Here is a 144,179-nt window from a genome sequence, read left to right as displayed (position 1 = left end):
CTGTGGATCCCAACTGCAACTAAACACACTGTCTCTGGGAAAGCAACTCCAAGAGAACACCAGGAAGAAGGTTCTGAGCAGTCAGGAGGAACTGTATCAGTGTCTGTTTTGCCTATGACTATTTTAAAAATTGAAAAAACAAAACCAAAAACTGGGTTAAGAGAATGGGTGAGAAGAAGGATAATTAACTTCCTATGTTCATCTCAGAAAACATGCAGGCTAGTCAACCATTCTAGACCGAGTGCAGTCAGACAGACATATAGCAAGAGGCAGCAACTTTTTCAAGTAATACTGCCCCCACCTGAACACAGTACAGGTCTGAAAACTGTAATTTCCAGTTTCAGTACAGCACACAACAGACAGTGCCTGGAGCTACAGCAGCCGAGCAGAGTAATTAATTTGCTTTCGTGACGGCAGATTAATTGGGTTTGTCTTTCTGTACGATGCCCAGTTCTCGTGGATGACCTAGCGCAGCAGGAGAGCCAGGGCACATCCACATATCTATTGGCACTCTCGAGGCAAGGTAGATGAATATATCATCAGTCTGGGATGACAAAGACCAGTGGGGAAGAACTGTAAATGAACAAGAGATTCTTCAGCCTCTGCTGTGAACCAGAACCTCTCCCTTTGCTACTTCTGTGAATAGAGGTTTCCACAACACTACCAGCCGTGACTCCATCCTTCAATCCTTCCAATGTTTAAGTAGTCCTAGATCGCACATTTCCCTTACAAAACAACAACAACAACAAAACCCAAACTAAAACCAACACAAACAACTCCCCTAAAAAAACCTCCCCCTGGCCTAAAAAAAAAAACCCACAACACAAAAAGCACCCCCAAAAGTATCACACAACAACAAACCAAACCCAGAAAACAACAAACCACACTGCAAGTACCAGGTACTTTTTGTGGTTCTAGCTCAGAGAGAAGAGAATTAGCTACAGTCTGTGAGAGGAAGGCCAGCTCTCCAGATAGGAGAACAACGACCACTCTGTCCAATGAGTCTCTGCAGTTGGTTTGGGAAACTTTATTTCTCCTTCAAGGATCTATATTCTTCCCACAAATACAGAGAAAGAAATAAGCAATATGTTCTCTAAGTATTTCCAAGATCAGAAAAGAATGCCTGCATCATTGCCAGAAGAACCCACCAAAGTGTAGAAAAACAGCAGAAGAAAAGACCACACGTTCAGCCTCAGCCATGAAGCCAACCTTGGTTATCCTGCAGATATCTGGAAGGGGCATAGTCAGGAGAGAATGAAGTAAAAAATGCATTAAACAATTCAGAAGCTGCTATGCACTGCTGTTCCCTTTTCCTCCACACATGACAAGGTCTCACTAGAAGCACTGTCCTTCCCAGAGTACCTCTGCCATACCTCATCCCCCTGTCTTCTGTTATTGCTTCCAGACCAGATCTGATAGAGCCATCGTCCTGCAGCCAGCCCTGCAGGGAATTGCACAGCTGCCACATTGCCCTCAAACTCATTCCAGCTATTAGGCACGCTTCCCGTTCTATACCTACTCCATTAACAATATAGTAGGTTTTTAAATGGTTATTTTTACCCAGAACCCCTTCATAGACTGCAATTATGACTTGATTATTCATTGCTTTACATGGCTCCTCAGTTTACTGGTTAAAATTGTTAATTCAGCACTTGAGTAAGTTTTATTAAAGGTCTTGGGTGGTTGCTCTTACTGGGATATTTTCTTACACTTTTGCTCACTGGTTCTTTCAGTTGTATTTTGTTACCACTAACTCATTTAAATTGTTTCTTTTGATGTAATTCTCAGGCTTTTTTCCAACCTTGATCTTCTCGATTTTTTTAAACTGTTTTTTTCCTTCGTTCTTTTAGAATAAATGTGGGAGATGGGGAGCAGCAGAGGTTGCAGCAGATTCCTGACTCAGTACAGAAAGCACAGCCCTACGGTCAAGAGAAGATCAGTGGAGTGAAGATGCACCTTACAGAATGGGAGTGATCAGCAATATACAAAAAAAGTGTTGTTAGCCCACCCACCCAGGTACCCACCAGAAAGAGAAAGGAAGAGAAATGAAATGGCAATATTTGTAGATTCCAGTCACATTATAACCATCTGGCCATAAAATGAGCCAGTGCACAAGCCTCTTGTAAGCAGCTGAACCAGAGGAAGCAGGTTCTAGTTTCAGATCCACACGAGAGTGGGAAGGTGGCATGTTCTTACTATTACTCCCTCTTGCTTTTACAGAGGATATGACAGATGACCAGAAATCAATTTGTCTGCTGTATGAACTGAAGGTCAGCCATGAGTCTTCCCTGCTGAACCTCCCTCTTGCCTTCAGATGCCCTAACGCAACTGCAACATCACACAACAGCTGCTCAGGCAGCAGTTGCTGGCAACTGCTCACCTTACCCGTAAACAGGTTCTTTAGCTACAGCATCAGAGGTTGCACAACCAAGCACAACTTCCCAAAGAAAATCCACATTGCTGCAAGGCTTAAAGTAAACGGCAGCCAACAGCTGCTATAGCTATTTCCTGGGAAAGGAGATGAACCAGAAGCAGGAGCATTGTGGATGTGCCCCCAAAACCCTACAGCGCAACAGAGCTGGCATCCAGCAATCCATGTGGAAGGCTGGCAGAGGGCAGCAAAGCAAACTGTGACAAGAAGCAGCATGCCAATGCATCGTGCCAAGGAAAAACCCTCAGTATGTGAACCAGGCTTTCTGGCAGAGAATGTCTATGTACTCATGCCCAAGAACAGCTCTGACAACACACTGGTTGATCCAGTTGTGCAAATATCTGGCATGAAACTACACCCTGTGTTCCTATCGAGCTTAAAAAAAAAAAGGCTGTTCTTGCAACTCTCATTTCCTGACACAGCGGCAAATCTTCACTTTTCTTAAACCATAGATTATAAATCTGTTTAAACTGTGAGTATTAATTTAATGTAGAAAAATAGATCTTGAATAAAAGCAGCAGCTCTTCAAACCGAGATACGTTTAAGCAAAATATCATTAGAACGGTAAAGGAATTCCATCTTCATAAAATAGTAACATAATAAAATGCAACTTATTTAATTTAGAAAAAGCAAACTAATGACCACAATTCAATGCAATGTGTGTCTTTTTTTACCTGCACTATCAGAAATCGTTCTATTTTTGTTTCTTTCCCTTTCAATGTATTGGAAAAAAACTCAGAGCAGATATTCTAAACCAGCATACAAAGGATGCTATTGTATTAACATAAAACTGTTTTTGTGCTTTAAGGCTAATACAGTGTTTTTATTTACTTAGAACAAATGTTTCCAACCCCAATTTCACAACACTGAAATGTCACTGTCAGTTCTTACCAACAGTTCTGTTGCAAAGATAGTGTCGAACACTGATATTTCCCAGTTGATTTGGTATCACTCGGTTGACCTGGAGGCATATTTCCATGTCTTCACCTCGGATGTCAATTTCACCATTAACACCAAATATTTGGAAAACCACAACAGACATCTGTCAACAACATCAAAATAAAACAATATGAGATTATAAATTACATTTAAAGTGGTTATTGTTTTTTTAAGTTCTGTATAAACCTTTTCCCCCACTGAAAGAAAAGAACCTTTGTCTCTTTGTCACTCCGGTCTTCAAAAAGGGCAAGAAGCAGGACCCAGGTAACTATAGACCGGTCAGCCTCACCTCCATCCCTGGGAAAGTGATGGAACACCTTATCCTTGATGCCATCTTAAGACATATCAAGGATAAGAGGGTCATCAGGGGCAGTCAACATGGCTTCACCATGCTTGACCAACCTCATGGCCTTTTATGAAGACATAACGAGGTGGATAGATGATGGCAGAGCAGTGGAAGTGGTCTATCTTGACTTCAGTAAAGCATTTGACACCGTCTCCCACAGCATTCTCACGGCTAAACTGAAGAATTGTGGCCTGGACAATCAGGTAGTGAGGTGGACCGCAAACTGGCTGAAGGAAAGAAGCCAGAGAGTCGTGGTCAATGGGGCAGAGTCTGGTTGGAGACCTGTATCTAGTGGAGTGCCTCAAGGGTCGGTACTGGGACCAGTATTATTCAATATATTCATCACTGACTTGGATCAGGGAATTGAGTGCACTATCAGCAAGTTTGCTGATGACACCAAGCTGGGAGGAGTGGCTGACACACCAGAAGGCTGTGCTGCCATCCAGTGAGACCTGGACAGGCTAGAGAGTTGAGCGGGGAAAAATTTAATGAAATACAACAAGGGAAAATGTAGAGTCTTGCATCTGGGCAGGAACAACCCCAGGTTCCAGTATAGGTTGGGGAATGACCTATTAGAGAGCAGTGTAGGGGAAAGGGACCTGGGGGTCCTGGTGGACAGCAGGATGACCATGAGCCAGCACTGTGCCCTTGTGGCCAAGAAGGCCAATGGCATCCTGGGTGTATTAGAAAGGGGGTGGTTAGTAGGTTGAGAGAGGTTCTCCTTCCTCTCTACTCTGCCCTGGTGAGACCTCATCTGGAATATTGTGTCCAGTTCTGGGCCCCTCAGTTCAAGAAGGACAGGGAACTGCTGGAGAGAGTCCAGTGCAGGGCCACAAAGATGATTAAGGGAGTGGAGCATCTCCCTTATGAGGAAAGACTGAGGGAGCTGCGTCTCTTTAGCTCAGAGAAGAGGAGACTGAGGGGTGACCTCATTCATGTTTATAAATATGTAAAGGGTGAGTGTCACGAGGATGGAGCCAGGCTCTTCTCAGTGACAACCAATGATAGGACAAGGGGTAATGGGTTCAAGCTGGAACACAAGAGGTTCCACTTAAATATGAGAAGAAACTTCTTCTCAAGTCAAGGTGACAGAGCCCTGGAACAGGCTGCCCAGGGAGGTTGTGGAGTCTCCTTCTCTGGAGACATTCAAAACCCACCTGGACGCCTTCCTGTGTAACCTCATCTGGGTGTTCCTGCTCCGGCAGGGGGATTGGACTAGATGATCTTTTGAGGTCCCTTCCAATCCCTAACATTCTTTGATTCTGTGAGACATAACCCTTGCTCACAGAAAAACACAAAGCTTTCTCATTTCTTCTTCTTCTTTTCTTTTTGTAGCCATTGGCTTGACAATGGGTTGCTTAACTGTCCAAAGACAGACACTTGTATTTATAACCCACTAACACCAATTCAGAATTGGCCAGAAAAGTCATGAAAGGAAGGCAAAGAAGCGTGTGACCTACGTGACACCCAAAATCTTCTAAGGCTGCATTTGACTTCATGCATCTCGTAAGCACAACCAAGCCTGTGCGGTCTTGACCCAGACCAGGTTAAAGAACCAGGACAAGCTACTACACTTAGGTTATCTGCACAGCAGTCAGCCATTTTTCTTTAGTTACTGGATTGTAGTATCTTTCAAAAAAAAGTAGCAGCCAGTTTCAAAAGTCAGCTTTGGTATGAGAAGATATATGTCCATCATCATTGCTACTATTCTGGGCTCATTTTTCTAATGACTTTTTAGTTATATTCTCCAAGTAGAAAAAATATGCTAGCATGCATTTGCACAAAAAATCTGAATGAATTCTGTTTTGCCCATATTACCTACATGCACAGATGACTGGAAATGTATTTTAAAAGAACAAATCATTTAAGTGAGATGCTTTTTAATTTTTTTGTTTGTTTTTTAATGAAGGTGATCCACCAATATTTTAAAGCAAAGGTTGTATTACATGACTAGCATTACTAAAAAGGAAAATACATCAGCAAGCACACAACAGATTTCAGTAAATTCACTCTTTGGGCCCATATACTCTTAGGTTTCCAGTTCATTACCTTAACTGATACAAGAATATAATTTAAAAAGCACTGATTAGGGCAAGAGTCAGCAAGGAATAAGTGGATAGGCATGTGGAACACATTGGACCCTGCATGGTGTCTTGGGGAGGGAACCTCTCTCTATATGCACTATTCTTAGAAACTTTTCTAAATACTGGGCATTCTCCTGACATAATTGTGGACAAGAGGCAGAACATCATAGAATAGTTTGGGTTGGAAGGGACCTTCAAAGTTCATCTAGTCTAACCTCCTGCAATGAGCAGGGACATCTTCAACTAGATCAGGTTGCTCAGAGCCCCGTCCAGCCTGGCCTGGAATGTTTCCAGGGATGAGGCATCTACCACCTCTCTGGGCAACCTGGGCCAGTGTTTCACCACTCTCATTGTAAAAATTTTCCTCATGTCTGGCCTGAATCTCTTCTCTTTTAGTTTAAAACCACCACCTCTTGTTCTATTGCAACAGGCCCCACTCTGATCTGACCGAGTAGGGCAGTTGTTATGTCCCTATTTGAAAACACTACAGAATGTGCCCAGTGCTAAGGAAACATCTCCATATAAGAGATGTCAATTACAGTGTTTTCTTTTATCTATATTTGATGATGTTAAAAAGCTCATTTTAAATATCATATTCAACAGAGCATAAAAGAACATGATGAAATTACAAAATATTGCTATGTACTAAAGTAGAAATATTTTCTGACATTAAGACACTACTGTTATTTATCAACAGTGGCTGTGGAGGAGATAAAGACAGAGAATACTCAGTGTAACTTGGATTATAATTTGCATTTGTACTTAATCCAAGTGCACTAGATCTATAGGCTCACATAACGCACTGATGAAAGCTCCCAAAACTATTTCAAAAAACACCTCTAAAAGCATTCATTTTAGCTCCATTTTAAGGTTTAATTTACTGAAATGTGTATTCTAATGGAATTTGATAATATTACCATTTCTTCACTAGTCTCATGGGCATTCTCTGAAGCAGCGCTCATGGCATCTGGAGATGACCCATCACCATTTTCAGTCACTGTGCCTCCTTCACGGGCATTTTCTGATGGGCTTTGATAGTTTGTGGCTGTAATACCTTCCACACATACATCAGAAAAAACTCAAAGTTAGCAGAGCACAACCTGAATCACCCCTGCATTAAAAATGAAGCCAGTGCCTGTTACTGTATGCGTACATGAATGCATTTTTTAAAATTAGTTGAACAGCCTATTAAACGAACATTTATGACTCAACTGGCAAATCCAGAGAGTTCCAAGTTCTAGATGCTATGCAAGTGAGGCAGGATATACTGACAACACCAAAAAAAGCACTCTACACACATTGTTTAAAAACTTGTGCAGGGCCTTTTTTAGCCTTCCAAATCAAATATAAAACTGATCCAGCAGAAAAAAAAGGTTAAAGATTCCAATCCATGTATCTAAAATACTGCAAGTGCCTTTAGAGCAAATGCTAGCAGGTTTATGTTTAGAGAAATAAGCTATATATATATTTTCATTAGACTGATCATGGCAGCATTTCCTTGACAACTAGAGAGCATGCAGACTTAACCTGCAGTTAAACGTTGTTTAACAAGCTAAAAAGACACATAAAGGTTATTTAAAATGGAAAATGTATTTTATGGCATACTCCCACATAACCACATGCAAGAATACTCCTACAATCCAAATATATAACAGGTCTGCAAGTGAAGCATTCTCCTCAGTATTGCTCTAGCGTGAAAAGAAATCCCACAGGAAAAAAACACTGCCATTCTTTATTCGAAGTAGAATTTATCACAAAAGAGGCACCAATAAAGTTTTCTTATTTCCTGACATTAGAAAATTATTTAATTGGTTTTGCTGGAGCGCTACTAGAACATTACAATTGCATAAGTCCACAATACTGCAGACCATATAGTTATCATATGCCTGAATTCCTCCCTCAGATCGGGAGCAAACGCTCACGCATAGATTACAAAAAACTGTACAAACACCTGCTGTTAGTCAATAGCTGAGAACTGCTGCATCAGGAAAGGAGACTACCGAAGTTATCTGCCTAGTAATTCACATGGTGAGTATACGTGAAAATCCATTTCTTTTTCATCTACTCTTAAAATTAAAGCTCCTTTACCACTCCAAGCACGACAGTGATTCAGAGTACAAACACTGCCAAAGCAACGGCTCTTAAGCAAAGCAGAGAGCAGTTCTCCTTAATTCAGGGCTGCGACATAGCACTGCAATGCTTTTATTCTCCTCAAGAGGGGAAAATTAAGTGGTGTCTAATTAAGTAGCACTACTTAAGTAGCACACCATATTGCTTTCCCTTTAAATGATGTGCTGTGAATAGACTTGATATTACTGACTGGAGAAGCTAACAAAAATAGTGCCATAAAGTATCAAGGATTTGCTGCACTACAATCCTTTTTGAGTATTACTTTAGTAAAAATAAACATTTTCATGTATTGCTTAAAAATATTTTCTTAAACCTACATACCTTTCTCCAGAAAGCTTTGGCTGTCACTTCCATCACTCTCTATCAAATGATCCTCTAGCATCATACTGTCAATAGAGATGGTATCCAGAGAGACTTGTGATGGACTTCTCTTCATGTTCTTGTAAGAAACAGAGAATGCAGGGAGGTTGGACGGGCAGCGTTCCTTAGGCTTTGCACTTTTTGAATATAAAGACATCAGGAAATTATTCTTTAAAATTAAACGAATTACATAGATGTTACTTTAAAAAAAGATATAAAAGAACAAAATCTCGTTATTCAATAATCCTTTGGCAAGAAAGGGAGATAAGCATAGAAGAAATATGCATTCCTGTTGATACGTGTCAATATTTTTCTCAATACACATTTCATAACATTTAAACTGAAAGTAAACAGTTTAAAATAACTAACAGTTCATTTTAGCTTTCACTGAATGCAACATACTGCATAACTTATATCTTCATATGATTTTCAAATTTTTTCCACCTAGATGTTCACTTCTGTTGACCATTACTAAAATATGTGGCCAACAAGACTGATTAATATTTTCAAACGGTAGGAAAATTGATTTAGTATTAGATCTTCTATACCTTGATGAAGACTGGGATGCAAACATCCTAACTGAAGTCACCTTCTCTTTGTTGATTTCAAGCTCTTCAGATTCTAAGGCAGTTTCTGTTTCCAAGTCAGTGACTTGGTTAGGACAACCTTCAGTTGTACCTTCCTGTTCATTTAACTTATTTGAGAATACGTTTTTGTCATCCTCTTTATCAATGAAAAATTCAGTAGAATCTTCTCTCTTATTTAAAATGGATGCTGAATCCCTAGGATGAAAACTACTTTTCTCACTTAGAGGTCCACAAACCTCCTCTGAATCACTTCTACTAAAAAGTCCACTGCTTGCTCCTTCACTTGTATCTCCCAAACCTTTATCCGATGCATCATCTGAAAATGACGTCCCTTTCTGAAAATCCACATTACTGTCTGATTTAAACAAAAGAGGATCTATCAAAATTCCTTTAACAACTTCAGCATTCAGAGGCTTGCACTCATTTACACAACCAAAATCAGTGATACCAGCTTGCTCTATCTTATTGCCAACTAATTTACTCTCAGAAGTAAGAGCTTCCCCGTTTCCCAAAGGGGAGAGCTCTGGTGCCGTGGGACTTTCTTCTTCCACAAGTGGAGACTTACAAGGGTTTCCCTGAGTCACTGGATGGAGCAGTAAGGCCAGTTCTGCACTTTTCAGCAGGATCCCAATGCAGACATCTGTTTGCTGTGCAGGTTTTCCTGTCACTGCTTCCACATCGTTCCTTAAGTTTTCCAGGAGCAATACAAGGGATTCATGGAGAAGCAGCAAAAAAAGATACTGGTAATGATTGATCTGCATGCTGACATGTCTTTGAACGTGGACTAGAACATGTACATCTGCGTCGGAGGAAGAGCTTTCAGAAAGCACCCCTGAAGTGTCTGAGATTGGAACACCGTTGGTTAAAGGCTCCGTTTCAGTGCTGTAATATTCCTTCAGAAGTTTTTTACGTTGTAGTCTATTAGCAAGATCACTAGATTCACTTTTTGGAATGTTCCAAGGTGTCTGATCATGTGATAAAAGCTCTTTTTGTGACTTTGCAAATCTCACTGGCTGGCAAATCCAAAGTGAAAGAGGGAATGAGTCCACAAAGCTTATTGGTCGGCCTTTCCCACTTTTCGTTCCTTCATAATCTATCCAAAACTGGGAAAAATGCAAGGCCCAAACATCCGTAGCTGCGGATGTCTTTAATGCATATTTATTCAATTTTGGGGTGATATAGCCTTTATAAACATCATGCATTTTAGTATCTTGTTCATGAGCATGTCTCTGGAAGATTGGATGCAAAAGATTAAAATTCTTCTGCGACTTAGGAAATGTGGTGAAAGTTCTACTGAAAAATTCACAGTCTTTGAAGTCCTGAAACAAAGCTTCCAGATCAGAGTGCCTGCAGTTTGGTGAGTATCTTGTATTCGTAGCAATCATCTCTGAACTTTGAACGGAAAGTGCACGAGGTTGATCTTTATGAATTTCAGGTTTGTTTTCAGATGGGATGATGAACTGCAAGAGAGAAATATATTTCATCTAGTTATAAATATGTAGGTTAAGAGGGTATATAATAAATAAACAAAATAATATTCATGACAGCTAAAATAAAGGAATATAATTATAATTTTGTGAGAACTCAAGTGTAATAACACAGAATAGGGATAAATCAGGCTCATGGATTATCATTTTTGTTCCCTCTCATTTTTAAGAAGGATGCTGGCACATCTAAAACTCAGTGTTTGCATGAAAACGTTAAGGGTCTCAGGCTTTTCTCATCTGAAGGGTTTAGATTTAGGTCAGCTATATTAGGCTGAGGAGTCTCAGTAACAGCCTGGCAGACAGTTTCTTCAAGTGTTTCAGGTATTTACAACTTTGAACTCAAAATATTAATTCTCTGATTTTCAATCTAATTTGTCAAATAGGGTTTTTCACCACAATAAGTAGTAGTGATTTATTCCTAAGGTAAGATAAAAGGAAACAATTAAATGTGCTAACACAGCATCATAATAAGTTTTTTTCATCATAAAAATATACTCTGACTCCTAAAACACAAAACAGTTCAGTGTACTGGATTTAACTTGCATATCTTCAGGGCAACTTTTAAAGGCAATACATACTTTATGCCAAATCCTCTATCTGATGTTGCTAACATGGGCCTTGGCCACACTAGTTTTGCTATTATCAGTGATACTACCTTCTGTCAGAATATCGCCATGTGAATCCAGAAAGATCAGAGTAAACCAGTCATCCTAAAGACACTTAGAAGATGAGAGTGATGAAGCTTCTTCATATAAGTAAAAACACTCAGAAAAAAATAACCAAATAGGTAACTGTATAATTATTAACTATAAGATATGTAAGCATCAGGCACATCAATAATAAAAAATTAATTTGCTAGAATAAAAATAACACCATTAAGACAGGGATTAAATAATAATATGTATCAAAGTTTGAGGGATTTCAGAGTACTTCTATCTCATTGTAGCTTAATGGGCTATTCAGATACAGCAATTCATATTAGATCTGTCTGTATTTGTAGCTGCCTGGTTGTTAGTTCTCACTAGTTGTTTTCATTCCGTACAAACCATATCCTTTCGAAGTTCCATTAAATATGCACCAAGAGCCTTACAAAGATAACCATCTCTCCATATGCTGACTTTTTAGAACATTGAAACCTCTTCTGTGGGCACCATCGAAAAGACTCATTTTGTTCACCTCTGAACCTTGGAAACCAATGGCCAATGCAAATCCAAGGGAGGAAAAAAAACTGTCTGCTCAATAATCCTTCTCCTCCAAAGAAGACGCCGAGGGAATCAGAAGTCCTGTGTTCAGCTGCATTAATGAGCACCACTCCTCTGAGATAAACATATAGAGAACTTGTGTACCTGAACTACAGACAAGGGCCAGTGTGAAACAGAAAACGGTGAGAATTTGTTTTGGAGAAGGAAATAAGCCTTCAGATGAACTACTTTATTTACTCCAGGTATTCATTAACAAGAGTTTTGATATACCACAATCAGAGGAACGAGGGAGGGCCCTTGCATTAATACAGAGTGCAAATATTAATTTCGTGCTCTTTATTTTTAATTCGGTGCCCAATTTTTTTTTTTTTTCTTCTGCTATGTCAGCTTCATTGAATACAGTGAAATAATTTGTTAATACTCCCAGTCAGGTCTTGAATACAAAGCCAAAATACTCCAAGGACATAGATGAAATAGTACAGAAGGCAGATGTCTGTCTTCAAACCATCATATTCTGCACAGTTTTCCAGAGCAGCGTTGCTTATTGAGTGGGCTGTTTGTTCATTTATTCCTTAAATTGCTTGGTTAACAGCTTTTCAGAATAAGCGAAAAAGTATTTTCCTCCAAAAAACCACAAAACCCCTCCTCAGTGACAGTGTACCTTTAACATTAGTCCATCAACTCTAACATCAACGTGTTCATCTGATTTTGAATTGTCATTTAACTTGTACATAGCCATGAACTGAATAAGACTTTGTTTCAAATCCAACACAAACTGATTTAGCCAAAGAATACTCCTCTCATCCAGGGTGAACTGTAAAGCATTCAGCTGGCCATACAAATTTGGACATGGAACTAAAAGAGAAAACAAAACAAAATTATGAGAACAAGTAAAATATTTAGAGGCTTTCATTCTGGTTTTTGTTTGTTTTTTAAATGAGTGCAGGCTTATATTTCACCAATATTTTACATCAGAGAAAGAATGGAAACACACCCCTTTGGTCCCAAGGAAGAATAAATTGTTAGAGGATACCTAAAGTGATGCTTCTTTCTCTCACTCCAAGGAAGTAACTGAATTTTTGAATGTAAAAGCTAATACAAGAATTGAATGAAGTCAGAGGAGATGAGAAGAATTTCCTCATTACAGAAGAAGGGCAGGACCAAGGAGATTTGCTGTCCTCAAGTCCCATCCCCAAGAAATCCACTAACACTTCTTTATATGAAACAGGGCCAGCCCCATAACACATTAAAATAAAATAACTCCAGCAGATCTTCATTACATCTTAGATACTACTGCAATAGTTTGAGTTCTTTCATGTAGCCACTAGGTTCTTTTATGCAGCCAGACAGTGTAACTGCAGAAATAATACATGTATGTTGAAGAATGAAGAATTTAGGTCTCGACAAAAATGCTGTGTTTTCAGACTTAAAGACCACGTTTATAAAAAAACATGTTTATAGGAGTTTGCCAGAAGCAAGCACCGTAGAAATGGAGCGGTCTTGTGTTCTTTCTGTTTGAGGAAGCCATTACCTATTTCCACTTGTCAACCTGGAATTAGTATAAGTTTCATAAAGGTGAAGATAACACACAAAATTGATGGTTCAGTACAGAAAAAAAAAAAGTCTTACTAGGAAAGTCCTTTCCATCTGGGTAGTAATATTCAGTGAATTCAATATGAATAGCTGGCATTTCTGGCGGAAGATAAAGTGACTTTTTATTACAAGAGATCAGAGCTTTAGGGGAAGAACGACACTGGTCCGCTGTTGAAACCTGTAAAAGATAAATATTAACTTCATTAATACATTACATTTTTATGAATCATTAACATTTGCAGTTGCAAGCCACTGCCCCTAGCAGGGTAACATTCCACTGCTCTCAGATGTAGATCCCCAGCTACACAAAGTGCAGACAATGAGAAACACCCAGTTGCCTTGTAGTAGAAGCGATCTGCACAGAACAGTCTCACAAATAGAGTATTAACAGTACCAGATCCTCGTCCTTCGCGTGAGGCAGGAGGCAGCACAGCACTTTCAAAGGCATTCAGTAGAAGCCCAGAATGATCCAATACCTTTACAGCAAACTACAGCTCCTGTGTAAGAAATTATGCTAGGACAAGGTATATTTGCATACCGTCTGTCCAAATGGATCCCATACCAAGGTGATAAGGGATAAATAAGCTAGAAAAGTTTATTACACAAGTGTTAGGAAGTCCTGGTACTGTCATCAGGACGGATTCCAGTACATGGGCCAACTCTTGGCTGTTTACTCTAAGCAAGGTGTTTAGCGTGCACCTGGCAGAGACACGTACACTTGGCAATGCCCGAAGGTCAACTGCACAGGACAACCAAGATGCTATAGAACAGTAATGCTCCACTTCCAACGTAAATTATGAAACAAGAAAGACGTCACCTTTTGAAATATATTTGACCTTAAATTTCTTGGAATGTACCCTAGTTTAAAAAGTATGTTGTCAAAACAAAGTTCTTTTCATCCAACACTTACTAGGTCAGACTTCCAGTTCGAAATCAGCCAACTTATTAATATTAAATTTACGATGATGTCTATTTGTATTAGTTTCACTGGAAATAATGAATATATAACCTTTCTAAGCCTGATTCACCCTGTGTAGCTGTTTTCGAGCTGAAAACATCTCTGTATTAACACACACAAAAGTTCAAGTAGTAACAGATCTATTTAGAAAAATAATATTTTGTAAATGGCATATAAATAATAACAATTTAAAAAACTGAAAATGTATTTGCGTAGAGGAGGAGGAGACAAGCATCTGACGAGCAGAAGGCAAATAAAAACACCAACAGTACAAAATTATACAAAATCACTCAGACCCAGATGAAGGCTCCTGGCAGCAAGCTGCAACCTCCCACTCTACCAGAAGCGATATGGCAAAAAAAACCATTGAAAACTGGAACAAGAGCAAGTAGAAGTCACAATGACTTATGGCACACACTAACCATTTTTCTGAGGACCTTAAATTTAGAGTAGATCCTCCTAAATCGCTGTCATTCTGCCTTAGAGATATAATCCTTCTCTATTCCAGTTGACTCCTATCTACACGAAAGAGTGAATCTGGACTGAAGCACAGGCTTTCCATCTGAATTTGAGGAGAAATTTGTTTACTTTGAGGGTGCCAGAGCACTGGAACAGGCTGCCCAGAGACGCTGTGGAGTCTCCTTCTCTGGAGACATTCAAAACGGCCTGGACGACTTCCTGTGTGATCTGCTCTGCACGAACCTGCTCTGGCAGGTGGGTTGGACTGAATGATCTCCAGAGGTCCCTTCCAACACCAACTGTTCTGTGATTCTGGACCACAGCCAGTGACTGAAACTACATACTCACTGAAACAAATGAGGGGGAAGGAAAAAAAAAAAAAGAAAATAATGGTTGAAGTGCCTACTCAAAATACCACTGAGAGAGGAAAGGGATGAAGAAAAATTTAACACCCCCTTAATTTCACATTAAAAAAACCCCACAGATAAACAAAACACACGTACTTTGAAAAAGATGACAATAAGAAAAGCATGAAATACAAAACCACATATCAAAATACGAGGTACCTAACATAGTACTACAAGAACATGAAATTCCAAATGTCAGGACTTGGGAAACAGTAGAACTTGGAACCAAAACATAATTGTGATAGGGTATCATCTAATATAAAAATCAATAAGAAAATACCCACCAATTTTAACAAAGCAGAAGCATGCCCATAAAGGTGTAACTCAATAATGAATGAAAAGACTTCTGTTATTTTCAATGGGCTTCAGAACTGTCCCTTAAAAATCATAATTATGTAACAGTCAAGGGCAAAGTAGCCCCAGTTTTACTAACTTGAAGAAATGTACCTGATATATATTGAAATCTGCAAGTCTAACCACAATAGGACTAGACATCAGTTTGCCCTTTGGTTGTTGGGAAGATACAGAGGAAGCCCTAGATGTTCCTTTCGGTATCTGTTCCTTGCCTGTAGGAAAGAACAGTGATGGAATCATTGACAAGAACACTCTTTTTTAGCATAGTTTTTACTTTTCATGGAATTAGATCATTAGTGATGTAAAGAAAGTACCTGTTTGTAGGTTTGGAGGAGATACAGCAGGTGGTGATTTGGGAGGAGAATCTATGACCTGATCCTTCACAGCCTGCTTAAGCAATTCAACATTGCTTTTGAATTCATTTAATAATTCTTTGGCCCATCCACTTCTGGTTTTAGTGGCATCACTATAATGCATCCAGTGATCGCAGCTGTCTCCTGCAAGTAAGAGGAATGGGAGAAATATTAACTCATTTGAAAGCTTGCTTCTAACTGGATAACAAGTTTCCGCTATTTCACAATTCTTCAAAATATAATCTTATTGCATGCTGTATTTATAGAACAACAGAAGTTATAACAGACATTGAAACAGAAGTTATATAGTACATAAAAACAAGCCTCACTTCTTCACACATTCACTCAGAAAACAACATAATATTGCCACCTGCCTTTTAACAACACTAACTAATGCTCAAAACACCATTAGATATTTCCATTTCAGAGAAATCTGATGACACATTAACTTCCTATGTGAGAACATGCAAAAAAATGTTTCACTGAAAAAAATTGTGAGAGCAAGTAACAGAACAACATTCTCACGCTTATTTTTCCCAAATGCATCCTTCCTGCCAGACCTGTGTCTTAAGAAGTTCCTGGTCTCTTTTCAGAAAAGCATACTTTTTGTCTTGGCTCTATAGCACCTTTATAGCACACAAACAAGAAAGTAGCACACAGCCTTAAAAATCAAGCCCAGTAGAAATTCTTTTATTCCTAACGTGTTTCTGTTGGTCAAGTATTTAAACCTCTGAAAGATGTTGTGATCTCTTCAGTCCTCGTAAAGAGAGTCTAACCTGTTCAATAATACGGATGCAATTCCACTAACATCTATCAAGCCGTACATCACTCTTTAAATACCAGCATGTGAAAACTTACTTTATTTGTAACTTAATGAGGTTTTGGATACTTACAGTGGGTATGAGTAGATATGATTGCTATTAAAATAGGAAAATACTTGGGGAAAAATATGCGGTGTCAAGTCTAAATGCAAAGACTTCAGCATGGAAGAAACTTTAAGGGAGGAGCCTATCACAAGAGATGACATTTTTCCCCACCCTCATGGGCCTCACAGTCTTTTGATGGTTACTCACATCTTTCTAGATAAGGAAGAAGAGAAAGGAACGGGGAGGAAAACAGAAAGAGAGCAAGAGGGAAAAGATACATTAAATTCAAGTCCATGAAGCTGGGATTCTCCAAAAAAAGGCTGAAGCGGGGTCACCCCAAGCACTACACACATAAACTCTGAAGTACCTACAGGACAGCAGCGTTAGAGGGAAAGCTCTCAGGCTCCTTTCTGGGAGGTCAGTATGGGCAGGTCCCTCCCTGAAGCACTTGCACACTAACACACGCAGCAGGAGGAAGGAACGCATGGGAGAAACATTTAAACAGATCAGACATGCATCAGGCCATGGGATCCTGATGAGATGCATGCAAGTGCTGAGAGAGCTGGTCAGTGTCATAGGGAGGACACACTGAATTATCTTTGAGAGGCATCACTGAACGGTGATCAGGAGAGGTTCCTCAGGACTGAAAAAAAGCAAATGTCATTCCTGTCTTTAAGAAGGACGATAAGAGGAACAACAGGCTGGTCAGCCTCATCTCAAAGAAGGCAACGGAGAAAGGTAACAGATCAAATAATCCTGGAAAACATTCCAAAACACATTAAGGATGGGAAAGTAATTGGGAGTAGACACGCATGGATTTATGAAGTTCATGCCTGATGAACTTTACAGCCTTCTCCTATGAGATGAGGCTTGATGGATGAGGAAAGAGCAGTGGATCTTGTTTACCTTAACTTTAGCAAGGCTTTCAACACTGTCTGTAACATGTTCAGTGACAAAATGATGAAATACTGACTAGGTAAGTACATGGTGAGTTGAACTGGAAACTGGCTAAACTGTTGGTCTTAAAGGGCTGTGATCAGCAGCAGGAAGTCCAGCTGGAGGTAGTCACCTGTGGTGTATCCTCAGGTCAATATATTTTCATTAATAACCTGGAAGATGGGACAGACCACACCCTCAACAGCTTTTCAGATGGTACAAAAGTAGAAGGAACAGTTGATACACCAGGTGGTTGCACTGCCATTCAGACAGGCCTTAAAAGGCTAGAAAAGTGACCCAACAATAATCTCATGAACTTCAAAGGGATACTCAAGTCCAACAGCTGAGTACAGGCTAAAGGCTGACCAGCTGGGAAGCAGCTTTGCAGCAAAAAAACATGAGACAATGAGTTGAACATGAACCAGCAATGTGTCCTTGATGCAACGGAAGCAAACAGCACTTTGGGCTGCTTAGGAAAAGCAGGTCAAGGGAGGTGAACCCTGCCCTTTACTCAACCCTGGTGAGACCACATCTGGAGTACTGGGTCCAACTCTGGGTTCCCCAGTACAAGAAGGCCATGGGCTTACTGGTGTGATTCCAGGCAAGGGCCACAGAGATATTTAAGAGACTGCAACACGAGTCGTACAAAGAAAGGCTGGGGTTGTTTAGCCTCGAGAAGAGAATGCTCAGAGGGATCTTAGCAACGTGTACAAATGCCTGATGGGGGGAATAAAGATGAGGGAGTCAGATTCTTCTCAGTGGTGCCTGGTGACAGGACAAAAAGCAATAAGCACAAACTGAAATAGAAGAGATTCCACTTAAACATTAAAAAAAGCTTTTCTACTGTGAGGGTAATTAAACAATGGACTAGGTCGCCTAGGGACACTGTTTGGAGTCTCCACCCTTGGAGGTATTCAGAGCCTCACTGGACACAATCCTGGAAAGCTTACTTTAATTGACACCACTTTAATGACAGGGATTGGACTACAGTCTCCAGAAGTGCTTTCCATCCTCAGCGATTCTACTGTTCTATATATGGAGATATAATTGCCATATTTATCTGTGAAACTGAAAAAGACAGGCCAGACTGTAACAAGAAAACAACATTTCGGTGGAGCTGGCAGTGATTTTGCTACCACCTGAATTTACTGCTGGTTGCCCAGGAAGAAAATTCTTTCCAGTTTCTCATATTGTCTTAATACATCAGCTGGATCAAGAATTTCCTGTGCTACAAAGTGTCCTGCATGATGGCAAAGCAGCAGCTTTCTCTGATCACCATCCAGCAACACATCAGCTGCACAGATAATGGATCTGGATAAAAACTTCTGTGAGAGCAGGTCTGGGAGGACTAGTAAAGTGATAGATTGCTGAACAGACAGGTTTACAATATCCAGTAACAGTCTAGCTTATGTTAGGGTTATCGCAGTCAATGGACACACAATCTACTCCATTTTTCTTAAGCATGATGAAAAGCTATTGTTGGAAGGCCTGATGCTCAGTGGGTTTGAATTTTACCCTACGGCAATTATGCCTCAGACTCCCTCCGAGTCTTTCTGAGTGGGGTCTATTACGAAAACAAATAAACAACAAAAACTCACAAGAACCCAATTTGCAAAGATAATTAATTGTTGAGGGCTTTTTCCTGAAGGATTCTGGAAGGATTAATCACAGTTTGCAAGAAGGCTATACCAAAAGAACTACTTCTAAATATTCTAAGTATTTCTAAATATTCCATAGGCCAGAGAGGTACAAAATCAAGCAATGTGCACTTGCAGCCCAGAATGCCAAGAGTATCCCGGGCAGCATCAAGAGATGTGTGAGCAGCAGGTCAACAGAGGCGATCATCCTCCTCTACTCTGCTCTCGTGAGACCCCCCCTGCAGTACTGTGTTCAGCTCTGGGGTCCCCAACATAAGAAGGACATGGACCTGTTGGAGTGAGTCCAGAGGAGGCCACGAAGATGATCAGAGGGCTGGAGCACCTCTCCTGTGAAGACAGACTAAGAGAGTTGGGGTTGTTCAGCCTGAAGAAGAGAAGGCTCTGCGGAGACCATGTAGCAGGCTTGCAGTACCTACGGAGGACCTACAAGAAAGCTGGAGAAGGACTTTTACAAGGCCATGTAGTGACAGGACAAGGAGTAAGGGCTTTAAACTCAAAGAGGGTAGATTTAGATTAGATATAAGGAAGAAATTCTTCACCATGAGGGTGGTGAGGCACTGGAACAGGCTGCCCAGAGAAGTTCTGGATGCCTTGTCCCTGGAAGTGTTCAAGGCCAGGCTGGATGGGGCTTTGAGCAACGTGGTCCAGTGGAAAGTGTCCCTGCCCATGCCAGGGGGCGTTGAACTAGGCTATCTTTAAGGTCCCTTCCAATTCAAACCATTCCATGAAAACCAAAAACCAGTCTGGTAACAGTCATAGAAGTATACAGCTGTTTCCTCCTTGCCCACTGTTCTAGAGTATTAATATGGTGTCGTCCTTAAGTGCACAATATCGCAGAGCCTCGACATCAGGGTAGGAATGCTTTGCATACCAGGCTGACAGCCTGATACAGCAGCATAAAGAGGCACGACAGCTACACAGCTAGAGAACTCCCTTTGAACTTTCAAGATTAATATGCGCTCCTTTTATGTTGAGTAAAGGGACTCCCACCCCTGTGACGATACTTTGCCCCTGGAATTGCCACACTCTAAAAGGTGAGAAGATACTGACCTCAAAGTAGAAAAAGATACTTTCTGGAGTGTTGCCTTCCCCTCCACAGACACACCCTATTGGATCAACCACTATCACCTTTGGCAGGTTTTTTTGTCATAGCTTATTAGATACCCTCAGATTTCTGTTACTTAAACATGCTTGCACAGAACACCATTTAAGACTGCAGGAGAACGCTACCCTTAGAGGAACCACCTTTGTTCTGCAGATGATCTTTTCTATCTCTGGTTTCATGTAGTAGGAGCTACCCTGTTTCCCCAAAAATAAGGCCTACTCTGGAAATAAGCCCTAGCATGCTTTTTCAGCATCTTTGAGGATGCTCGACATACAAGCACTACTCCAAGAATAAGCCCTAGTTACGCTTCATTTAAAAAGTCAATTTAAATAGTGTCGAGGCAGCTATACATGTAAAAAAGCAAGCATCTTTTGGAGCAAAATTTAATATAAGACCCTGTCTTATTTTTGGGGAAACAGGGTATATCCCATGCAGCCATTACCTAAAAGCATTCTCAGTGAGCTTCTAACATGCCCATCCAAGAGCTTGCATGGTTAAATCTGGCTAAGAATCTTTTCAAAAGAAACAATGTATTTATTTCCGGGTTCTCTGTATTTTCTCTGAGGCGAATTCACAAAAATCACAGATCAGAGCCTCACCTAAACATAGTAGGAATCAGGAATGACAGTAAATGGAAAACACAGGTGGGTCACAACACAAGCACATGTTAAACTCCTGTAACTTAAGGTCCTGCTAACATCTGTTTAATAACAATTCCTTAACAAAAGGCTACACAGTTGCACTTCTACACAGTGGGATTATTGTTTAACAAAATAAAATAAAAAAACCCAAAATATTTATTGGAAATGGACATTAAATGATAGACTTCTTTATGGAAAAAATCTAGCAGATTCGACTCTTGCAAGTATCCAATTAGTGAATCTGCTGCACTGCCCTCCCCTGTCAACACATAATTCTTTTCATGTCAGAAATGTGTGAACACCGTTTCGTTGACCAAACAAAACAGTGAAAAGTATTTGGCTCATTCACAGAAATTAAATTGGTTCCCAGGTTGTTGCCTTTGTTGTTTCTTTTTGTATACAGAAGGAAATAAAAAGGCATGTATTTCAAATGCTTTGGAATTATTATCCAAGCCCTCTACATACACACAAACCAACAAATACTTAGCATTGAAGCAAGATAGCTACATTCACAGATAATTCACAAAATGCTCACATTCATACCTGCTTTGTGAAACGGATAGTAGTCCACTGTTAAATAGCTGAAGGAAAGCTGCATTGCCCCTCCTGTAACACGTCTATTTGAGTCTGTAAAATAAACCAATGCTCAGCTCTGCAGACATTGTATTTAGCATGTTAATTCTCATGTTGGCACATTCCTTTAAACACCTAACAGCTAATTCTTCCTCCCTTTTACTGGCTCTCCTTACAACCTCATCATCTTCCCTCAACATTTTCATTCAGGTGGTCTTCACCGGTTTCTACAAATGAGCTTGTAGGACTCTGTGTTCTGTACTCAGTCACTACTAACAAATTGCATATTGTTTTAAATGCCATTAAAACCAACTCTTTGCACATGCATTATTGCAGTTTTTCTGAAAAAAAAAAAACAAAACAACTTCTCACACTGAATATGTGATTATGATCAGTCACTTAAAGTCAACATGTACTTTCAAGAATATTGTAAAAATATTTTCTTATTTTATTTTACAAATATTATTGCAGTGAAGAGGTCTTTGGAGACTCCTCTGTTCTGATTTCTCCAGTGCTAAATTTAAACTCCATGGCCAAAAATAAAAGACCAATAAAGAGATCTTGCTAAGAATGATAAATCCCAACTGCAGTAGATATATTGCACATAAGGAAATACATCTTTAGCCAACCAACCCTATGTTCTACTGCTCTGCAAGTATCTTCCCCAATCAGAGAAATACATTCACTAAACCCCAGGTTTTTCACACTCTTTGCTTCAGCAGACTTTGTATGCCTCCAGAAATTACATATATATATATATATATACACACACACTGCTATGTCATTCTCTTCTGATCACTTTTAAAAGGCATGCAAGTAATGTCATTTGTCTTCTTTTTTTAATTATAAATATGGCACACTGCCAGTCTTTCATTTTAAAAAAAGGTACAAATATTACACACAAAATTATAAGACCTCAAAGCACTCGTTTCATTCTTTCAATTTGCTGCAGAGCATACCAAATTCTCTACATTAGTAACACAAAGAGGACTGCTCTTTTATTGGTCTGTATTTTATAAGGAGTATTACAGAAGCAGATTATACGGCAACCCTTTCAAGCCACAGTAATGTTGCCACGGCATTCTTGATAAGCCAGTTAACTTGTAATATAAAAGAAAAAAACAGCAGTAACAATCAGACTGGACAGAATCCATTTCTAGAGGACAGGAAAAGCACTGAAGCTACTAGCACTATTATCAGTTTTAATTGCATTTACACTAAAATAATTATATCTAAAATCAAAATGTTGTCCTGATAGACACATCTAGCTAATGATAAATGTGTCTGCAGACACTGGAAGACAATTTTGAATATTCCTCTAAAATAAAGACAGAATCTTGATTTCCGGTGTGATCTGCTCTAAGTGAACCTACTTTAGCAGTTGGGTTGCACTAGATGATCTCCAGAGGTCCCTTCCAACCCCAACCATCCTGTGATTAACATTATCGTATTCCTCAAAATGTCTTCTGAAGATTATTACGGTTCATATGCATGCTATTCAAAAAAAATAAAAGTTACCTTTTTCTTTAGAATGGATATCATCACATATATGTAGGTCCAAATGGGAAATTACTAAGTGATGAGAAGTTTCCTTAACATCAAAATCATTAAACAATTTTACTATCGCATCATTTTGATCAGGTGCTGTTGTTGTCTGGTGTGCTTTCACCTGCTGGGAGCTGGGTGCAGGGGCAGAGCTCTGAAAAAATAGTCACATAGGTTTATAAAGTTTATCCTTCTTTTCAGGCATAAGTATCCTTTTACTTACTCAAATCAGGCCTTTCAAATAAAGAAAAAAATCTGCACCACACACATTCACCTTGGATTGTTACTGAGATTTAAGCGTGCTATTTTAGAATAAAGCTAAGTTAAGCTAATGGCCAGGTGTCACAGAGAGGCAATGCTGGTTCATCCCCCATTCTCTGCTTCTCCCACACTTCGTTACACCCGTCACTTGCAGAACTGGTATTTTTCTAACTTTTGTTCCAAGCTGTTCAGGGAACTAAACAGCAGAAAATCAGTCATTTTTGTTGGGCTTGTTTCTGCTAGTTTTGTTCCTTAAATTGTGTCACAATAGTGTCAAATGTGAGCCAGTGCCAGTACCAGGGAACTAGTGAGATGCAAGCACAGGGAACTGAAGAACCACGGACTGATGATCATTAGATTGCTGTAGCTAAACCATCAAATCACCTTGTAAGTCATCAGGACCACCACAAGAACTAAACTCTCCATTACAGCACACTAGCTGTATTGTAAGAGATTCTATGCAAGTGATTTTACTCAATCAGGCTTAGCAATAAATTATGTTTTAGTTTTATAGGACTATCTTTTATCAGTGTATTTGTGCTGCTTCTTCACAGACAAGAAGATGTCCCTCCCCACAACACTCACAAAGCCCAGTTTGTCTAGTCTGCTCTATGTGCTGAAAGAAGACCAAGATTTACGTAAGACTATCTTACATGCAGTGTCAACACCACATCTATTCCAGCAAAAATATGTTAAAAGTGGAATTATTTTTCACTATATACTCCAGCAAGAGAGCTGCGTGAAGGAAAGCTCTTACTAAAAGCTAACTTTTCAGTGCCATGAAAACAAAGTGGACAAGCACTTTAAATCATTATAGTAAGCATATCTATCCACACAAAGTCAACTTAGTGTGTCTTAATTATTTAATCCATAAAGAGAAAATATTTTGAAAGCAAATTTACTAAACAGCTAATCAACTGTTAAGTAAATACAGAAGTCCAAATACTCAGTATGTGGATAAAGTAATGCAACTTTTTTCTTTAACATCAATACACATTATCTTGTAAAATAAACTCTTTTATACCACTGTGATTCACTCCCAATGTAAGTTAAGATGTATGGCTGAATGAAAATGAGTAACTGAATATTCTCTAAAATAAATTAACACAACTAACCACACTGTGTTGTATATTAGAACAGCAACACTTGCTAATGATATAGTGAGACAATCGATTACCGTACCTGTGCTGTCTCAGAAGCCAAGCTCTTTCTCTGTTCTGTTGATTTCTCTATGGCTTCACTAAGAGATTTGGCATACTGCACCATGGCTTTCAGCTGGGAATCAGTCAAAACCCACAGCAAATCATCCAGAATCAGAACCAGTTTCGATGCCACTACATTACAATCCTTTAACTGTAGAATAAAAATTTAAACAAGCCAAATGGGTCCATTAAGTACTTATATTTTTTATATGAAATACAAGGAAAAAAAAAAACCAAACAAACACACACAGGTGAATGCAAAACCACACTTCCCAAAAAGCAAATTTACTCCGCATAAAGAGAATCATAGAATCATTTAGGTTGAAAGATCTTTAAGATCACAGAGTCCAACCATAATAAGAAACATTTATTTTATTTTATTCCTCTCATTAACTAAAAAGTGCTTAAAATACAGTATATTTGTGTGTTACTTTTTACTAGTTTGGCATGCACTGGATATTAAACTGATGCATTTCTCTAAATGTAAGTAATGTAATATTTCCTGAATCTAGAGAGGTAAGACACCACGCATCATTATAAATAAAGATCTGCAGGTCAAATGTTTTCACTAGCAGGACCTGTGCAAGGTCTCCATCTTCAAATTCTGCACTCTTGTAAACTCTACAGTCTTACGGATTATATGTTGCTAAAAATTTAATTTAAGGAATTCTACATTTTACATGGACTAAATTTAAAACCTTTACAATGTGCATGTATGCATTAAGAGCATGAGTTAAAAATGAATTCATAAAATAACAAAATATTTCAAACTTTTCAGGTTTACCCTTCTTTTAAGCGTGACCCTAATTTTGGATTGGTTAGTAATCAGTCGAACTGGAGCACTCATGATTTCATGCTTGGAACTCTGGATTGCATCTGCTTCTATTCTGATCATCTGCCAGTTGATTTCTTTAAAAGTCAAAACCTTTAAAGAGAGAGAAAGAGAGAAAAACACCCTCAGGTAACATGACAGTTTACTCGTGCCTAAGCATGTGCAGGTGTGCGTGTGTGTATGTATATATCTGTACATATATACACACACTCACATGTGTCCTTCATGCAGAGCCACATGAACAGAACAAATACACATCACTTGTTATTCCACTTACAGGTGTCGGGAATTAAAGCCCTGATCCTTCTCTCTATCTCCAGAACATCACAGAAATGTTAAGTTGGTTCAAAGCAGGCAGAGGTAATAAGCAGCATTTAAAATATTCAGAAGAAAATAAAGGTCATGGCTATTGCATACTAGGTTGCTTGTGGTGGAGGGAAAAAAAAAAAAAAGATTGTGTAGTTTAGTTTCAAACTGCTAAATCCTAGTATACACGAAAAGAGCAGGGAGGGAAGCAAAGCTACAGGATGAGAGAGGCCTGTCGAGTGTTTTATTTCAGTTAAAAGAGAAAGTTAAACATCGAGCACATACACACCCCACAAGCTTTGAATCCATTACATGGACTTCTAGAAGACACAGCAATCAAATATTAGTATGATACAAGAGCAGCAGGTACAGCTGCATATGGAAAAATCAAATATGGGAAAATGAGTGAGCAGCAAAACCACAGAGAACATCGAATGAACAGTACATCAAGAGGAAAAAATCATTAATTCTTGTTTCCCTAAAACACCTTCCTACATTACTCTCTGAAGAAAAAGAGGTCAGCTGTGGGGAAAGTGGAAGAGGGAAGAGTTTGTTTGGTATGTGTCTTATTTTTCAGCTGTCATTCTCCTCTTGTCAATTTGAAAACTGCACAGACTACATCCTGAGAATATAAGCAGAGACTTAAGTAAAACATAACCAATGTGTTTGGGAAGCAGGCACACACAATGAAGTGAATAAGATGGAACGGCGCAGTGCAAAGTAGCCCCAAAAATACTATTTGCAGGAAAGCAGAGTACCTACCTACCATCCTCATCCAGGAGATGCCACATGAATGGAAGCTTCTAAAAAAATTCTAAGGAGATTCCTATTACATCAAGAGTGTAGCTATAGTGCAAACCTAAAAGCTGACTCCTTTAAAATGTAGTTTAGTACTAGCTATCTTTATAGTACAGTGTTGGTTTTGTTCTTTCACCTTTCAACACAATTTACTGCTAACAAATCATTCGCTACAGTTCCTATAAATGTGTATTTCCAGAATTCATTGCACTAAAAAGGAACACTCCTCAAGGAAAGTTCTGTTGTGTATGGGCAAATTGTTCAGAATGAGATTCTTCTTAGAAAGCACAAAATCAAAAAATATGGCAACACAAAATTCCATCTACTCAAACTTTACATTTTCCTCTTTAGACTTCATTAACACATAAGCATTAGCCTACAGATAAGCTGCAGGAACGACAAACTGTCAGAAAAATAGCTTTGAACTTCATATTTTTCTTTGAGTTTCTTTCCCTACATAAAAAGCAACTACAAGACCCCTTTAACTCTGAGTAAACTCTGTCTGCCCCATAATAATCAGCTCTAAATAAGTAAACATGGGCAAAATTTGAAACACATATCCAAGGCCAGATGCATGCCAAAATAAGTCGTCCTCAATAAAACATACAATATTTAGAATCAACCCTACAGTCAGTATAGATTTTACTTTGGTTACAGGGGAGAAATCAAAAGAATATAGTGTACACCAAACTAGAACTTCTACCTTAGTTTTCCCAGACAGCAAGGTATGTACTTTACTGCTATTACCTTTTTGTGACTTAATTATTCCAAGAAAAAAATGTTTAATTCTTGCATAGGAACTTGATTAAAACTCAGAAATGCTTAAAGAAATCCTTATTAGGTAAACTCTCACAAGCAAATAAATAACCATTTAAAGCTTTAAAAATAATAAAAAACCCCAGCACAACATCCTATCCTTCCACATTTAATAGACAATTTTTTTTTCCAGTACTCTCAGAAGCCTGGTCTAGTTTGCAGTTTAAAGTGCTTGGATAATGTTGGAGGGGAACACTACATGTGCTTGCCCTGGTCTTTGCTCTTCCCGCTTGGGCCACTGCTAGAGCCGTAACACTTGATCAGACTCTCATCCACCGTTTTCACATCCTTGTGTTCCTAGAGTACAGCTGAAATTACCAAGCACAGAATGTCTCCATTTCCAATAACAGCACGTTTCCTACACTGTACAAGGTTGCAATTCAACTTCCTCCTCCTTTACACAAAAAACAAGGAAAAAAGTTAGCAGATGAGAGTATTTACCTCTCCACGTTGAGCTTCTTGTATTCTTGTAAATCTGAGGTCGGCATGTTCCCAGTTTGCATTTACACTATATATTCTCAGCTGGGAAAGTTCAAATGAAGCATTAAAGGCTTTTGCGCCAATCCTTATTATAATGGAGTTCACAGAAACTGAAATTCCTTCTACCACTTTTTCAGCAAAGCCATATTCACTAAAAAGTGAAATGCCAACATATTAGATATACACCTAATGAAAGGGTGCAAAATTAAACAGCTGAAACACAACATGAAATAAACCGTAAAATAAGTTCCTAATGTATTCTCCATTTATGATTTTTCGTTAAATATAAACAATCTAGTTTACAGCAGTTTCTGCTCTGCCCTATGACCCTAATCTCAAAATAATCATTCAAGAAAATACTTTGGATCAAGATCAATCTCCATGAAGTATAACAATTGACGCAGTTTTCCATGACACATATTTTACACACATATAAAGACAGACAAATGTACCCCCCCAAAAAAAAATACATATTATACATACATAAAAATAGCAGTCTACAACATTTTGTAGAAATCCTACTCTTCTTTATGTGTACATAAGGACTAATTTATGTCAAATGAATTATTTGACAATTCCAATCTGGTTAGTATTTATCTCTATAAGCTAAGTTATTCCATCCATTAAAACTAATTTCTTCCATATATGCAAAATAGCATGAAGTATCTGCTTTTTTTCATTCTGTAAAAGAAAGGCATCCTAAATGGATGTTACATTTCTATACCAAATCAACAGGCATTCCAGTATTAAAAAAGATAAAGCAGTTGCAATTTTTCAAATAAAAATGTTATGCGTTCTGAACGTTTTAGATTAATGAACGGAAAATTGTATTTTAAGTATTCCTTTAACATCTAAAATTTTTGCCTTTGGGTTGTTTTTAATGCTTATTTTAAAAGTACAGTTTATGTGGTTTGTCATTCCTTTTCCTTTTTACAACTTTCGTCCTACAGAGAATCTCTATGGCAATGATTTTTCAAGCTGTACCCTCGAAGAAAGAGAGGCCCACGGACTATTTCTACAAATTATACAGAAGCTAAAATAAGAAAAGCAATCATATTATCAAATTCATTCCTCTATGGGTCCCTATGCCCACTGAAAAATGTTTTGAGTCCATAAAAATAAAATTGCTAGGGGGGGCAGTGAGGAGAATCATTGATGTAGTGCTACATTGTCTCCCCAAATTACTTAACTTTTGAGCTATATACTATGCATGAAATCTTTCAGTAAGATTTGCCTGACACAAGGAAAGAGAACTTTAAAACACCACACTAATAAATAGCCCTTAATACTGGTTTTTTTAGACCAAACAAACTTAAGAAAACCCACCCTAACGTTATATATATTTTCCAAATAGGTTGAAGGCAAGCTATCTGTAATTTTCAAAAAAAACTTAATATCAATTAAACTTGGTATATTCTTGACGTAGTAGTTGCACCCATATGAAACACACTTAGAAAGTTCCATACATAGTTCAGATGTTCTTTCCAGGCTGGGGTCTGGAGAGTTTCATTATCACTATACACATGTAACCCCATCCAGAACTATAAAAAAAAAAATTTTAGAGAGATGGAAATGGCGAGCTACATCCCTATATATTTCTGGAAGTTTCCAGGGGATCTAACTGTTTTATAGTAATTCAAAGCAAGTAATTTAAACTTTTTTGGATCAATTACTTGGAAGTATCATCACTGACCTCTGCCCAGACGCAGTTGCTATAGGAGAGGGTCCATTAGGGGCACGTGGTTCTTCACAAGTGCTCATTTCCATTACAACTTTATCCAAGGACTTGAAAAACAAAACAAAAAATTGGAGACTTAAGAGGTAACAAAGTTAATATACAGAAAATACTTCTTAACATGACAATTTTCCCATAAACTTTCGTAACATATGAGAATTACCTTTTTTCTGAAATTTGTTCATATAAATTTTCAAATTTTGTGCATTCTAATAGACCTCCCAGTCAAACATTGGATTACAGAATTCTTGATCCCTGACTATCCACCACACATATGTTCAAACATGGCATTTTGAAAAGGGCACAATTTAACCTGCACTCATTTGGGTTTTCTTCCTATATGGTTGTTCTTTCCATGAAATATTTAATACCTCCTGAGTTTTCCAAATGATTCAATAAATTCAGAAAATTTTAATGGAAAATATTTGAAACTAGTCCACTAAAACTCATGATAGGAGATGAAGTTTTGTGCTACATCTTAAAAACAAAACCTGAATATACATATATATATATATATATATAATATACACACACGTGTATATGCTCTGTGCGTTTATACAAATCTTCAGGAGATCTAGTAGAAGTAATTTCTAAAAAGATACATTCTAGTATAATTTGCGACACATCATATTATAGTAAAATTGTATGCAATTATTGTATTCTTTGTACTTGAGGTAGGGCACTTACAAAAGAAGGTGGGCATTAAGGGAATGAGACACCTAAATCCTATTTTAAATGAGGGTTGTATTTAAATAGAACTATAACACACATTATAGATAATGCAAACTATCGGGGGTGAAGAGAATGGGAAAAAATCAAATGCAAAATCTCATTCCCAGCAATGGAATAAATCCAAGATTTCCTAACTTACTTACAATGTCTGTGACCTAAATTTATCATGCTGGAAAGGCTATTAATTTAAAGCATATAGCTTGTCCTGTTGGAAGCTCATTCAAAACAGCTGATATTACTTCCTCACCTAGCTCTGTCTGTATACCACCCCTTCTGAATTCCTACATTTACCCCCTCCTAGGTCAGACAAATCACACTAAAAAGCTTTGTCCTCGATTTTAGATTTTTCACGATCTTTATTATCCCACTGTGTTAATTGTGCCTGTCTTCATAATCCACTTGCTCCATAAACATCTTTGTTTGCTCTTCTTGTCCATGAAATGCCCTGGCTACCATCTAGAAATTAATAATCTCTCTACTCTGGATTTATTTATACTTCACTGTATTGTGGTACTTCAACTGAAACATTAGCTGTTAACAGTAAATCTGGACATTTAAAAATTATTTTCTCAGCTGCCTCAATGAATAACTTGCTTTGCAAAACAATAACAGCAGAAAAAACGACCAGAAGAAAAAAAAAAAAAAAACAAAACGAAACACAACAATTCCTTAGTTTTGATGGTGGGGGAAAGCCAAGATTTCTCCAGTTATGCTACCATTTTTGGATGTTTGACCACTCTCTTAGGGTTTCTTCATTTAAGATCTTTGGAACAATTTCCTTCACTACATGACTAGTGCAAAGAACAGTAGGGCAGTGATTCAAGGTGTTTGTGTAACAGAAACATGAATTTACAAAGAAGCCCTGGATGTAGATACCTATCTATTCTTTTTTCCCTGGCAACTACTGTACTTTGATAGAGCAAAAACTGCTGCATAGCACCCTTGGGTCCCCAAAGCACTCCTAAAAATTATATTGTTTATCATGTAGAAACAGAAATTGATTACAAGCAAAGATAACTTAGTATTCCCCACTACATTAACAGGTGTATTTTCACAAAGGACAACTCAGCTCAATTAAACTACCTTTGGCAAGCCAAGTGGGTTTTAGTTATCTCCTAGGCTATGCAAACAGAAGATGTTGTTCCAATTTAATCAAATTCTCTATAGCAAAAATATCCCCATGAAAACTGTGGAAGTTCAGTGATGTATTATAATAAAGGGCTGAAGTTGGACATGTAGGCCACCAAGTTCACCTTCCTTTAGAAGTCAAAAAGGCTGTTGCACGGTCTGACATTGAAGAGTGAACTTTTGTTATCAATCTCCATTTAATGCATGTTTTCAAGGAAACCTTATTGTAAAAAAGGTGACCTTGAAAATTATCTTGGCATCAAAGATTGCTAATGTAAATTCAATACAAGCAAATCAAACAATCAGGCCTTGCTACTACAGGTCAAAGCACGTAATCTTTAAGAATAGCACGGCTTAAACTGATTTCCTAGTTTGGCAGCTGCATCTTAGAGTCAAGACATTGAATCATCCCAGCTCAGCATTACCACACTTCAAGCTCTGTGTGTCAGCAAGAAGCTGCACAGACATCAGTGCATTACAACTGGGTCACTAGCAAATGCATCAAGTATTTAAAACAACGTGTCTTTTCCAATTCCTAAAGAATTACAGGGACATTCAGGAATTCACTGCAAGACTGGGAGGCACGACAGTTAAAGCAATATTCATTCTTAAGTAAACACTATTAAGAAAGTTTAGCCATCCTCAAGCAAGTCACTTCTGGTGCTACCACACTTCTTAGTATACTTAAAAAAAAAGAACAAAATTAAACAAATGCAAGAATTAGCATTACTTCTAATTGTTCGTGAGTCCTATTTACACATTTCATCCAGGTTGTATCATAAGCTGTGACAGTAACTCTGTAAATGTTACGTTATCAAAGCTGCTGTAACTAAGATCATTGGGTAGAGTACAGATGTAGAACAGAAAAGTCCTTAGAAAAGACAGTTCCAGAAGAGCAGCAGGAACTTGTAAATGGGTTTGTTGGATAAAGAACAACCCTTCAAGTAAACCCAAATTAAGATATAATGACTGAAGAACTTAACCAAAATTAGCTGACAGTCAAACATTTTATTGCTGATGCCCAAACCCATAGATTAAAAAAAAAAAAAACAAACCAAACAAACCTACAAATAAAAAACATTAAGGCATTTTGTCTTGATCTGTCACTACCCAGAAGAAAGGAAAGGTCAGTTAATGTTTCAGTTATTTCTAGAGTCAAGTCACAAGAGCTATATAAATATTTCAGACAGATTCTGCTACACAGAGTATATTTAGGAGTTGATCTCAGAACTCACCAAAGAGATGGGATGTGTTTTCAATTTTGTCCATGGTATCTGCAAGAGAAAACAGAGAAAAGAGAAAGCAAAGTAAATATTAAATATACAGTAAAATGAAGTATTTGTTTAGAATGTGTTTTACATATACAAATTATACTTGTAATTCCTGAGCTCAGAATAATATTACTTTCAAAATATCAAGTTTATCTGAAAATATCATATAGTAAAGTTACACATACCTATAAATTTATTTCAGGTGTTACAAACAGAACTCCAAAATCTACTTATCACTGAGCAGAAAACAGAGGAACAAAACATAATCTGTCTCTTTAATACTGAGCTGTCAAGCATCAGAAAAAGCAACACTGTCTTCCACATTCTTTCCTTTAAAAGGAAAGAAAATCCACATTTGCTCTGTTGGCCTACAAGTAATTGGATGCCTACAACAAAGCATCAACTTCACTGCATTCATAGTAATCAGGACAATCTCTCATTAGGGAAAAAAAAAAGAAAAAAAACCCAAACCAACAACAAACAAAAAAAAACCCACGACAGACTGAAGAGCTGCCAAAGTTTGACCAGATCGTAAATTCTATCAAAAATAAACCACAGCTTCATTACTTATTCTCATGTTAGCATAATCTAGGAGAGATGATACACATTGTTTCAATTCTTATCAGCCACAAGGATCAAAAAAGCAACCTCTACTAGATTTAGAATGTTTCCACATTTCCCACAGAGACGAGAATCCCTCAGAAAGATATTTTTTGAAATAGGAAAGGAACAAGAGGGAAAGCAATAGCAAGGGAGGGGTAAAGAGAAGAAATAACACATAAGAGAATAACACATAATTATAGAAGACTAGTCACCATGGGCAAATACAAGCTTTTATCTCCACCCCTATTTCAGGAATAAATTCTACTCAGAGAGGAAAAAAAAAAATTAAAAAAAAAAAAATCACTGCTTACTTTCATCGTTTCCATACATATTTGATGTCATCACAAGAGGAAAAAAGGATAAGAAGTTATTGCTGGTAACATGTTTGTTTTTCTCCAAAATTTTATCAAGCACTCATCAAAATTTTCTATTAATACAAGGGTGCTTCAAAGCTTACAGAGATAGAAGGGACAAAAGAAACATTTGGCTAATTAGCATTCTGGCACAATAAAATACTCACCCTAATGGATGCTTTATTGCAAAAGACCTTGTTTATAGCAAGCCATGTTGGGAGATCCAGCATGTTCTGAAGCACCTCTTGATCCAGCTCTAAATTGGTCAGTTGACCTTCCCCCTTCAATGTGCTCAGGTTGATCTTGTCAGGTGACAGATTTTTGGTGAACCTAAAACCAAACATGCACCTTAAGTAAATGCATATAAAGCAATTGGAGCTGTCCCACATATAGCTGACAATTTAACTTAAAGCAATGGTCTAGAGGTGAGGAAATCATCTTAGGTTCTTAGGTACAATTTCCCCCTGAAAAGAAATGGTACCGTGAAATTGCTTTGTCCCTCTAAATTTTTGCATCTTGTTAACTCCATTTACAAATACATAAACAAAATTAAATATATTATGAGGTATCTTCTGACTTGTCCATCACCTAGAATAACAAATCCTTCAAAGTATTTAACTATTTATTTTAAACTATATAAGGTAGAAATAAATCTATTTCATTTTTCTTCAGAAGGAGGAAAAAAAAAATCCCAAACCTCTACAATTTATACTGTCATTCTTAGAGAAAGCAGGAGTGGCTTCGAATTCACCCAGGAGGAATAACAAAAAGCTACTCCTTATAAATAGTAACTTTCTATGTACATTTACAGTTAAAAATCTTGAAATGAAAACATTTACAATATTTATTAGGTTTAATCATGAAACTGAATAACAAGTTAGAAATATACATACACAGAAATTTACACACATACAGCACCATGGTGTACATAAATATTGGATGAAAATTTGAAAGGTCAATCTGATATACAAGGGCTAAACCCTGTAACTACTTAAAAGAGTACATCTGCAATAAATGTCATTATACTTCAAAGGTGCTATGATTTGCTGATACAACAGAACAATCTACGTGACTGTGTCAAATGGTTCACATGCTTGTGAGATAACATGGCAAAAATCACAGGTACTCTACTCCCAAATCAACAGCTGTAGCATTTTATCTACCACAAGCTGAAGAATAGGCTGTACTTAACCACACTTGCATTGTCGTGGAAAATTATTTCTGCTTATGAGCTGGGTCTAATTTTACAAGATTAGGTAGTAGAAGATACTACTGTTTGCAATACACTTTGTGACTTTTCCCACCAAAATCTCCCCATGCTGGTATTCTGCAGGCAGAGAGCAAAGGAGTTTGTCTGTCCACAGTGATGGAACATCGCCCTGAAGCACCAACCCAGGAGAGACAACTGCGACATTTCCTTTCCATTCCCAACTGACCTACAAGGTCCTTGTTAAGTCAGATTCTCAGGGGGAGATGGTGAAAGAACGTTGGAAAGCCTTTCCTCTTAACAGTTTCCAAGTGTGGCTCAAAACACAGCAGGCATTTTTCTCAGTCCAACTGCTTTGCTGCATTCTTGCGATGATTGACTTTGGAAATGCATTTACCCAGCCTGATAAAATGCAAACTTCCATTTTACCACCCCTATGAAACATTCAGCCAGAAATCATAAACAAACAGTTTCATCACCTGTCAGTTTTCTCACAAAAAAGGAACGCTCAAAGATCAAGATATCTGGGGGTGGAGTTGCACCAGGGAAGAAACTTGTTCAGAATTAAAAGTTCCATTTATTTATTTTTTTAAACTATACCAAGTCTGAACTTATTCAGGATGTATTTGCAAATAATATTAGACAAGCTTCTATGAGAGAAGTGTTGCAGGTGTTTCTGTATTGCTTACACAGCATAAATTATCCAGAAGGAACGAGCTTTGATGCATGAATAATATTTTAACAATTTCAGCAATAAAAAGATATTAAGGCTATTGACAAATACGTTTTTCTTGACAACTAATGTACTTCTAAAAGCTCTATTAAAAAAACATGACGGGGAAAAAAAAACAGTTAAACTATATACTTTTCTGGTTACCCTTCTTTGCTCCTTTTAACAGGAATGGGTAATGAGAACAGCCTTGCCTCAGGAAAACATCCCGTCAGTAACCACAGAACATAAAGCCTTCTAGCTCAGAAATCATTGACAAGTCTCATCCGACTTGGCCAATTCAAATTCCTAGAAGAATAAAAAAAAGCAGCTATTGAATGTTTTCATTCACATCATAGTATCTCTCTCAACTTTCTAGATGACGGTTAACATAAGAATCACAAATTGGTGTTATTTTAAAGTCACATTTACACAGAGAATGCCGATACACACACACAGACATACACAGAGCCTCACAAGACTTAGCTCTGTGCAAGGCCCCCTCAGGGTTCCCTGTCGCTGTGCCACACAACTTGGAAGCAGATCTAAACATCACCTTGGTCTCAACTGCAGACACATCACAGTGGAACCCAGAGGATCTAGAGGAGTGGGTTTCCAAACTTTACAGCAAGAAAGACACCAAAACACCAGTAAGGAGGAACATGGAGACAGCAAAGCCAATCTTCAGTTACTTCTGACATCCTTCAAACAGACAAAACAGAAGCGAGTCCCTCCCAACAAGGAGAAGGACAGCAAAAATCATCTTAACAAGGAGCATCACTTTTCCCTTAATTTCTACCATTTTAATTCTTCTGAGAGTGTTGCTTTGAATTTGTTACCTCTCCAGCGAAAGGAAAAATGCTCAGAGCACTGCCTCATTCAGCACAGACCGATGCGAGAGGATTTCCACCTCTATGACGACACCCTTCATTTCCAGAGTCACAGAAAGAAACTCAACAGGTGAGCTGTGAGCAGGTATTTCAGGTGTAGGCACCTCTAGCAGTAGATCTCTTCATTCCATTTCCACAGCTGGAATGTGACTGATGAGCAGATGCTGAGGAGACTCTGGTGCATCCTCAAAACCCATAGTAACTTCATAATACACAACAGCCACAGCTGCTTTGTCCAGAGCCAATTTTCCGCTGTGGATGCCAACACTTTCTGTTTCTGTGCCAGTTCCCTGCTCCCTCTAAACTCAGTTCTTCCATAGAATACACTTTTGTTTGTCTGTTGGCTATATTCAGCACTTCGGAACCATTTCATACTACTTGATATAACAGGAAAACCTTTTTTTAACAAAAACATTTTTATACAGCTTTTTATAAAACAGTTTTTTACAGTGGCCTCTAACTTAAAAAATAAAAAGGTAGAAGTTGGCCTATTGGGCAGCTAGCCCTGCAAAATACAATGTGATCATACCCATTAATTAGAATTTACAAGAATTCAGATCTTCATGCATAAAACTAAAAGAGCCAAACGACAAAAAGAACAGCATTTTCAGTTAAAAAAAAAAAAAAAGCCTCAGGGTAACCACATCTGTCCAAACTGTATTACTCTTGAATTTGATGGCACATTAAACCAGGACATGCCCCACTGAGCCAAACTGCTTTGACTTTTTCTTACCAGTGTGCTTCGCATTTAGTCAACAGAGACTCAGGGAGAACGTGTGAGACAGACACACCGATGTGTGTCTAGTGCACCTTCTAGTGACCTTGCCAGGAGCTGGCATAATCACCACTGACAAAGTTGTTACTCGGATAAAAACGGCGATTTAATATTTTAATACTATTAACTTTCAATGTTAGGATTAAATTAGATGTGAATACTATTCTAAATATTATGGTGTTGGAGACATCTTCTAATATTTATTGCCAGGCAAAATTTAAGGAGGAGTTTTGGAGGTTGGCAAGTTATCTCTGTATCTAAAGAACTACCGTGCCTCTGTCAGTACTGTAACCTAGAATGCTTAATTGCTTGAACTCTAGGAACTTATTAGGCTATCATATTTATGACATAAATTGTTATGTAGAGAGGTACTTCCCATAAAGTTAGGGCAGAATCTTGTTATTATGAATATGTAGTAATTAGAAATCTTTGATCATGTCATGATGTTTCACAATTAGAAATTTTTGATCCAGGAAACCCGTTTAAGAATTCTGAGAGCTTTTCACATAACTAACTACTCAGTTAACAATGTCACCAATTTCACGATAAGCACACATTCTTCCCTCTGACTTTGCACAAGCAAATAGTTCCCTCCAGCTTGTCATTTGTTTTTCACTTTGGTGTTCATTCCTTAGAAAGAGTTAATTAATCCTTAAAAACTGGGTCAAAGTGGGAGCAGAGGCCTTGACAGCAGGGCCATTCCACCGCACAACATCCCATGAACTCCCGACTGATGTTCCTCGTCTAGGGAACAGACTGAGTGTTAATACCCACTACTCAGGACAAGAAGCAAAGCTGAACAGAAAACAGTAAAAGGGAAGGGCAAGAAGAATAGAAATAAAGGACATGGCTGAGTTCACCAAAGCTTTCTGTCACATTGTTTTACTGTAGCACTAAAACACCACTGTTACTGAGGCAATACATCCCTGGTTTGCTAATGCCACGGGATATTCTCAGGAAAAATGTTTTCATGGATTTAGATTCAATTTCACAAACTGCCCTTCCTTTCTCAAAGCACAGGATTTGAGATCTGATAGCATCAATTTCAATTCAGTTTAATACTTAATTCTACAAGGTAGATTAATGCTATAAAATATTTGACACTTTAAAGGCAAGAATCCAGAAATATGAAGTTATCAATATCACAAGCAACCTGACACAGCTCTCTTGGGCTCATACACACACACACAATCTAAATATTACTATGAAGTTAGATAAATGATACAACTTCAATTTACAAAGTACAGCCTAAGAGTTTAGAGCAAAGAATACAAGACTACACAATAACAACACAGTAGTAAGAATCACATGTAGAATAATAAGTTACAATCATTGTATTTTCTCAGGGCCATAACAATTCTTTTAGTTCTTTTCTCTCTAAAACAACTAAAAACCTACACAGAAGACACACCTTTTTTTCCTTGCCCCAAGTATTCATTTTCTAAAGTTTTGTTTGTGACAACACATGCTTGGAGCTCTGAATGGAGCACTCCAGCATTCTTGCAGAGAAGATGACCAAGAAGTGAAACCAGAAACAGAAAAACAACCAAAAAAACCAGTAGCAAAGACAATGGAAAACACTTCTCTGAAAGAAAAAGCTTGTGGTTTGTGTAATGAAAGCAACAGACCACATGAAGCTCAGAGCAGCGCTCCACAAAGGTTTGCAGAGAAAACCAGGTGCCTTGTCAAGTTTGTCAACAGAGGCCCCAGCCTCTGGATTTAACAGCGAAATAACAGAAGTCTGGATCACATTTTGCTTATCTCCTTGGTATGAACTAGAACTCCTTAAAGAGATGTATGGTTCAAAACAACAGGCTCTGAAAAGGGACAACACAGCCTAACAAGGACTGCCAACTCTATCAGTAATAAAGCAGCAGAAATGGAACAGAAAGATAAATGGGGTTTTTTCCCATTTCACCTGTCTGAACCATGTTATTAGATCACTAAGGATCTCTGTATAATTTCTGAAGCAAGAAAAGAATCTTTTTTCAATTGTGTTTCTGAGGAAGATATTGGCTTCCCATGACTCTAGCTAAGAGGGAGGAGGAGGCCTGCTATAATATTGCTCACTGTACCATTTCAAATCTTAAGACTTCGCATTTAAACAGAAGAGGAACACAACTAACCCTTTGTCAAATTTGTCACAGGAAAAAAGCACTGGGATCATCAGAGTGTTTTCTGTTATGAGCGAGTTCCTCTCACCTAGTGGAACATCACAAATCCAAGCTGATTTTCAAAAACTGGTTTGATCTGAAAAAAAAAAAAAAACCACCCTCTAAATCCTTCCCACTTTAAAATAAGGAAAAACAAAAAATAAAGGCCCATCAAACAGGATGCTTCAGGCAATGTAACAACTTCCTCTCATATTTTCTTTCCTGTAGCCAGAAGCAACATCAAAGTGTCTCAGAAATAAAACATCACTTGCAAATATTGAGTTCAGGCACATTGCTTTATTTTCCCCCATGGCAGCACACTGGTAGTTAAGTCCAAAGTACCAAGATGCTTAGATCTATTTAGGTGACAGCAAGTCCTAGACAAGAAAAAGACAGGCTCCCTAGATTAAAAAAAAACCCAAAACCTTCTACATACCAGTAACATCAATCACAATGACATTCAGATGAGTTCTTAGTAGCATTCCCTTCTTGATCCAGTTATGACAGGAGAGAAAAGAGGTGAGACAGACTATGGTAACACAGCATTAAAGGTTCAGTTGCCATTAAGTAAATGGCAGACAGGCTAAAGACAGACTTTATAGATTCAACAAGTGATTGACCTGCATTGAAACAGTAAGGCACTAATGGAAATTTTGCATGGATCTGATATGTTGGGGAAAAAAAAATTTATACAAAAACCCCAAACTTCTGTAAAAGACGTCTATTTTAATCCTTCAGACCTGTGAAACAAGATTAGAATCAAGCAACTGATATCCTCTCTTGGTACTTTAAAAAACTTCTAACCAAAAAGTACCACAAGAGCTGCTACAAAAATTAACTATACAGTAAGGGCTTAAGGTTAGTAGAAGCTGGAGAGGAGACTGCAAGAGAAGCAATATCTAATACGTCCAAGGGATACACAGAAATCCAGAGGCACTTGAAAATATTTAGTAATGCCTCAGAAAAAGTTGGTGAACTGTGAAGTAGCAGAAACCTTTGAATAAATCCTGGCTGTCTTAGGGATGTTCTAATTTTAGTGCAGTGTATTAAGTAGTATTTCACCCAGCAAGAAACCATTAACTATGGTTTATGTAAGATTTGTAGTAAATGACTTTTAGCTCCACAGGCTGAGTTAAATATGTGTAAAACTTGACAGTAACATTGAAGTCACATTATCAAGTCCACAGAAAACTGACCTCCTGAGGAACACACGAAGGATCTCCATGATTTGCTGCACAGCATCTTACGAAGGTGATCACAGGTCAACCCTCTGGAGCAGGACAGGGCATCCCCCTGATTGCACACCCAGCCTGGACTTGCTGCTCTCAGCTGGCCATAAGTCACAGCACACTAGGTAAGTCCAAAACACAATCTGCAAGCCTAGAGCTTCAGGTGGGACTTTTCAGGCTTTACAGGACCTGAACCACCTAACACTCATCAGGCCTTCGGAGTTAAAGACAGATCCTTGTTCCCAGGCAAATCACTAACTAGGACCCTGATTCAACAACCAGCCCATACTTGTGTAACACATTTGGTGCAGCATCACACCACCCTCCTTATCTCTCCCATCCTAGGAGGTGGGGTGATGAACAGGGCATCTGACATGCTGATGCTTTCCAAATAATCACTTCCATTTCATCATTACGCAGAAGGGCTTCAGCATGGACTCCTACTCCAGCTGACTTCCCAAAGACAGCTTAGTACACCCAGCCATTCACCCTAACACCCATCCCATACATTCTCAAATACTAACATTCCTACCAGCTGTCTAAAATTGACAGTATATAAAGCTTCCCCTAGCTAATTTTGTAATAATATATACAGGAAATTATTTTCTGTCTATTTGGAAAAACTGTATTGGTTGCTCTTTGGGTACAGGCAGAACTGAAACAGCTGCTGTCATCAATGGCTATTATCTAATTATGTGTCATACAGCAGATCTGCTCAGATATAGCCAAGCACTGCACATAAATGAAGAGCTTACGTTGCATGAATGATAATCATCTTGTAAGTAAAATATTGCTCAAGTAATTCCTGTTTCATTTATGATAAACCTCAACACAGAACAACATTAGCTTTTCTATTCCATGAGTCTTTTCACGTATCATTTACATAAGCACAGAAATGGTCAGTATTATTAAACCCTAAAAAATTGTTTCAAACATGACAATCCTCTACATGACAGACCTTAATGCATACATTGAGTACAAGATAACATAAAATCCTTAATATCCTAAAAACATGTGGTAAGCTATGTGCAACTTCCATATTGCAGGCAGCAAAAATAACATATCACATTTTGAGAATTTGCTTATACCTGGTAACTATTACACTCCAGTAAAAACACAACATTCTGTAAATAATGCAAAGAAAAGCCACTTGATGCAAAATAATTTTATAAATATAAAATCAAGAAACAACGGTGCAATGTAAAAGCATGACAACATTTGCCTTTTGGAAACTGCATCATTCATTTAGGTGACATTGGCAAGTATCTTTTTAATGCTAACTGGTCAAATCTCACAACAAAATGAGATTTTTCACTAAAACATTAACTATAAGGACTATTTTAATTTTTTAAAAATAATCAGCTATTCTTTACCTATTCTTAGGTAAAAAGCTGGCCAATCCTTCAAATATCTATCAACACAGAGTTAATAAACATCAAGTTACACAAAGGAATGAAGTAGGTGAAAATTATAAACAGCAACATCAAACTGTCTGAAGGTATTGAGAAACACCTACAAGACTACAGTCAGAAACTACACACAGCGGTATGTTTATAATGCGATTGCTGGTTTAATTCAAAAACCAGTTTTGCAAATGCTTAGGACTTCAAAAAAAAAAATCAAACACGCAGCTGTATAGCAAACGATTATTTTTTGCAGCATTGTAAGTTACAAAGACAAACAGAGAGAAAACCCAATTAACATTTTATAGAGCTCATTTCACTCGCAAACTTGTATAAATTATAAATGCATACCACCTCTTACATTTACTCTACGAAAGTGGGAGAGGGGAAGTTACCTGAGGGCAAGGTATTCAGACAAAAGGCCCCTACTCCTGGTGAAAGCAAGTGGGCAGTTGCCACGGCTTCCGAGAAGCTCCTGGTACTCACTTGGGTAGAAAGGATATTCACAGCAAACCAATGTCCACCAGAGCCCGCTGGGATCGCTGCAGGGAACGGGACACAGGGGACACACAAGGGATCAAGTTCAAAGGGGAAAAAGGAGTGATACAATAATGTAAGAGAGTTTCAGCTAAAGGTAACTGCAGTTACAACAGTTTGTTACACATCATGACATTATAGAACTGAAAAGGAAACAGGCCTGTGTAAAATGCTAGATTTCTATTACAATATCCTTTGCTGTCTGGTACTACAATACTGCAGACATGTTTGAATGAACAGCTTACAGAGAAAATTTCAATCATGCAGAAAAGGTCTATATGTTATAGCCAACCGAATTCAGAAACAGTAAGTGTATTCGGAATGCAAGGAACATAGCCCAGAGAGGCAGCATAAGAGGCTTTTATTTTATTTTGAAGTGAGAGACAGCTTTTCAATTTTATTTTGCCTAGTCTGAGATTTCTCAGCCCACATTATTCATTCCCATTCACGGTGTCTCAACTTCACCTGTTCACAAGCCGTACTAAAGAAAGATGATTCCACAAAGGTAAGAGGATGGGACTTCCTAGATTTGCTTCTGTGTTTGGAGCAGTGCTACAAAGACCTGCGCACTTTTGACATTCTGATTTTGCAGGCTATGAAGTTTTAGTACCTTAAGCTTCTCAAAAATTAAAAAATAATATATTTAGTGTGGCAAACCATAAGGCAATTTAAAAAAGGGGTTTTTAAATGTCTTCACTTTGAAAAGATGCCTCAGCCTAAATGTAATTAATTCCTACACTTTTACCCTTTTGGGTACAATAAAATGCAAGCATTTGGGTAGTGTCCTTAGTAGGCAGTTTGTTGCAATATTGGAAAAACATTTAAGAGCTTTATCATCACTCACGTGAATTACCGAGACCCAGTTACAAATGTTTATTTTTCTAAGGTCTCCAGATCCCCAGCAATGGGAGCAACCACAGCATGAAAAGGGTTCCAGAAGTAGGCAACCACGTAACTTCAGATAGCTGGATCCCAAGGTTGCATCCTTGGGGAGCCAGATAAGAGAAGCGGCCAACTTCTCTGAGAAAATAAACACTCTGGTATTCTCAAGCTATATGGCAAACTGTACGGCAGAGCTGCCCCAAAACCTGTGCTGGGTTGTGCTTCCCACAGCAAAGCTGCTACATCAACACAGAGGAGCTGGTAAGTACTAAAAGCCAGAGCCTGAGCTGGAGCTCTTTTCTTACTCTCCTCTCCTGTTTCTTCTCATGAAAAGAGGAGAGAATGAAGAGATCTGAAGCCTGGTCAGCACCAGCTCCACAGAGCTGCACAGAATTCCTGCTGGAGCTGCTGGATTGAGGAACCTGGGCTCCACCGTGAGCAGCCAAAAACTAGGTATATGGTATTCTCATGATTTGCAAAAAAAAACCCAAAAAAACAACTGTGAAACAGAACTTCATGTAAGCCTTTCTGATTCCATTAATGTTTCATCAGAAATTGTCTAATCTCTTTTGCCCAATCTGCTTGTAGATGAAAACAGAAAATAAAACAAAATACACTTTAACAAGCACCTCTCACTCTGAAAGCTATTTGGGACATACTTTTATACCTCTTTAACACAAAAAAAACCCCAAAACAAACAAACAAAAAAAAACCCACAAAAAAAACCAACCCACCAAGGCTTCGGCAGGAGGAATACCAAATTTTAAAAAATGTAACCGTGGGTTTTGTTTTGATTCTTACATACTCCATAATCATTTGAGCAAAAGACACAATTTTATTCCTCACAGGCTTTATATAAACACCCTTTTTCCAGAGAATGCTTCATACTAGCATGTCAGCTACTTGAACACAAAGTAATCTTCAATATCATTTTGATTCTGAAACTTGCTTTTCAGTAATACCATTGTGAGAATAATTTAAAGACAATTATGGCATACTATAGAATTAAAATGCTACCAATTAATTCCTGTTGATTCTGCAAATGCAGAAATTTTTATTATGTATACATAAGAGTTGTCTGACTTCAACAAAGCTGTGGCAGAAAGAACTCTAATTGTACAAATAAGATGTCTGCAGAATCAGCATCCAGATTTATAATACATTTGGAAAAATAACGTAAAACAAGCTGAAAACCAGAAGTCAAAGTCTGTGAGTTTGTTTTATTAACCCAAATGCTACTGAAAGCTTAAGAGATCTTCCTGAGATGACACACAAGATTTAATAGATTTAAATCATAATAAATGTAATGATTAAGAATTTATTATTATTATTATTATTAAGAAATATATTATTGCTCTTTACCTCCGAAACACCTTTATAATTTCACAAAGCACCACAGCAATTTCAGTTTGGCCTTTTGGAAGATATTCTGTTACAAAAGCTTAAAATGCAATACAACACACGAAGCTACTAATAAATAGAGAAGTAAATGGTTTTTTTTGTTTTGTTGAAAAAAGCATTTATTGATTCCTTTATGCTCATCAGAACACTACTAACACATTCACACAGACAAAGCAGTTGCCAGGAAGTCTCCACTTAAATTCAAAAAGTACTGAATTTCAAACATAAGAGAAATTAAGAAATACAGGATTATAATGAAACTTTAAATTGCTCTTTCTCCTCATTCTTTTCTGCTGTCTCAAGCAGTTTTTTACTACCTGTCCTTTTTCAGACTGTTTGTTCACATTACGCCAACACTTTCCATAGATTCATTCAGAACAACATAGATTGTTATGTCTACATTGTGGTTTGCAACTTTCCCACATACTACACAAGCCAATAAAGTCGGTCAGGTAAAACAGACCCTGTAAAATCCTCAGTACAAGCAGAGAAAGAAGCTGGTTTACACTTCTAGGAATAGTACACACTTCATGTTCTTTGGCTGGCTAAAAGAATTGGACAACTTTCAGAAAACTAAAGTGACACAGAAGTGGAATACATGAAACTGAAAATAAGCAGAAGTCCTACTTTAGAAGTTTCAAAGTTCATACAAACAATTTTAGTCATTCAGTTACAGGAAGGAACAAGCCCATTCTGGCCAAATAAAGGTGTTAGACTCATAGCTTCTAAAAGGAGTGACCTCAGATCTCTTGAGGTGGCAACATCCCCCAGCGAACAGGCACGTCTTACTGGTACAAAAGCAGGGTAAGATGCGGGTCAAATATTTAGGTAGGACACACATCAGTGAAACTGCACCAGATGATGCAGGATATCACTGTTTATAGCAGGATCAGCTGATTCCTGATATCCATATGATTAGCACGCTATTCTTTGTAAAACTAATCTTTGCATGCATTTTTGAATGATTTCTCATCTATGAGGTGAAAAAAAAATGGTCACAAAATTTACTGCAATTTTCTTCTATTGAAATCTTAGTATTTTTACATCTATTGCTTCAGGTGAACAAAAGCAAAGGTCTAAGTTCACATGGAACATTAACTAACGACACAAACTGAAAACAATTTGAGTTTCTGCCATATCAAACACTTTCAAGCCTCTTCCTGTTTTCTTTGTGAAAATAGCAAGTAAGAGTCAAATAATGTAATTTTTTAAGTTGAAGTATGTGTTATTATTGCTAAAGCTAAGTTAACATCTAATTGAGACGAAGGATGTCATACTCAGTGGGGCAACTTAACTCAAGGTTGAGGCAAAGTTTGTAAGCTTTCCTTCATGCTTCTTAGACCTGTCTTGATAAACAACACACTTTCTCACAGAAAGGCATGGATAGTGCAGATACTCACACAAAGACTTTGTTAGACCACTCATTAGCTAGAAAGGGAATTTCAGTCAATTATACTAAAAGCCAAAATCAAAAAATACCTGAAAAAGCCCTTATACAAGTCTGTGTCAGTAATACCCAATCTCTGGAGATATCTTGGATCCATATGGTTGGGATGATCCCTTTATAACCACTGACAGTATAACAGGAACACTATTGTGAACTTGCATAGTGCAATCTAGCATCCTACTGGACATCTTTAAGAGCATTGTTTTATGCACTTCTCTATAAAATCTAACTGAGGAAAAAGAAGTAACGCTGAAAGGTCGTTGTTATCAGAGCAGTGCACGGAAAATCTTGCAAGAATAGGTGCTGTTCAACAAGAAATCTCTCACAGATGAAAACTTGTAAAAACACACCTGAAGATTCTACACAAGTTTCAGTTCACAGGGGAAGATCTCGACAACAGAAGTGATCCCAACACCCTGCAGAAGACTCCTCGGCACAGTGTCTCATTCCTGCCTTTGTAAAGCATAATGACATTATCCAGATACACTCATTTCATTTCAGGGCATGTATATTATGAATTAAAGACACTCTACCATCCACATTCACATAAAACCCCACACCTAATACAATCTGGAGCTGACAAAAATTCAAGGCCCCAAATGACAAACTCTTCGCCTTAGCAGATTGCATTTATCCCACCATAATCTGAAGAATATAATAAAAATATTTTGTTCCCTCCCCTTCTCATTTTCTTCCATAGCCTTGAAGAATAGCAACACATGTTGAAGAGAGGGCAGAGCTTATATTTTAAAAGTTTTTAAAAGACTATGAGAAAACTGAAAATTCATCACCAGATCCTAACATATGATACAGGCTTGTTACAAGCTGAGTAAATAAGCTCTGCTACCCTTATTGCTCTTAAGCTGTAACACAGCAATTAGAAAAGCCTTTTACAAAGGTAAAAAGTCATTTAGCTACCAACACTGTTCCAAAATGCAGTTTGGGTCTTCCTCGTCTTCTTGTTCTAAGACCTTAAAGACTCATACCAGAGTAATCATTTTCCTTAGCTAACAAATGTAGAATGATAAGGCTCCTTCACAACACCAGCGTCCATATTAGTTCATCTAAAAGCACTGTAAACCACTAAGTGGAAATTACACTGCTGAATGACACACCACTTTTGAATTTGCATATATGTAATTAGATAGTAAGAGAGCTGAAAATTGCTAACACAGGAGTAACAGATATTGCAGCAATCTTCATAGCAAGTAATGCTAAATCCATGATGATTTGGGGGAGCTGGACAAGATGACCTCCAGGGACCCCTTCCAAACTCAACCGTTCTGTGATTCTGTGATTTGTGGTAAAAAAGGAAAGCATTTCTCTGTAACTGAAGATACAAGTTCCTATCTTCCATTTGTTCTTTGAGGTACGTATTTGATTTGGCTCTGTTCAAACATAGAGAGAAATAAAATTATAAAAAGTGAAAGTAAATTGAGATAACAGGATAATTCTTGCCATATCTGCTTTGTTGAATATGGCAAAGAGCCATCAAGTTTTGAGGACCCATAAAAATTGCAGAACAGGAACCAATCTAGTAATAGAGTACAGAGTGAAAGTGTCATTTAGTAACCTCTGTACGACAGGAAATTCCTCATGTATTTGGCTCCAGACTGAAATAAAACAGTGTGTGAAGCATACTAAAACCATGTTCTTATAAACTATATTGAAGAAAACCCTGAAATACAGAACAACACTACCCTGAAATTTAAAAAGCCACCAGATTTATAGGTGCTCCTGTCACCTGAAATCTGTTTTCTTCTGTAACCAAATTCTGCTACCAGTGAAGCACCAGTTCTGCAGGAAGAAGAGATATTATCTGATCATGTGGTTAACAACACCCATAGTAATGGGCTTAATAATAATACTGTCTATATTTTAGGTGGCAAACATACTCTTTTAATGTCAACATAGTGTGGAAATGAGCCTCAATTTCCACTCAGAAACCTTGTGACAAAACTTGTCACAATCAATTGACCTTGTCGTGTTGAATGAGTGTTATCACACCACGTAAGAAAGCAAAGAAGAGATTTATCAACATTAAAAGGTACTTAATTCTAATCTATGCAGCTGTTTATTTGAAAAACTAGGCAAAAAACAGCTGTTACTCATGCCCAGTTCCTCGACACATTTTGGTCTTTAACCTGCAGCACAGAGACAAGAGTTCACTTCTGTTTCCATACAGCTTGCTAAATAGCACTATGGGAAGTGAGCTGAATCAGCCAATTAAGTCCGGTGACTCCATACACGTTTCTGATTAGAAAACTGACTCAAGGCTGATGACATCTTCATATTGCATTTCCATTCGCACAGTGCTCGGTTATTTTCATATGAAGACAAGATTTCTTTACCAGCATTCCCAGCTACAAAACTCATAAGTGGAAGAGAAAAATTACTCTACTACTGCTTCATACATCATATTCAGTGGATAGATATCAGAGGATTTGGAATTAAAATGGTGTTTTCCCTGTGCATCATCAACAGATTAGTAAAATGACTGTCATTTCATTTTGTTTGATTTTCTCTATTTATTAGCGCTGATGAATATAAACATGTTTCAGAAAGAAAAAAAAAGACACGCACACACAAAATAGGATAAAACATCTGGGAAATAAGCAAATAAAAGACCGACATTTCAGGTTATACTTCTTATTTTACAGAAGTAAGCTCTGAAGAATAACAACACTGTTGTGTCATGACAGATCAAGTACCCAACAGGTTTTTGTCTCTCTTTAGAAGATGAGAGAAATGTAATGGGGCTTTTTAAATTGTATTAATCATTTTGTGTGCTTTCTGCAGTTTTTCCATCTTTCAAGTACACGACACTGACAGCTACAAAATTCACAGTCGGGGTTTTTTGTTTGTTTGTTTTCTTTAATACATAGGCATGTTAGATATTATTTCAGTCACTGGGAAAACGTCGAAGTTGTTTCATCCCCTCGAGTGCACGGACACGCGTGTCTTTTGTTACCCGGCCGCACCTGGCCCTGCAAGAGCTCGCATGTCGCGACCAGACCTGCAAGGACACTGACCCCGCCCCAACACCCCCCGCCACCAACCGAACTGGGGCGGCTTGTGTAACCCCCTCCCGCCTTCCAATTACGAGGGGATTTGGGGTTTTCCACCGTCCTTCTCCACGCTCCCCGTCGCCGCCACGGGCCCCGCCAGCGCCCCCCGCCGAGGGGCCGCGGGCCCGCTGCCACTGCAACCCCCGCCCGCCGGCAGCGTTGCCCCCGCTCGGCGCCGTGCGGCGGGGGCGGGCACCGTCTGCCCGGCGGGGCGGGGAGGCGACCGGAGCCCGGCGGTGACTCACTCGGAGACTCCCGCCTGTGCCAGGCGGACCGAGCCCCCTCCTCGCCTCGGGCGGGTGCCGGCCCCCCCTGCGCCGCCGGGCACCGAGCGAGAGGGGTAGGGGCCGTTTATGCGGCTGTCAGCCCCGGACAAGTGGCCGGTCACCCCGAGGAGGCGGCTCCAGCTCCACCTTCCCCGGGCTGCATGAAGCCTGGTCCCGCCGCCCCACGCCAGGCCCCGGAGGCGCGGCGCCGGGAGCTGCGGCCGCCGCCCCCCCCGGCACAGCCCTCAGCCCACCCGGGGCACCGTGCCCCACTGACCTGGAGAGATGCTTCAGGATCTGCTTCTTGATTATCCCCGCCATGGCGCCTGCCGGCCCGCGCCCCTCACGACGACCGGCCGGGAGCGGAGACGCGCCTCATCCCTCCGCCTCCCCGTGCCCGAGGCGGGGAGACCGCCGGGAGCGGAGCCGCTGCCTCCGCTTGCGCTCACTCGGCGGCCGCCGCCATCTTGGCTGCAGCATCGCCTAGTGACGGGGGGCGGGGGCGGCAATGGGGAGGGCCGGACCGGAGACACCGCCCCGAGCGGGAAGCGGCGGCTCCAGGCAGGCGGAGGCGGGGAAGGGGCGTCTCCTCCCGTCAGCTCCCAGACCCCCCGGGAGGAGCCGCTTCTCTGCAGCCGGGGTCCGCATGGGCAGCGTCGCTGTTCCCCGTCAGCGCCCGCAGCCTCAGCCCGCCCCGGGCCGCACCCGCCGCCTTTTCTCCGCACCCCTCAGCCAGCTGGTGCTGTCCGCCCTCTTCAGCCTTCCCACCTCCAAAACTCTGAAAGCGCCAGTGTCCCCGCCTGCGGCTCCATCCCGCCTCCCTCCCGCCTCTGGAGCGTGTCCCCCGCAGGCCTGGCCTCTGCCTCCCCCTCAGTTGACTGGTACCGGTTATTATTTTTGTTGAAAATCTGTTATAAAGTGCCACTAAAAGGCGTTATATGAAAAAAATTCAGCAAGAATTGCTCTTGATAAAATGTATACTACCTATATATGTTAATGCTTGGCATTAATATCTGCAGATCATGCCCTTCCTCGGTGTAGGAGCTGCAAGTGACTGGCAGAGCTCATTCACAGAAGCAACATTAAGTTACTTCAAGTTTTTCAGGTAAACTCTTATTCTAGTTCTTTAATAATGCATTCACCTTGATTAGCCAACTGAGACGTTTATCCTTTTTACCCCTCTCTTTTATAAGCAATATTCATCTCCAGCTACAAAAAGCGATGCTCAAATTTGGTTCCATGTAGGATCCCCAATCATTCCAAAATCATATGCAGAGCAAACAAACAACCCCAAAAGCAACAAATTCGACTCTGCCATCTGTTCTTCCACAGGAAGGTGGAAGAGTTGCTCAGACAGCAAGCCCTGCCCAAAGAGCCGCACACCTTCTCCTGGGCCTGTTCTTGACCCCACTGAGAGCCAGGATGGCTACTGCTCTTACAGCACCAGGAGAAGGAAAGCTTACTGACAGGGATCTGGACTGGGTGGGTGGTTGGGCTGAGGCCAACTGTATGAGAATCAACATAGCCAAGTGCAAGGTCCTGCACTTGGGTCACAACAAGCCCAGGCAGCGCTACAGGCTTGGAGAAGAGTGGCTGGAAACTGCCTGGCAGAGAGGGAGCTGGGGGTGTTGATTGACAGCCGGATGAATATGAGCCAGCAGTGTGCCCAGGTGGCCAAAAGGCCAATAGCATCCTGGCTTGTATCACGAATAGTGTGGTCAGCAGGACTAGGGAAGTGAATGTCTCCCTGTACTCAGCACCAGTGAGGCCACACCTTGAATACTGTGTTCAGTTTTGGGCCCCTCACTACAAGAAAGACATCAAGGTGCTGGAGAGAGTTCAGAGAAGGGCAATGAAGCTGGTGAAGGATCTGGAGAAGAAGTCCTATGAGGAGCAGCTGAGGGAACCGGGGCTGTTTATTCTGGAGAAAAGGTGGCTGAGGGGAGACCTTATTGCTTTCTACAACTACCTGAAAGGAGGTTGTAGCATGGAGGGTGTTGATCTCTTCTCCCAAGTAACAAGAGACAGGATGAGAGGAAATGGCCTCAGGTTGCACCAGGGGAGGTTTAGATTGGATTATTAGGAAAAAGTTCTTCACAGAAGGGGTTGTCAGGCATTGGAACAGGCTGCCCAGAGAAGCAGTTGAGTCACCATCCCTGGAAGTGTTTAGAAGACATGTAGACATGGCTCTTAGGGACATGGTTCAGGGGTGGACTTGGCAGTGGTAGGTTAGCAGTTGGACTCTGATCTTAAAGGTCTTTTCTGACCAGAATGATTCTATGACAGAAACCTATAAGTATGCCAATAAATTAATATGTATATACACATATGGAATATTTCCCTTAATCCAAATTTCTCAGCAATTACTCAAACCCCTATACTTGTAAAATCAGGTTGTTCATTGATGAGTTTTTACAGGACTTTGGTCATCTGAATGTGAACAACCCAGTGTTTCAAAGATAGTCATTGTGTATTGTAAGCCAGGCACGTAAAAACAGCAAGAGGAGAGAAACTCCCATATGCAGGTGCAGGGAGGAAAGCACCCGGTTCTGTATAACCACAACTGTGTAACTGCAAGTCGCATCCTGAACCATTTGCTTCTGCCAAATGGATAAGACCGTTACCGCTTGCTTTTGCCAAAAGGATAAGATTCTGCTTTCTCGTGATAGATAATAATAACTGATCAATGCTCTTCTTTCTCTATGTCATAGAAAGTCATTGTCTGTATAATAGACAATCATTGTTCAAGTTGAAACATAGATGTAATACGTAATCCTGTAAGTTGTAACATAGATATAGTACATAATTGTGTTGAGAAGGTATAAATACTTCTGTGTAACTAACGATAAATTTAGCTCGTGATGATCATATTGATCGTGTTGTGAAGTCCGTTCGAGCCCTCGCGTCATTTGGCGCCCAAACAGGGACCCTCAGATGATCGATTCCAGCCTTGGGAGATAACGTTCGTCTAGGTGATCGAAGAAGCCAGCCGAAATATCCTCACTGCCACGGTGGGAAGCCTCACTCATTGCATGCGATTGGGAGTGGGATGAGATGGAGCTCTGTTGAAACGTAGATCCTCATCGCTGGCAGTGGGAAGAAATTGTGTGCCCCAAGAATCCGTCGAAAGACGATGCCGTCCAGGAGGGACGAGAAGAAATAAGAATCTCGCCTATGTTGAGCAGGTGAGCAGTCGGTGAGGAGATGGGGATGAACAAAGAGCAAGAATTGGTTCTAAACCTCCTCTAACATATTCTCTCTAAGAGAGGGTTAAAAGTAGACTCCTCTGTTTTAAGAGACTTTTTATTATGGGTCTGGGAGAGAGACCTGATTTCTGGTGTCAGTGTGGCTTTTGAACTGACCACCTGGGAAGCAGTTGGGAAATCATTATGGGAGGCAATTAGCTCCGGTGGCAAAGGAGCTTGAGAGGCGAATAATTATGCGACAATTTGGTGGCTGTTGTTTGATACACTGCGAACTATGAAAGAGGAACAGAAAGCTGCTTCAGCTATGTGTGCTGCTCTCACGCCCGAGCCAAAACCTCCCGTAGCATGCCCCATCACCACGTCATTTTTTTCAACTGATATAAATCTCCCTCCGATCGGGCCAGTTCCTCTACCGAAAGTTAAAAAAGAGGGTGACTCGCAAGGAGGTGAGAGATGCCCGCCGCCTGAAACTGTGTTACCATCCGCGCCGGAGACAGAGGCTGGGGCGGTGGCGGGGGAGAATGTTGAATCTGTTGAAAGAAAAGACTTGCCTGTTGCAGCTGCACCAGAGGCAAAGGTTGCACCTGTTGCGGAAAAGAATTCAAAAGGAGTAACAGATGAATTGCTGAAAGAATTAGTGTATACCTTACAGGATATGACTTTGGGGGCTTCAGGTGGTACTAGGAGAAAAACCACTAAGTCGTATTCATTTGAATCACCACAATTGAAACCACAGCTGACAATAACTTCCCCTGTGGTGCCCTCAGCACCTGTAATCGAAAATTTGGAGAGGCCAGCAGAGGCTGCTGTTGAATCAAATATGGTTTCTAATCGATGGAAAGGAGTTATTAAGGAAGCCTTGATTGAAGGGACAATGTTACCGCAGGCATCTCCAGTATCGGTACAACAAGGTGGTCCTGGTGCTGCTTGGCAACCATTTGATTGGAAAATTTTGGAAAAGCTTAAACTGTCGGTTAATCAGTATGGACTTAGATCGCAAATGACGTTACAACTTTTATCCTATATTTTCTCTTCAGAACTGTTAGCTCCTGCAGATGTCCAACAAATAGGTCATTTAATTTTAACTCCGTCTGAACAATTGTTATTCACTAAACAATGGGAAATGTTATGTATACGAGCTCAGAATATCCAGCGTGAACAGGGTGACCCGTTATACAGAGTTACTGCGCAACGATTAATGGGTGTGGGTCCCTGGATTGCACTAGACATGCAAGTTAAATCATTGCCTCATGTGAATCAACTAAGTCAAAGATTGGCTTATGAAGCTTTCCTAACTATGCCAGATAAAATTTGTAACACAGCCTTTGCTCAAGTGAATCAGGGTCCTAATGAACCATTTTCTGAATTTGTTAATCGCTTACATAAAGCCATCTACGATCACCCTGATTTAGATTCTGAAATGAAAGAAAAAATATTTTAAATGATAGCTTTTGACAATGCTAATGATAAGACCAGAACACAACTTAGATCTTCACCAAAAGATGCTGGTGTAGCTGAAATTTTAGAGTTAATGGAACGGACTTCTGAGATACAAAAAGCTGCATATGTAGCTGCTGCAGTTCAAGGTGCTGTGAAACCTATATATGAAAAGTCAAGGAAAGATTCGAACCGTTTAAAATGCCTTAATTGTGGGAGGCTAGGACACTTGAAAAGTCAATGCAGGATTAATACTAGATGGTGCCTTAAATGTAAGAGAGAGGGTCATAATATCATAGAATGCCAGAGAAAGCGAAACGATCAGATGAGCGCGAGAGCCCCTCGCGCTAGGACACAAACGCAGGGGGCGTGGACAGCAACAGCAACCCAGGAGGACTTAACCAGCTCGTCTCTGCAACAGCAGGGAGTGCAGGAGTAGATGTGGAAACTGCAATAGACATAACCATAATGGACTCAAATGTACATTTAATCGATAGCAATGTAAAAGGTCCGCTTGGTAGTGATTTGTGTGCTCTTCTTTTGGAAGGATGTTCGACTTCAAAGCAAGGAATTTTTGTTGTTGCCGGTGTTACCGATGCAGACTATGAAGGGATTATAAAAATCATGCTTTATGTAATTAACCCTCCTGTTTCTATTCCAAAAGGATCAAGGATAGCGCAGTTAATACCCTTTCGTTCTCAAGTACCTCAACCTGGCAGTTCAGTAAGAGGTGCTAGAGGATTTGGATCCACAGGAGCTCCACAGGTGTACTTTGCCATGGACATTACTAAAGATAAACCAGAAAAACAGGTTAAGCTTACTGGCCCTGATGGTGTAACCATTCAGGAACAATTCACGATAGACACTGGAGCAGACGTTACTATTATTTCTACTCAAATCTGGCCTAAATCTTGGCCCCTTATTACTCCAAAGTTCGGGGTTGCCGGAATTGGAGGCATCCAAGCAACGAAAATCAGTCAGTCTGTGATCCGATTCACATTTCCTGATGATGTTACAGTATCCACTAAGCCATATGTGATGCGGACTCCATATAGACTTTTAGAACTAATCGGCAGAGACTTATTGAGTCAAATGAGAACCACTTTAATAACTTATCCTTTTTAGGAGCGGTCACTGGTGAGCAGCCAATCCTGAAGATTAAGTGGAAAACTGATGATCCAGTGTGAATTGATCAATGGCCGCTCTCAGAGCAAAAGTTGCTTAAAGTTCAAGAACTGGTTAAGGAACAACTGGAAGCTGGACATACAGTTCCATCAGCAAGCCCGTGGAATACTCCTATTTTTACCATTCCAAAAAAGTCCGGAAGGTGGCGACTACTTCATGACTTACGAGCGGTTAATGCTGTCATGTATAGCATGGGAGCACTGCAACCAGGCTTACCAATGCCAACTGTGATTCCTGAGGCCTGGGATCTTTTAATCATTGATTTGAAGGACTGTTTCTTTACTATTCCTTTACATCCAGAGGACCAAGAGAGGTTTGCCTTTTCAGTCCCTGCCATCAATAAGGCAGAACCTCATAAATGTTATCATTGGGTAGTGCTGCCTCAAGGCATGCGTAATTCTCCGACTATGTGTCAGATTTATGTGGCATGGACCTTAGAGCCTTTGAGATAAAATTTTCCTTGTCTTATTATTTATCATTACATGGACGATATTCTAATTGCAGGAAAAAAATTGAATTTTTTTCCTTTGTTACCTGAGATAAACAAAATATTGACAGCTCGGGGTTTAAAATAGCTTCCGAGAAAGTTCAGAGTTCATCTCCTTGGAAATATTTAGGGTGGCACATAGACACAGCTACTGTGCTCCCTGTTAAACTAATTTTAACTACAAATATATCGACTGTACATGATGTTCAAAAACTGGTTGGGGATATTCAATGGGTCTGTAACATTTGTGGTATTACTAATGATGACACGCAACTTTCGATAGACTTGCTAGGAACTAGTTTGCATGCCAATGATCAAAGACATCTTACAAAAGTGCATCAGGAAGCCTTAGACATAATAATTTAAAAGATTTCGAATGCTCATGCTTCACGTTTAAGGGAAAATTGTCCTATAAACTTTATGATTATTAACTCCTCTAAAACAACGCGTGTACACCCTTATGGTCTTATATACCAATGGGATAGTAGTCGAAAAAATCCTTTGTTAATTTTGGAATGGGTCTTTTTACCTATACAGCCACAGAATTCAATAACCACACGTTTGGAGGTTTTTGCACGATTAATTGTGAAAGGAAGGGAAAGAATTATAGAGATAGCTGGAACGGATCCAGAGACAATAATATCACCTATTCAAAAATGGTACCTAGACTGGGGTCTTAGGCACTCTTTGCCATTACAGATAGCCCTAGAAAGTTACAGTGGAAATGTTTCAAACAATTATCCCAGTCATAAACTGCTAAAAATGTTAGAAGATCAAATTATTGAAGATCAACCATGGCGATCAGAAACCCCTGTTACAAGACCTACTGTGTTTACAGATGCAAGCAAAAAATCAAGAAAGGCTGTGTGTACCTGACAGGAATCAGATACTACCTGGAAACATCATATTATCCAGGGTGAAAAAGGAGATTCTTTACAAACATTAAAATTAAAAGTGATAATTTGAGCTTTCATTAATTGGACAAACACTCCTCTTAATGTAGTATCTGATTCCCTTTATGCCGTAGGAATAGTTCACAGAATTGAACGAGCCATGATAAAAGAAGTTGCTAACCCGACTTTAAAGCATTTATTTTTTATCTTATTATGTTGCCTTAATACCCGCAATAGCCTTATTTTATTACACATATTCGCAGCCATCACAATTTACCAGGTTTGTCAATTAGCAATCAACATGCTGATCAGCTTGTCGCTACTGCCATTCAGATGCCACCTTTGGATGCTTTCAAACAAACTTCACAATCACATTCATTTTTTCATCAATCAGCTAAAATGTTAGCTAAACAGTTTAACATATCTCTCACTGATGCACAAGGTATTATTAAAACCTGCCCTGATTGTCAAATTTCAGGTATTAGCTTGAGTATAGGAGTTAATCCATGAGGAACTTCACCATTACAACTATGGCAGATGGATGTTACTCGCATCACTAAATTTGGTTTAAAGAAACATGTACATGTTCCTGTGGACACATTTTCTAGTGTTATTTGGGCAACTGCTCAGACCGGTGAAACAGCAAAGCATGTTATACGTCATTTGCATGCTTGTTTTGCTGTTCTGGGAGTTTCTCAAGCCCCGAAAACTGACAATGGTCCAGCTTATATTTCTTGAGTTTTTCATCGTTTTTGCAATCTATGGGGGATACACCATAATACTGGTATTCCTCATTCACCCACAGGCCAAGCAATAGTGGAACGAGCTAAGCAGACTTTGAAGGGCATGTTGTAAAAACAAAAAGGGGGAACTTCGGGATTATCACTGGATGAGAAATTGGCTAAAGCGCTGTTTGTGTTACATTATTTATGATTGTCACAGGATAGGAATGATCCCCCAATGGTGGTGCACCATGCCCTTCTACAGGAAAACTCATCAGAGGCCACAACCACAGGCATTAAAGTGATGTATAAGAAACCAGAGACAGGCGAGTGGTGTGGGCCAGCAGAAGTTAAATTAATTGGAAGAGGTTATATGTGTTTGCTTACAGGTGATGGCATCCGCTGGATTCCAGCTAAGTGGGTCAAGCCGTATGTGAAGACAGATGTCGGATTGGGAAGCGGAGCAGAGACAGCTCTACCGGATAAGACAACAATTGATACCACTATTGTGTTAACTTCCTAATTTTGAGCGGGTACAGTTACAGTTAAACAGAAACAACACAGACATCGTCGCTCTGTATCGTGACTTGTTGCGGTTAGATGTCTTTCATGATATTACAGACATAGCTTCCAGCTTGCTAGAACAGTTAGAAAGTGCTTGTCAGGAACACGGATACAAGTGTAGACCTTGGATTTTGGTATATTGCCGTAAGTGTGAGAATCAGTTGTAGAGAGTGGTTTGGAAACGCCAAGTGAAAGGAATAGCAATACCTATATACTGCAATAGCTCTGTTGTATGCTAGGATTGTATTAATGGTCTGAATACCATAACTCTATCAACTTTCATAGAACGGGCATTGGGGCCTTCTCATTATAGACTACCTACTACGGTTCCACTTGAACGGTTGCCATTAATCCACCATAATTTGATGTATGATTTATCGCTTATAGAAGATGTAAATCAGAGAGAAGTGGCAGTGGTATGGTTTCTGCTAGCAAAACAACTTGCTAGGAATCTTTTACTCTTTGGAACAGCTACAGAAATTTTAGCATTGGAGTGTGGGAAAGGAGTTTGTGTTCCACGAACTTATCAAGTGCATCCATCGCAATAGCTGGCTTGCAAAAGTTACTGGAAAAGGCGGCAACAATTAAGGCGGCAATCATGATTACCACTGCTGTAATTCATGCATTACACACCATTAGTCCTAGCGAAAATATGTGGATTACTTGGGCAAATTTATCAGGGATAACTGATTTCTGTATTAGTATGCAGTCAGCAGAAAATCCATTCAGAACATGCTTGATTGGTCTGCCAATTTCTAATCTTGATGAATTGATTAATGGCTCATTTAAAGGGTGGTGGAATGGTTCACAACCAAATTTTACGACTCAACACTTATGGAGAATGTCGCAAACAAGGTTATTATACTCAGCCTGCATGTAACATGTCCCTCTGGCAAAAGCACTTCGTGGAGGGCTTGAATCGGTCCGCTCCTGGGCCTGATGCAAGAACTTCAATTATTGGGAAGTGTATTGCCAGTCCAACTAGGGAATGTCTCTAAAATGCCAGATTGTTCTGACCTAATTCATGAATTACAGCCAGTAAATGGAACTGGATCTTTTACTTTTGGGGAACCAAAATAAAATCAACCAGAAGCTTTTAGGCTAATTCTTTGGCAGGATGTAACGGGGAATAACCAATGGCCTAATGAAATGGCCTGCAGAGAATTGGTTAATACAGCTGGAGGAAAAATGCTTCCCCCAGGAGTATTTTTAATTTGTGGAGACAGGGCCTGGCCAGGGATTCCTCACAATCCAGTAGGTGGACCTTGCTATATTGGCAAATTAACTATGTTCACTCCTACAATTAGACAAACAATAGCTGCACTAAAAAACATAACCTTACGAAGAATCAGGCAAAGCTTACGCTTATTAGATAGCTCATGTAATGATAATGTTCAGTTACCATCATTAGCAACAATTATTGCTACTTCATTCTTTTTTCCTGGAGGAATGGCTGCTATTAATGCAAAAAACTTACAACGCTTAGCTTGCTGGGGAGAAAAGCAATTTAACCTTACATCTAAAATGTTAGATGAATTAGTCACTGATTTTGATAGTATAAGGCATGCTACACTGCAAAATAGGGCCACAGTTGATTTTTTATTACTTGCTCAAGGGCATGGGTGTAAAGACTTTGAGGGCATGTGCTGCATGAACCTATCTGATCACTCCGAGTCCATTCACAAAAAATTACGAGATCTGTGAAATAACTTACATAAAATTACTGTTGGCAGCAGTTGGCTAGATTCACTCTTTCAAAATTAGGGTATCAGAGGATGGTTACTAGATTTGATCAAGTTGATAGGTGTTGTACTCCTAGTGATATTTGTACTCTTGATGACGGTAGCCTGTATTTTACAAATAGTACGCAAGTCAGTTAAGAACATGGTGAATTCGGCCTGGGTTATTCAAAAACAAAAAGGGGAATTGTTGATGAGTTTTTACAGGACTTTGGTCACCTGAATGTGAACAACCCAGTGTTTCAAAGATAGTCATTGTGTATTGCAAGCCAGGCACGTAAAAACAGCAGGAGGAAAGAAACTCCCATATGCAGGTGCAGGGAGGAAAGCACCCGGTTCTGTATAACCACAACTGTGTAACTGCAAGTCGCATCCTGAACCATTTGCTTCTGCCAAATGGATAAGACCGTTACCGCTTGCTTTTGCCAAAAGGATAAGATTCTGCTTTCTCATGATAGATAATAATAACTGATCAATGCTCTTCTTTCTCTATGTCATAGAAAGTCATTGTCTGTATAATGGACAATCATTGTTCAAGTTGAAACATAGATGTAATACGTAATCCTGTAAATTGTAACATAGATATAGTACATAATCGTGTTGAGAAGGTATAAATACTTCTGTGTAACTAACAATAAATTTAGCTCGTGATGATCATATTGATTGTGTCGTGAAGTCCGTTCGAACCCTCGCGTCAGTTGTTCTCCAGGTGCTCACATTTCTCTGGGTATCTGTGGTGACTGTAAAGCCTACGGATTATTTTGATTTTGAGATAATATCTTCTCATGCTGTAGCAAAATTTCCTAGTCAGTTAAAAAATGAATGTCCTGTATTAGTTTTGTTCCCTCAGTGACCCTTTTTTTGAGTGGTCCCTCATTCAAGGAAAGTATCTTGAAGAATTTCAGAGGTAGGTAGAAAAAAATTAACAGTTGTAAAACTAACCAGATTTTTAGATGTGACTTCTGTATGAATGGTGGCTTGCTGGCTCTAGAATATAGTCTGGAGCTGCAGAGAAAAGACATTAGGTACTATTTTCTTTGCTTCTTATACACATAACATTAATAATTTACATGCAATGAACGAAATTCCCAAGGACCTTTAAATCAGAACTATGTGATACAAGGAATTAACTAATTAACACTTGACTAATTAGTACTTAAAGAACTAACACTTAAGGAGCTAACGCTTAGAGAGCAAACCTTTAACCCACAACGCTTAGAACCCTTAACCCACATTACAATTGCCTAGCTTTGCTTAGCCTTGTGTAAGACAAACAAAAGTTTATTGACAACTTTACAGGCCTTGCAGGGAGACAAAACCTTGGGTGCATCCTTGGTGCATCCTTGGGTGAATTAGATAACCAAAACTTGGACACAGGAGAGGAGATACGCCAGTTCTAACCAACTCAGCAGTCTGAGTCCCAGCCAACTCATCACACCAGGCCAGAGGTGAACGTGTACAGAGAAGAAGACCTTGGTCCACAATCAGTGCGCAGGCGCAACCAGGAGGGGCCAAAGGTGGAGACTATGGAAATGATTTCCCGGAACCCATTGTAATAAGAACTGCCTTCTCGGGGACAGGTTATGAATATGTATAGGCGTTCCTAGAACTTTCATGAATATGTAACACTTTACAGTATTTAACTAAGCTCACAGCTACTGGAAATTTGCACACGTCTTTGGTGAAAATTATTTCCCCGTGTGTCCAGCACTGAAATAGACATACCTGCTTTACAATCTTACAGGTTGTAAGGTCACTTTCCGTGCGTCACTATGAAGCAGTGATAGTTGAGGAAATAGGTCAGGAGATGAACATTTTTCAATTGATTTTTCCAGGCATTTAAAAATCAGTCAGTTGTGTAATACTGACCTCATTAGATTCTTTAAAGATATTTGTAAAGTGGGAATGAGCTGCGTATGAACTTAACACTTTTATTCCTGTTTGAAGTTCAATTTTCTCAACCAGAAAAAATTCTATCGGTATCCTGGAGAAACAATGTTCGCCATAATGACAAATCAACTTCTTATCAAGAAAGAAAATATGAGGGGCATGGAAAGCAGGACCCATGCTGTGCGTTCCCTTTCAAGTGTCCTGCAAGCATAACTCTGGCAGAAAAGGGAAAGTCCAGAGGCTCTTCGCTGACATCAAAACTGGAAAGCAGAAATATTCCTGTCTGGCAGGGTCGATCTGAATCATGACCTCATGTTCTTCCCCATCTCCTGGAGCACACTGAACAGAGGAATGGAGGGTAAATGCAAGATCAACCCCCCACCTCAGGGAATTAGATGAGAAGGCCAGCTTATCCCTCAGTTTGAGCAGAGTATCTGACAATTCTTTTTAGAGCCTGACACAAATTAAGATCGGGATATCCCCAGACTATGTTTATTAAGACTTTGGGCTGATTCTCCAAATCACAGTCATGTGCTTGCAGGCAGATGAATTTCTGCTGGCATGTTCAGGCTAATTAGACCACCACTATGTGAAATCGGTGCTTGATAGGAAGTCCCAAAGACTGACTCCTGCTCTGAGCAGAGGAAGCCAACTGTTTATGAAGAACCTTGTAGGAGTGTCATCAGCTCTCACCTTAATATGACCACAAAGAGGAAAGAGCGGCTTAGCATTCCTGACTACTTAGCACTTATGAACATTGCTATGTTTGTTCACCTAGCAAACAAGGCTCTTGATGTACCCAAATGACTCCCCACCCAGTGAGGAAAAACTCTGTCACAGGAAAAGAAGGGGCAGCTGTAGTGGCAGATCATCACATGTATGGCCATAGGTCCCACTGATCTGGGTCCTGCTGGTCTGGACCTTGACCCACCGACTTTCCGTCTTGAGTTCAGACCTGCCTGGTCACCATGGACCTGCCTGGTGATGCCTGGGCTATATCTGGCTGTGGTTCACCCTGCCAGACCTGATCCTGAGGGTTGACTTTTGTGCTTGACCTCAGACCTGCTTCATCATTACACACTTGCCTGAAGATTTGGTCTCTGGGCTGCCCTCCGACCCCCTGCCTGCCTTGCTCCCTGGCTGGGGTGGTGCGACAGGCCCTGGCTGGCGTGGTCCTGCCTTGCTCGCCACAGTATCCCCCTCCGTTCCTGGCTGTCTCCCTTGTGGTGCAGCTGTTGCTTATGTCACCAAGCATGAGTGTATCCAGGATACTAAAATGATCTCAAAGAAGAATTTTGGCTTATATTTACCACAGGTAATCTTTAGGGCATATTTGTAACCTCTTTCCATTCAATAGAAGGCCCAAGAACCCAAGGATATACAGAGTTCCCCATTAGGTGTCATGTCATCCACCAGCTTGCCATTCACCATCACCTGGATAAAGCAAGGTGCACGGAGTTCCATTTATGAATGCTAAGTCCAGGACAATGCCCCCCTCTGCCAGGGTCTAAGAATGCAATGAATTCTTCCTCAAGGATAGCTTTCTTTGGATGCTCTAAACAACCTGCAAATTCAATAACTGTGAGACTGCCCGTTCCCGCAGAGCAGCGCAAAGCAGCAGCTGTGTGCTTTCCACTGGGTGTGCAGATGGAGCTTGACGTTTCATGTGGTCATGTGGGTTCCGTAACTGTAAAAACTGGAATGGAGTCAAGAGATAAAAAAAAAACAACCCACAAGAGAACTACAGCCCAAGCGACTTCAGAAACATCAAGGTCACAGAATTAACAAAAATATTATTTGTTTTTCTCATTGAATAAAGCAGTGGAAAATGTGGGAGAAGAAGAAATAAAACGTGACCTAGGAAGTTCTGATCTGGTTTCAGTGAGTGCTTTGTTTCATACTTGTAAAATAAGAAATTCAGCATGGCTGCATATGGATAATGCAAAAGATAATGGTCTGTCTTCAAATGCAGATGCACAAGGTTTTAGTCTGACAGACAATTACTCACAAAATATCAATTCTAAGCTATTGTAAGGGGCAATGTAAGAGGTTTGCCTGAAAGTCACATTTATGTGTCCTTGCTGTGTTACTTTGTCTTTGATAGGTACTCTGTCAACAGCAACAGAAAGTATTATCAGAAGTGTCATTACAATATATCAGTGAATATGTAAACAAAGTCAATAAATTTGTAAGTTGCCCTCAGTTAGCAGTGACAGTAAATATACCAGCTTCAGTTGCAAGAGATTTTAAATATTTATGGATATCAACCACTACACGTAAATCTAAGTGAATTGCTAAAAGCCTGGCACTTGACCTGTAGGTCCTAAAAAAAAAAAAATGAATCTCTGAACTCAATTCAAGTCATTATTGAATGATAACAGATGAAATCTCGCTAATTAACATCTGGCTTTCACCTTTATTTTCACAAGGCAAAAGTTAGCAATAGCTATAATGATTTGTATTTGAATTTTTCTTCTAAGAACTTTGTATTATCAATAAAAGGATAAAGTAAAAGTTATGGGATTCTAAGAGTAATATTTTATGTTTCCCTGTAATACTATGAATAACTAAAGCATTTGTTACAATTCTATGTTTTTTGTATTTTTGGTTTTAACTACAAACCCAAAATTTACTATTACTATACCTGTTGGTGGGCAGCGAAGGAGAACAACCAATGCTTTACGGTGTTCTTTAAAAGAATCCAGAAACTCCAGAACTGGAAAAACGGGCTTTTGATACTTCCTGTGACCTCTCCTCAAGAACCAAAGAACAGATCTGCTAGAGCAGGGATAAAGGATGCTGCCCTTAAGATGCTGACAAGCATTTAAAGAGGATTGGTCTAAAATCAGATTGCTGTGCATTCTGCTGAACATCCTGGCTTATGGATAGACATTTGATATTCGTTAGAATAAAGAGTAATCATATAGAGTAGCCGTTATTTTTTTAAGTTCTGGTATTTCCATGAAAGCCAATTGCATACAGATATAAAACTGTCATTGACTTCCTGTTTTATTGGATAACAACGACACCAGTGATGGCAAGTGAAACATATAAATAAAGCAAAATTCTTCATAAAGACAAGTTCAAGATCCTGCACCTGAGATGACATAACCACAGAGCCCAGGGCAGGCTCAGACTCCCAGGGCAATGGGCCTGTCTTGCTGAAGAGGACCGGAAGGTGCTGGTGGAGAAGCTGACCAGGAGTCAGCAGTGGGACGCTGGAGCAATGAAGGCACATCAGATCCTGGGCTGCATCCACAGGGACGTTACTGGCAGAGACAGAGACATGATCATCCCACTCTGGTCAGCGCTTGTCAGGCCACACCTGGAGTGCCGTGTCCAGCTCTGGTCCCCACAATTTACAAAAGACATGGACAGACTGGAGAGGGTCCAAAGGAAAGCCATCAAGATGATCTAAGGGCTGGAGAACCTGCTCTGCGAGCAAAGACTGAGGGAGTTATGTCTTCTCTCCCTGGAGAAGAAAAGGCTTAGAGGGAACCTCATCGGAGTCTTCCAGTACTTAAGGCGTAGCAGCAGATGGAGGCCTCTCTTCACAAGGAGAAGACAAGTGGCAACATGTACAAGCAGCACCACAAGTTTCATCTTGATACAGTGCATTTTTTTATAGTGCGAACAATCAACCACTGCAACAACCTCCCCAGGGATGCAGTAGAATCATTGCTGGAGGTTTTCAAGACACAGTTGGAGAGGGTGCAAGGTCTTTTAATTTTGGCTCCTCTTCCCACAGAAAGTTGGGCCAGATGGTCTTTCAAGGTTCCCACCAGCTGTTCGATGGTTCTGTGCTTCTATAGAGGTGTGTGGTATTTGACAGAGACTTTTGTAGAAAAAAAAGCTAGTGACAGCAAATACCAATAGCACTGCTATTTTATTAACATACTAGTTAGAATAAAAGTGTGTTAATTGCAGCAAGCCTAGAAAAAACAGTGACATAATCACGGAGGAATCTAAGAACGCACCTCCTTTTTCATTTTGCAGTATGTTCCACAGAGAAAGCCCACACCGCATGCCCAGTTCTCACGCACCACACCGCATGCCCAGTTCTCACGCACCACCCCGCAGAAGGGCTCTCCCGTTACCGGCCCCGCGCTCGCGGTGCCCCCGCCGGGAGGCCGAGAGACCACCACCCCGCAGGGCTGGGCTGCGGCTGACCCGCGGCCGCCCCTTCCCGCCGCCCGGAGCCGCCGGTTGCCGGCGCGGGGCCGGCAGGGACAGCCGGAAGCGGAGCAGTGACTCGGTGCCACCTGCCCCACCCGCCTCTTCAGCGGCCAATAGCCTCCGCAGCTCGGCGAGCGTCAGCGGCACCACGTGAGCGCCGGGCGTCTCGCGGCAGGGGCGCGTGCGCGGCCGGTAGGCGGTTCTCCCGGCACTCCTGCGTCCCGTCAGGCAACGCGCGGGCGCTGCTCCTCCACTCTATGGTAACCATAGAGATCCACGGCGGTGGCGGATCAATACTGGGACGGCGGCGGCCGTGGCGCCGTGGGGAACATGGCGACGCTGGTGCTGGATAACGGCGCCTACAACGCCAAGATCGGCTACAGCCACGCGAACGTCAGGTGAGGGCTGGGGAGGGGGCGGGACGGGCGGGGATCCCCTTATCGCTCTGCCGGCGCCCTCTCGGCGCACCTGCCTTCCCGCCGCTCCCCGCCGGCTCCCGGGCGCACGGGAGGCCGCCCCTCCTCTTCCTCAGCCCCTCGCCGGGCAGCGGGACCATCGCGCGCCTGCGCTCACCGCGCAGCGGCCCCGCCTGGCCACGCCCCTGCGGCGGGTGCCGGGCCCCGCCCCTCTGGCGCGCGCCGGGGCCGTTACACCCGCCCCAACCGCCCGGGAGAGGGACCGGGACAGGGACCGGGACGGGGCGGGTGGGGGTGACTCAGGGCTGTGTGCAGGGGTTGATGTGTCTCGTTTGTCTGAAAAGTGCCCTGCCTGCACCTGAGGCGTCACAACTGGGAGATTTCTCTAGTAACTAGCTCAAATACGTTGATTGAAAGCAAAACGCAGCAGCAAAAATATCGATAAAGATAATGGATGTGTCTCGTATCATGGTGAATGTGAAACGTCCCGATCTTTTCCAGCGTCATTCCCAACTGTCAGTTCAGATCGAAGACTGCACGCTTGAAAACCTTTACAGCAAATCAACTGGATGAAATTAAAGATCCCTCTGGTCTTTTTTATATTCTCCCTTTTCAGAAAGTAAGTAAGATATCCTGAGCCAAATGTAAATTGTTTTAAGAAAGGGTTTTCGTACAATATGCCCCAACTGCAGACTTTTATGTAGTATCATACAAGAATCAAATTCAGCAGTGTGAAGTTTAACAATCAAAGAATCACTTAAGTTGGAAAAGACCTTTAAGATCTTCAAGTCCAACAGTTAATCTACCACTGCCAAGTCCACCCCTGAACCACGTTCCTAAGAGCCACGTCTACACATCCTCTAAACACCTCCAGGGATGGTGACTCAACCACTTCCCTGGGCAGCCTGTTCCAATGCCTGACAACCCTTTCTGTGTAAAAATTTTCCCTAATATCCAATCTAAACCTCCCCTGGCACAGCTTGCAGCCATTTCCTCTTGTCCACTTGTTACTTGGGAGAAGAGACCAACAACCCTCCATGCTACAACCTCCTTTCAGGTAGTTGTAGACAGCGATAAGGTCTCCCCTCAGCCTCCTTTTCTCCAGAATAAACAGCCCCGGTTCCCTCAGCTGCTCCTCAAAGGACTTGTTCTCTAGACCCTTCATCAGCTTTGTTCCTCTTCTCTAGACGCACTCCAGCACCTCAGTGTCTTTCTGGTATTTTCAATGTTTTTCTTGTAGGCCCAAAACTGAACACGGTATTTGAGGTGCGGCCTCACTAGTGCCAAGTATGGAGGGACAATCACTTTCTTAGTCCTGCTGACCATGCTGTTTCTGATACAAGCCAGGGTGCTGTTGGCCTTTCTGGCCACCTGGGCACACTGCTGGCTCATACTCAGCCACCTGTTGATCAACACCCCCAGATCCTTTTCGATCAGGCAGCTTTCCAGCAACCCTTTCCCGAGCCTGTGGCATCGCATGGAGTTGTTGTGACCCAAGTGCAGGACCTGGCACTTGGCCTTGTTAAACCTCATACAGTTGGCCTCAGCCCAATGATCCAGCTGGTCCAGATCCATCTCCTGAGCCTTCCTACCCTCCGGCATATCAACACTCCCACCCAACTTGGTGCACTCAATCCCTTTGTCCAGATCATTGATAAAGATATTAAACAGAACTGGCCCCAATTCTGAGCCCTGGGGATCGCCACTCATGACCAGCCACCAACTGGATTTGACTCCACCACAACTCTTTGGGCCCGGCTCTCCAACCAGTTCTTTGTCCATCAAAGAGTGTGCCCATCTGAGCCATGAGCTTCCAGCTTCTCCAGGAGGATGCTGCGGGGAAACTGAAGTCCGGGTAGACAACATCCACAGCCTTTCCCTCATCCATTAAACAGATCACCTTGTTGTAGAAGGAGATCAGGTTGATCAAGCAGGACCTGTCTTTCATAAAGCCATGCTGACTGGGCCTGATCTCTTGGTAGTCTTTTATGTGCCATGTGATGGCACTCAGGATGATCTGCTCCAAAACCTTCCCTGGCATCAAGGTCAGACTGACAGGCTTCTGTCAAAGAGAATAATATATATAGGAAACTCAATTTACATTGTTTTTGTAATATAGTAATTAACATATTGATGGGGAATATTTGTAACGTTCTTTATGGTATGTAACTGTTACTGCTTAGCATAGAAGTGTGAATTTAGACATTTTTACTCTCAAGTTTCTTTATATTACCAGTCTATCAGTCACCTCACATTTTTTGATTTCTAGTATTTTTTTTTCATTATGAGTTTGTTTTCTAGATAGTGTAATTTTTTTTCTAAATTCCTACAGGGCTACTTGGTGAACTGGGATGTCCAGAGACAGGTTTGGGATTATCTTTTTGGAAAAGAAATGTATCAAGTAAGAACCTTTTTTTAATTACAGATTTTCTGTAGGTTAAATACTGACCAGTGGAATTAACAGAAGTACATCAGATATTAAATAGAACTGGTGAGGTTACTGTTCTCTTTGAAAGTACCTTCAGTTAGAAATCACAGGGACTTGTTATTTTGCAACCTGAAGAAAGTTTTTACTTTGAGCTCTGGTGTAGGAATTTTTAAAAAATTAAATTTTTTAGTCTTATGTGTATTTATACTGAGTTCAGTTCACATATATTAAGAAGTTCATATCAATGGAATTAAGAGTTCAAGTTAGTAAAAGTTAATAATAATTACAGGCAGATACAACGTGGTTTAGAGATCAAGAAACTCTTGATGTAACAGAGAATGATGAGTCAGGTCAGTAGCCCTAAAGACATACACATTGAGTAACCATTTTTGGCTAATCATTTTCTACGTATGATTAAGTTGAATGGATAAAATATTGATCTGTGATACTTAATTTTTCTTATTTATCACATGAGCTGGATTTAGCACAAGAAGTGCAGTAAGGCTTCAGTTTTATTTTTTCTTTAAAAAAAAAAAAGTTATATACTCCTAATTTTTTTGTTCATTGTAACACCTAGGAGGCAGAATGGTCCTGAGAATGAAAGTAATGTCTCCATACATAAAAATATACAATGCTAGCTTTTGATACATAGCTTTCATTTTAGTTTTGGGGCTAGATTCAATTTAGTCACGGTTTTGAGGAGAACTTCTTTTTACTTCCTTTTCATGAGTGAAGACTACAGAGAGACAGAGCTGATAATACTTTCAGGGCCATGCCCAGTTATGACTGAAGTAACCATCTGAAGTCCCCTATAAAGTAGTTTGAGATATCAGTAAATACGGAAAGTCCAGGATCTTTTGCTGGCCTCATTAGAGGTCACTGGGGGTTTTGTTATTGGTTCTCTTTTGTGCAAGACTTCATCGTCAGTTATTAGATAAGTAATTTTGTGACGCAAATGCTGAGCTGCTGGAGCGACCTATCTTTCTGTAGTTGATGGGATTAATGTAAAGTATCTTACATTAGTATTGTAGTGCTCCTTTATGGGTATCTCTTTAAAATGTTGGATTACAATTTGTAAGGATGGTAACAGGAGCAGAATATGTATGAAGGTGTTTTCTTTTATTATGTTTTTACTCATTAATTTCATGAAGTTGTATCACTGCTCTTGAAGTCTTTAAAAAAACCTAAAACTTTCTAAGCCTAGCTTCTAGAAACAGATATGGCAAGTGGTAATCATATCTTCAAATTTACATGATCTTCAACTGCTGAAAAATATGGTAATGGAGTATTAAGTTCTAAATTTTGTGTAATGACCATCTTAATGTATTTTTCATAGGTGGATTTTGTGGATACCAATATTATTATTACTGAACCTTATTTTAACTTCACTTCAATACAAGAATCCATGAATGAAATTCTATTTGAAGAATATCAATTTCAAGCAGTTCTTAGAGTAAATGGTGAGTCTGTCTCCTTCTAGTTTACATTTATATATTTTGAAGGTTAACCTTATAAATAAATAAATAAGCATGCTAAATAAATAAGCATGCATGCATACACATACATATGTATATATAAAGACAGTAAATCAATTACTTAATTTCCTTCCTGGCTCTTGAGCAATATGCTCTTATATATGCTCTTAACTGGATTAAACGGGGTTTTTTTAATTAGAAATTCCAGCTATACTGTTATACTACTTTCTTAAGAGTGTCATGGTATATAATTAAAGGAAAGTTGAGGAGAGTCAGGATGACAGAGATAACAAATGGATTTTGAAAAAGGATAGCATTTGATAAATTCTACCAAAAATTTGCGTTAAGTCATTGATAGCTTTCCTTTTTTGGGGGATATGGGGTGGGTTTTTGTTTGGTTTTGTTTTGTATTAGCAAATAAATCGCAGCATTACAATCATGAAATGTATCTTAGCGGGAATGTTTAAATAACATAACAACCCTTCTGAAAGATGGGTGGATATAGGATCCTCCTTTAGATAGGTTTTATATATTGTGGTGTGATCAGTCTGCTTGGACTCTAGGATAGGAAACTGAACATAGACTGGAATTATTGGAAAAGAATAAATGGTCACATATATGATACTTAATTTTATCTACTGTCAAAATTAATTCATATGTTGTCTGTGGTATTATGTATTGAGGTCTTGGAAATCTGTCAAAGGCATTTAAAATATGAAACCAGTACACTTTCATATCAATGTAAATTCTAAAAGTGTATATTCATATAATAATGGAATTAAATTTTCTGTATTTCAGCTGGAGCTCTTAGTGCTCACCGGTATTTCCGAGATAATCCATCTGAGCTGTGTTGTATCATTGTGGATAGTGGATACTCTTTTACACACATTGTACCTTATTGTAGAAGTAAAAAGAAGAAAGAGGCGATCATCAGGTAAACCGCAGTATACATTTTCTAGAAGAACTGGTTACTATGCCTGAAGTTAATAATGACAGAATTCCTTGTGTTACTTCTTTGCTGTAGGATTAATGTTGGAGGAAAACTCTTAACCAACCATCTGAAGGAGATAATCTCTTACAGGTAAAGCATGCCTATCGTCTTCTTCAGACCTGGTATGAAATGAGCTAGAAGTTTATGGCGATATTCTTACTGGTTCTGTGAATTTTAGATTAAATGCTGTTAAGAGGAGAAGGGAATTTTTGTCTGTTATAATCTGCTAGCTGCCATCTTGAGTTTAACCTTAAAATGGATTAAGATGAGTTTAAGGTCTTTGAAGAAATAGGCTGTTCATTTTTAAAGCACCAGTGCTTTTGAAATTGCTGAGGTTACGTGTGTGGTCACAATTATACAAGTCCTTACATATTTTTTTGAGCTGTCTCAGTAGATCATCAGTAAGTTTGCTAACTGATTCTATCAATACCACAAATAAAATTCGATAGGATCAACTTTTCTTTAGGGTTCTTTAGCTTGGAACTTTATCTAGGTAAAGGTCTTTGCTAGTAGAGCTAATTGCAGCATTATGGCTATGCTTGTTATGAAGACATTGGGCAAATACAGGTACATATTGGTATTTATTGAACTATGAAATAAGAAATTATTAAACTCCAGTAGGCCAGAAATGCTTCTGTAAATTAAATACAGGTTTTAGATATTGAGACAGTAGCTTTCTGTGATTTGAAAACTGTGGTTGCTCATCTCCAGTAGAAAACTGGACAGATAATGCTGCGACTTAATTATTCTCAAATGTAGATGGTTTTGGTTTTTCACAGGCAGCTACATGTTATGGATGAAACACATGTAATTAATCAAGTGAAAGAAGATGTATGTTATGTTTCTCAAGACTTTTACAAGGACATGGACATTGCCAAGTACGTATAGAATGGTACTAAATGTAAAAGTTGGTACTTCTGAATAATCTATTTGTACAAACAAATAAAACTACATTCTTAATCAGAAAATTTTCCCGTTAAGTCAGAGGAATATTTTCAGTATACAATAGTTGGGATTTAGAATTGGTTCTTTATTCTGTCGTTTTCCATTCTTCTCTTTCAGACTGAAAGGAGAGGAAAACACTGTAATGGTAGATTATGTTTTGCCAGACTTCAGCACAATCAAAAAAGGATTTTGTAAGGTAATGGTAGTATGGTTTTTGAAGTACTTTTTGGACTGTTTTCCTGCACAAGTCTAGTAGAGAGGTTAAAAAGACTTCTTTTTCTCTAATGCTTTATTGTAACTTCTTTCTATGCTATGCATTAGTTGGTAAAGTTTTCCTTAGGAAGTTGAGATGAAAATTAAATACTATTTTTCCAGCATAGTATTTTATGTTCTATTATTTAATACTTTTAGCTTTCTATGCCTGTGCTCTGTCATACAACCTATCCATATCATTATTGTTGTTTGGTTTTTTTGAAGTTAAGTTGGAAAATGTTTTCTCTGCTTTGATACTTATAAGTCCCTCTGGATTTCATTTAAATACCATAATAGGCAAAAGTTTCAAAGCCATGTTATAGAAGAGCCTGAAAAAATCTTCATACCAATGGAGACAATTTAATAGTTTTATCTCATTTACTGAGTTGGCCATAGTTTTGGAAGCAGTCCCAATATTTTAAGGCCACTCTTGTACATGCCTGTTTTATTTTGCCTTAAGCAAAACTGCAGTTGTTATGAGTAAAGTCACTTCAGATTTAATACAAGAGTATGTATTCTTAAAAGATTTGTTGATGACAACATAGAATATACTGCCCACCTCTGCAGTACATGAAAAAGATTAGCTGAATATTTTAGGGTGTAATTTCTTTTCTTAAACAGTGGCTACTATTCATGCCTTTAATTTAGCCAAGGGAAGAGATGGTGTTAAGTGGAAAATACAAGACTGGTGAACAAATACTTCGTCTAACAAATGAAAGATTTGCAGTTCCAGAAATACTCTTCCATCCCTCAGATATTGGTATTCAAGAGATGGGAATTCCTGAAGCCATTGTTCATTCCATTCAGAATTTACCTGAAGGTACAACCCAGAAGTCTTTTGAAAACTTGGGGGGCAGGGGAGCGGAACTAGTGTTGTTCTGCTTTGCGTTGGGTTTTTTTGTTGTTTCTGGTTTTGTTTGTTTCGTGTGTGGTTTGGTTTTTTTGTTTGTTTGTTATTTGTTGTGATTTTTTTAAAGCATCCAAAAGTGTCTTAAGAAGCTGGTACTTTCAATATACCAGTTAATTAAGTTGTTGGGAACTGATTGTCTTCTGGTGTATGTGAACTGATTGTCTACAAGATTCTCTGTTAGCCAAACACAGTTTTGTGGTAATTCATTGATTAGTTTCTACTCTTGTTTCTGTGAATCACTTTAGACTTCATTCTTCTTAGGATCTAACATGACCTGTTTTTGATGTCAATGATGGAATATACTTGAAATTAGTTTTAGTTGTGTTGTAAATACTTTTCTTCACTGAAAGAAGAGGAAAATCGAACTTACGAGAAAAGTGAAACTGACCCAACTCGGTAATTTAAGCATCAAAGCACAAAAGATTTTGACTGTTGTGTTTGTCAGAAGTAATACTAAAGCTTCTATTTTATAGATGATGTAAATGTAATTAATGTTATTACTACAAAGAAGACTTTCATAGGTTTTATGACACTACATAAGTGTGGCAGCATTGAGGCTATTATTTTCTACTCTTATAAAAATTCTGTAATTTAAAATCCCTTTTGAAAGGGGAATTGTTTTGGTAGACATTACATTTAATAGGCAATGTAAGAAAACAGTTATCAAAGCCAAATTCTAAAAATCACAAAGAACAGAGTGTGATTGATCACTTCCTGGTATTTCTCAATAGAATTATTTAACTGATGTGAGCATTAGAAGAACATAAAATTCTTCTATGCATATTTCTTCTGTCCCAATTCATAACAACATTGGGGAAAAAAACTTTAAATATGTATTCAGTCTCTAACTACAGATTTACTTACTTATATTACAGAAATGCAGCCTCATTTCTTCAAGAACATAGTTCTGACTGGGGGAAACACCCTTTTTCCAGGCTTCAGGGATCGAGTTTATTCTGAAGTTCGATGTCTTACTCCAACTGACTATGATGTTTCTGTTGTTCTTCCTGAAAAGTAAGTTCTAAACTGTATGGAACAAACTTTGTCCTTCTAGCAGAACAAACTAAGAAGCAGGATTTCTTTTGCAGATGAAGAAGGTAGATTGAATAAATGGGTTAATTTAAATATTTAGTGAACCGAAACTGTACAAGAAGAATGTTTTAAATCAGTGTATTTTCAGACAAACCAAATAAACTAGAGACCACCTGTTTGCCCTGTACTTTGGGTAATAAAGTTAAGCATATAAGTTTAAGTGTTTTCAGGATCAGTCTTTTTATTGTAAACAGATAAATAAGACGGTACTGTTCTTAAGTGGATATGTAAGCATGCAAGATTAGAGTTTAGTCTCTAACTTAGAAGAATTTTCAGCCTCTGAATGTTGCCGTGTCATTATTAATGTAGCCACTTCAGGGATTTGGAAGGGGTAACATCTTTGCAGAAGCAGAGTACAGAGTTGAGACAAAAAAAGTATATCTTGAAAGTACAAAAAAAATCTTAACTTTTTTTAAAGTATTGCTAAAGAGTATTTTTAAATATTATTAAAAAGTCATTATCTGTGCAAAGTAAATACAAAGACATCTCCACTTCCTGCCTTCTCCACACCTGCCTCCAAAGGGGCACTTGCTTTTCATAGACAGCAACATCAGTTAGCCCTGCTAAAATTTCAGACTTTGTCTTATAACCTGTCTGGAGCTAGATGGTTTGATTTAGCAATCAAAACTATGTTTTTTTAATAAATAGATATGGCTAAATAAAAGTCTTGGAAATCATCGCTGCATACCTCTATTTTAAATGAACTTATCAGATGAATAACAATAAGTTTGTTCTTTTTTCAGCCCTATTACTTACTCCTGGGAAGGTGGGAAGCTGATTTCTGAAAATGATGATTTTGAAGACATGGTAGTAACTAGAGAAGATTACGAGGAACATGGGCACAATATTTGTGAAGAGAAATTTGATATATAGGTAGCAGTGAGATACATTGTTATTCAATTGTTTTACTCAGAATGGGAGTCTTTGAACTACAACCTGTTCTCTGTCAGTTAGGATTGTGTTTTAGCTTTCCTGTATTTAAGTGGGTTGGGAAAAAGTAATTTTCAGAGTTTAAAAATAAAGTTTCACAAGCCTAATAGTATGAAATACTATGTTCCTTGTCATTTCATTGTGTTCTCATCTTTTACTGATAGCTTCATTGTATTCTTATTGCAGAAAACCTCAATGCATGAGGCAATAAAAATATTGAATGCTTGCACCGGTGTGACACTAACACATAGAAGAAATCAAGTTTGGTTTTTTTTTTTCCAAATGAATATTATTCTAACACATGCATGCAATTGAATGGACACTAAACACATCTCAAAAGGTCTCTTTGAGATTGCCTATCCTGAAAAGGAATATGCGAGTTTTATTTTTGGTTATTTTAGTCAATAGCCATGAGAGGAATATACTCGAAATGTGACCACTGCTATTGAAAGGATACTTAGGCTTTGAGAAAATATTAATTTGAACAATTACTTTTTTAAAAGGGGGGTTTGGGCTAGTAGGTTGTGGGGTTTTTGCTTGGTTTTTGTTTTAAAGGTGGCATCAGAAGCTCCATTATTGTGCCACTTGTCTGTGCGGCACTGCATGCAGGTGGGGAAGGAGCAACAGTTGTGGCCAACAAGCAGATCGAGTCTCTGAGGGCTGTGCTGGTAGCGAGTGTCCCACCTGGCTGGCCTGTGGGCCAGGACAGAGGGAGGCACTCAGGCAGGGTGGGTGGTGGACATACAGGTGCTAGCACTGATCTTGACCTGATGCAGCTCATGGCCACAGGAGAACTGCCCTTCTAGTAGGGGTGGTGATGTTTGGTGGTCTCAGATTTGCAGAGGTGTATCCCATTCTCAGCTGAAGTCTTGTGTTCCCTCTCTAGTCTGTCTAGTCTGTCCCTGTGTAAAACCAGTGCAGTACACTTACCTGGCTCGGAACAAAGAGCACCAACTGCCTTTGGCAGTTGATGGCAGGGATCAAGCAGAGGCTTCACTGGATTTCATGCCCCTCCAGTGATCCTTGGCAAGGTCCAGAGAGGGGCACTCTGAAGCACAACTAGATATTATTACCTTCTGAGAATTGTGATGATCTGTGACACAAGGGTAATTGATGTAGTTGAATGGTCAGAGCTGTGAACAGGGGAAACAAAGGTGTATCCTCATCTCTGGCTTCCATTTCTTTTCTAATTGATATAAGCATGTGCAGTTAGAGCCATGTTCTTCTCATCAACATTCCAGATTCTCATGAGCTGCTCTGCTGCTACCCAGAGGTCTCAGTGTAAGGACAATATAGAAGAGAAGCCAACACTCCAGAGATCTTGATGATGAGCTGCCCTAATTGAGTTGTCTGAGATGACCTTTCTTCTTGGATATGATCTCTTTTACTTTGAACTGCCAGCTCATGGTGGCTTTCCTCCAGTCTAACCTGCAGAAAGGAAGAGGTACCTTCCTCCTCCTGTATTAATGCCAGAGAACACCATCTACAAATTCTTAATACAGCTGTTGTATCACTGTGTAAGAAAATAGGACATGAATAAGTCTAGTACACTGCAATTTTGATAGCCTCAGGCAGAGGCCCCTGTGTCCACCCTCTAGTTTTTTAAATAACTGCTTCACAAAATTATCAACAAGCTTTAGCTGGGACTTAAAATAAGGAAATATGGACATTGTTTCCATAAAAGCTACAACAAACCTTTTCCTTGGTAGGAGCAAACATGAATGCTCTATGAATAGATGTAAGCCTCCTTACTTTGAAGGTGGTATCACTTGTTCCTTGATAAGACTGCACTGGAAAGGAGCTCTAGACTAAACTCTTCGCTCTGGAAATTTTATACTTCAAATACAGATTCATACTGGCAATTAATTTGATAGAAGATAGGAGATCACACGGGCTCCAAGAACACTATAGACAGGCAACTCCTTCCTCTGCTGCTCATCTCTGTGTTCTTTGGCTACACAATATGCGATACTCAGAACACTCAACCGGAAGCAATTGGGACAGATTCCAGAACCCCACCAAAACTACTCGGGCATCTCCTCCATTAAATATAGTATTAAACAGCACGATAACTTCCAGTATTATTCAGTTCCCTAATGGTTTCTCTTCAGTGTTTAAGCACATAATGCACTGGCAATACAGAAGTCAAAAGGAAGAAGCTAAAGAGTCAGGGAGAAAATCAATTATTTAAGCCAACCCTTTTAATCACAGTGCTAAAAGATATTTCTGGCAGCAAGGCCAGATGGAATGTTAGCTTGTAAAAGAAGTAAGCTAGAAAGCACTAGTCCCACATACATACCAAGTGTCAACTGCCTTCCTTTTAGGCTATGCTACCCTTCTGTACATCTTAAGCTCTTAAAAAAACCCTTTGTGCTTAGCCAGAAAAAGTAGTTCTTCAAAACATTAAACAATCAAGGTCTGTGCTCAAGACGTCTATTAGAACATTAAACTACTGAGCTCTCTGAGAATTTTTAGGTGTCTTGTGGCAGACATACAAGAATGCTGTTCCTAAATATAAAATAATACCAAATTCACAAACCAAATAATATGCATGTCACTTCAGGAAGCATATTTTGCATTGATTTTGCCAGAAGTAATTATTTCTTAAAAAAATTGAGATGTATTCAAACTAGATAATTAATAGAATCCTTATTCTCTAATATTCAGAGGTCAGTGTTTTCCTTATAGCAGATAATTTAATTATTTGGTGAATTAGTTGCTTTGATGCTTCACTTCTAATAAAGGAAAATAACATAGTCCATGCAAAATTATAGTCAACTGATGATGAACTGATTTGCACAGAAATTTTTTTTATAATAGTGTGTATCGCATCATCTACCTGAATTGATACGTGGATCTTGTCCTTCTAGTAAACTTTCAAGTCTCCTACTAGTTAGTTCCAGAAGAGTTAAAGTCTGAAAATACAATCCAACAGAGAAAAAAAATTACAAAAACCATGCTTTTGTATTTTGAGAATCTAAAGCTTTCAGATGATCAATTTTAAAATCACATAATTGCGGAGTATATGCCTACATTTATTTAGGTACACATTCAAAATCTATCACAAAATTGTACTAAAACACGTATACATATGTTTATTCCTGATATTTCTGGCCAAAGAAATAAGAGGCAAGACGTTCTAGATGTTGTTTTCTGCTGAACTACAGCAAAAACTGTAGTGTAGACCTTGAACTGATTTCAGCTTATACAATACAAAAGGCTCTCAGTGGGAGCTGTGGACGAGCGAGGCACCATCCACTCCGCTGTCATTGCTTTGAAGCAGTGAGCACTTCATTTGTCACATCTGGCTCCACCTCCAATCGTGAATCAAAGCCCTAACCCTCATGTCAGAACCCTTAATAAGAAAAAAAAGAAAAATGTATCTGGTTTTGGCTGTATATTAACACCTACAAAACTAACAGTAACCCCTTGATACTTTCAAACTGAACTGGAGCTAATTAAAAAAAAAAAATCACCTATATCTCTTTAGCTGAGGTCAGAAGTATAAATGAATGTGTTATATAATACTAAAAATAAGATTTTACTGAAACCAAATCAACGTTTCTGTGAGGCTGTTTTGTAACTGGACAATAAATGTCTAGAGCATTTTACAGCTATTTTACAACAACTGAGATCGTTAGTTCGACTCTATCTAATTTAGTGGTTTAATGAGGAATTTTATAGTTGAGGAAAACAGAGAAGCATCACAACTTTAATGCACTGGTTGAATTCAGAAAGTCAATATAGGGTCTGGGAAGGCTATGTTTTTTCACATGTGACAATATGATGGAATGTAAATAAAAGAGACTATAAAATATATTAATATCTGTATATTTACATAACTGACCAAGTTAAATAGAAAGGCCATTTCATTTTGTGGTTCTGTTTATTTTCTTTAAAAGTTAACGTTTTAAAATACCAAAAGGAACTCTTAAGAGCTGTCAAAGCTGTTTGTGTTCACTGGGGCACCAGAGCATGCCATCTCATACGTCGTTCTGAGCATGTCAGCTGAGTTCTAAAGGAGAAAGACACTAAGAAGCCTAATTACTAGACAGGCATCAGAAACAAAGTGCCAAAAGGCCTCTACAAAAATTTCTTAATAATTCAAATATTTTCTTAACATAAATGATGCAAATAAAGAGAGAAGATATTATATATAAACGATTGCAAAGCTCTCAAAGAGGGTTCCTCCGTAATCTGAAATAGCTTATCTCTCTACTTTACAATTAAACTGTACCAGATGAAGTATTAAACTCCGCTTCTCAGACCACTCATCTCCAAAAAGGTACTTCATGGCAGTTAACATTTTAATGAGGTAAGGAAAATGCTGTCTTAAAGAGCTCAGAGTGATTGTCCATCAGAAACTGAGTCAGCAGTTCTGCCTGTGGTTTTGACAATGTCTTATTTTGTAAGATGAACTTTGTGCAAGTCTTGATGATCACTGATCTGTTATCAAACTAGAAAAAGAAGAACTCAGATTTGTCATTATATTTACTTGCAACGTGTCAGCAAAGACTTAAGAATAACTGGATGCTACCAGTGAGAAGAACATCTTGGTATTTGTTTTAAAACTAATTACATCAGAAGGCAGTAAACTTCTAACTCTGGGGGCGGGGCGGGGGGGGAGTTAGCTTTACTATAGGAAAATTCTTTTTCTCACACTAAACATAGTGGATACTTACTTGTTCTTGTAATTTGTAGCCCTCGGATTCTGGTGCAGTGGCTATGAATGTCAGGAGTCTGTGTAGTTCCTCTCGGATATTTGGTGCTAATAATTTTAAATAAAATTGTGGCACCTCTAGAGCTTGATCTGTTTTTCCTTTATCTGCAATGGAGTAAAACAGTGTATCCAGGGTAGCTGTTCATTTTCAGATTCAACAATACATATTAACATTCCAATATTAATCCCATTTTTGGGAGAGTTTTCCCTCAAAAAAAAAATCAGGTTATCTCAGTGACTTCTAAAACCTTTTGATGAGACTCAATACAGCATTTAATCAAAATGAGCTTAAAGCCTGTGTCCCATAGCTAGTCAGAGAACAGATGTACTTGGACAATATATACAGGACATTACTATGTTCCGTGTACGGTGTGCAAACACTGAAACAGTGTTTGCACTGTTTATGTTCCAGAATTCATCTCAAAGTAATTAATGAGCTCAACAACTCTAGCTTTCTCATTGCTTTGTGGTGTGTGTTTTGGTTTTGTTTGTTTGTTTTGGTAGTGGTGGTGGTTGATTGGTTGGTTCCCCCCCTGCTTTTTAAGGCATTAGGTTGCAAGTTTCTCATGGAAACACAATAAGGTGGAAATAATCTCCTGTAAAAACCCCTTTAGATGATAATTCTAGTTATCTTCATTTTGCAAGTGAGGAACTATCAAAAAGCCAAGTAACTTTAAGGTAAGAGCAAGATGAGGGCAGATACAGGAATAGAACCTACATATGATTTTCTGGCCTCTGTCTTATTACTGGGACAGAGGTTATATTTTACAAGAAATACTCCAGGACTTTCCGGGGTGTACCACAAGCCATTTGAAACCACCTTTATTTAAAAAGAACACCAAAACAGCAAGTAAGTGACCCTTTTCCAAAAGAAGGGCAGACAAAAAAGCAGGAAAGATAATTGCCAAAGGACATGATCAAGACGGGTAGAAGTGTAGATACAAAGACAAGAAGTAAAATCATTTCTAGAGAAAAGTTTGAGAGTTTTTCTGATGCGTGATTAAAGTCTTACTGAGTCACTTTAAAAGACTATAGGTAAAAAAATGAGAAAAATTCCAATGTAAAAAGGTTCAATAAACCACATGAGCTAGTTTGACCAACTGCATTCATCTATAACATTGGTACTCTATATCTGTTTATTTTAAAGGCAACACACACAGCAACATGCTCGCCTTTACAACAGATCTGCATTATCAGTCATCTTAAGTGTATTTTCCTCAGCTGTTAAATAGTTTATAACTGTGTATAAACTGATTAAAAAAATGAAGTTGCACTTTAGCTAACTGCAGCACTTCTTAAATTAACTTTGAAGTGGCTTTTATATATAGATATTCATAGCTAGTTTGAACTATCTCCTGCACTACAGTCAAAGCAACAGCACTATATCAAAGTACAGCTAACTGCACAGGGTTCTACTTGCAAATTACTATTAGAATGCAAATTCTTATAGTTTTTGAACAACCCAGGCCAAATTCACCATGTTCATGACTGACTTGCGTACTATTTGTATAATACAGGGTACCGTGATCAAGAGTACCAATATCTTCAGATGTAAGATTAGATTGCTTTTCCCCCCAAAAGAGGTTTCAGGGAATATATATATATAAAGGAATGCCGTTTATGAATGCCTACTTGTTTATCCAATTTGTATTTCAAAGGTTCACAAAATATGCTTTCTCACCTTGGCCAGTGGCTCCCTTTACCTACTATGTAATTGTTACTTATTGGCAATATTCCAAAAATTCCACTTGCTTTTGTTCTTTCTCTAGCTTCATTATGAATTCAGCTGACTAACATTCAGCATTACTTCAATACAAAATTGTTCATTTGCTGACTCTTGATTTCTTCACTGGACACACTTTATCTTGTTCTCGCTCAAGGCTGCGGAGGAGTCACGTAAGGCACGTAGGCTGTTTTGCTCTTGTTCACATAGGCCTCATGGGCCTGTTCGGTTCAGTTCCATATAATGTCCATTCTTTTCAAGAAAATCCTTCAAATCTCCCAGAATTCCCCCTTTTTGTTTTTGTGCAAACCAAGTGCACAATTAACAATATAGCAACAATCACAGACATTATTATTAATCCATGTAAAAGTAGATTTCTCAGCCATCCTAATTCCCACAAAAATCCATATGTGCAGATTGAGGCCTGAAAACCAAGTTTTTGGGTCTAATCATTTTATGCTATTAGATAATGTTAACCATTATATCTTACAGCGCTAATTCTTAAATTATGCACTTGTTTTTCAGGGCACTGGCTAAAACCTAAATCAGGCCTTGTACATTAGCTGAGACTGTTCTTTGGAAGTGTTGTTGTACTTGATTTTGCTCATAAGCACTATAATTCAATTTCAATGGTATTACATATATTTAGCACTCTGATAACATAAAATACAGGTTCAGATATCAGTTAAGGAGATTATTTGAATACAATAACATAAGAATAATGAGGATCCACAACGTGCATGTAGTCACTCACAAGAAAAAAAACTAGAGGCCTCTCACTTCAGGGTACTCACAATAAACAATCACTTGCCTAAATTAGGCAAGGGCTCATTCAAGGATATATCTAGTAAATGATCGCTCAAGCAAATGAGGCGGCAAGGCGCTCTCAATCCCAGGAAGTCTCCTTAGACGGTGTTCCTGTCTAAGGAAAGGACTCTAGTTCACAGACCCGCAGCTCCGAGAAGATCACTCAAAGGGCGTCTTCGGCGGGAACCCCGTTTTCTAGTCTAGTCAGATGTGGCTGTGGGCATTACAACATAGCTCTGGGCACGTCTTGTTGAGGACCCTGGTAATTGACTGAGGGTCCCACCCCTTCTGTCCCACCAGCTGGTAGCGGTGAAGTCACCCTGCCCCGAGACTGGGGAGGATGTGACCTGGGGACAGGTAATAAAGAGCCATCAACGGCCCCATTGAAGGCTCTAAATCTCAGGGGAATGTGCAACTGCCACACAATCCACCCTGCGACCACAGTCATGATCTGACAGGCTACTTTGGAGTGGTGGTGCAGTCACCTCTTGCCTCCAAAGTCAAAAGGGGGCATTCTGTTGGAGAGTTTGAATGTCCATTGTGGATCATCATACCCTATGTGCCATTTTCCTGTTATAAATTGTCATTACGAATGAAGGTACAATAAAATAGAATAATACAAATTACAACAATTAAGGAAAACAAATGCACTGAAAGTTTTTGGTTTTGTTTTTATGATCATCAGTTAATTCCTAATCCAAATAATTTAAATCTGTATCAGTCTAATATGATAGTGCCTCTAATTTACAGGGGGTCCAGTACAAATTCAAAACATCTTCTGTGGTTATTTTAGATACCTTGCATGTTAAGACCCAGAATGGAAACAAAATCCAAATTACTCTGAACCACTCCTCCATTCCTCATCACTGATAAAACAAGTGAAGCTTCCCTGACAAACAATTGTCAATTAATTTCTTACAAATACATACAGGAGGGATCTCAACAAAATACTGCTGCATTTGATTAAGTTTAATTCAATCCTTGTTTTCCAGCAATTGACCTTCTGGTGGTATCCATGCACCATCTACCCAATGCATGTCATTGTTACTGTACTGTTGCAAGAGATAATAAGAAAGTGTTAATTGGAGTGAAGGACTTGCTGCTGCCGTCATAACACTTGCATTTTGTTATAACTTCTTTAGCTGCTCCAAGGTAACATCATTGGCCTCTTCCTTTGGTCTCTTCTGTTTCTTTGTTGCTTTCTGCTGCAGGGACAGACATTGCACTTCTGGCATTGGGTTCTTGCACTGTTTTTCCAGCTCATAGTGAGATTTAACATATTTCACAGGAAGTCAGTTTGGTCCTGTTGGAATAAGAACACACACATATCCCCTTCCCCAGGTGATTAATTCTACAGGCCCTTGCTATTGACTGTTGTGCAGGGGATCCTGATACAAAGCCTTTGATCTCTGTGTCGAGGGGAGGAAACCCCCCCTTTTTTTCGCCGCTTTAGAATCTTCTCGCTGCAGTTTAGAAACAGGCAAGGCCACATGGACAGAGGAGGTAGAGCTTATCTTGCAGCTTGGCACAGGCTTAAAGTTTATGTTCGGGCTGTACAACACAGACCTGGGCTATTTTGCTCTATTTACTTATTTCTCAAAGTTATGTAGAACAACACTAACTGCCATATAGCACTAAAACCCAGAATTCCATATTCAAACTAGTTTCTCTAATGTGTAAGGATGCATCCTAAAGGGGATCAAGGTTGTATTTTAGTAGCGGAACCGGTTCCCATTTTGTAATTATCTCCCCCCAAAATATTATTTTGGTACCAAATATATATATAAACTAAAATACTGAGCTCAGATATGAAAACCAAACACTAAGTTCAAACATGCAGATGGATCACAGTTGCACTTATTCAAGACAATATCTCAGTTTTAGCATTGCACCTTTGGGCTCTTGCAGCTCAGCCAGGTGGAGGTTGCCGCTGGATCTCCCTGACAAAACAGGTCAGTGCGCGCTGGAGCCCCAGCGGCACCTGCCCCCCCGCTGCCCTAGCAAGCCGAGCTGGGCAAGGCTTTTATACGCGTCTCATCTGAGGTGCTACAACTGTTATCCCAAAACAGGATTCTTTACTTGATGTGCATACAAAAGAGCCAAATTTAGTACACCGAGATGAGACACAGCCTATCACAGAGTTGCGCAAGTCTGGATGTTGGAATAAAGCTAGCATGGTAGAAAGAAAAGTAACAACTGTTACACACAATCTTATCATCACATTCACACAGTAAAAAACTGAATTACTCACGGTCTTCTGTATAATCACAAAATGCATATTTTGAGTCAACGGATTCTCATGAGTCTGTGAACTTGCTATATTATACAAGAGGCAAAAAGTTATTAAACTCTAATATGCTTAAGCAGATAACTACAAAGAAAACAGGTTAATAAGGAAAATATCTTGCAGACCTCAGTAAGTTCGGTTTTCCATTTAATCTTCAGGATTGGCTGCTCACCTCCTAAAAAGGATGAGTTATTAAAGTGGTTCTCATTTGACTCAGTAAGTCTCTGCCGATTAGTCCCAAAAGTCCATATGGAGTTCGCATCACATACGGCCTAGTGGATACTGTGACATCATCAGGAAATGTGAATCGGATCACAGACTGACTGATTTTTGTTGCTTGGGTGCCTCCAATTCCGGCGACCCTGAATTATGGAGAAATAAGGGGCCAAGATTTAGGCCAGATTTGAGTAGAAATAATAGTAACGTCTGCTCCAGTGTCTATCGTGAATTGTTCCTGAATGGTTACACCATCAGGGCCAGTAAGCTTAACCTGTTTTTCTGGTTTATCTTTAGTAATGTCCATGGCAAAGTACACCTGTGGAGCTCCTGTGGATCCAAATCCTCTAGCACCTCTTACTGAACTGCCAGGTTGAGGTACTTGAGAACGAAAGGGTATTAACTGCACTATCCTTGATCCTTTTGGAATAGAAACAGGAGGGTTAATTACATAAAGTATGATTTTTATAATCCCTTCATAGTCTGCATCGGTAACACCGGGAACAACAAAAATTCCTTGCTTTGAAGTCGAACATCCTTCCAAAAGAAGAGCACACAAATCATTACCGAGTGGACCTTTTATATTGCTATCAATCAAATGTACCTTTGAGTCCATTATATTTATGTCTATTGCGGTTTCCACATCCACTCCTGCACTCCCTGCTGTTGCGGAGATGAGCTGGTTAAGTCCTCCTGGGTTGCTGCTGCTGCCCACACCCCCTGCGTTTGTGTCCTAGCGCGAGGGGTTCTCGCGCTCATCTGACCGTTTCCCTTACTTCGGCATGCTATGGTAGTATGACCCTCTCTCTTACATTTAAGGCACCATCTAGTATTAATCTTGCATTGAGTTTCCAGATGTCCTAACTTCCCACAATTAAGGCATTTTAAACGGTTCGAATTTTTCCATGACCTTTCATACAGAGGTTTTATGGCACCTTGAATTGCAGCAGCTACATATGCAGCTTTTTGTATCTCAGAAGTCCATTCCATTAACTCTAGCATGTCAGCTACACCAGCATCTTTCGGTAAAGTTCCAAGTTGTGCTCTGGTCTTATCATTAGCATTGTCAAAAGCTATCATTTTAAATAGTCTTTCTTTCATCTCAGTATCCAAATCAGGACGGTCATAGATGGCTTTATGTAAGCGATCAACAAATTCAGAAAATGGTTCATTAGGACCCTGTTTCACTTGAGCAAAGGCTGTGTTACGAACCTTATCTGGCATAGTTAGGAAAGCTTCGTAAGCCAATCTTTGACTTAGTTGATTCACATGAGGCAATGATTTAACTTGCATGTCTAGTGCAATCCAGGGATCCACACTCATTAATTGTTGTGCAGTAACTCTGTATAACGGATCACTCTGTTCACGCGGGGTAGTCTGAGCTCGTATACATAACATTTCCCATTGTTTAGAAAATAACAATTGTTCAGATGGAGTTAAAATTAAACAACCTATTTGTTGGACATCTCCAGGGGCTAACAGTTCCGCAGAAGAAATATATGACAAAAGTTGTAATGTCATTTGCGACCTAAGTCCATACTGATTATCCAACAGTTTAAGCTTTTCTAATATTTCCAATCAAATGGTTTCCAAACAGCACCAACACTGTCTTGTTGTAACGATACTGGAAATGCCTGCGGTAACATTGTCCCTTCAATTAAAGCTTCCTTAATAACTTCTTTCCATCGATTAGAAGACATATTTGATTCAGCAGCAGCCTCTGCTGGCTTCTCCAAAGTCTCAATTACAGGTGCTGAGGGCACCACAGGGGAAGTTATAGACAGCTGCGGTCTCAATTGTGGTGGTTCAAATGAATACGACTTAGCGATTTGTTTCCCAGTACCACCTGAAGCCCCCAAAGTCATATTTTGTAGAGTATACACTAATTCTCTCAGCAATTCATCTGATAATCCTTTCGAATTCTTTTCTGTCTCGGACGCAACCTTTGCCTCTGGTGCAACTGCAACCGGCAAGTCTTTACTTTTTAAAGACTCAACATTCTCCCCCCCCGCCACCCCAGCCTCTGCCTCCGGCGCAGATGACATCACAGTTTCAGGCGGCGGGCATTTCTCACCTCCTTGAGAATCACCCTCTTTTTAAACTTTCGATAGAGGAACTGGCCCGATCGGAGGGAGATTTAAATCAGTCGCAAAAATGGATGTAGTAACGGGACATGCTAAAGGAGGTTTTTGCTCAGGCGTAAGAGCAGCACACATAGCTGAAGCAGCTTTCTGTTCCTCTTTCATAGTTTGCAGTGTGTTAAACAACTGCCGCCAAACCGTCGCATACTTAATCGCCTCTTGGGCTTCTTTGTCACCAGAACTAATTACTTCCCATAATGATTTCCCAATTGCATCCCAAGCTGTCAGTTCAAAAGCCACACTGACACCAGAAATCAGGTCTTTTTTCCAGACCCATAATAAAAAGTCTCCTAAAACAGAGGAGTCTATTTTAATTCCTCTCTTAGAGACAATATGTTGGAGGAGGTTTAGAACCGCTTCTTGCTCTTTGTTCAACCTCATCTCCTCCCCGACCGCTCACCTGAATATCAAGGCAAGATTCTTCTTCTTTTCTACTTCGCCCCCCGGGGACGCCTTCCGCGGGCGACTTCGTTCTTTCGAACGGCTTCGCTTTCTTGAACAAAAACGGAAGATTAGGTGCACCTTTTTTCTCTCCCATGGTAGCTCCCGTTCCACCTTTAAGCAAAACTTCTCACTGCCAGCAGTGTGGAGCTCCGCCACATCATCCCACCTCTGACGGCGTCCAGCTGAGGTGAGGCTTCCCAGCGGGGCAGTGAGGATTACGGCCGGCTTCCTCGATCACCTAGACGAACGCTATCTCCCTGGACTGGAATCGATCGTCTGAGGGTCCCTGTTTGGGCACCAAATGACGTGAAGGCACGAGCGGACTTCACGATATGACCAATATGATCATCATGAGCCAATTTATTATTAGTCACACAGAAGTATTTATACTTCTTCAACACACTATATTTATGTTACAACTTACAGGATTACATAATACAACTATGTTTCTATTTGAACAAGAAAAAGCACTACTCAGTTATTATTATCAATCACGAGAAAGCAGAATCTTATCAATTTGGCAAAAGCAAGCAGTAGAGGTCTTATCCATTTGGCAGAAGCAAATGGTTCAGGATGCGACTTGCAGTTACATAATTGCGGTTATACAGAACTGGGTGCTTTCCTCCCTGCACCTACATATGGGAGTTTCTCTCCTCCTGCTGTTTCCCATACGCCTGGCCTAAAGTACACAATGACTATTTTTGAAACACTGGGTTGTTCACATTCAGATGACCAAAGTCCTGTAAAAACTCAGCAACAAAACCCAATCTCCTAAGAGTGATTAGTATGAACTTGAACACAGCTGAGGGCCCAAGAACACAAACTAATATACTCAAACAGAGAATCATTTCCTAATGACAACCTTATGGTTACCACTTCATCGAAAAGAAACAAAGTATTAGAAACTGCTTGTGAAATAGTCTTCCTGAAGTTGGAAAGGTAACAAAATTAAAGCCAAAATAAGAAAGCAGAATAGCTCTGGATATTCACAGGTCATGTAGTTTAGATCAAGCAGACAATACAGAAAAGACCTACAGGCAACCGAAGCATTAGACTAATCCTGACGCTGTCACAGAATTGTGTCACTGCCTTTTCCCTTGTCTACAGGATTTGGCGGCTTTGATTCTCTAATTTAGTAATAATCTATAATATCAGTTTATATCAGTATTGTATTTAAAAAGTGCACCTATGAACTATACCATCTTTAAATTAAGTGACTATTTAGCAGAAGTTACCGATCACTTATTTCAAATTAGCATTCTTCTTTTGTGGATGGATTATGTAACTTTTCCATAAATTCCATTTCATTACTTATATACATATTTTTTCTCCTTAGCAAAATAGTACTGACAAAAATATTGCCTTTTGTATTTTCATGAGGTTTTGGGCACAGGATACACCACCTTGTGCTCCTATGCCAGTAAGCTTGTCACAGTTCTCTAAAAACTGACACTTTAGGTAACAATCCATAAAACCTACAGAACTGAAGAAGTAACAAGGCCTATTTAGGGTAAGATTAATCTTAAACTTGTATTTAATTTAAACTTTTCTGTTTTACTTGTAAGTATCTGTGTGGAGGGTTGGTTGCGGGGGGGAGGGGAGAGGAAATCACAGCCTGAATCACAATCTCAACAGCTCTTTTTATCATTTTACATACTTCTATTACAAAAAAAGCCGTAAGTCCAGAACATACAAACCCTTATTCTAGTTAAGAAGAAAATTTATGGTAATGATTTTACTTTTAGGTTATTGGTCACAGGTAGCAATAAGGGAAATTCCGACCAGCAGTAAGAGATTTTCACAATGAGAGTAGCTATCTATCGAAACAGGTTACCCACAGAGGTTTGTGATTCTCTATCCATGCAGATTTTCAAAATTTAGCTGGACTAGGCCCTATGCGACTTGATCTAACTTTGAAACTTGTCCTTGCCTTGGGGAGGTGATCAGCCTAGTGACCTCGAGCATTCAAATTGAAGTGCATCTGCAACAGCATTGCAAATGGTGTTATGATTCAATCAATCAACACTTCATAAGTTCCATCCTTTATACAGCTTTCAGTTGCATTTTTTGTTCCAGGTTGCTCTTACCTGTAAGTTCTGTAATTCCCAAATGAATATCACGATCCTGAGTGGCAAGGAGTCCTTCTTTTTACTATAATACTTTATTATAATGTCATAAAGAATCTCCTTGCATGTGGTCAGACTGCTCGGTTTGTTAGTACTTTGAGGTAACTGCTGACTAACCATCACTAGGAACCGGTCTGGGAAATACTCCAAGCATTCAATTGCAGCAAAGAGCCATTTGTCAAGCCTGTAGAAGGAAAAGTTAGCTTTAGTGCTTACTTTAAAATACTCTGCCTGTTCTTATTTAATCCTTTAAAGAAAATTAGATAGAAATAACCACAGAGGTATAGTCACATGTTTGAACCACAGCATTAAACTTTTTGCTTATTGAGCTGTTTGTGTAATTTATTTCACTATCGTAGTGCAAGGACCTGCTCAAAATAAGCAATTTCTGTGGTTTTCCTTTGCTGCAGACAGTACACCTGAGGTACATCCAGATCAAAACAAGCTGCAATCATGCCACACTGTCACTAGAACACTTTCCTGATTACACCAGTATTTAAAATTAATCAAGACCGCACTATTACTTCAACAGGCACAATGAAAACCCACCAAGCCTAAACAGAGTGAAAAAGCGAGGGACTGACTCTTCAGAGAAGAGACACAAGACAATTACTTTGAAAACAGACAGAAATAAAAGCATTTAAATCCCAGAAGACTGGAAGTAGTTTATTACATGACCTACTACAAAGGCATGAGTTTTCTTAAGAGTGACTTAATTGAGTGAAAATGTAAGGTGAATCTAAAATTCAGGCAGAGAACTCATTGTTCAAAGAGGATGGAAAATCAGAGGAAAAAGTCAAGTGGCAGCTCGGGGCGTCACAGCGGGTGGGACAGGGGCGTCACAGCGGGTGGGGTGATGCTGGCCCGGGGCGAGGGGGCTGCAGCTCCGGCATTGGGGCTCCCACGAGGCTGGGCAGCCGGGAAATGTGTTTAAAAATGTGCCATTTGCACAGCTGCAGTTCAGGAGCCCAATTTTCTGCCGTGTTCAGGCTGTTGAAGGATGTGTCTGTCAGTGACACCCTCCTCAGGGCTACTGTGAACGTACTGAGGAGAAACTGCTAAATTAATGTATACTGTGATTAAGTTCTAAAAGATGTACCCATCACTAACCAATTGACATGAGATAAATGCTTTATGACCACCTGCAAAACAAGGGGATATTTTCCAGTTTCAGATCATTCTGCATGACAAGAGGGAGACAGAAGATTAAGTAATACATTGTTTTGAAACAGAGTGCTTAGTTTATATTTAACTAATAGATGTATTGTAAGTAAGAAATTAAACAATTATAACTAACATCATCAATTACTTCCTAATATAGCATATTGTATGTAAAATTTTTCAAAAACTGTAATGCATATGTAATGATTATGTGAAAATAAGCAACGCAAGAGCATCCAGTCTTTGGAGCACTTATGGAGGATGATCCCTAGTGTTCACTAGCACTGATAAAATAAAGAATGCCACTTAACAGTATAATTGACTCTGCTGTTAAGTATATTCCTCCGTTTCAGTACATCGTGCTGGTTTGAGGTGTGCGTTTGTGTGGCCAGATTTCCTGAAGTGCTGGCAGAGCAGCCTGGGGACCACAGCTGGGCCTGCTGGTTGGCTCCTTTTTGCCGGTGCGTTAGGGTAGCTGTGCCTCGGCAGGCTGCAAGCAGCCAAGTGACTTCTGTGGGCATCTCGAGGTCCGTTGCCACCTGGCTTCCCCCTCCTTCCCTGCCTTGCGTCACCAGATTGCGTCGTGCTGAAACAGCTGGCTCTGACGGTGTTCAGTGCTGCCTGAAGCCAAAACCCCAAGCAAGCCTGACCTTAGAAACTGAAGGCCAGGTAGATTTGCAGTCTGCTCCATTTTGCATGCAAGAGTGGGTGGGTTATTGAAAGGGAGGCCAAGATCTGTCTTTGAAAATGTGCTGTTTACAGCATATGTGCTGTTCAGGAGCCCTATTTGCCTACTCCTTAGGAGCAAAATGTTGAAGGATGTGTCCCCCTGTGCAGTAAAATGCAGTAGGAGTGGACACAGAGGGGCTTGTTGACAGCCGCTGTAGAGACAGAAACGCACAGTCATTTGCTTTGTGTCAGCCACGGGTGAAAGCACCTGTTAAGTCTCTCTCCTTATTCTTCATGGCATTCTTCAGGGACTCGGCTTAGCCCTTGGTGCGGATATGCCATTCTTTCAATTCCTGCAGCCATCGAACCACAGCAAGAATCCCCAGTAGTCAGCTTAGGTTTGATAAAACGGAGTGGACTGCTTTGACGCTCATGTCAACTCTCACAAGCCATGTTACTGCTTCATCTTTTATACTGGCCCCTCTCCTATATCTGCAGTGATTTCCTACAGCCTTTCTTCAATGCTGCCACAACACTCGTCCTCACCTTCCAGGACTCCAAACGCTCATTTGGTGAAGGATCCGGAAAGGACAGCAGTTGTCCCAGAGCAAGAGCTGTCAAGTACTGCTGGGCCTTGTGTGCCTCCCCCAGGATATTCTCCTGTCCTTTCACAGCCCGCATATTGCTGCAGCTGCTTAGGAAGGCTACATATAGAAGGGAAGGAAATGCCTTTGGTAAAGATACTGATAACAGGAACAAAAATCTTTTAGAAACCCCTAGGCATAATGTAACAAGACTAAGCCTGATGTACCAAGGCTAGGCATCATGTAACAGAAAGCTAACAGGGAAACAATAGCTCTATAGAGACTGGACAGGAGGCAAAGCGGGATGTCCTTGGCTTGCAAGCTGGGAAAGCGGAATATTCCACTAAATGAAAAGCGGGGTACAGGACTTTTGCTGAGTAGCAGCACAAAATGACAATATGCTTTCTGAAGAAATTAGGTCAAGAAGCTGACAGCGGGGGGAGCACCAGCTGCGAAGACCACCGGGGAGCACTAGAGACCCCCGACAAAGACTCTCGAATACCACAGATGGACTTCCGGGAAAGGGTGGGGTTATGTAAATAATTTATGTTTAATGTGTTAACTAGGAGGTAGAGACAAATGAATATGCAACAGGTATATGGAATAAATACCAAAAAGTGCAAATCACACGCACGCTCGATTCGAGGAGCAATCCTCCGAGCGTCTGGCGTACTGTAATAAAAGTACCTGCTTTTTAACACTTTCAAAACAGTGTTAAAGAGTCTTTTTTTGCCAGTATCAATACCCCCACACTTGCATGCCCTGTGTACTGGAAGAGCAGCAACCATTCATGAGCCATCCTACACATCTTCACAGCCAGCTGATAAAGAGCAAGGCACAGACGCGCACACACACACATGCAGGACTTACTGCACTACTGCTGGAGACTGAAGTGCTCACTGCAGGCATGTTCACGGTACAGGTGCTACTTTCCAAGCACTGCAGGGTTTATCTGGGTTGTGTAGCTGCCTTGCCTTGTGCTAATGGCAGCTCGGGCCTCTCTCCTCTGTGAAGGAGCGATCCGCTTTTGTCTCGAGTGCTGAGGCGGAGGCAGCAGTCCCACGTCTGTGGGAGAGACAGAGCTGGTGGCAGCTGTGGGGTGGACAGGATAGCAAGCAAAGAAAATATTCCCTTGCGCTTGATTGCTGTGCTCTCGTCAGCTGTTGCTGTGAAACATGGAGGGTGGCTGGGACAGTGATGTGCCAGAGTCTCCAGCGTGGAGAAAAGACCCATGTGCACCCTTTCACTGAGTGCTTCCAGCACTGACACTCGCACACTGCAGGGAACCAGTGCAAGAAAGAAATGCAGGAATGAAAAGAATTGCGTTTGGCCAGATGTGTTGCGTTCCTTGACACTACCTGCTGCCAGCTAGAGAAGAGATGCTGAGTCAGGCTTGTTGCAATGCCGGTGTTGGAGTTCAGAAGCTACATACTGCCTAGCAGTGAGCAGGTGGTGGAGCAGGAGGGAGGGCCAGAACCGTTCTGGTCCTCTCTCATGCTCTCTGTCACTGGAGCTGTCTCTCTCCCTGCACACCTCCAACATCAGGGCAAGTGCTGTGCTCAGGTGTTGCAGAGGGGTTGAGCGGACTGCTAAGCAGCCAGATTTCATCTTACACAGCACCATGGAACTTACTGCTGCTTATGTCCTTGGCCTTTATGGGGAATTTACAGGACTGTTCCTGGGTGGAGGTCTCTTTCTGAGGTATGTGCAGAATGGGTCCAATTTACAGTTTGAAGGTAGGTTTGGTATCTTCTCAAGGCTGTTTTGGTTTTAGAGCCCAGAGATCCCTTAACATTCACCAATGTGAAGGGCGGTTGCCTGGAGGGGCAAGTCTGCTGATACTGTGCCAGAAGCCTGCGGGGAAGGAGCCAACCTCTTGTTTTGCTAGAGCAATCCTCAAACATGCTTTGTTCCTAAAGGGGATTTTACTGCACAGTTTACCATCACTAGGAGAGAGGGCTATTTCCTTCAGCCTAGCTGTTAAGGGCACATAGCCACCTTAGAGAAGGAACAGCCAGGGGAGCAAAACTACACCTGAGAGGAGGAAAACCGCTCAAGATTTTAACTCATCAGGGGATATCGGTTGGATCCCTTGAGCTCCTAAGCAGAGTGTCAAAGCTCTGCATGCTGCAGCGGGGGACGAGGCCATGGCCCGCCCCAGGGTGAGCAGCCACAGGAGGCACTCAGTGCACTCTGCCGAGCCCCGGGAGAGCAAGGGGAGCGGATGCGAAGAGGGGAAAAGGAGTCCAGAACTAAATCCCAGCCAGACAAGAGTAGAGGGTGTGAAGAAGGCAGGAAGAGTTGAGAAGAAGCGAGTCCTGAGCTGGTCGCAGCTCCTGACGCTCTGAGCCACACAAGCACTGCCCGTCCCGCTGTGGCAGCGGCAGCACTGAACAAATATGTCCAGAAGAAATCCAAAATCATAGAACTGTGGGGGGCGGAGAGAGAATTGCCTTTATCTGACTCTCTGGATATAAGATAATTTGAACTGAATCGGTAACTTGTGAGAAAATGCAAATATTATCTAACATCCCCACAATCTTATGTTTATCATGGAAAGCCGAAACAAAGGTTTTTAAAGTTGCTGCTGGACAGATATAAGTGGGATAATATACTAAAGTAAAAATGGGATTATGACCTTCCTGTAGTTATAATCCCATGAGCAGTGCAATCATACTGTCTTTAATTTTATCATCCATCACAGAAAAAATCCTAAAGAAAAAATAAACTGGAAAACATTTTTATAAGTGAAACATTCAGAAAACTAGCTTTATAAAAGAGGGTGGATAACGCACGGTGGATAAAGATTTAATTACGGGTTTTAAGTACCTACATGGAGAACAGATATTTGGTTATTTCAAGCATAACACAACACTGTTTGAAAACTGAAGACAGAAAATTTGAGATATAAGGCTCCTCCTCGGTCCCCCTTCATTTTGGGGGCAATTAATTGTACAACAATTTGTAATACAGGTGATTATTTTTCATACTTGGAATTTCCCATTTCTTAGGCATGATATAAGCCAGACCTAATTAATATACTGTCTATAAAGATGCTACTCTGGCTCCCCCACTGAAGTAACTGTAGAATAAAGTGATGAAGCAAGCATTTAATTTTCTTTACACTCATCTGATAGCTTAGCAAAGACCCAAATGTTAGAGATACTTAATACAGAATAACACAGAGTAACAACCACATATGAGAGACTTTAAGAGACATAAGCCCACCAATCACCCTAAGAATCAAGTAAAAAACAAAACAAAAAACAACCCCAAACCAAACAAACACCACCACCACAAAAACACACACACACACAATAACAAACAAAAACCAAACCAACAAAAGAACCCAAACCAGCAAGTTAAGATGCTATCCAGCAATAAACCTAGCTTGGAACCAGGAGTTTCATTAACTTATGTAAAACTCAAAACTTTTGTAACAATATTCATATTTTCTCCATCAAGGAAGAATACATAAAAACTGTAAGAAAGAGTCTCTTCAGGTACACAGAATGACCTAAATCTCACAAACAGATAAAGATGGCACTGATTTGACAGAAATAAGCATTATTAAAATACACACATGAGGAAGACATGCCTTGACATATTCATTAAAAGTGCATGGTAAGATGAACATCAAGTGCAACAATCAGGAATACTACAAAAACAAGAGAACATTTAAGGAAAAATGCTGAAGAAATGCAGCCTCTTTCATTTCTATATTCTCATTATATAAACATCCTTCAGTGTTGCTGGGTTTTTACAGGACTTTGGTCATCCTAATGTGAACAACCCAGTGTTTCATAAATAGTAATTGTGTACTGTAAGCCAGGAATGTAGAGAAACAGCAGGAGGAGAGAAACTCCCTCACGCAGATGCAGGGAGGAAAGCACCCAGGTCTGTGTGACTGCAATAATGTAACTGCAAGTTGCTTCCTGAACCATTTGCTTTTGCCAGATGGATAAGACTTCTACTGCTTGCTTTTGCTAAATAGATAAGGTTCTGTTTTCTTGCAATTGACAATAATAATAATTGAGTAATGCTGTAATCTAAAAATAGTATGCTGTAGAAGTATAAATGCTGTAGTCTAAAAATAGTATGTTCAAGAAGTATAAAGGTTTTTGTGTGACTAACAATAAACAGCTCTCATGATGATCATATTGATCGTGTCATGAAGTCCATACCCTCGCGTCACTTCAGTGCAACAACTTAATTTCTCTTTTTCTGTTGCTAACAATAGATGCCTTATTGACTTTATATCTTCACAGCATCACCTCCAGGAACTGTGACATACAAACAAGAAGTCTCAGAATAAATTTGTTCAATTTCTAATATCTGTTATAGAGACCTAAGAGTTAAGTGTCTGGTCTAGAAACTAGGAGTGTTTTCAAAACTTGAGGTTAAAGATTTAATGTATACTTACAATACTCAATGTCCCATCCTAAACACAGACTTTTTGTGAATTCCCTTACTACTTCTGAAAAGAAGTCAAAGGAACATACATTAATGTCACCCCTGCCTACAAGTGTAACAATGTCTATTTTGTTCACTTAACACAAATCTTTCATCAAGATTTAAATAAAGCATTTACTAACGAAACCATTCTATAGATGTAAAACTTGCTCAGGCAAGTTTAAGCTACATGTAACCTCTCTGTCCAGGAAAGTATTTGATATAATCAGGTGTTCCTTGCCAAAGCAGTCAGTTTTTCTCTTCACTGAAGACACCAAAATGTCTTCTAGAAATGGAACATCAATTAACTGCAGTAGTCACAGTGGAGTTTGCTGTTTCCAGACATCTTCTATTACTGATGCCATAAACAAACAAACAAACAAAAACATCCTCAGAAATAAGATCTTATGTAAAACACTAACCTTTGTTTTTACTCACTCGAGAATGTTTTAAACATTCAAAGAAAACAAGGTAACAGCATAGTGTGAAGTCTCTGTGTTGGGGAAGAAGGAATCAAAATAGGAAGGCTAAGAAAGAAGAAAACATCTGGTTCACCCATCACATCAGAATTATTAGTAACCTATTCTAATTTGTATTATATACAAGAAAAGACAAGCGAATAGCAAAGGAATCATACAATACAGATGTATTTAATCTTAAAAGCGATTTCCTCCTGAAGTGGTATTTGCATTAATAGAATAGCATTATCCCGCAAAAACATAATCCTGTTTTGTTTCTTTCAGTTTTCTTATTACTAACATTTACCCATTTAGCACTCATTCGGCTATTTTGTCATTAGTGACATATTAAATTTGGGACTCTGAGGGGCAGTGTTTAACAGAAACAAGGTACTCAGCCCAAGCAGATACGCTGAAGAATGATGAAGTTTTAAAAAGAAAAGTTCAATCCTCACCTCTTTTTGAAAGCAGATGAGTTGGTTCATTAACCATGATCTTTGGAGGTAAAGATGCATGAACATGTATTGATTGAAGAAGATCCTCTACTCTCTTTTTATTGGCTGCTTCTAATGCTAAGGAGTTTGAAAGTGTTGTTTCACACTTTGTTCTGCTTAGGGGAAAATAATTAGATATGTAACAAATATGATCAGGACACATTTATCTTTCTGTCACTTCATAAATTTGCTGTTAAATCAGGACTTTAGAGCTTCATTATATCTACGGTCTATCCTGCTGCTAGAAAACCAATCATCCATATCTGCTTTGTGGAAAGGGCAAGGACATCAATTCCAAATACTGTTTGAGTTCCATTTCTTTTACCAGTTTCCACCAAGTAGGTCATTCATACTAATTCTCAGATTACAGAACAACTGATTGCAGACACAAGTGATTCCTAGGCTTATGCTGCTACACCAGACTCTCTTCTAAGTAACAAAGGGCAGATCACAGCAGTTCAGCATTACCAAGAAATATTGGGTAGCATCTGTGATTTAGGCATGACATTTCTCAAAACTGGCACATAGTTTTTAAAAGTCTCCAATACCTGGGTTAGACAGACATAACTTCATCTACAGTTAACCCATCTTAACTTTTAAAAAAGGAATCAGAATAGTTCAGAGTAACTCAGAACATCTTCTTGTCTTCAGATAGCAGATTTGCTCAGGAGACAAGCCCTGATTGTCTTTATCCTTTCTTGGAAGAAGAGGAGTAAGACTGCTATTTGCAAATTTATAGAGACTAGTGTTTGTATCTTCAAACTCCGTTTCTTTCTCATTCTTGAATAAGTAAAGCTTTGCTCCAACTGGCTCAAACACCTTGTGATCCATCAATGCTTGGCAAACACAGACTCCCTTCAGCCGAGAAATATCATTGCAGCTTAGGTACATGCTTTGCATAAGATGGCTCAGTACCACATCAACAGCATTTGAGCCCATGAAAGAGTTTTTATACGTTTTCAGATGTTGTCCACGTCTTTTGATTTCCACCTGACTGTGAAGAGCATGAATAATACTATTCTGACATGCGGAAACAACTTTACAACCTATAAAGTCATAAAACTTTACAACTCGCAAGGTTATAAAGCAGGTATGTTTTATTTGACGTCAGGCGCATGAAGGATCATTCCTTTAATCTTGCGCGTGCCTTCTAACAATAGAAGGTGTGCTTATATACAGCAAGGTGTTACATATTCATAGTAAGCCCAGGTACGGCTATACATATTCATAACCTTTCCCTGAGAAGGCGGTTCTTATTAGAATGAGTCCCAGGAAATCATTTCCATAGTCCCCTCCTTGACCCCTTCCTGTTGTGCCTGCGCAGCGTCACCTGGTGGTCTTGAGGAGGGGTCTTTGGATGAACGCTCCTTCAGCTTCATCACTGTGAACTTTTTACCTTTGGTTTGGTATGCTGGATTGACTTAAACCTAAACTGCCAAGTCAGTTGAAACCAGATTGATGCCCTCCTTTCTGCTGTAAATCTTTGTTGTCTCGTTTCCTGGTGCCCTCCTTTCTGCTGTAAATCTTTGTTGTCTCGTCTCCTCCAGGTTACATCTGGGTTCTGTAAAACTTCTTATCTTTGCATTCAATGAGGCTCTGTGTCTTAACATAATACACAAAACTCTAGGCCCTTGCTACGTGGTTAACCCTTTAATTGTTAGTTCCCTGTAACAATTCCACAGTTGAGTTGCTTGAAAAGGACCATCACAATCTGCAAAATATTTATATGAAAGTTTTACAGGTGTTTATAAAATTTTACTTGAACATTTAAAAAAAAATTACTCTGTGAAATTAGTTATATAAGTATATGTATTTAAAAATTCTCCAGAAATCAGCTTAATTTTACAAAGACAGAGAAAGATAATACTTCATGAATCAGTCCTTCTTGTAAATTGACTCACACTCACTAGCATAGAATCAACAGAAAAGAACAAAAAGGCACTATAAACAGGCAAGGAAGGTCTTTTGTTATTACCATGCAGACTGTATGTATATACATATACACATTAATTTGTTACAGAATCAGAGAATGGCTGAGGTTTGCAGGGATCTCTGGGGTCCAGCTGGTTCAACCTCCCCTGCTCAAGCAGGGCCACCCAGATGGTAGCCCAGGACCACGTCCAGACAGCTCTTTAATATTTCCAAAGCTGGAGGGCCCACAGCACCTCTGGGCACCTCAAAGAAAGTCCTGGCTCCGTCCTTTTTCCACCCTCCCTTCAGATGTACCTGAAGACATTGATGAGAACCCCCCCGAGCCTTCACTTCTCCAGGCTGAGCAGTCCCAGGTCTCTCAGCCTCAGCTCGGGGTGATGCTCCTCCAGTCCCCAGCTCCTCCTCCACACATCACTCAATAGACAACAAACCAACATCTGCAGTACAGTAAACGCGCCTGCCCCACAGCCTCTCGCTCCCAACGACATAGCTCCACGCCCGGCCCTGGCTGCGGTGCCCCCTTAACCGCGACCGCCAGCAGCAGAGAGACGGAGACGCCTTCCCTCCCCCGCCGCTCCAGCTCGCTCTGACTGCGGAGCGTCCCGAACCGCGGAGTCAAATAAACCGCCATAACGGTGGCTGGCGGAAGCCGGCAGAGTGCATCACTTCCCGCCCTCCGCCACCTCTTCCGGCCGCCGCCCCAGCGCCGCGCCTGCGGGCGGAAGTGAGGCGCTCCGGCCGCCCCCCGCTCTCGCCGCCGTCGCTATGGAGTAGCTGGCGCGGGACGTGGCCGAGCTGGGGCCGGAGCGAGAGACGGAGCCGGCGTGACAGGCGGCCCGCCGAGCCCACAGGGCGACGGGCAGCCGGGCGCTGCGCCGGCAGCTTCCCGCGGGCTCAGGTGAGCGGCCTGTCCCCCCCGCGCCCCGGGGCAGGAGCGGCTGCCCGTGGCCTAGTGCAGGGCGGGCAGGGCCCGCTGGCTCTCCGGGCCGGCGTCCCGGGAGCTGGGCGCGGGGAGCTGGAGGGGAAAGGGGCCGCCCCGCAGGCGCGGTCGTTGCGTGAGCGGGGCCTGGCGGGGACCGTTGAGCTGCCCGGGCCGGCGGATCGCGGATCGCTCGCCCCTGACCGCGGCCGCCGCCCGTCCCGGGCTGGCTCCCTCCTCCCGTTCCCGGCTGCCCCGCGGGGCGGTGAGCGCAGCCGCCGGCCCTTCGGGCAGCGGGCAGGAGGGAATGCCCTGCGCGCCGCCGGCAGGGCGCTGCGAGTCCGGTCTCGCTGTAAATAACAGTAAATAGCTGGTCCGGGAGGGCTGGCCCGCGAGAAACGGTCCAGGGGTTTGTGCGGCGTGTAGGTCGGGTTCCTCCTGTCAGCAGGCGAAAAACAGACCCCCGTGCGTGGATCTCGTTCTGTCAGGTTTTGGGAGGCTTGCAGCTGTAGCTCAGTACCGAAACGGGGAATAAAAATAACGAAGGTGACTTACTTTGAGGGCAGCTGCACCGTGCGCAGCGCATCGTGTTTGATCCTCCTCTTGTTTTTGTAAAAGATGCAAAACCTTGTTTGTGCCCATTTTTTTTTTTTTAATTTTTTTTTTTTTTTTCCTGGGACTTGGTTGTTCTAGCGCCTGTTTCTTCTGTGAATTCATCATTATTTGGGTCAGATCAGTGGGATGGGAGTTTGGGTTGGGTGGCATGAAGTACCCATTCACCTGCCTGCTGCTTTGGTTTGCACAAGTGAATTGTTGTAAGTCAGAATTCTGGTAGAATGTATGATGCAGCGCTGTACAGTGTGCACCCGTGTCCATACATCAGATTATGCTATGAATGAGTTCAAGTATAAATTCATAGTTTTAAATCATGCAATTGTTTTATATGAGTGAGAATTGAAGAGTGGTGAGGAATCTTTGTTTTGGGTATATTTTTATTTCAACATTTTGAGTGTTTTGTCTCATTTCTTATTGCTGTATTGACTATTGCTTACTGCCTTGCCAAATGATTAGGTTGTCATCGTGCTGGAGTCTTGCCGCTGATGTACATCAGCATAAAGACCATTGTCGATTGTGGGGGAAATCATTGAAATCGGCACACTGACCATACAGGTTTGTTTTCAGGATTGGTTCCAGATTTCAAGGACTTGGTATCAGTAGCATTAATATTAGTCTTGAAATTCAAACAGGAAGAAATCAAAGTTCTTAAACATTTATTTCGTGTTCTGTGTTGCTTGTCTGAACACTGTTACTCTTAAGTTACTACTTTTCTCATTTGTTACTTTTTAACTTGAAAGTTTCATTGTGGGTGACACTTACTTTATTGTCCCATGGTTGTTAATTTTTCTATAAATAGTAGTTTAGTATTAAAAGAACTGAACAAACTAGTTTTCCTACAGTTGAGAACTAAAGTTGCATATTTCAGATATGGTTAATCATAATGATTTGTGGTATTCTAGATACTACCCAGAATACATATATATATTTTTTTTATATGGATTTTCTAGGTACATCATTCCTGTGAACATATACTGAGTTTTTACTGAAGATGGTAATAACAATAATTTTTATAAAAGCAAAATATACTATTTTAGATTACAGTCCAAATGCTGACATGAGAATTTCTACAGATTTACAGAGTTAGATGAGGTAAACTTAAAACCAGAGCTGCTTATTGTGAAGTAGGTTTCTCAGTACTCCTTACTCTTAGCTAAATTCATCAGTAGTTTACTTACTGTTAAGCTGGAGTGGAACAGGTTGGACAGGGCATACCAGGCTTGCCTTTTAAATCCTAACCCTTCAGACACTGGAATGCTGTTAACATTCTCACCTAATGGCTTTTCCACCCTTCTCACTGCACTTAGTCTGTCTCCTACAGCAGAAGGCACTTCTGATTTAATCAATACTACACCATTTTTCCACAATGTGTATGGAGAAGCTTCCTTTCAAATTTATGCAAAGGAAATTGAACATGCGTGCACATGCATTTTCTTTTTACTAGCTCTGCAATTAATTTTGCAAAGCATTTCTCTAGTTTTGAGAATTGTAATGCAAGGTTGTGTTGCATTGGCACTAAAGGTTTGATGGTTGGGAGTGAATGAAACGATACAAAAAGCATAAGATTTAAAAAGAAATAAATTAGGTTTTCAGTTAAGTTAAACTCATTAGGATTGATTTTGTAGTTCTTCAGCATATAGAGTTTGCCCCATGGAATAGCTGCAGAATAAAATCTCGGAGAGCTGGAAATACCTATAGCTCCCATTTAGAGTAATTCGTGATCCTTGTTTCTACCTGTTTATCAGGTTAGTGAAAAATTCCTTTATACAGGGGTATTACCCAGTGCCTAATATCTGTTTGTTTTGGGGCTGCACAGTTCAGAGCTGCTTGCCTTTTTTCCATAGCACAATTAATGAAGTAAAATTAATGGTAATAAAATGTGACATGCTGTAGTTAAATTGCTTAGTAAAGGAATTCCATGTTTCTGTAGTTTATCTCCAGCTATGTTCTCAATAAAACACAGTGCATACTAAGCAAGTACATAATTATTTTTATCTCATCGTATTCAGACTCAGCTTCTCATATCTAAAACTCATAGTCCCTGTAATCAAGACTGACTCTCCTGTGAACATGCTTGTTCTGCTCCTTGAGTAGCCCCATTGAAGCCATAACTACTGTTTCTGATTTTTTTGTGAGACTAAGGAGCTGTGGAAAGGAAACAAACTCCATCTGTGTCTTGAATATGGAAAAAGCATAAATGCATATATTAATAGGCCAGATAATCTATGTAGATCAGACCGTTGCCTTATAAATGTACATAATACAGTGGAAAGAGCTTTAATTTCTATAAGCAAGCATCTCACATCCTATGAGAAGGACATTTGGGCTTATTAGTCCCAGTGCTTATTGGTTTATCTGTTAGTGCTTTCTGCTTCTTTTGTACTTGTTACCATGACTTGGCAAACATCTTATTCATCACAACAGAATTTTGTCTCTTCCATTTGAATACTAATGGCATTCTCTATTTTTCAAAGAAGTGGCTTTACACAAATTATATGTCTATGAGTGGAGTATAGGGCAAATAAGGCCATAAATGAAAATACTATTTCTGCAGATTTCACTGCATGTGCTGTCTTAGGTTTATTTTACTCTAGGTTGAAGAAATATGTACTCTTCACACCTTGTTTGAAAGAAGGTATAAAGAAATATCCTTAAATGTTGTTTTTTTAATATACCACATGACACTGATTCCAAGAAATAATTTCTTCTTGCGTTGTTATCTCCTTCTTTGCTCACATTGATAAGGGATATAAATGTCTACTTCTTTTTTTTCCCCACTGTTTCTTTCCTGTCTTCATTCTTTCTTGTGTATCTATTATCAGTGAGACACTTGTATAAATGGGACATAGGCTTCAGAGCTTCCATCTGGCAGAACAGGAAAGTCAGATTTTTTTGGCACTAATTACGACAACTGTGGAAGTACACATTACAGGGGAAGATGAACTGAATTGTAAGCTACCACAGTCTTTTAGCTCTTAAATTTGGAAGATGATGTGGAAAAATTTACTTGTACAATTTTGTTAAAGCATAAAAAGATGTTTTCTTGTTTATTTCCTATCCAGCAGCAGATCAGCTCATTAGTACTTAGGTCATACCAATAGTAATGTCGGCAACCTGATGGGTAAAATACTGAATTTTGAGCTTGTATTTTGACAGGCACAGTGTAGGAAAGAACAAATTCATATACATGTATATGAATGTATATGTATTCATATACAAGGTGTGATGCTTTCCCTTCATAGATTCTCTGCTTTATTCAATTGCCTGTTTTCAAGCAATGGTTGAATTTCTTAGTCCTTAGTCGCTTTGTCAGATCTAAGGAAGAATGATCATCAGATTCAAAAGTTTTGGAAGAAGAGTAGAAGCAATGACATATAATCCCCAGATACGTGTGCACAGAAATGTGTATGCAGTGTGAATATGTATAACTGAAAAGCCCTGGAAGTTATATTTCAGTATTCTTTCTGTGGGTTACTCCTCTACCCTATTGCATCCTCGGTTAGATGTCCTTTTTAACACTACAGTTTTCAACACGTGTCTTATGTTAATAGAAATTGTGAAAGGACTGTGAAGCTTTTTTTTCTTGTCTTTATAGGATAATACATGGGCATATGGTTGCAACAATGGAGTCCATGCTGAATAAATTGAAGAGTACCGTTACAAAGGTAACGGCCGATGTCACCAGTGCGGTCATGGGAAACCCTGTCACCAGGGAATTTGATGTTGGCCGACATATTGCCAGTGGTGGTAATGGTCTTGCTTGGAAGATATTCAATGGAACTAAAAAATCAACAAAACAGGTGGGTTGTCAAGTAAAGATCTGAGTTTATAAGCATTAGGTAACAGACTTATGGTTGGCAGCTGGTAAGTGGCATTTAAAAACAAAATCCAACTGGGCAGACTAATGCTAAGGATAGTACTTTAAGTAAAATGAAACAAAGAACTCAAAATTACTTAAATATAGTGTTCTCAGCTACATAGATGATAGTTGCTTTAAGCCTTCACTGCTGGAGAAAGAAGTGATTCTGTATTCATAGCATACAACTTGAGAGCAAGATCAAGAGTTAATCTGAGTTAAGACTGAACTATCAAGAAGGAAGAAGTTTGTTTTAACTTGGATTGGTTCCCCGATTTGTTTCACCTTGCAGCTTTTTTTGGCAGGAGTACTGGCTTTTTACAGTTTAAAATATTCATGAAGTATGCCATCGTTTGTTCTCAACCTAAGAGACTGTAGATTTTTGCTCAGCTGCCATGTAGAAATTGAGAGGTTAGAAATGTTAAGTCGAGAGAAAGAGGAGGAGGTTGTGGAGGAAGTTGTGCTTTCCCTGTACTGCTTTCAGATCAGTATTGTTCCCTTTTAGTTTCCTTAAAATATTAGGGTTTAGAGCACTAGTATATAAACTTCTGACTCACTTGGAATTCACATGTATAAATGGAAGTACGATTGTGATGTTCGAAGAAGGTTTGCCAGAAACAGAGTTTAAGAACTGCTCTTATAGAAGATTATTTTGTTGTACTGGAGTAATGTCAAATCTCTTTTTTCAAACTTGGAGAGGAAGTAGAATGTTCAACGAGTAAACAGAAGAGTTAATAATTTATGGCCTTCAGTTAAACTTGGTGCTGAAGTGATGTAAAGTCACTTAGACAATGAATCAGCTTGCTACAGATGTACCGAAAAGAAACGGGCACAAAGGAATAACTTTGGAAAACATATAGACAATTTGTTAGATGGTAGCAAATAAGCTGTAGCAAACGGAGAAGAAATAAACTATGCAGAATAAATAATCTGTGGAGAATGTGTGATCTGATTGTGACAGAATCTGAATAATGTCAATTAGGTAGTTTTTCTGTATTCTCAAGCATCTATCTAGCTGTTGCAGGAGACTATACATCTGGTATTTACTGAATTTACTAAATATACCAATTGCGTGGTTTTGGTTTTGTTGTGGTTTTTTGGTTGGTTGGTTTGTTTGTTTTCCCCTATTCAACTATACAAACAAGTGATAACATTGAAAGTATGGTTGTTTTGAAAGGTTTTTTACAGTCTCTGTGCCCTGTAAGCATTTGAGCAAGTGTAGCTTTGAGGGTCTGGAGAATTGTAGCAAGTTTCTTTCACTGCCTAACTGACAGAGTGTTTTTAACTTTGTTCCTGTCAATCCTGTTTTTCAAGCTTTGAATGAGTGTTCTGACCACTGATTTTGCAGTTTTACTTCAGGTGTTACCACATGGGATCCCATGATATATCTCTGTTTGTATGCCATCATTAGTCATTAAAAATACGGCAGCAGTTGTACTGCAGGGAATTTTAGTTGGCGGGAGATTCCACATGCAATTACCATTCATTATTAATATTATCAGTTGAGTATCATCATGTCAACGTTGTTTGCTTACGCAAAATAAAACTACACAGCAATACAAAAATTAATGTGTTGTATTGCAATGTATCTGTTCTTTAACACTATTTTTTATTTATTTTGCATGTACCTTTTGAATGTTGGCTGGGCAATATGGAAGTGGCTGGCTGTCATTTTCCAAGTGGTAGCAGTGACTTTTGTGAAGTGATACACGTATTTGCTGTATTGCAAGTGTGTATATCTGACGTGAAGCTACAAGCACTAAGAATTTTTTTACAGAAAATGTGTACTGTGATCAGACAAGCAGGATGTAAGGGCTTAATTGCCTGCGTTTTTGTCACTTTACAACAAAAGTCATAATTTAAATCATTGTAGCCAGATAAAATAGTGAAATTTTGAGTTTTAGCATTATGGCAGTAGAGCTGATCAGAAATCTCTGTCTGAGAACAAATGGAAGTCAGCAGTCTTACAGAAGTTGGTCAGCTGAAGTTAAGATTTCAAATATGGATTAATGTGGTTCTTATATAAAGTCAGTGGACAGTTACAAATATTCCATCTCTGGTGACAGTAGATATTTATGATTTTATTCCTCTTTTCAGAGTTCTGCCTAGTTCCTGCCTTGCTGGTTTCCCTGGATTTCTGAATGTATATGTTTGCGGTTTTTTTGTTGTTTCTTTTTTTGTTTGCTTGTTTTTTTTAAATGTGTCTTGTTTTTTCTTGCTTACTTTGTAGGTGATTGAATAATAACCAAACAGAAAGTGAGGAAATTACTCACCTGTGTGCATATTTTTGTCTGGTGTTATTTGATAGCTGATTTGCTGCTGTTTGAAAGATTTATGAGTCGTTCTGGTTATACGTGTATACATGAAATAACATGTTGCTAATTTTACAGTAGGTACTTCTGCTCATCTTAGATTTGTTAACTTAGTCTTTATGCACTTATTTTGTTTCTGGCATAATATGGCGCTTGTCCTTTTTTCTGCTTAGAAAGTGCAATCATAAAGAAATAGATAGTGTAAGGTCACTTAATGTTGTTGTTGACAGCTCAGTCATAAAAACTAGCAGAATTAAGAAGATAATGGTTTGCACTTCAAGACTACTGTAGTCATCTTTAACTTTTATTGTGGTGGTACTAAATATATACTAAGTATATACTAAATTTATTGATGTTAGGTAACTCAGCTTTCTGTTGTTTTGGCTGTGCATACAGTAGCTTTGAAATGAAAGCTTCCTACTATTCAAACTTTAAAGGCTAATTTATTTTAAAACTGAAATAGTTGTATTGGATACCTTATGACTAAAACAAACTGTTGGGAAAGTAGGATTATAAAAAAACAGTGGCAAACTTTTAAAAATAAAACCCCCAAAAGCTGGAGGAAAATCTTTTTCTGGAAGAAGACCAGAGTAATAACTGGAATGCTTTCCAGTATTTTAGTTCAGAGACTATTTTGCTTTGCACAGTGGGAGGCTTTGGTAAAACATCATGTGTTTTCATATTGAGTTACATTTGATTATTCATTAAAAAAATGCTTGAGTGCATATGGGTAAAATGAAAGGGAAAACAAGCATAAAGTTTCTAAAATCAAGTACTCTGCTACCTTAAAATATCTTTTGCTGTTGTGTTCATGACTTAGTCTTTAACATGATTACATTTAAGGTTTTTCCACAAGAGCATTATATCTTTTCAGAACAGATAGTGAACTGGAGTTATTAAATATTTTGTGGTTGGTTTGTTTGTTTGTTTTTTTCTTCCTTATTGTTCTGTGCTTATTCTCTGGCATTATTACTCCACACTGTTAAAAATGTCATTGAAAAAAAGAAGGATTTGAGTTTCTGTAGCATTCATCACTGTAGTGCTTGAATGTTTTACAGGTATTCTTAATGTGCTTTCTCAGTATGCAATGAGATGAATAGGAAGAGGTATTTCTATTTAATTATTATTACGTTTCCACAGCTTTTAGTCTTTCATTTAGAAATACTTTCTAGTTTCGTTTGCATCTTTTCTGACACACAAAGCCAGTGTGTTTCGGAATTCTTGCCTTCCTCTTGGGGGCAGGAGAGAAAGCGTGACGTGCCTTGGTTGCCTACTTGCCTTTTTCTGGTTAGGGGCAAAGGACATCAGGAGCCAGAACAGAAGCGATGGGCACAGCTTGCTAGGAAGCACCAAGGCTCGGTGTACTATTTCTATTTCTTTCCCTTGGTCCTGGCCTTTGTTGATGGATATCAGCAGCACTTTTTTTTCCTTGCATGAGAACAGAGTAGGACTTGCTTTTATTTTTTACTACCTGCTTTCTTAAGATCTGAGGGACTAGAGTGCACTGTCAGCAAGTTTGCTGATGACACCAAACTGGGAGGAGTGGCTGACACGCCAGAAAGCTGTGCTGCCATCCAGTGAGACCTGGACAGGCTGGAGAGTTGGGCGGGGAAAAATTTAATGAAATATAACAAGAGGAAGTGTAGAGTCCTGCATCTGGGCAGGAACAACCCCAGGTTCCAGTATAGGTTGGGGAATGACCTGTTAGAGAGCAGTGTAGGGGAAAGGGACCTGGGGGTCCTGGTGGACAGCAGGATGACCATGAGCCAGCCCTGTGCCCTTGTGGCCAGGAAGGCCAATGGCATCCTGGGGTGTATTAGAAGCGGGGTGGTTAGTAGGTCGAGAGAGGTTCTCCTTCCCCTCTACTCTGCCCTGGTGAGACTGCATCTGGAATATTGTGTCCAGTTCTGGGCCCCTCAGTTCCAGAAGGACAGGGAACTGCTGGAGAGAGTCCAGTGCAGGGCCACAAAGATGATGAAGGGAGTGGAGCATCTGCCTTATGAGGAAAGGCTAAGGGAGCTGGATCTCTTTAGCTTGGAGAAGAGGAGACTGAGGGGTGACCTCATTAATGTTTATAAATATGTAAAGGGTGAGTGTCATGAGGATGGAGCCAGGCTCTTCTCGATGACAACCAATGATAGGACAAGGGGCAGTGGGTACAAACTGGAACACAAGAGGTTGCACTTAAATTTGAGAAGAAACTTCTTCACAGTGAGGGTGCCAGAGCCTGGAACAGGCTGCCCAGGGAGGTTGTGGAGTCTCCTTCTCTGAAGACATTCAAAACCCACCTGGACACCTTCCTGTGTAGCCTCATCTAGGTGTTCCTGCTCCGGTGGGGGGATTGGACTAGATGATCTTTTGAGGTCCCTTCCAATCCCTAACATTCTGTGATTCTCTAATTATTATTTTCTCTTTCTCTTCCCTCCCGCCCTCCCTTTTTTTTAGCATGTGCATTGGCTAAGATTGGAGAAGGATTTTTGCATTCTCTTTGGTTTTTAAGGTGTTTACAACTAAAGACGTGTTTTAAACTGTCAGTGTGTGTTTCAAACTGGTGTGTGTTTCATAAGGAATACAGGAAAGCAAATGGACTGTGTGGTGAGTTGACCCTGACCAGCAACCAAGCACACACACTACTACTCACTCACTTCCCCACCCCCAGCAGGATAGGGGCATTAAATAGGAAGAAGAAAAGCAAGAAAACTCATAGGTTGAGATCTGAAGAGTTTAATAGGTGTGAGAAGAGAGGAGGGAAAAAAGAAGCAAAGCAAATGAAATTGCTCACCACATCCCACAGGCAGACAGATGCTCAGCTAGTCTCCAAACAACAGCCACTTTGGAAGCCAAAACCCTCTCCTTGTTCTGTCCAAGTTTTTATCTCCGAGCATGATGCTGTATGATATGGAATAGCCCTTTGGCCAATCAGGATTAACTGTCCTGGCCATATGCCATCCCAGTCTCCTGCCCACCCACAGTCTGCTCACTGTGGGAAAAGGAAACCCTTGACCCTGTGTAAAGGTTGTTGCTCAACAGCCAAAACATTTGTGTGTTATCAACACTGTTCTAGCCACAAGTCTAAAACACAGCATGGTATGGAATGCTATGGAGAAAGTGAACTCTGTCTCAGCCAAACTCAGTACAAAGGAAAGCTGCCCAAAGAAGCTGAGAAAAGGAAATTGGGGCATTTAATGATTAACACTACAAGGATATAAAACCTTTATGAAGGGTTATGTTAGTGAATACCAGGTCTTTGAGACCATGCTCAGCATGCTTCCCCTGAAATATACAAGCACAATCCAAGAGAGCTGATTTACACTTTCCTGTTCAGTGTCTGAAAGTGTTCTAGATGAGTTAATATGATCGTAGCCCAGTTAAACTATGTCCTTTGTCTTGCATGCTGTGACAGTGCTTACTGCTGTTTGCACAGGTGACATTTAATTCCTTGGCAAAGGCACTGGAGAACTTAAACACTGATCTTTTCAGTGATTCACTTTAAAGTTTCTAAATTATTGGCAGTAAAAGCAGATGTTTTCTGGGAAGATCTTCATCCTGGCACGTATTTACATGGTACACATCATAACAAATGACTGTCTCAGTGTCATCCCTGAGCTTTACCTAACCACTTTGAAGTAAAGCACTTTGCTTAAACATGTGGCAGGTGAGACAAAAGGTGTGAAATAGCTCATCCTTGTGAAAAGAACTGAGATTTAAACTTTGATCTCTTGAGTGCCCAGTCTAGTCCCCTACATACTGGTCCATACTTTCAAACCCAGGGTCGTAGCGTTGCCAACAACACCCTCAGACACATGGTGTGAACTGTGGGGTCGTCCTGTGCAGGGATGGGAGTTGGACTCAAAGATCCTTGTGGGTCCCTTCTAACTCAGGACATGCTATGATTCAATATACTGTGCTGAGCAAGGTGTGTACGCCTCCTATCACATAAAAAAAGAAAATTTGTGTTGTTAAAGGTAAGGGTTGTTTTACCTCTACTTTTTCAGTTTCTTTTTGGAGAGCAGTCATATTTTTTTTAAAATGTATTCTAGTCTTTTTATGTTAAATTTATTTTTATATCACAAAATTGGAATTATGACACAAGCGTAGAACTAAATAACAAGTAGTCATCTGCAGGAAGAAGCCACTTTTCCTTCAAACCTATGGAATGGAATGAAAAAAACAAAGTGGAAGCTCACCTAGAGCTTTTTGTGGAAAGAAGTAGTAGACATGTAAGCCTTTGCAGGCTTTCATCTCAGTGTTTCCATGAAAGTATTATAGTTACGGGAAATGGAATCCCTATCAGCTACAGTCTGTAACCCTCCTTTTTGGGGTTGAATATCAGTTCTTGCAAAACAGAAACACAGGAATAATGTGTTCATAGTCAAAGTTTGACAGCGTTATTTGGTTCGCGCGGCATAAAACCGTTAACACTTTTGAATGTTTCCAAGCACAGTATGTGGTTTTAGTAGTTTTGGTGCACTGAGAGTGTGTTCTATGGCCTGTGACTCAGCTGTCTCTTCATTCTTCTGTACAATAATATCTGATGACTTATGAGGGTTAAGATATTATATTGTTGATATGGAATTCTGCATATAAAAATCAATGTTGACTATGGAATTTAATTTCAGAATGCAATATTTTGAATTATTAATATCAGAACACATTTAACATTTTAGTGTCCATGACAGAGATGACTGTACACTTTCTTCTTGTATCAGATGTGTTACATGAAAATGACAAGTCGTCACACAGCCCAAATTATTTTGATTCTTGACATTCCACAATAAGTCTTCAAAATCAAAGTGATAGCAAACATTTTCACACCTAGAATACTATAATTTCATATACATACTTACTTGTGAGCTAATTTTGGATGTGTAAAAGTTCTGTCAAACTTCAAACAAGCCATGCAGGTTTGCAGCAAGCAGCAACAGAACTTATTTATACCCATCATAAAATATTGAAACCATAGCTGATGTCCCATACTATCCAATTTAAACATTAACTTTCTGATTCTTTTGGCTTGTCATTAAACAGAAGTGCTTTCAGAAGTGCTGCATTAGTTTGAAATTTTGTTATTGGTCACATACTGCTCAATACATTCACACTTTGTACTGGAAAATGTGTGTTTTTTAAATAATGGATATAGTGTATGCCTTCTATCCCCTGTCATTGGTTCCTCCCTGCCTGGTGTCGATGTTAATGTTTGATCCATCACTCTGAAGAGTTGGAGCAGGGAGCTGGAATGAATAGAAGCAGGAAAACTGTGCTTAGTTGAGCTATTAATAGTTGTAGACGTTCACCCTCTAATGGCTTAATGAAACAGGTACCAGCTAAAAAATATAAACCAATTTTTTGTGTATTGTACTGATTATTTTTTTTAAAATCAATGATGTAACTGTTCCTTTGAGATTTTAATTATAGTAATGGTTGTAAAATGTGCAGTAAAAAAGCACAGACATCCTCTTGGGACTGAAAACAGTATTTTCCTATTATTTTCTACTGGTTTCTAACCTTTATTATTATTCATAATGCTGTTGTAAGAGAATAAGAAAGTGTCTATTTCATTATAAAGTTTTTAATTCCTTTTTTCTTCAATTGATTTATTTCTCTTTAACGTCTTCCGAGATGGTGATGTAATCTCATTTTTTATTTCACATCCACCTCTGTAATTTCAAAGTTTCATATAAGTTTCTTCATTTTCTCCCACTCCATTTGCAGAGGTTGGCTGGAAGAACTTTTTTATCTGGTTTTAACATCTATGACATTCCTAAGACTTCTTTTTATACATGTTTAAGCATTAAAAATTCTAAATGTTTTATCACGTGAATGGTCTGATAAGATTAATTGATTCCTGTGACTATGAATTATCTCTCGTGAATGTCAAGTTTAATATAGATCATACTAGTTTGGAGCAGAATGCTGAAACAGGGTCTGGTTTAATAAAGCACCACTGAAATATTTAATGCCAAATGAATGCATATGTGCTCAGAATATTTTAATTCATAGCTGATGTAAATGCTTTCATCTGCTTAAAATCAAGCTGATTTCTGTCCTGTGGATCTGCTGCTTCGTCACTGTGTAGATAGTGGTTATAATTTACATAATACTGTTTATAAGCTAAGGAGCAGTAGTACGTTAACTCTTAAAATATATATTTCAGAGGTTATATACAGTTACCTGTGTGATTATAACTGGGACAAAGTAAGGACAATATGTATATATACATATACACTGAAATACTTATTGCATTGGTGGTATTGTACTGTTCATTCAAAAAATGTGTATGTGTGTATGTAATTGTGTATAGGCTTGTTTTTTGGCTGTGTTATATACCGAGTGAGTTTTGTTACTTATTTCTAGGAAGTAGCAGTTTTTGTCTTTGATAAGAAGCTAATAGACAAGTATCAAAAATTTGAAAAGGATCAGATTATTGATTCTTTAAAACGTGGTGTTCAACAGCTAACCAGGCTTCGACACCCTCGACTACTCACCGTTCAACATCCATTGGAAGAATCCAGGTAAGCTGGAGTAAAGTTGAGAACAGACTTTCTTAATCATTGTTTTGTTTTTGAATGTAAAATACCTGGAAAATTCAACACTACACCTGGTGAAATTCAAGTTTACTATATTTACTTATGTGAGAATGGTATTTATCCCACCCTTAGATTTTTTTTTTTTTTTCTCTCAAGCCATAGGTTGCATTTCTGCTGTGAATCTAGTGAATCCAATTAGTAATCTATTGCATGATCTTTGTCCAGTTGCAGCTATAAAGCTACATGTGACCCCTACAGCATGAGTATTTGGTACTTAAATTAATTTCACTTTTAAAGAACTCTCTTCAAAATAGTTTTCTTTCAAAAGGTTGCTCATGCATTTGTTCCATTTATGAGATGGTGTGTACTTTAGTACATGTGAGACTGGAGATTTTTGGTAGATTGTATGTGTTGTGGCCATGCATGTGTTTGAAAGATCCTCAAATGCCAGTCAAGGGAGACAAAATTCAGTGTGTTTTTGTAGTGCTTATTTGATTTGTGTAAGGTTGGTTGCTAGGAACAGTAATGGGTTAGTCTTATAGATTTATTGTTCAACTCCAGTGATAACAGCACAATAAAATCTAAAAAATAACATGAGGGTTTCACGTTAAAATAGAAAGCTGATCCTGATCCTGCTGAGGAAGATCATAAAGGTTTTAGAGGTTTTTTCCCAAGGTAGTTTTTCTAAATGGTAGCCTAATAAAGACTCACGTACATTACCTTTCAAACTTCTACATTTTTGATTATGTCTGTTAACCTGCATTTTTCCAAATGTACTGGCTTCTAGAAGCTAAGAATACGCTAGGAATGCTTCTTCATCTTTGTGATGCCTACTTTGGGAGAGATTTCTTGGATTAAATGACACTTGCATATTCATATATATCTTTCCTCCAGTACTAAACACATTTTACATTCACAAGAGTTCAGAGTTCAGAGCTATCATTGCCCCTATAGTTCAGTATGCCCTTGCAAAAGCCTAAGAAAGATTAATTAGGTAATTGAAGACAGCTCTCAGTACTTTACAACAGTAAATAAACTATTACATGCTAAAGGGCCTGGGGTCTTCTCAGTCGTGTCTGCAAGTGAATCCCAGAGTATACCCCAGGCTTCTTCCTAAAGTTGTCGCAGTATTTCGATTGACTCAGCAACTACATGTGTAATTATTTTTTTCCCTGACCTCTGCACTTCAGAAGAAAAGGCCGAGTTTCATACCTTGGAGTGCAAAGAAAGCTTTGGTGTTCTTGTGAAGAATTTAAGCCTTTTGAGTAAAATTAACAGTGTAGTTATGTCAGAATTCTCATTCATGAGTTTTTAGTAATGCCTTATGCTTTGCTCCAGTTGTTCTTTCCATACTCAGCACACTTACTGATAGAAACACCAACAGCACAAAACCTGTCCAGTTGCTTGCTGTGCCTGAAAATGATGTAACAATTTTTAGATGGGATTCATAAAAGAAAAGTTTGCTTAGAATATTTGCGTGTGTGACCTTGTGTAAGATTACTTTAGAATTGCAAGTCTTTCCAGAGTGCTTATTCTTGAAGAAATCTGTCCTGGGCTCCTTCTGGCTGGACTGTACCTGGTCTTTTTTTTGTGTCTTCAAAGTAACACACAGTTGGTCGAACTGCTTGCAAGTCACCTTTTATTCTTCCTTTGTGAGGCAAAGGGATACTTGGTGTACCTGCACAGCTGAAGTAGATATAGAAAGAAAAGCCATACATCTCGTGTTGGGAGCTTTTCCACTAATAATAGAATGTTTCTACTCCAAATTATTGGTATCCAGTACAATTGTATTTGATGTATACCTCATAATATGTAATATATATTTATCATTTTACATGCATTTATATAATGAATAATTGTATTTATACTAAATATTTAGTATAGATACAATATATTTACTTACAACTGGTCTTGAATTCCAGTAACAGCACAGATGAGTGATATTATTCTACATTTAACTTGTTATTGGAGAAAAGGATAAAAAAGCCAAATTATAAGTTCACTTATAGTGTCATTATTACCCACTAAAAATAGTAGTAGCGTGAAGAGTCCCAGATACTTAATTTTCTAGACATTCCATCTATTGCAGTTTTTCCCAAAGCATATGCATTTTTGGCCATCACTTTTATTTTTAACTTGTTTCCTTTTTATTACATTACTCTGAATTTCATTTTGCTGTTATTCAGAGAACTGTTAAAGAAGCTGCACTGTATGGCAGACATCAGCTCCTGCAATATTCAGCTGCTTTGATTAAATTTGCTCCATCCTTCTGTTACTCTGGTTTGGATCCTTATTTAACCTAAAGTAAAAAATAAACAGCCATCTCTTTATTTCCTTAAAACAACAGCAGTCAGAGAATTTATGTTATGAAAACCAGTGAATAACTGTTCCCTAGGTATTTTCTATCATCTGTGTCTTAGCCGTAACTAAATGTATAAGCTCTATAGTAAAGTTGAAATCAGACTGAAAATGAAGGACTTTGTCTTTCTGTGTTCTGCTCCTTTCTTGTGATTACTACAGAAACAAGTTCTATAGCCCTTGTTGTGTTAATAGAAACATGAAAGGGATGGTGTTAACAAAGCGGTAGGGAGGAAAGAAAGCAAAAAAATTCTGTTGGGTTGGTTGACACTTAATGAATCTCTGTATTTTAATTTTTGGTTGTTTTTCCTTCAGAAAAGCAGTTTGCCTTAGTTGATGAGGACTGGGTTAGGGAGCATTTAAGCAATCTTGACATCCATAAATCCATGGGTCCAGATGGGATGCACCCGCGGGTGCTGAGGGAGCTGGCTGAAGTCATTGCTGGACCACTCTCTATGATCTTTGCCAAGTCTTGGGAAATGGGAGAGGTGCCTGAGGACTAGAGGAAAGCAAATGTCACTCCAGCCTTCAAAAAGGGCAAGAAGGAGGACCCGGGCAACTATAGACCGGTCAGCCTCACCTCCATCCCTGGGAAAGTGATGGAACACCTTATCCTTGGTGCCATCTTAAGACATATCAAGGATAAGAGGGTCATCAGGGACAGTCAACATGGCTTCACCAAGGGGAAGTCGTGTTTGACCAACCTCATAGCCTTTTATGAAGACGTAACAAGGTGGATTGGCGATGGCAGAGCAGTGGAAGTGGTCTACCTTGACTTCAGCAAAGCATTTGACACCGTCTCCCACAGCATCCTCACAGCTAAACTGAGGAAGTGTGGACTGGACGATCGGGTAGTGAGGTGGACCGCCAACTGGCTGAAGGAAAGAAGCCAGAGAGTCGTGGTCGATGGGGCGGAGTCTAGTTGGAGGCCTGTATCTGGTGGAGTGCCTCAAGGGTCAGTACTGGGACCAGTATTGTTCAATATATTCATCAACGACTTGGATGAGGGAATTGAGTGTACTATCAGCAAGTTTGCTGATGACACCAAACTGGGAGGAGTGGCTGACACGCTAGAAAGCTGTGCTGCCATCCAGCGAGATCTGGACAGGCTGGAGAGTTGGGCGGGGAAAAAATTAATGAAATATAACAAGGGCAAGTGTAGAGTCTTGCATCTGGGCAGGAACAACCCCAGGTTCCAGTATAGGTTGGGGAATGACCTATTAGAGAGCAGTGTAGGGGAAAGGGACCTGGGGGTCCTGGTGGACAGCAGGATGACCATGAGCCAGCACTGTGCCCTTGTGGCCAGGAAGGCCAATGGCATCCTGGGGTGTATTAGAAGCGGGGTGGTTAGTAGGTCGAGAGAGGTTCTCTTTCCCCTCTACTCTGCCCTGGTGAGACGTCATCTGGAATATTGTGTCCAGTTCTGGGCCCCTCAGTTCCAGAAGGACAGGGAACTGCTGGAGAGAGTCCAGTGCAGGGCCACAAAGATGATGAAGGGAGTGGAGCATCTGCCTTATGAGGAAAGGCTGAGGGAGCTGGGTCTCTTTAGCTTGGAGAAGAGGAGACTGAGGGGTGACCCCATTAATGTTTATAAATATGTAAAGGGTGAGTGTCATGAGGATGGAGCCAGGCTCTTCTTGGTGACAACCAACAGTAAGACAAGGGGTAATGGGTTCAAGCTGGAACACAAGAGGTTCCACTTAAATATGAGAAGAAACTTCTTCTCAGTGAGGGTGCCAGAGCCTGGAACAGGCTGCCCAGGGAGGTTATGGAGTCTTCTTGTCTGGAGACATTCAAAACCCGCCTGGACGCCTTCCTGTGTAACCTCATGTAGTTGTTCCTGCTCCGGCAGGGGGACTGGACTAGATGATCTTTTGAGGTCCCTTCCAATCCCTAACATTCTGTGAATCTGTGATAAAACTGAAGTAGAACTAAAATCTGGATGAGTAATATTTTACTGCAGAGAGCAAGCATGTTAATTGTTGAGATACATGAAAACCGTGCGGTAGATTCATGGTGAGACATTGTGTCTTCTGTGATATTTTTAAGCTATGAACACAAAGTTAGGCTTCTGTCTTCTTGCCTGTAACTTTATTATTCAAAAATGTATCTTTATGACTGTTACTCAGTCTCAGTTTTCTGTGTTCATAATGATGCAGTATTTAGTGTTCTCATGAAGTATTAATCCTCAAACCAAATGTGTGCTACCAGTCATGTAATGCTTTCTCCAAAAAAACTTTAAAACAATCAAGAAGTGAGGTGCAATGACTGTCCAGGGCCTCCAGCGCTACGCAGATGACTATGAAGAATGTAGATATAAAGAATAACTATATTACGTCAAGTTTGTGAAACTGAGATGTACATTGTTTCAGGACTTGGAAATTTGAAATTTTGAAGCACAGTGTTACAGTGAGTAATTTCCACACTTTATGTGCAGAAGTTTGTTTCATCTGTGCTTTTCAAACACTGTTAACACAAAAATGCATAAACAAGACCTGTAGTTTTTCGTAAAGAAAACAATAGATAAAATAATTTAGGAAACAGTCACTTCATATGCAAACTGCAGTTCACACAACAAGCATATTTGTCTTTGCACCTCTTATTTTCTATTCATTTGCTGATTTCTATATTTGTATGTTTTTTGGTTACTTCAGATATTTGTATATTTCTCTGTAGTATAGTATTACCTATAATGATTCAAAACCTGAACTATAACATGTTTTTCGGTAACAGCAAGTGCTCTGGTAATGTATAATATGGTGTCTATATGGTTCTTTATTTGCAGTCAAGAGATTGATTATGTTTATTTACAAACAATGTTTATATGTATTTCCTCTATAGAGATTGTTTGGCATTTTGTACAGAACCAGTCTGTGCAAGTTTAGCTAATGTTCTTGGCAGCTGGGACAACCTACCTTCTCCTTTACCATCTGACATTAAAGAATACAAACTTTATGATGTGGAGACCAAATATGGTTTGCTTCAGGTATGACACAGGTTCTCCTTATAATTTTTGAGTGCTTTTAGTATTAATGCTTGTTCTATGAAGTTTATAAACTGCCAAAGTTTTGTCTGCCTATAGTAAATCAAATAATTGGGAAGTGAGAAATGATAGTGCTCTAAGCACTATAGGAGAGAGTGAACACTGGAGATTCTGAGTTGCTACTGTTTTTGCTTATTCTGACATGGAAAATAAGAAATTGAATGAATTTTTATTTGCCATATAAATGTCTGTGCTACAGCTGTCTGTCCCATGTGTGAATCTTTTCTTTACCTTCTGTGGATGAACAGTACCTCCCAGGTTTTATTTGGTGAATATGTTGATCAATTTTGGAAAGCATTTTTGTCTTATGCTGTGATAATTAATTTAATTGACATTAGTAATCTCATCTGCTGATTGTCCATCTGTCTTTAATTTTGTCCATACATAATTTTTAAGACATAGCATAGATAGTGCTGAAAACTTGTTTCTTAGTTAACTTACCAATTTAACTGTGACCACAGGAACAGAATTTTTGTAAATGTCTTACAGGATATTTGGGGAAATATTTAACTTGCAATAATAATCTTCTATTAACAGGTTTCTGAAGGCTTGTCATTTTTGCATAGCAGTGTGAAGATGGTCCATGGCAATATTACTCCTGAAAATATAATTTTGAATAAGAGTGGAGCATGGAAAATTATGGGCTTCGATTTTTGTATCCAGTCAACAAATCCATCTGAACAGGAGGTAATACATCTTTATATTTATCATAATTAAATTTCAAATTCAGATCTTTGCCTGAAACCAGTTTCATGACCATGCATTTCAGTACAGAATCATTCACCTCTATATTTTGTTGGCAGGAATTTTGAACAGGTCTGGACTGAAGTGATGCCTTCGGTCATCACAGAGGAGCCTGAGTTGATTCAGTGGAGTCAAAATAGACTAGTGATGGTTTCAGACAGAGGCTGAAGCCTGTGCCACTTCTGCTCACCTGCATGTTGGATGACACGCAAAGCTACATAATTTAGTCTGTTGCATCCACTCAGTGTCTGGTCGCTACCTCCTAAAATGAATTCCCATCATAGCCCATGTTTCCCCCTTACAGGAGTGCTTTAATTTTACGTTACACTTCCCAGTTCTAATATTCAGACTTAGCTGCATCAGCTAATCACTGCAAGTTTCAAACACAGATTCTTAACAGTTTTTCTGTACTCTGTTTCTGTTTCATTCATAGTTGAATTTGAGTGGATTAATTATTTTTGCTGCTCAATTTTCTTATATAAAATGTTCTTTAAAAATCCCTAATAAACGTACTTTCTTTTACTTGTAGCCAAAGTTCCCTTGTAAGGAATGGGATCCGAACTTGCCATCCTTGTGTCTTCCAAATCCTGAATACCTGGCACCAGAATATATTCTCTCTGTGAGCTGTGAGACAGCCAGTGATATGTACTCTCTAGGAGCTGTTATGTATGCAGTCTTTAATAAAGGGAAACCGATTTTTGAGGTCAACAAGCAGGATATTTACAAAAGCTTTAGCAGACAGCTGGATCAGGTATTTGTTCTACTTGTGACTATTATTCATTGATTTTCATATTTGAAAACATAATCTGATAATGGTGTCTTACCTTGCATGCTGTCTTTATAACAAAAAGAAGAATCCTAGCAAAATATGGGAAATAAAAATAGGTGTAGAGAAGGTTACATATACCAGCTTTATAAATTACAAATTTCATTTTTCACCTGGTTTCTCTGTAAACCTGTTGAATGCTGGTCTTGTGGAATAAATACGTGTTGGGGTGAACAGTGTGAAACCCAAGGCAGTGAATGACTTATGTAGGAAAGCTGAAGATGGCTGAGTTTAGAGTGATTTGATCACTTGACATTGCAATTGGTATCCACTTAGCTATTTCACGTGCTTTGTGGACAATGAATATTAACAGAATATTAGCAGAAGACAGTGACCTGGGTCAGCTGACATAATGTACATTCATATGCAAGTTTCCTTTGTTGTAACTTCTTCGGGTGCCCATTGCCTTAGTTGTGTGTACTGTATTTTAATGTGTGTAGACAACACCTCAGATACTAACATGTACCTGTTTAAAAATGCTGAGTTTGTGTTGTCTGATAACCTGAACAAAATGAGAGGCTGGAAATCGGGGAATGTGACCTGACAGGTGGACTGTTGGGAGAGAGAGAGAAGACTATGAGGGATCAGAAGCAAATGGGTTATAAAAGGGGAGAAGGGAGGGATGTAAAGTCCTATTGTATATTGGAAATATTTATATGCAGGATTTTCTGACTTCATGGTGTATGTGCTTAAATTACTTAAACAGCTGAGCCGTTTAAGTTCCAGTACTCTTCAGAATATACCAGAGGAGGTGCGTGAACATGTAAAGCTACTCTTAAATGTAGCTCCAGCAGTCAGACCAGACGCAGATCAAATGACTAAGGTCAGTTCATGGAAAATACAGTACTCATAGGAAAGAGGGAATATAATATTTGATTTGTAGAAACAACGGAGTTATTTTAAAGTGTTTTCCTGTTAATCATTTTTGTTGAAATATGAAATATTTTTAGACTGTTTTGGAAATAATGATGTTAGTTGATGCCGAAAGTTGTCCTTATGCTGACCTCTCTTAGCACGGAAGAAGTGGGTGCTAAGACAGAATTTAGAATAATAATTCAGCACAACACTATTTTATAGCTTTCCAATTAATTTGGAAGCATTTTCTGTGCTGTGTGTTTATACAGTTCAGTCTTTAAAACTGTATTGGAAGGATTTTAAAGCCATAAAATGATAAAGGGCAATAAATGTAAGGATTGACTTTTGTCTTATGATTTTCAGTGTATTCATAAAAAGGCAGACAAATAGCTTAAAATACAGTTGGAGCTTACTTGCCATAATAAAGCAAAAATTAATTGCAAGTAAGATAACTTAAGTTTTAATTTGACAAACTCTTCCTCCACTTTCCTATGTGAAAGTAGAACTTAAAAGCATGCTTCTTCCTTTGTCTTACACCCTGTCTTCCCATATCTGATAGCCTTTCAGGTTCCTGCCTATAGATTTGCTTAGCTAAACAATTTTCTTCTTTTCCTGTCATATAAAAAGATGGTATGGAGAGAGAGAAATAAGTGTCTTAACAGTTGGAAGAAATAGTGAGTGAAGAAGGGAGGGAGAAACAGGTAATGGTTCTGCCAACGTATATGCTGAAAGATGGGAAGTGAGGAAATTGTCAAATATTACTCAGGTATCAACTCACTTGTCTCAAGGACTGCAGCAAATTAATCTGTAAATGGTCGTATTAAGCAGCATAGTTTTATAAAGATGTTAAGTCTTTTTTACCATATCTGCACTGCAGACTGAATAGTATGGTAGAGTTATTAGAGCTTTAGTTCTAAAAGTGGTTTGTTATGGCCAGCATGGCATGAACTAAAACGAAGCTTGACATGGGCAGGTTTACCGTACTAGTTTTAACTAGTTTGTGTTAACCTATGTAGAATTCCATGATCACATGCATTTTTGTGTGTGATCTAGAAGACAGAACTGGAGTGCAGACTAGCTTCAATTCTCTGCTGATAGTTTCTTTTCTTCTGTATTACCCTACTCCAATCTGCTTTTCTGATTCTTTTCTTCTTTATTGCTCTACTCTTATCAGCTTCTCTTTCTGCCCTACAGCAGAGCTTTTAAAAATGCTTTTATATCCTTTTTGCACAAATTTTTCAACTGAAAACAAGTTTCTAAATAATCTGAAAGACCATGCTTTGTCTTTAACTGTTGTGGGCCTGTGAGGTTTGATAGATCCCTCCCTAAAACTGAGAGCTAGCAGGATGGAGGAATCTTACCCCTGCAAGTTTTCAAATGCAGAACTTTTCATTCCAGTCTGTGTAGATCTTGTGTAGGCACTCTTCTACTCTTTTTGTTCATCTGCTAACTCAAAGCTGAATATTTGGGGATGGATTTTTCTATAAACAATCTTGTTATAATTATGTGTTTCTATCAGTCTTTCATTAATGATGAAGCAGCTTTACCAGTATTAGTGTCACATACCATGGCTATAGGTGAAAGCCCCTGGTATTTTTTTGGTGCTGTTTTTATAAGCCTGGTCTATGTATATATATAGTTACACAAAACTTAAGAAGGCCTGTGCCCTCTTTGCTGAAGTAATGCAAACATGGGAGATCATGTGAGAAATCATAGTGGACAGGATTTACAAGTGGATCTGAATATTGGAGAGAAATTTATATAATTACACACGTATTGCATATAAATGCTTGTTGCAAGTTCCCAGGGGTGGTAGCCAGATCTGGATGGCCTAGCAGGTAATGCCTTTTTGTAATAGTAAATAGCATAATTATTCCTAGGAGAACTTCTATTCAAGATTTTTACTTTTAATTCATTTTTTTTTGTAGACAAAACGTTATTTCGTATACAATGAGTTAACTTAGATGCCTATAACGTGCATGGATTTCTTTAAAATGCTAGGAAAATTCCATCTTCATAATCAAAGTTTAGCCGTGAATATTATGCTACTTAGTATGTAAAAATGTACTTTTCTAATTGTTAGTCGCAGGTACATCATTGTAAAGGTTTGCTATAGGGCATTGAGAAGGTAAATAGATATCTATATTATGGAATCTTTGTAACAGTGTCAGTGCTATCTCCCTCCAGGTCACAAGCTTTTAATCTTATTTTTAGATACCATTCTTCGATGATGTAGGAGCAATGACGCTTCAGTATTTTGATTCATTATTTCAAAGGGATAACCTTCAGAAATCACAGTTTTTTAAAGGACTACCAAAGGTTCTGCCGAAACTACCTAAGGTATGTCTGTACGATGTCTTGAAATAGTGCATTTTAAAATATGTGAATACCTGTTAGCATTCTGAATCTGGGAACACTGGACTTTGTGTAGCATTGTACCATAACAGACTACTGTGAGATCGTCAGAGTAGTAGGAAAGAAGGGAAGATTAGAAAATAATTGCGGTGGAAATATTCCTCAGCTACCAATAATTCTTTAAATGCAAGATGTCAAATTGTGCTATCAGGATGTGTAAGGAACCATCATTTGCATGTCCTCTTGTAGTTCATCCCACTTTGAAAGGGAGTTGTTTTCTCTCCACTTACAAGTCTTTCTCTTTGTTTCCAGATGCTATCGTAGCTCTTTGAAGTCATCTCACCACCTTTTCTCCCAATAAGATTGCTTTAAGCTTTTTCGTAGCAAGGCAGTACTTTAAAATGTTGAATAATGCAAAGCTTCCATCACTCAACAGAGTGCTTTCTTGTGCTAGCAGTGCCCAAAAATCTCAAAGGCAAATGCCTGTCATTACAGATTTCACCTGTGTAGTGTTAGACTCTATGTCTAGACTGACTTCCTTTCCTTTTGTCGTATCCTTTAATTTAAATAAGGCATAATACATATGTGATAGAAAAATAATATTAATTTAAAACATAATAAAATAGCTGAGCTTCTCAACCATTGCATTAAACGTCTTTATTTTGAATTCTATTTTGAACTACACAGTGCAGAATTCAGACTTCATGTTTAATGTTCATTTTAATTTAGTAATTTTTTACTTTGATCAGAAATCGTTGATGCTTTGAATTCGGAAATAGATGAGATGTATTTCATCTAAATTTAGACAGCCATTGACTGACCTAATCATCTTCAGGGAATTCATTTTTTTTTTTCTATCTTGAAAGTATATTTTATGAGGAAAGGGACTGTGCCCTTGAACTGTGTATTTCTCTTTATTGACTTTAAAAGCATTTAAGGATGTCTAGCTCTACAGTACAGTGTAAATACCTGTTTTTTCAGCAGAATCCCATTTAGGGAATGCACTTGGAGTTTTACAGGGAGGTGTAGTAGGATTGTGTCAGTAAGTGATGTTGTACTGAAAAACTGATGACTTTTTGGGAGTGGTAGCATCTTTTTTAAGGGTATTTTTTAAAGAAAGTGTATAGAATAAGGTTTTTGTAATTCAGATATGTGACTAGAAGCCGTATTTTCTGTACAGTTAATTGCTTTTTGTTGACCTTCACAGTTGTTATAGTCTCCAGTTATGTTTGGAGTGAAAACAGGGAAAAGTGAGCAAAGTAGCACAGTTTAAATTACCTAGAGTATATGGTGAAGATAAGAGTTCAAACTTGAAAATTGTCTATCTGCTTTTTTGTAAATATCAGGTTAATACAGTAGCTGTTGAGCTGGCACAGTGGTATCTTACTGCAGTGCAGTGCGATGTCATGCGTGCTTGTTTTTTTTTTTTTTCTTTTAGCGTGTTATAATTCAGCGAATTTTGCCTTGCTTGACTTCTGAATTTGTGAATCCCGATATGGTACCCTTTGTCTTGCCTAATGTTCTCCTCATCGCTGAGGAATGCACCAAAGAAGAATATATCAGGCTTATTCTGCCTGATCTTGGTCCTGTTTTCAAGCAGCAAGAACCAATCCAGGTATGCTAATATTTTTCAGATTACACTTTTTCTCTTCAGTATCTTTTTTCCCTGAAAAATGTCTAATTTTTTTATTTCCCCTTCCAGCTTCACACAGATTGTCCAACCTGCTCTGTAGTTATCCAAGCAGTCAGTCTTGATCCATACAATTTTTTTTTCCAGGAAATTCACAAAGCCTCTACCCGTGCTTTTTTTAGATGGGTTTTCTGAGGGTATATTTGCATTTATAGATGAGATTAGATTAGCAAAAAAAGGAAACGTTTAATTTACCACTCAATTCTTATCTTGGGTTGGTTGTAGAAGGTATATTTGTAAGCGTTTTATCACTTACCTAGCCCATCTGAACAGGGTTGTACAGGACAATATTCACACATATTCTACTAGTAGCTGAACCAATTATTTTTTTTTTCTTGTATCCAGATTGCTGACACTGGGATCATGAGGTGGAAAAGCTGTAACTTTGACACTCTCAGAAGTGCTGTTTCTTGATGATAATAAAATAGTGTTTATTTGATATTGTTTACATACATAAAAGTAGTAAGACAGCATTACTGTAGAGGAGCAAAACATTTGCATCCTTTAGTCAACACCATGTGCATGATGATTCCTGAGTATTCTGTCACCAGGTTAGGCATTGTGCCTCCATAGATAAAAGGCAGCTACGCATTCCTTCTACCTCACCTCGTTTTATTGCTGGATGCTATTTCTCTGCAGAGCACTTAAGGGGCAGGATAGACATAGGAATGAACAAGTAGACCTTTTATTTTTGGGTTTCAGAAAACCAGATCAGAGAACTCTCGTTATACTGGGAAGGGAAGAAAGGGGACAATTGTATAACTGAGAATACCGCAGAAATGTTCTTTACTTTTGGATCACTGGGGCTTTCTGTTAGCTTCGTTGTTTTCTTGAAAAAATTAAACATCTAACCAACCAAAAGCCACTGAACATCTTATTTGTGCTATTTCGCCCTAAAAGGTAACATTGTCTTTTGCTACCATTAACATCAGATTTGTGAGACAATCCTCACTGCAAAAAGTTTGTTTCAAAGTTATATCTGGAGCATAGTGGGCACAAAAGCTGTTTGATTTCTTGAGAAATGAGGGAAGGAAAACAAAAATGTCAGGTCAGCTCACAAAAAGTGAGCTTTGTGAAGTTTTTCTGTAGCTTTCTAGATACTGTATATTAAATTCTGATGCTGACATTTTTAATGCACACTAAGTACTAGATGGCTTATTCCACTAGTATTTCTATGGTCTTTTTCATATGGGAAAGTTTGTTTAAGCAATCTGGGACAAGTTTTCAAAGTTAATATACCAGGAATTGAGGAAAAAAAAATATAAAGGTCCAGAATGCCAGAGGACAGAATTCCAGGTCTGGCTGTCTTTGTGCAAGACAAAAATGTCCAGTTCCTTTGTGTTTCTAACTCATGGAGAGGTGCAGACAGGGAAGGTGTCAGTATTTCTTCAGTAGCACTCTCAAGATGTTTTAGATTTGTTTGAGGCCTGTTACTTGGCTTTTGTAGGGTACTTAAGTTAGGAAGTGAATGTTTCATAGGGAGGCTCCTGTAATTTAGTATGAAGAAATTGTTATCCAATGTTCATTATGTCTTTGTATGAGGGAATTTATAATATCAACATGGAATATTTAGTGAAACTACTCATTCTTCTTGTGCTGTTGGAGTTAACATGGAGTAAGTAGTGTACTGTAAATTACCATCCTTACTCTGACATGACTTCCCAGTGTAGACAAACCCTTAAGTTATATCTAGGGGAATCCACAGAGAGTTAGCAATGAAGTACTGCAAATTCATATTCTAATTCAGTACACCAAAGTGTACCGTGACAAGTACTGGGCTCTGTATTAATGAACGAAGCACATCTTTAGCATTATTGTTGAGTGCAACTGCTGCTACTTGTTTATTAACTGGTGTGTTTGAATCTATGACTATGACATCCTATTGTCTGCTTAAATAGATAAAAAAGTATCAGATATGATGTTAGAAAGTTAAAAATAAAAGGGGTTCATTGGAACAGCATGAACTACATTCAAGTTAAAGACAGGTAGAGAGAGAGATTCAAAACCAATTCAGCTTTTATGTTATCTTAGTTTAAAAGCTTTGACAGCCAGTGGAAAACAGCTGAACTGCCTCTGTGAAATCTAAATGACTATATAGTACAGTGTTTAACTTAAAAGCAGTACGTTATATGTTCAAATATCTGGTTCTTATTTTAAAGAAGCTTTTCTAGTTCTTAAATAGCAGATTTCATTCATATTCTTTTCAAATTTGCAAAAACAATCAAATGATCCTTCTCCAAAAATATATATTTAGCTAACATAGAAACTGTCATGCCACAGTATTACATGGTTGCCAGACAAGAGAAAAATGTTACGAGCACATGGATGTTTCAAAAAGCTAACTTTAGGACAATTAAAAATTCTTTATCCAAGAGTAACTATAAAATCTAAGTTTTAAACTGATCTGGTCCATCTCACCGTAATTCTCCCAAATTTGAGTATATTGCATCGGAATCAGTGTTCATGGAATGAATGAATGAGTGAGTGAGTTTCTCTGTGTGTGTGTTTACAGTTTAGGTAAGTGTAAATATGCCATAAGAAAGTAGACACTAGGTGCAGTTTAAAATAATTTCTTTTTCTTCTCTGTAAAGGAAGCAAATGAAAGGGGAAACCTGTGGTCTTGGTACACTTGTATTTCTACCCTGAGGCTTCTGTTTTATTTGGCACACAAGTACTGATTGATACATAATTTTAGACTTAAACATTGAAATATTTTCCTCCTATGAAAGACTTGACTTTTTATTATTAATGTGATACATTTACCACTATTTATCCATCTAGTCTAACCTGTTTTCTAAAAGGAGTTCACATATCAGTGGATAAGGTCACCTGTAGCGAGTTGTCTCACCTGTCTGAGACAAGACATGAGTCTTATGAGTTATGTAGCTCTCTGTATTGGAGACTGAACCAGGATGGGCAATTTAGAATAGCAGCTAAGTTTTAGATGGCTAAGCCTAAGCAAGGTGAATCTCACTATGTAAATGTGCTATTCTAGTGTTGCTTTTTAGGTTAATGTGATGGGGTTTTTTGTTTGGGATTTTTCATCTTATGATACGTGAAATATTAATAGAACAAAGCTATTTTGTGTCCCTGTAGTAGCTGTAATATTATTTTCATTGTGTCCCTATTTTGATTCTAGATGCAGATGGAGTGAAGCTTTTATATGTGGAATTGTGATCAAATGCTTTAGGGGTGGCATTTGAGCCATAGTTTTAAAAGGTTAGCTTTTTCAATACTGATGTGTGTATAGAGATTTTTTGTGGGTGGATTTTAACAGAAGACCATGTTGTAAATAGAAACAAGACCTCCCTCCTTTGCCATTATGATTTCTTATTTCAGAAGCATTAGTCTAAAACACCCATTATTTTGTTTTATTTGTATTCACTGTTTTTAAAATGCAATAATATGTCAAAGTGTTTTTTGTCTTCCATGCCTTCAGGCAAGCAACATGGTAAGTGATCACATTTACTGAGTTCCAAGAAAACTTCTGAAGTTTTTATGATATGATAGAACACACTTTAATTTTAAGTGTGTATTTCTGGAGGTAAAACTTTTGGCTTCTGAATTGTCCTTCTTCTAATAGATATTGTTGATCTTCCTCCAAAAAATGGACTTGCTTCTAACCAAAACTCCACCAGATGAAATAAAGAACAGTGTTCTACCAATGGTTTATAGAGCTTTGGAAGCACCTTCAATTCAGATCCAGGTATAGTAATTGCAGCCTTTATTTAAAAAAAAATTATTTTTTATGTTTTCTTTAAGCTGATGTGCCAACTTTTTGTATAACCCTGTGTTTGTTTACTTGGAAAAAAAGATAAAGCTGTGTAATATTCCTAAATGTTGAGATGAATGTTATATTGAAGAAAATTTGTTTCAGTAAAATAAAATTTAGTTCCTGTATTTTCCTGGGAGAAACCATTTGATTGTTTTTCTAATGCTCTTATCCTAAATTCTGACTCGCCACCATAGCAAAAAGTAGGATGTGCATTTATGAAGCATTGCCTGTGCTGCAGAAACAATGCAGGCATGTGTGCTCTTATCAGCCAGGTGAGAGGTGGCTTATTCTGAGGTCCCACTGGTAGGAACATGTGTGCTTGCAGTTACGTCCGAAGACTTGATATGCTGTAAAATCATATAAATATACCTTCTGGTGACATTTTTATGTACGCATACTTTAATTTTCCTCTTTATCTGCCTTTCTAAGGTTCTTTTTTTTTGAAATCTTTCTTCCACTGGAATTAACTTCCAGTTAGCCAAAGGCATTCAAGAGTGGGAGGGGGGAGATATACAAAATATTTCTTAAAGAAGGATTTGGATAAATAGATGTGACTTTCACCCTTGGAAAGTCTTTGCAGTATTACAGAGAAAAGTTTTTGTTTCTAAATAGCTGCCTTGAGGTTTTTCTGCATCAGTAGTTTGGTTACTCCGGTATTTACTTGCAACCTATACCTAATATTGCTGTCTCTTATTTTTTGAGATGGGGCTGAAATTGGGTATTTTTATTTCTCTGTTGCTTATGTATGTTTAATCTTGATATGCTCTTTTAGCTTTCAGCCTATCATTGTGCTGCTGCAGTGTTGTTGATAGTACTCATTTGGGTTTGCTTGACTTCTGTAGGAAACTGTTACAGTTTGATGTAATAGAAGTTGGTTTTTATATAAAGATGTCTTGTGAAAATTCAAGATATTCTTGCTATCCAAATATTTTATTATGAATTCATGAATACTCTTTTTGAAATCCGTTTTCCAGGGTTCTCTCTGCATATCATGATGCTTTATTATTCCAGCTATTTTTGAGTAACTTCTATAGATTAAGGTCAGCTTAGTTGAACATGATATTTCCTTAAAAGGAAAGCTTAAGAAGACATTCTAAACTAATTTTGAGCTTGAGTAATATTAGTACTAATTTTATAAACGTGCATGTTTATTTTAAACTTACATGCATTTTTTTTTATAGGAGCTTTGCCTAAACATAATTCCCACATTTGCCAATTTAATAGATTACCCATCAATGAAAAATTCATTAATTCCAAGAATTAAAAATGCATGTTTGCAAACTTCTTCTCTTGCTGTAAGTATTCTAATAATTTTATCTTTCTCAGTCCTCAGAAAATGTTGTTACCTTTAATTACTTTGGCTTTTGTGCTGTTGTGTCTTTAAAGAAAAACCCATCAGTGTGCTTTAATTTCCTTTTGAGATTTTTTTTTTACTTTTTACAAATACAAACCCACCATTCATTTTTTTTACTCTAACAATTTTTTAAGTTTTAGCAACTTATTGTTCTTAACAATACTGTAAAAATTGTTGAAGTGTGTTCCAGAATAACAGTGTTTGTCCTGCAGAAAAGCCAAGATTTTGTGAACAGTGCATAAATACGTATGCTTTCCTTTCATGACACCAGAGGGTTTTTTATTATAACTTGTCTTGAATTTTCAGATATGAACATCGTAGTTTTCAGCAGCACTTGTTTTCTCCTAAGCGTGAGTTTTGTATGGGTTTTTTTACATCAGCAAAAAGATAGTAAAGAGTTTGTTTAATTCTTGTTGTAATTCACAGGTCCGGGTAAACTCACTAGTGTGCTTAGGCAAGATTTTGGAGTACTTGGATAAATGGTTTGTGCTTGATGATATTTTACCTTTCCTACAACAAATTCCATCCAAGGAACCTGCAGTGCTAATGGGAATTTTAGGTAATAAATATTTTCAACTTTCTCCTCTTTTGTACTTCGACATTGTAAATCTGAGAGCTTTCTGTATTATCATTGATAATCTTTACATAGTGTGTTGCTACAACGGCCATTAAAAAGTTCCAGTTTCTGGTGCTCCAGTTTGTCCCTGTTCACGTACGTTATGTATTGCTGTTACTTCTGAACATGAGTGCATGTATTTGTAGCCTTCAAGGCCCAATGCAGTTCTGAGTTCTCATCGCAGTTTTTGGGCTGTGGTGCTTTCATGGGCTGCGTGGTCCCCACAGCCAGAGAGGCTGTTTTTCTCGGAAGAGTGCATGATCTGTGTTCTCTCAGATGCTGCTGGAGCTTTTAAGATATTACTGTTGTCTTCTCTTACCACTCTTGTATGCCAGATGCTATAAATGATTATCTAGTATTCTACTGCTCTTCACAGCAGGTTTTGTTAGACTCATTTTGTTGGACATTTAAGCAAACGTGGTTGCCCTTGCACTGAAATGGAGCATTGTCTGGGTGAGGTTTCACAAAATAGCTGACAAAACCTGATGGCTTGTTAATTCTGGAACGGAAGGCCTCACTCCCAGTTGTGCTTTCCTAGTGCCACTCTGGTGTTTGCCTAACTCAGGATCTGTGATTTTAACAACTTGAAGGTGACCAGATGACCGAGATCACTGCCGAGAAAGAGATGTGACTGCGTGGCCAAGTCCAGAAGGCACTGACTATTTCTCTTACTGATGACAAAGTAGTAGACAGAAGACAATTTGTAACAAGCTGAGCTCTACCAGCAGCAGCCTTTGTTAAACACTGTAGTAATATGTGATGGTAGCATTATTTTGATTTCCTCTAAATGAACAAGAGGGCATCTATCAGTACTAACTTAAAGCTGCCTGTTTCTGTTAATCCTTGCAGCTTTGACTTCTATTTGCTGGCTGAAAATGAGGGCCAGAGTATCTTTGACTTTAATTGTAATACTCCTGAATTCTAATTGGATACAGTGGATAAGTGAACCATAGTTTGGAAATGACAGGCTGAAATCAATTTTATGTAGTTGGGCTCTCCTTTTTTCTGGAATCATAACACCTTCCTTCATGTATGGTGTCTTCTGTGGCCAGCTGATGGCTCTGGTTGAATACTAACTGTACAAAGGAAGAAAAGCTGCTGCTGCTGCTTTTATGCTAATATGTTCAGTGCTTGCCACCACAGGTAGAATATCTAAGCAGAGAAAAACTCCTGTCAGAAACACTATACAACTTGTAGGCTTGACACGAGATCCCTTGTGCCTGCCAGTCTTCTTTTTTCAGTGATTTTAGAACAGATAAAAGACTGTGCATGATTTCTGATCATTTGTGTAACACAGCCCCAAACATTTGGGTAAGAATCTTTTAAAATGCAATCAGGGAGCAGTATGATAGTTACTCTTAGACACCTCCATATGCTGGGAGAGAACGCATCGTTACTTAACACAGCTTAATTTCTCAGTGACCATTTGCCAGTTTGTGGTAAATCAGTTTGTTTGTGATCTGTTCAAAGATGCACGTTCTCAGATAACTGACCAGGACAATACATTGCCTAAGGTCAGGTTTCATAGCTGCAAAGTATTTCTTTGGACCTCCTCTTGTTCTGAACTTTCGCAAAGCCTCTTGCTATATGTTTGTGTTATGCATGAGTATTTAGCTTTTATGATTCTGTTTGTCCCTCCTTGCTCACAGAGACAATGTCTGTTCAGATGATTTATAAGCGTAGAGAGTGACACTTCATTCACATTGTTTACTAAACTTTATTTTTTTTTAATTTTTGATGTTCTGTATCAGGTATTTACAAATGTACATTTACTCATAAGAAGTTGGGAATCACCAAAGAACAACTTGCAGGAAAAGTATTGCCCCATCTGATTCCTCTTAGTATTGAGAACAATCTTAATCTCAATCAGGTAGGAACATGACTATGTTGCATCCTTTTACTTGATAAATTGGCAGAGAATAGATCTAAGCAGTTGTCAGGGAAAAAATCATATGTTACTGTATGTCTTTGTCTGTTGTAAAGGCAAACAAACAAAACCAAGAAACCTTCCAGTATTACTGTATTTGCATTTTTAAAACTTGTTATTTTTTAGTGGATTTAACTGACCAAGTGTAAAGTTTCCAAATTAATACTATCACCTTCCAAATATCCTGCAAAAGTAGTTAGCTGCTAACATAATTACAATTCACATTAAAAGCTAAAGTACAATCCTAACGTTTCTTCCTGTGCTCTCTTTTGTAAATGTTGCAGATAATGTAAAAGTGCATTTGTGGAGGGTTTGGGTTTGGTTTTGGTTTTGTTTTTTTCATCTGGTGATATTAATCTATAGTTATTTTGTCCAGGTTGCCCCACATTTTGGTGGTGTGGTTTTTTGGTTTTTTTGGTAATATATATTTTTCACTATTTCAGTATACACTCTGCTTGTAGTTAGGTAGTTTATATATGATTTAAAAATCTGCAGTTTATCTGACATTGTGTATTGTGAGTTTTATGAGACGCTACCTTTTAAGTTATACATGTCTGAATTCCATCACTGCGAAATCCAAACTTGTATATTTCTTTTACAGTTCAATTCTTTTATTTGTGTTATAAAAGATATGCTTAATAGATTGGAGGCAGAGCATAAAACAAAACTTGAGCAACTTCATGTCATGCAAGAGCAGCAGAAGTAAGTGTTTATTTACTTGTGTATTAGAGAAGGAGCAAGTGAGCAGAGATAAAATTTTAATTAATTTTTTAGCAAATGTGCAAAAGCTCTACCCGTAGCAACAAAAAATCTAGGTAATTCTTACTTCATTACTTGAGAATTACCTCAAATAAGCACAGTTGTCAGCAAATATTTATTAGTCCTAGGATGATGATTATATTGTGATGTCAATGGTTTTATAGAGTAAAATCTTTTACCTTTATACAGTTCAGTCACAGTTTATTATTTTGACTCACTGATTTTAAAATAATTCATTAAATGTAAAAGTTATACTGAGCTCCACTAGTACAATTTATGTCTTGCTTCTATATGCTAACTTGCTTTTCTGTAGTTGCCGAGAACATAAACCATATGGAATAAAATGAACGTTTCAGCCTTTTAGAAGGCAGTGATATTTGAAGACGTGTAGAGCAATTTTATGGGGTCTGATATGAGGTGACTTTTCTGAGTCAAACTAACTTGGGCTACCCAAGTCTGTGTCACCCTGTTTAAAAGGAAGAACTAAGACCATGTGAAATGATTGTTAGGAAACTACAATTTAGAATATGAACATTTTCCAGTTTCCGACAGGCATTCTATAAAAATGGCAGTACTCTCATATTGCAGGGTTTTTCTTATTGTTTAAATGCAGAAGAATAATCTGCATTGCTGAATCAGTGTGGTGGATGTGACTGTAAAGTTATCTTTTTGTAATCCATATACTCTGTACCATATAGATCTTTGGATATAGCTAACCAAATGAGTGTATCTGAAGAGGCAAGATCTAGTAGTACAAGTAATCAGGTAAGTGGCAATATTTTAGTGAGTTACTTACATATAGAAATTTGAATTTTAAAATTGCTTAGTTGATATTTATGTTATCTTAAATGACAACATTTCAAATAACTAAGTTTTGCTTCTCTGAACTTAAACAGATTGACAAGGTATTTAATACTAGTGGAGCTGACCTTCTAACTAGTGGATCTGATAGTAAAGAGAATGAGATGTCATCAAAACAGAAAAAGGTGTGTTTTATGTTGTTTTGGAATCCTGTTAAATCTGTCTGTCTAATACAACAAGGCTGATAGGGTTGCATAATAAGAGTATGTGTAAATGTTTAAAGCTTTAAAAGAAAAACTGGTTTTGTGTAGCACAGCACCATACATAGTCACATGCGAAGGTCCACTGAAAAATGCTCAAAATTGTATCCTTGAATTTCTGTGAAAGCCTTTCATTAAAAATAGCTTTGTACAAAGTAGGCAGCGATTAGGATTATAAATTTTTGGTCATTTTAATGATAGATTTCAATGAAACTGAAACTTCAACTGGGGATTTAGATAGGAAAGTCAAAAAAGGCAACTTTATGATAAAATAACAAACAGATGAAGATAAAATGTAGAATTTTATGTAGTAGCAGACACTAACATATACTGTACAATTCAAAGTCAAGTGAAAATGAACAATTAATATGGGGATAAATACAAGAAGCAAAGAAAAAGTATGACCTGACATAGAATATTTAACGTAAGTGTAAACTTTTGTAAAATTATTTTCATGCTATTAATTATGTAAATGGCTCCCCAGAATCTATACATGTTATCATTTCCATTTCTAGTTGTCTGAACCCTTTCACTAATTTTAGACTAAGAGGGAATGATTTTATGATTTTATCCTTCATCATTAACAAAAGTAGAGTTAAAATCCTGAAAAGCCTCTTAAGCAATCTTAAAATAAAATTCCCTTTCTGACTCCGTGGTCAGTTGCAATTCTATATCAAGTGTTAGTTGGTAACCATATAAAAAGAACAACTGCGAGGAACACTTTTGCTTATGACAAAGCTAAAATGGTTTTGTTGTGATACCTCTTTATTTGTGATCTGCTCAAATTTCTCATTATGCTACTTTTAATATTGTTTTTATTTGCTGTAAGTACTTTTTAGTGATATGATAAACAGAATAGATTTTATGCTTATCCACTTTCTCTTTTGTATAAAAAATATTCATTGTTCTACCACATGTTGAAACTACAGTGCTATTTATGAAATAAAAATATAAATGCAAGAATAACCATTCTGTGCAACTTAGTGTCAGTACTTTCCCTTTTAAAGGCATCACTTACACTGGAGGAGAAGCAAAAGTTAGCTAAAGAACAAGAACAGGCACAGAAACTGAAAAGCCAGCAACCTCTTAAACCACAAGCAACTGTAATAACACCTCCAGTGAAGCAGGTGAGAAAGAACAAACTGCTGCACTGTTTCCAGTGGAGCTGTGATGCTTTTTTTCCTTTCAAGTGCTGTATTTAGCATTTTTTTTCCTCCTGTGACTCACCTTTATTTTCACTGATAGTACAATGGCACAGCTGAGAAAAATGAAAATAAATTTTAATCTGCCTTCCATTCGCATAATTAGCAATATTTCTCACTTTTTAAATTGCAGGAGGTTCCAAAGGAATAATTATTATTGGAAGGCCATTGTTCTAGATAAGGAGAAAGGACGTATTAAAAAAGGCTTTGCTTGGAAGCGTTTATTAACTAAATATTTAAAAGGCTTGGAGATAGGATTGAGGCATGTAAGCAAATGATCAGAAGGCTGGAACACCTCTCCTATGAGGACAAGCTGAGAGAGCTGGGGTTGTTCAGCCTGGAGAATGGAAGGCTCCAGAGAGACCTTATTGTGGCCTTTCAGCACTTAAAAGGGGCCTATAAGAAAGATCGGGACAGACTTTTTAGCAGGGCCTGTTGTGATAAGACAAGGGGTAATGGTTTTAAGCTAAAGGAAGGGAGATTCAGGCTGGACATGAGGAAGACGTTTTTTCCAATGGATGTGGTGAAACACTGGCCCAGGTTGCCCAGAGAGGTGGTAGATGCCCCATCCCTGAAGACATTCCAGGCCAGGCTGGACGGGGCTCTGAGCAACCTGATCTGGTTGAAGATGTCCCTGCTCATTGCAGGGGGTTGGACTAGATGAGCTTTGAAGGTCCCTTCCAACCCAAATTGTTCTATGATTCTATGAAGCAAATGTCACAGTAGCACTTTGTATATAGTCTGAGTTGTCAAATTAAAGCTGCATAACAATTAATTCTAAGTAGCAAAGAACAAAAATAACCTAATCGCTTTTGCGGATAATTACATTTCATGTCCAGTTCCATGCCGTAAATTCTAATTTTTGAAAAATGAATGCCACTTCTGCAGGAGCAGTGATAAAGGCTGTTGCTAGAGTATTTGTACAGGAAAAGTATTTAACTGCCTTTTATGTATTTTGCAGACAAAAGACTTGACAGATACCTTGATAGACAATATGTCATCTTTGACTAGCCATTCTGTCAACAAAGCTAATGTCGCATCTTCAAACAGCTTCTCTTCTGTCCCTTATATGGGCGTTGGAATGGGATTTTCATCACCTATTGACAACACAAAGAGAAATATAACAAATGGACTAAATACTAATATGGCTTTCCAGACTGCTGGATTCAGTATGGGTGCTGGCCCCACCACTCAGAATTTCTTCAGTGGTCCAACAGCAACAGCAGCAACCAAGATGAACATTGTACCGACTGCCAATATGCCAAATTACAGTCCTATGAATGCTGCATCTGCAATCTCTCCACTGACACAACAAAACAGACCCCCAGATATGTCTGCTTTAGATAATCTTTTTGGTCCTCAAAAACCCAAAGTTAGCATGAAACAGATGGCTCAACAGAAATCAAGCCAGTGGGTTAATCAGTTTGTACCCCCACAAGGGTCCCCAAGCGCAAGCAGTTCAGTCTTGGGACCGCAGATGAACGTGATAGGACAGCCTGGCTTTGGTATACAGGGTAATCCTTTCTTTGCTCCTCAGAACTTCGTACAACCAGCAAACACAATGACAAACAGCAGCTCAGCTAGTAATGACTTAAAAGATCTTTTTGGGTAAAATGTTTTGTTTCCTTCTTTCAAAGATCAATGAAATTTGGATCATCGGTAAGCTGATGGACATGTTTTTTTTAATTAATAAAAGCATGACTTGGGAAAACTTTCAGCCCAGCAAGGTAAAGACTTTTGCACTGGAAAAAAACTTGATTTTGCATTCACCTAGTTCTGCAGTGGAATTGCGTTAAGTGCAAAGTCATCTTACATGCTAAAGATTTCCTGTCTCTGTATCAAACAGCAGAGCACTGAAGGTAGGGTGCATATATTCAATCAAAAAAGAAGCAGCTAAGTATTTCAAAATTATTCAGAAGTTCACTCAATCAACTTCTATGAAATTTCCTACAAAATTTGGTTTCTTAAATTCAACAAAGATGCTCAAGGGGTAATAACTAGTGAATGCAATCCTGCAGCCCAGTCCTTTCAGTGTCTGCTGAATTCTTATTGACGATTTGTGTTTGGTACAAACTGTCATTTTGCCATATGACAGTTTGCAAAAAGTAGATTCTTATGCTGCCTCAAAAAGTTTTGTTAGCCATGTTACATAGAAAGATCTCTAACCAGTAATTGTGCAAGAGGCTAAGATGAGAAAATATTTTGCGTTTCTTCTCTTAAAATAAATGTGGTAGTAAACTACAAGAAGATTCAGGAGGCATAAGAAGTTGGATTAAAATTTTGAGCAAGTTTGGGATGGCCTAAGAACACTGCTCCAATGGTCATGCTGGTTTACAACCTGTTTTATAATGCCAGATCCTTGTTACCAGCCACATAGCAAAAGCAACATATGACTTAAGCAGCATTTTAAAATACATGTGGTGACACAATCACATTTATTATATATTCCGGTGTTTTGGCTAATTTGATACTGCTTCTATCTGGTGGGGAAAAAAAAATACAAGTAGTTATGGAATCTCCTAAAAAGAATGTTTTCTCTAAAATTCGGATGTTGACTGCCCCAACTGTGTAACTAAGCAGTTCTGTGTAACTAAACACACACTGTTTACTTACACAGAAATGTCTTCGATTACTTCATAGATTTTTGACACCAATGGGAAGATGGAAAAGGATTGCCAGGTACAAGTTACACATGGTGGTGTGAAAAAGGACACTGCCATAAATTGCCTTGACTAGAATAAACTATTTCATTTTAATTTTGTTTTAACTTAACTCATTATGAAGGATATGTGAATATGAAGTGAGTTCTCAAATACAGATTTTTAAGTTCTACAATATAGGGTAAATACAGAGGTATTTCAGATCCTTTTTATTGTATTACTCCAAATTTAATAAAGCTCTCCAGAAAATCAAACAGTGGTTTCTTCTGCTTCCCAGAAGGTGTATGTTCAGCTTGCCCATGTTAGAATCTCTGCTTTGTCAGATACTACCGTTGGGTTTTAACTTTTTCTTTCCTAAGAATGTCGGGAGCTTTCTTACATGATATTTTGAAGACTATAGCTGACTATTTTGAGAAGGAAAGAACTAGTTACCTTTTTTGGAAAGCCTACATGCTTTATTTTTCAAAGCCTTTCACTGAAGAAATTGTTCTTTCATTTGCTGCTTAAGAAACCAAAGGGCCTTATGCTGTAAATGTGACTTGTATTTTGTTATATTTCCATGGTTCTAAGCGGTAATAGCATTAAGCATTTCTTAAAGAATTATTTATGTATTATAGCTGCTGCCTTAGTCCTATTATTTTAAAATACCTGGGACCAGTGAAATTGTGGTTTAGAAAACGATACCTAACACATTGTGATGCTCTTGTGCTGTTAATATTCATGGAAAAACATCGTAGGTTATGTTAAGATATCTGTGTAAACTTTAAGTACAATACTAGAACTGTTAAACTATTTAAGTTCATTTGTGGTTACTAGTATTCTATACTCTCAATCACACTAATGTCTTCTTTTATGTCAACTTTTGAAAGCAACGTTTTGTTAGGTAACAAGGCAAGCCTTTGGAGGATTATTTGAATCTGTATTCCCCTAAATTATTTTGAAAATAAGTTTATATTTAAAATAACATATCTTCGGACTATACAATGTATTAAATTAATACATCTGTGGTAAAGGCAGTCTTAAATGTCATTGTCCTGATCTAGAGTTTCATTCACTGATACCTCTGAAGTGGGGACTTTTCAGAACTGGATTTTAATTTAACCTATTGGAGGGAAAATTAACTGAAAAGGTTTGATCTGATTTTATATACTGGACCTCCTAAACTGTGGGATTTGGGGTATGTGCTTTTGGCATGAGCTATCTGAGAACATAATCTGGTTTCTAAGAACAAAGTAAGAAAAATCTTACAAGTTCAAATTAAGAGAGTCTCTTCTATGCAGTGGTAACATGTTGGAATAAGATCTTTATCTGGCTCAAGTAATATGGTTTGTTTTTTCTACTTATATTTGAGAACATGATTTTCATTTCTCTTGTTTGCCACAATTTTCAGAATGACCGGAGTGGAAAAAAACCAACAAAGACAACTGAAAAGGGTGCTTATGAAAATGATAACGAAATTTCCCAGTTATTTAAGAATAAAAAAGAAAAATAACTTGTGGATTCTTCCTGGTTAGCATGCCAGGAAAATGGGGGTGCATGAAGTTCTCTAATTATATTTCTTCTTAACTTAAAGGAAAGAGTAGTTGCCAGAGGTAAGTCACCAATGCCATGTGTCACTTGGCTCCTGCTACCATAATTTTTCTTTAGGAAGCTTTATCCAGTTGATTTCCACTTACAAGTTGTCATTCTGAGGACCTTCAAGAGGCTCATGTTGTGGCCAGAGCGGATACCGTTGTCTGAGAGCAACAGCTGTACTTCACGTCCACGACGTTTGGGAAAGAGCAGGAGGAAGGGACGACGTTACAAAATGTGGCCATTCCACGGGCCTTCTGTTTCTGGACGTGGGTGGAAAGCAGCGTTACGTCTAACTTGGCCCGAAGCGGAGGAACTGTCTAGTCCTAATGCAAGACAAAATGGACAACAAATTCGAAATTGCTATCTGATTCAGAAATTGCAAATTCTGTTGCTGAAAAAGTAACCTGGTGTACAATAAGTTCTTATTACAATGCCTTGAACAATACTGTAAATTACACAGAATTTCTGCCCTTGGTATCCAACCTAATTTAAAGGAAAAATGATGGAAGCCTGGCAGGTTATATCATCACCTTATAGCATCCACCCTGTGCACCCGCTGTGCTCACACACTGCGAGCAGATCTCACCATGGAAATCAAAGCATGGTCTGGGCTGAACTGCCCAGCCCACCTTGTTTACTTCTCATTCATTTGTAAAGAAGGGGTAAAGAGCAGAAAGGAGTAAGTTCCTGTTCCTTAACTGATTTACTACAAAAGGAAAAATGAAGAGAAGTGGAAATAGCTGAATATCTTCATGACAAGCACGAGTTGTCCTTTGGCTGCTCTGGTGTATGCTGAATGAGTGCTCTTGTGCCAAGATGGCAATCTTTTCCATCTTAGAACCATTGGTTCCATTTGGTTTGAAGTTTGAAAGTCTGAAGCATCCTCTGAAAACTCGATCTTAGAAAACAAACTAATCCTGCTAGATGGAAGGACTGAATTAAAGAGGCTTGGAAAACCTTATCTGCTGGGGCTGGTGGAGAAGGACCTTGAAACTACTGAGTTACAGATTAGCTGAGAAGCCCCTGGGTCTGCCTCCCTCAAGAGGAGGGAAATGGGGAGCGAAATGGCACAAGTGTCATTTTGAGGATGGAGGAGGGAGCAGATTTTCTGTTCCTTTTCATCACACAAGTGTCGTGAATAAGGCACAGAACAGCCTGTGGAACCTACTTATGCAGGAGGACAGCAGTACCAGAGGCGTCTTCGGCAAGGTAAAGGGAGTCCAGCAATTATCTGGGAGATGGAGACAGAAACTTTACAGAGAACATGCGTAGAATACCTAGTTTGTTCTAATGAAGATACTACATCTTCCTCTCTCGATGGTGATGTGAATTAAAAATGTCCTGGGCGAGTTGTGGCCTTGCAGGTCTGCACAGATGCCCAAGTAAAAGGCCGAATTTTCGGATGGATAGGTGCAAAACGTTTCAAGCCTTATTATTTAAAACTTCTTTTTTCTGTTAAGTTTTATCTTTTTAGCAAACCTCTTTCATATTTATGTGGAACTTTAACAAATACCCTGATGGCCTTTTAAAGTAAGAAAAATGTGTGTTAACTTTTGTATCATAACCCCTCTCATAATATGATCTATGTCTGTAGATAGATAAGTGTGTATATAGATGACAGGATTTTAGATTTTTCAGTTCAGTTGCACCAAAAAAAGCAATGATTAAATGAGAAGATAGATTTGAATCAAATTCCACAAGGCTTCCATACAGGCTAACAATTATATGTTACTTTTCTTACGTATTATAAATTCACATGCTTTGTCTGCCCACATCTATGTGACTTGAGCAGAAAAGAAAGTTTTTAAAACATAAGTATATGAAAACTGGCTCTCTCATTACAGATTAAGTTATTGGACTTTAGAGTGACCTTTGTTTAGGAGTTTTTTATTGGGAGTGGGTGGGATATTGCTGATTTGTGCCATTTCCAATGAAAGAAATACAGGGAGGGGGGAGTACAGAAAAAAATACCCTATTGTATATGTGACGCTTTTATGTTCTTTGTTAAGAGATATGCTGCATTTTATATACTCATTGTGAACTTTTACTCTGAAATAGCTGTGAGGAAACCTATTGGAGAATTTCAGATGAGTTGGCTGATATTCAAGGGAGGTCCTGCCTTGTACCTGACTTTCCATTAGGTTTTGACTGCTTTACAAGGAAATTACACAAGGCAGTAAAACCTTGGATTCATACACCAAATCTTCTTGCCTTCCAGGCCTCACACTTTTATCAAGAGAACAAATAAGCTCCTGAAGTTGTATTGTCTTTTAAGTTCTCCAAAACAGTTCTAACTGCTGTACAGATTTCTGAGATGAAGTTGTAAATTAAAATGTGTTATAGTGAACTCAGGCCTTGTGCAAAATATTTAATACTTGTTTATTTGTCTAATTGTACAGTCTCTGTACTAGTGGCAGTTTTATGTTTTGATCATAAAACATTAGAATTCTCATGAGATTTATAAAGTGATGTTACTGTAGTGTCAGCTGTGATTCATAATTAGAACTGTCATAGCATGGCATTAGTGTATATCTGGTTTATTGGACAGCTCTTCAAAAACAAATTTATTCTTGTATCAACTTTTAGATCAGCTACTTAAAAAATATGTAAAAGGTACGGTGACGGTTTCAAGAAATCCATATCACTTTGTACTGTGAATGAGATTGCCTATGGAAATAAACCAACTTTTCATATTTTCATGTTGGAAGATATTTTTATTTAAAAATTCCATAAAATTAACTAATAGTAACTAATTTAGAAAACTTCATCACTTTGTATTTTGTTCTAAATACATAATTTTGAGTCAATTTCTTAGGGCGGTTGCTGTCCAGACATCTGCAAAACGTGATGATGTATTGCTGTCATGCAAGGAATAAAAGTCCTGGGGAAAAACTAACACACTAGATGTCTTTAAAATTAGCGTTACTTTTTCTAAAAGCACACTAAGCCCATGTCAGAATCTGAGTTTCTGATGTTGCACAGTGATCTCAATTTGCATTTTCGCTCCTTGTTGACCCAGAAACCAGCCCTTTCTCTAAGCCTCGGTGTCAAGCTGCGCTGCTTTGTCAGGCTTAGACTTTGCCAGCGCTCTGAAGGATGCTACAACTCAGCTTTATGTAAGGTATAAATTGATCAAGTGTGAGACATCTGAGATCCTGATCTGCTTAGAAGCTTCGTTGTTGGCTGGAGATGGTGTGGGAAAAGAGAGTAAAAGGAGAGATGGATTAGGACTTGAATGTCCTTTACTGTGGTAATGTTTCCTTTGTCCCCTCCGTTTCTGGACATTAGTAGGATCCACAACTGGTACCTGTTTCTTAAGCAGGAAAGTCTCAGGTGCTGAAATCTGGATGTTCTGGATTGGTTTATGGTGGCTTAAAATTGACAAGTCTCTCATGAATCCAGATAACCTAAGACTTCAAACAGGAAAAGCTGGAGATCTTTGCAGTTGATTGTTCTTTGCCTGGAATACTTTGATACTGGCAGCTAATTGTCCCTGCTTCATCACTTAAATATCTTAATAGTCCCTCTTTTACATATGTCACAAACCAGAGCTTTAGGTTAAGCCTTTTTATGTCAGTGTTGTAGAGCTGTTTTACCCTATTGAGTCTGCAGTTGTGAGGAATGCAGGGTAGGTGCAGGAAAGGAGCTGTTTGTGAGCAATTAACGAGAATTGGTTCATTCAAAGTTCTCTTCCTGTTGC

General features: G+C 39.0%; 4 protein-coding genes and 1 long non-coding RNA gene across 6 annotated transcripts in view; 3 read left to right on the top strand and 2 right to left on the bottom strand.

The window, feature by feature from the left end:
• The window catches only part of BLTP3B (bridge-like lipid transfer protein family member 3B), a 61,054-nt gene extending 11,073 nt beyond the window's left edge, over positions 1-49,981 (bottom strand). Inside the window, exons 1-17 of the mRNA XM_065649179.1 lie at positions 49,776-49,981; positions 33,699-33,861; positions 32,540-32,578; positions 29,403-29,494; positions 27,671-27,860; positions 25,262-25,402; positions 24,458-24,628; positions 22,988-23,168; positions 21,440-21,523; positions 15,652-15,834; positions 15,431-15,549; positions 13,196-13,337; positions 12,228-12,421; positions 8,839-10,337; positions 8,252-8,427; positions 6,718-6,854; positions 3,323-3,473 (exon numbers count right to left, since the gene is read on the bottom strand). Coding sequence (XP_065505251.1) covers positions 3,323-3,473; positions 6,718-6,854; positions 8,252-8,427; positions 8,839-10,337; positions 12,228-12,421; positions 13,196-13,337; positions 15,431-15,549; positions 15,652-15,834; positions 21,440-21,523; positions 22,988-23,168; positions 24,458-24,628; positions 25,262-25,402; positions 27,671-27,860; positions 29,403-29,494; positions 32,540-32,578; positions 33,699-33,861; positions 49,776-49,819 — 3,706 coding nt within the window. The 5' untranslated portion in view covers positions 49,820-49,981. The remainder of the gene's footprint in view (positions 1-3,322; positions 3,474-6,717; positions 6,855-8,251; positions 8,428-8,838; positions 10,338-12,227; positions 12,422-13,195; positions 13,338-15,430; positions 15,550-15,651; positions 15,835-21,439; positions 21,524-22,987; positions 23,169-24,457; positions 24,629-25,261; positions 25,403-27,670; positions 27,861-29,402; positions 29,495-32,539; positions 32,579-33,698; positions 33,862-49,775) is intronic.
• Positions 49,982-50,123: 142 nt separating this feature from the next.
• On the top strand, positions 50,124-60,376 carry LOC135999499 (uncharacterized). Its single transcript, XR_010607694.1, has 3 exons — positions 50,124-50,379; positions 50,518-50,603; positions 57,818-60,376. It is a non-coding gene; the product is annotated as an uncharacterized LOC135999499 (long non-coding RNA).
• A 5,630-nt stretch (positions 60,377-66,006) lies between these two features.
• ACTR6 (actin related protein 6) lies at positions 66,007-75,334 on the top strand. The gene is made up of 11 exons (XM_065651554.1): positions 66,007-66,195; positions 66,715-66,832; positions 68,546-68,614; positions 69,978-70,101; positions 70,915-71,050; positions 71,141-71,197; positions 71,887-71,985; positions 72,170-72,248; positions 72,953-73,124; positions 74,090-74,228; positions 75,050-75,334. Exons 1-11 carry the CDS (start codon positions 66,128-66,130, stop codon positions 75,177-75,179), a joined length of 1,191 nt encoding a protein of 396 aa, XP_065507626.1. The 5' UTR covers positions 66,007-66,127; the 3' UTR covers positions 75,180-75,334.
• A 1,764-nt stretch (positions 75,335-77,098) lies between these two features.
• Positions 77,099-100,081, bottom strand: DEPDC4 (DEP domain containing 4). The gene is given in 10 exon segments (XM_065630011.1): positions 77,099-77,190; positions 78,076-78,151; positions 79,565-79,693; positions 79,919-80,061; positions 89,662-89,712; positions 89,715-89,884; positions 96,738-96,921; positions 97,480-97,634; positions 98,147-98,564; positions 99,886-100,081. Coding segments are annotated over 10 exon segments (1,614 nt in total).
• A 94-nt stretch (positions 100,082-100,175) lies between these two features.
• SCYL2 (SCY1 like pseudokinase 2) lies at positions 100,176-143,147 on the top strand. 2 transcript variants are annotated; one of them, XM_065648489.1, is made up of 18 exons: positions 100,176-100,348; positions 104,580-104,784; positions 113,507-113,664; positions 118,879-119,023; positions 119,618-119,767; positions 120,354-120,575; positions 121,357-121,473; positions 123,720-123,845; positions 125,299-125,475; positions 129,134-129,256; positions 130,507-130,620; positions 131,106-131,238; positions 133,047-133,165; positions 133,824-133,924; positions 134,680-134,746; positions 134,878-134,967; positions 136,050-136,169; positions 137,206-143,147. In XM_065648489.1, exons 2-18 carry the CDS (start codon positions 104,596-104,598, stop codon positions 137,854-137,856), a joined length of 2,802 nt encoding a protein of 933 aa, XP_065504561.1. In that variant the 5' UTR covers positions 100,176-100,348; positions 104,580-104,595; the 3' UTR covers positions 137,857-143,147. The 2 variants fall into 2 exon arrangements, with proteins under 2 accessions (XP_065504561.1, XP_065504571.1); XM_065648499.1 differs by lacking the exon at positions 130,507-130,620.
• Positions 143,148-144,179: the final 1,032 nt, after the last annotated feature.

Source organism: Caloenas nicobarica, chromosome 1, assembly GCF_036013445.1.
Source record: "Caloenas nicobarica isolate bCalNic1 chromosome 1, bCalNic1.hap1, whole genome shotgun sequence".
In the NCBI taxonomy this organism is placed as follows: Eukaryota; Metazoa; Chordata; class Aves; order Columbiformes; family Columbidae; genus Caloenas; species Caloenas nicobarica.
The sequence above is the reverse complement of the archived record's forward strand: the minus strand, read 5'-3'. Positions and strand labels throughout refer to the sequence as shown.

Bases quoted from the DNA above. Each gene is read 5' to 3' on its own strand.
- ACTR6 (XM_065651554.1), top strand. From the start codon at position 66,128: ATGGCGACGCTGGTGCTGGATAACGGCGCCTACAACGCCAAGATCGGC. The intron at 71,051-71,140 runs GTAAACCGCAGT...TCTTTGCTGTAG, and splicing joins AAGAAAGAGGCGATCATCAG to GATTAATGTTGGAGGAAAAC. The intron at 72,249-72,952 runs GTAATGGTAGTA...CCTTTAATTTAG, and splicing joins TCAAAAAAGGATTTTGTAAG to CCAAGGGAAGAGATGGTGTT.
- SCYL2 (XM_065648489.1), top strand. From the start codon at position 104,596: ATGGTTGCAACAATGGAGTCCATGCTGAATAAATTGAAGAGTACCGTT. The intron at 119,024-119,617 runs GTATGACACAGG...TTCTATTAACAG, and splicing joins CCAAATATGGTTTGCTTCAG to GTTTCTGAAGGCTTGTCATT. The intron at 119,768-120,353 runs GTAATACATCTT...TTTTACTTGTAG, and splicing joins CAAATCCATCTGAACAGGAG to CCAAAGTTCCCTTGTAAGGA.